The 144,179-nt window shown below is 30.9% G+C and overlaps 9 protein-coding genes across 19 annotated transcripts; 4 read left to right on the plus strand and 5 right to left on the minus strand.

Annotated features, from left to right (window-relative positions):
* The first annotated feature begins 24,737 nt into the window (after window positions 1-24,737).
* BIM2 (BES1-interacting Myc-like protein 2) lies at window positions 24,738-29,608 on the plus strand. Of its 3 annotated transcripts, none has more exons than XM_020358081.3 (8): window positions 24,738-24,957; window positions 25,053-25,176; window positions 25,528-25,615; window positions 26,248-26,317; window positions 26,400-26,495; window positions 26,974-27,395; window positions 28,307-28,436; window positions 29,243-29,608. In XM_020358081.3, the coding sequence occupies exons 2-8, from the start codon at window positions 25,074-25,076 to the stop codon at window positions 29,348-29,350; spliced, it is 1,017 nt and encodes a 338-aa protein (XP_020213670.1). In that variant the 5' UTR covers window positions 24,738-24,957; window positions 25,053-25,073; the 3' UTR covers window positions 29,351-29,608. The 3 variants fall into 3 exon arrangements, with proteins under 3 accessions (XP_020213670.1, XP_020213669.1, XP_029126685.1); XM_029270852.2 differs by having other exon boundaries at window positions 24,740-24,957; window positions 25,531-25,615; XM_020358080.3 differs by having other exon boundaries at window positions 24,739-25,176.
* A 2,827-nt stretch (window positions 29,609-32,435) lies between these two features.
* LOC109797751 (rhamnogalacturonan I rhamnosyltransferase 1) lies at window positions 32,436-39,069 on the minus strand. The gene is made up of 8 exons (XM_020357877.2): window positions 37,506-39,069; window positions 35,335-35,405; window positions 35,121-35,209; window positions 34,603-34,768; window positions 34,214-34,503; window positions 33,555-33,759; window positions 33,308-33,465; window positions 32,436-32,820 (listed from the first exon to the last, which is right to left on the minus strand). Exons 1-8 carry the CDS (start codon window positions 37,849-37,851, stop codon window positions 32,586-32,588), a joined length of 1,560 nt encoding a protein of 519 aa, XP_020213466.1. The 5' UTR covers window positions 37,852-39,069; the 3' UTR covers window positions 32,436-32,585.
* A 1,534-nt stretch (window positions 39,070-40,603) lies between these two features.
* On the minus strand, window positions 40,604-48,578 carry LOC109796611 (Prolyl oligopeptidase family protein). Its single transcript, XM_083066428.1, is given in 11 exon segments — window positions 40,604-41,193; window positions 41,305-41,637; window positions 41,921-42,114; window positions 42,760-42,976; window positions 43,150-43,568; window positions 44,797-44,925; window positions 45,656-45,790; window positions 45,904-46,336; window positions 46,444-46,666; window positions 47,092-47,258; window positions 48,144-48,578. Coding segments are annotated over 10 exon segments (2,478 nt in total). The 5' UTR covers window positions 48,509-48,578; the 3' UTR covers window positions 40,604-41,193; window positions 41,305-41,441.
* A 7,316-nt stretch (window positions 48,579-55,894) lies between these two features.
* Window positions 55,895-63,568, plus strand: LOC109797860 (uncharacterized). The gene is made up of 9 exons (XM_020358011.3): window positions 55,895-56,405; window positions 56,531-56,717; window positions 56,902-57,035; window positions 57,129-57,241; window positions 57,950-58,193; window positions 61,195-61,347; window positions 62,298-62,377; window positions 62,502-62,551; window positions 63,195-63,568. The coding sequence occupies exons 1-9, from the start codon at window positions 56,004-56,006 to the stop codon at window positions 63,350-63,352; spliced, it is 1,521 nt and encodes a 506-aa protein (XP_020213600.2). The 5' UTR covers window positions 55,895-56,003; the 3' UTR covers window positions 63,353-63,568.
* A 576-nt stretch (window positions 63,569-64,144) lies between these two features.
* Window positions 64,145-71,100, minus strand: LOC109798080 (BSD domain-containing protein). The gene is made up of 6 exons (XM_020358287.3): window positions 70,561-71,100; window positions 70,382-70,485; window positions 69,103-69,200; window positions 65,441-65,655; window positions 65,095-65,144; window positions 64,145-64,688 (listed from the first exon to the last, which is right to left on the minus strand). Exons 1-6 carry the CDS (start codon window positions 70,907-70,909, stop codon window positions 64,638-64,640), a joined length of 867 nt encoding a protein of 288 aa, XP_020213876.1. The 5' UTR covers window positions 70,910-71,100; the 3' UTR covers window positions 64,145-64,637.
* A 12,390-nt stretch (window positions 71,101-83,490) lies between these two features.
* On the plus strand, window positions 83,491-92,550 carry LOC109795945 (uncharacterized). 6 transcript variants are annotated; one of them, XM_083066615.1, is made up of 8 exons: window positions 83,491-83,731; window positions 84,146-86,004; window positions 89,928-90,252; window positions 90,347-90,588; window positions 90,667-90,879; window positions 90,956-91,048; window positions 91,643-91,999; window positions 92,114-92,507. In XM_083066615.1, the coding sequence occupies exons 5-8, from the start codon at window positions 90,715-90,717 to the stop codon at window positions 92,213-92,215; spliced, it is 717 nt and encodes a 238-aa protein (XP_082922741.1). In that variant the 5' UTR covers window positions 83,491-83,731; window positions 84,146-86,004; window positions 89,928-90,252; window positions 90,347-90,588; window positions 90,667-90,714; the 3' UTR covers window positions 92,216-92,507. The 6 variants fall into 6 exon arrangements, with proteins under 6 accessions (XP_082922741.1, XP_029126688.1, XP_082922743.1 ...); XM_029270855.2 differs by having other exon boundaries at window positions 83,495-83,731; window positions 84,146-84,235; XM_083066617.1 differs by lacking the exon at window positions 84,146-86,004 and having other exon boundaries at window positions 83,496-83,731; window positions 91,643-92,029; window positions 92,114-92,550.
* Window positions 87,186-88,147, plus strand: LOC145953469 (uncharacterized). Its single transcript, XM_083067428.1, has 2 exons — window positions 87,186-87,895; window positions 87,994-88,147. Exons 1-2 carry the CDS (start codon window positions 87,186-87,188, stop codon window positions 88,145-88,147), a joined length of 864 nt encoding a protein of 287 aa, XP_082923554.1.
* Window positions 92,551-98,395: 5,845 nt separating the features above from the next.
* Window positions 98,396-102,239, minus strand: RGF8 (root meristem growth factor). The gene is made up of 4 exons (XM_020358419.3): window positions 101,897-102,239; window positions 101,462-101,541; window positions 101,298-101,361; window positions 98,396-98,811 (listed from the first exon to the last, which is right to left on the minus strand). The coding sequence occupies exons 1-4, from the start codon at window positions 102,000-102,002 to the stop codon at window positions 98,651-98,653; spliced, it is 411 nt and encodes a 136-aa protein (XP_020214008.1). The 5' UTR covers window positions 102,003-102,239; the 3' UTR covers window positions 98,396-98,650.
* Window positions 102,240-130,950: 28,711 nt separating this feature from the next.
* LOC109796968 (18S pre-ribosomal assembly protein gar2-like protein) lies at window positions 130,951-135,478 on the minus strand. Of its 4 annotated transcripts, XM_020356842.3 has the most exons (6): window positions 135,336-135,478; window positions 134,629-134,692; window positions 133,221-133,351; window positions 131,976-132,805; window positions 131,475-131,905; window positions 130,951-131,377 (listed from the first exon to the last, which is right to left on the minus strand). In XM_020356842.3, exons 3-6 carry the CDS (start codon window positions 133,228-133,230, stop codon window positions 131,269-131,271), a joined length of 1,380 nt encoding a protein of 459 aa, XP_020212431.1. In that variant the 5' UTR covers window positions 133,231-133,351; window positions 134,629-134,692; window positions 135,336-135,478; the 3' UTR covers window positions 130,951-131,268. The 4 variants fall into 4 exon arrangements, with proteins under 4 accessions (XP_020212431.1, XP_020212432.1, XP_020212434.1 ...); XM_020356843.2 differs by lacking the exon at window positions 134,629-134,692; XM_020356845.3 differs by lacking the exons at window positions 134,629-134,692; window positions 135,336-135,478 and adding an exon at window positions 134,522-134,544.
* Window positions 135,479-144,179: the final 8,701 nt, after the last annotated feature.

Genomic DNA, 144,179 nt, shown 5'->3' on the forward strand with positions numbered 1-144,179 from the left:
CATAAATAATTAAACACCCAAAACAACTATCAACTTAACCAAATTACCCTTTGTGAAATGACAATCTTCATATAAAATAGCATATCAAGAGTTATACTACTCTTATCATGCTCATCTTTATCTCATATGAAAGATAAGAAGATTTTCTACAACTCTTATGAAGACATAAAGTCCTAATTCCATCATCTACTTTGTTAAACATTCTAAAAACCGCAACAGCTATAACCAATGCTGGCAGCTTGACCCCTGTTCACTAAAACAGTCATATCTGGAGTTCTAGACCTCCTTTTTGGGTGATTCCAACGCCATTGGAAATCTAACATCCAAGGCTACAACTTTCATGAAGACTTAAAGACCAACATACTCACGCCCGGCGAACTAATATCACGCCCGGCGCACAACTCAAACAGAGACTTACAGAGGTCATTGCGCCCGGCTCAATATCCAGTGACCAAATTCCGACCAGCGTGAATAACCTTGCGCCCGGCTTGATTTAGCAGTGATGGTCTCTGATGAATCCATGCCTGGCGCCAAGAACTGCGCCCGACGCATTTACAACCAGAAACCCTCGAAAAACCTTGAAAATTCCTTTCAATCATGAATCCAATCCAAATTACATGAGTTTGAACCATTATAAAGCATAAACAATATCCAAAAACAACATTTTAAGCAATAAAATCAAGTATTAACCATTAATCCATGGAAATCATAGGGAAACCCTACCAAAACCCTTTTCACTCAATCCAGCTTCAATCATGCCTAAAACATGGAATCAATGTGATATTTCAAACCCATACATACCAGATTAAGTCTTATAAGTACTACCCTTACCTTAGAAACCTCAAAAATGCAAGATTTGGACAAAACCCTTAAATACCAACTCAAACTTTAATCCCCCTTTTCAAGGCTTTAGATGCCAAATCTCTTGAAACTCCATTTGTGAAGATTGATCCTGGCTTGATAAGCTTCCCAAATGTGTCCTCAGCTTCCCTCCGGACCAAAGCTCCTCTCTCTACTTCCTCTCTCTAGAAATTGTCTCTATCTAATAAATGAGACCCTCCGGTCCTAAGTCCCTATATATAGTCAATTTCCAAAATTTCCAAATTTTACCCTTAGCACCTATTCACCTCAAATATCCTATTCCTTGAAGTATTTCAACTTCCTAAGCTCTAAAACAACCTCAAATTCACTCAGAAAGACCGGATTTATCTTATGTTCCTATCCTTCAATCTCTTATCCATTGTAACATCCCAAATTTTTTTACTAATACTACAAATAATTATTATTTATTTTTGTATTTATGAAGATTATTTCCTTATAATTATTTTGATTAATTAAATGAGTTTGATTGAATTTTTAAAGGTTTTTATTAATAATCATTTATGAAAATTATTTTGTATAATATTATTAATTATGATATTTTGTTATAATTATTATTTAAAGAAAATCATGTTTTAAATTGTATTGATATGTTATTTTAATTTGATATATATATATATATATATATATATAAGTATTTATTTATTTATTATTTAAAAAATTTGGATTTTCATAGTCCCGGAACGGGCCGTTCCACTTTGGGAACAGGCCATTCCGGATGTGTTTTTAAAGGACAAAGTCTTGACTCAGAACGGGCCGTTCTAGGTTTGGAACGGGCCGTTCTGGGAGAGATTTTTGTACATGTTCTATGTGCTCAGAACGGCCGTTCCACCTTGAAACGGACCGTTCCGAAAACCCCAGAACGGGCCGTTCTGATTTTGGAACGGGCCGTTCTTGGAGAGGTTTTTAGACATGTTTTATTTGTCCAGAACGGGCCGTTCCAAATTCAGAACAGGCCGTTCTGGCCGCGACCTGATGCTTATAAATAGAACGTTTTTCACTCTCTAAAACTCATTTTTTCATTTTCTAATCTTCTTCCTCCTTTCTCTCTGAAGACGAAGGGGAACCTAGAGGGGGCGACCAACAAGATTCGGCTCCTGCTTATTGAGATAAGGGGGGAGTGAGAAATTTTGCTCTGGGTGTGGGAATATATGTTGGGTAGTGGGATTGGCCCCCAATCTTGTGTTTGCTGTATTTTTTGTATGCTCATGTATGAGGGGTTTCTCCCAATATCTGTTTTGCTTATTATTTTTCTTATATGCAATTAATTGTATGAATTGAGATTTCTTTGGGTTCTTATGGGAAACCCTAAGGGAATGTATTGATAATTGTAAGAGGCAAATTTTAAATGTTTTCTGTTTTACCTTCTGAGTTTTCTGTTGTGTTTCTTGATATTTGCTTTCCGATTGTTCTGATGTACTCCTAAACTACTCTTCGTGTATTGCTAGTGGCAATATGCCATGTGATGTTTTACTGGCGCCACATGCATGATAATATGTAGTCTGTGTCCATACTTATGCATTTTTAATGTTATATGATAAAGTGATGGTTTATGTCTTGGATGAGTGTGATGTTATTATTAACTTATCTATGTTATACTTGTTTTGTTTGTGTTTGGCTATTCGACATACATTTCTACACTGTGAGCTAGAGTGAGATGTTTCTCACTCCCTTTTTTCGTGTTGTTTTGCTTTGACTATTATACAGGTGATCATCAGCGTGAGGCTGAGGATGTTGGTGATGAAGCTTAGGCTTCTATGTTAGGTTTTGCTCTAATAGGCCATGTGACATCGGGACATAGATAGGATTAGTTTAAGATGTTCTTATTAAATTATTTTGGAAAATTCAGTTTTATTTCTTTGTAATTTTACTGGCATGTTATTTGGATTAAGTTTATGAATGTGAACTCTTTACCCTTACGTGGTTGGAAATTTTATTTTTATTGATGAAATTTTTTTTTTATAACTACTGTATATGTATGTTGGGGTAGAGGGTGTCACATTAAGTGGTATCAGAGCCAGGTTGATCCAATCGGTCGTGAGTTATGTACTTATCACGACTCTGTTGTGTACTCTGACTGTGTCTTGTTTGTTGTGTACTATGGTGATGTTTTGCTTTGATGATGATGATGTTCTTCTTGTGTTGATATTGTTGAGTTTGATATTGTTATTTTGTAATTAGAGGAATGATAGTCATGATAGTTTTAGCTAATACCATTATGACCGCTTTTCTTCATTCTTATGATTGCTTATTTGTTTGATACTTCTTGCTTATATAAGAAGTAGTGGTTGAGTGATATCGCTTGTGTTGCAAGCATATGTGCGAGCTGTGGTAGACGAGATATTGTGCTAATATTGTAGGAACTATTGAGGCCTTAGATTTGGGTAAGAGATTGATTTTTTTTTTAGTGTATTAAGAGTTTACGATTGGTGGAATTTTTGAAAGCTATAGTTGTAGCGATTGAATCCAAGGATGATGTATGTTGAGAATTGGAGTTTTGGTATTCTTAAGGAGATTGAAGTGTTGATGATTTCTAGAGTTTGATGGTTGCATGTTGACCTTTTATGGTTTAGGTAGCATGTGAATTTTATTTTCTAAGCCTTTTGTACTGAATATGTGAGTTGTTTGGTTTAGATTTGTAGTGGAAAGCTTGAATATGAAGTTGAGGTGTGAGTTTGGAAGGGTTGAGGTATTTTCGTGGCCTTAGATATATTGATATATTATTGTTGTTTGGTGTAGAGAATATTTTTGTTGCAGTTTTTTTGTGCCAGTATGAGTACTATATTGGCAGATTTAGATTTTATAGTCTTCACAAAAGTTGTAGCCTTGGACGTAATCTTTCCAATGGAACTGGAATCAGGTAAAACGGAGGTCTAGAACTCTAGTTATAGCTACTTTGGTGATCAAAGGTCTAGCTGTAAGCGCTGAGTATATCTGCTGCGGTTTTTGAAATTTTTAGCTAAGAAGATGGTCTTTTTAGAATCTTATGTCTTCATAGGAGTTGTAGCTTATTCTCTTAGCTTTCTTTTGAGATAGGTTTGAGATCATTTGGATGAGTAGAACTCTCTGTGTGTTATTTTCTTTGATAGTTGTTGAAAGGAGAAGTAGGCTGTAATAATGTTTTCGGGTTAGTAGGCAATGCAAGGATAAGAATTGATTTTGTTAAGATGTTTTGGGGTGTTTTCATGTGGATTGAGAGGTTGTTTAAGGTTGTATGATGCTATGTGGTAAAGGTTGTTCATGTACATACTTATGGATGGTATATATGAAGGTTTAAAGTAGGTATTTTAATATGATTTAATATGCATGTATGTTGATATGTGGATAGATGACCTTAGGGATCAATTGGTGAATGTCGTGTGGTTAGTGAGCTTGATCTTAGGGTGTGATATGATAATATTGTAGTTGAGGGTGGAGATATATCCAAGACGGTTGTATGTTAAGTTATCTAAGTATTACTATTTTATTTTATTTTATCTTATTTTATTTTATCTTATTTTATTTTATGTATTGATTTATTTATTTATTTATTTATTTATTTTGATTGTATGAGATAAGTTTTCTAGTTCCTGTAAATTCCAGTTGAGGTAAACATGGATCTGTCTCAGGTAGAAGTTGTGTTTAAGTGGGGAGATATCTAAACCAGTTAGTGAGGGTAAGAGTTTTATGAAGTTAGCTTATTATTATTGGAGATTTATTGAAGGAATTTCTAAGATAGCATTGCCCTTAACTACGTTCATTAGGAGGAGTATTGTCTTTATGTGGGATAGTAAGTATGAGAGTAGTTCCAACTCTTAAGGCAAGATTGACTAGTGTTAATATTATTGGATTTTAGTAAGCCTTTTGTGGTATATACTTATAAGATGAATTTGGATGCATTGTTGATGCAAGAAGGAAAGGTAGTAGCTTATGTTTCTAGGCAATTGAAAATTCATGAGAGGAACTACCTTATCTATGAGTTAGTGGTTATGATATTACATTAAGATTTGGAGACACTACTTATATGATTCTAAGCTTGAGGTATTTAGCGATTGTTAGAGTCTTAAATATCTTTTGACCAAAGGAGATAGTTGGAATTTCTTAAGGACTAGGATTTTAATCTTAGTTGCTATCTGGGTAAAGGCAATGTAGTGACAGATGCCTTGAGTAGGATGATCTTTCATCTATCATTTTGATAATTTAAAGGTTAAATTTGATTGAGGAGTTTAGAGATTTAAGCTTGATTTGTGAGCTTACCCTTAGAAGCATTGAATTGAGTATGTCGAAGGTGACTAGTGAATTAATGGATGAGATTAGAGGAGCCTAAAAGTTAGATCCTTTCTTAGTGAACCAAGTGGAGAGGATTGGTAAAGGTATAGATAACCCTTTTCGAGTGGAAGTTGATGGTGTTTTGTGGTTTCAGGATAGAATCTACGTGCCTAATAATCTAAAATTAAGGAAGATGATCTTAGAAGAAGGCAATAAGAGTACTTTTAGTATTCACTTAGGAGCTATTAGATGGATTACGACCTTAAGAGGATGTATGAGAGTGGCGTAGCAGAAGCGTGGTAGTCTAAGGTGAAGAGAGGAGTAGAGGAAGTTGTGGACTTGTGTGTAGTATTCCAAAAGTCTAAAGTGGAACATTAGAAAGTCTAAGGCAGGAGACATATCCATTTTTATTTGCTTTAGGTAATTTCGGGGACGAAATTTTTAAAAGGAGGGGAGAATTGTAACATCCCAAATTTTTCTATTAATACAACAAATAATTATTATTTATTTTTGTATTTATGAAGATTATTTCCTTATAATTATTTTGATCAATTAAATGAGTTTGATTGAATTTTTAAAGGTTTTTATTAATAATCATTTATGAAAATTGTTTTGTATAATATTATTAATTATGATATTTTGTTATAATTATTATTTAAAGAAAATCATGTTTTAAATTGTATTGATATGTTATTTTAATTTGATATATATATATATATATATATATATATATATAAGTATTTATTTATTTATTATTTAAAAATTCTGGATTTTCATGGTCCCGGAACGGGCCGTTCCACTTTGGGAACGGGCCGTTCTGGATGTGTTTTTAAAGGACAAAGTCTTGACTCAGAACGGGCCGTTCTAGGTTTGGAACGGACCGTTCTGGGAGAGATTTTTGTACATGTTCTATGTGCTCAGAACGGTCGTTTCACCTTGAAACGGGCCGTTCCGAAAACCCCAGAACGGGCCGTTCTGGTTTTGGAACGGGCCGTTCTTGGAGAGGTTTTTAGACATGTTTTATTTGTCCAGAACGGGCCGTTCCAGATTCAGAACAGGTCGTTCTGGCCGCGACCTGATGCTTATAAATAGAACGTTTTTCACTCTCTAAAACTCATTTTTTCATTTTCTAATCTTCTTCCTCCTTTCTCTCTGAAGACGAAGGGGAACCTAGAGGGGGCGACCAACAAGATTCGGCTCCTGCTTATCGAGGTAAGGGGGGAGTGAGAAATCTTGCTCTGGGTGTGGGAATATATGTTGGGTAGTGGGATTGGCCCCCAATCCTGTGTTTGCTGTATTTTTTGTATGCTCATGTATGAGGGGTTTCTCCCAATATTTGTTTTGCTTATTATTTTTCTTATATGCAATTAATTGTATGAATTGAGATTTCTTTGGGTTCTTATGGGAAACCCTAAGGGAATGTATTGATAATTGTAAGAGGCAAATTTTAAATGTTTTCTATTTTACCTTCTGAGTTTTCTGTTGTGTTTCTTGATATTTGCTGAGTATAAATATGTGTCTAATCTTGAAAATAAAAAAGTTTTGATATGAATTAGAGTGCTCTGTGGGTTCCTGTGGGAACCCTATGAGAAACAGGCAAAATATTAATATTTTCTGTTTTGCTTTCCGATTGTTCTGATGTATTCCTTGTTGAATGAGATGTATAAATATGTGTTTATTTTTTAAAAATAGACCAGTTTTGATATGATTTTGAATGCTCTTTAGAGACTATGTGAATATGATGAGATGATGTGAAAAGTAATGACTATGTGAATATGATGAGATGATGTGAAAAGTGATGACTATATAAATATGATGAGATGATGTGAAAAGTGATAATGAGACATGAAAATGTGATATGCGAAAAGCATGGAGTCTTGATTGACATGCATCATATGCATAGATGTTTTTAAGGGTACGATATGGAATACACCGCCAGAGAAGGCCCCCTAGTGTAAAAGCTTTGGGGATTAGTCCTTGGGGATAGCTCGGTTTGGAAGTCCCAATCTCGCCCATTGTGTGCATGTGATGTATCTTGCGCGGCTTAGCTATCCCGAAGAGACTCTGGTAGTATATCCTTCTAGTGAGAGTGCGCAGAGGGTGTGACCCGACATGTACTCCTAGACTACTCTTCGTGTATTGCTAGCGGCAATATGTCATGTGATGTTTTACTGGCGCCACATGCATGATAATATGTAGTCCATGTCCATACTTATGCATTTTTAATGTTATATGATAAAGTGATGGTTTATGTCTTGGATGAGTGTGATGTTATTATTAACTTATCTATGTTATACTTGTTTTGTTTGTGTTTGGCTATTCGACATACATTTCTACACTGTGAGCTAGAGTGAGATGTTTCTCACTCCCTTTTTTCGTGTTGTTTTGCTTTGACTATTATACAGGTGATCATCAGCGTGAGGCTGAGGATGTTGGTGATGAAGCTTAGGCTTCTATGTTAGGTTTTGCTCTAATAGGCCATGTGACATCGGGACATAGATAGGATTAGTTTAAGATGTTCTTATTAAATTATTTTGGAAAATTCAGTTTTATTTCTTTGTAATTTTACTGACATGTTATTTGGATTAAGTTTATGAATGTGAACTCTTTACCCTTACGTGGTTGGAAATTTGATTTTTATTGATGAAAAATTTTATTTTATTTTTATAACTACTGTATATGTATGTTGGGGTAGAGAGTGTCACATCCATCCTATTCTTTTCCATTCAATACTCACAACTCACCACCATATGAAATGCAAATGTATCAACACACAAACAAACATCACTTTCATATACATATTTTTGGAATAATGAGTTGCATGCCATAATACTTAACCAAGATGAGAAGGAAGGTGATCAATCTTCTTCCCTCTTAGTACCAATTCAGTATAATGGTGTACAATGCATCATTCACCAAATTCATGCACACACATGCCTATATAAACCTCTCAAAACATCAACCTCTCATCTCATACTATAAAATCACTACCATGCTTAAACAACTAATCAAAACCACATCAACATACAACATGCACAGAGGTAAGTACATTTCAAATCCACATCTCCATAATCCAATCCAAATCCATATAAACAACATACACATACATGCATACATACATACACACACACACACACACACACACACACACACACCACACACACATATATATATAGAGTATATCTACCAAATAGCTCGGTATTTTCATGGCGTTACATGAAAGCCTTCTTCAGGTAACAAGATGCCCATTTTTCCCTCACAAAATACACTCTTTGCAACCAAGTGTTTTCCTTATCATCAAACTTTTTGAGGAGGTTTCTCCAACCTTCCTCAAATTGTTCTTCACCATCATAGCCATACATGCATTTCTTAAAGTCACTAAGAAAATTTGATTCCCCCTTCATTAAATCGCCTAAGTGCTTGATGCCATTTTGCATCAAGTGCCATGTACATAAGCCATGGTAAGTTTTAGGAATAACCTCAACTAGTCCTTTTGCCATTGCCTAGTCTTGATCAGTAAAAATTGTTTGGGGTCTTTTTTGTTTGTGTGCCTCCAGAAATGTTTCAAAAAGCCACTTATATGACTCTGTTGTTTCATCATATAATAATGCAACCCCAAAAATCACTACTCTTCGATGGTGGGTAAATCCTGAGAATATTGCCAGTGGTCTATGCGAACTATTTGTGCAATATGTTGAATCAAGAGAAAGCATGTCACCAAAATATCCATAATCAATTAGCATCCCCGCATCTGCCTAGAAGACATTAGTAATTTGATCTTCGACATCTAGTTGATAGGCATGATAGAAAGGTGGACTTTCAACCAACTTTCTTTGAAAGTATTGCAAAAGATAACCAGCTTCCCCGTGTACCAAGCTCTTTTGCCTTCTTTTTCGGAGATAGTTCTTTTGATCTAGGCAAGTATATCCCAAGTTAATTCTTCCTCCCACTTCTTTACTCATCAAATCAAATGATTTTCTTTGTTGTAAGCCAGCATCATCTGCTAGATCAATTTGCTGTCATTGAGCTTCTGAAAGTTTTCGTTGAGATGACAACATATGAGGGGTTTCTTGTATATGTAAAATATGGTTGTGTTCCTCCTCAAAATCATGCACTATCAATTTTCCACACATGTTTTTAAGTCCCAACCTTGCTTTACAATCTGTTCTGGTCTCCGGTCTTGGATTAATTGTTTTATAATCTCGTTTGTCTGGTTTTTGCAAACCTTCTTTGCAACAAACAAACCTACAACATGAAATTGAGCCATCTTTTTTTTTTGTATGTGTGTATATTGTTTCCTTACTCCAAATCCAACTCTCCCACCATAATCAACCCAAAATTTCCAAGCATCCTCAAGGCTATCAAAAATCGTATCCAATTTCGGCTTCCAATCTTCTTGCATCTTAAATCAATAATTCTGCATTTGCCATAATATAAACAAACATAAAATTATTAATCAAGATGCTAACGTTTGAAAGTGAATTTGCGAACATTTCAAGCATGTATTGTTATAAATGAAAAATAGTGTTAGACATATTATGAGACAGAAAGGCACATATATGACAATCATTCTAAATAATTAAAGATTTATTAGTTTGCATAAATATCCTATTTATTTTTCTTTCATCAACAATGTAACATTAATAGAAAAATTATTAATTAACGGACTTTATTGTTCTTTTATCAACAATGTAAGATTAAAAATTATCAATGTAAAAAAAATTACGTTTCTATCATCAACCATCTTCTCACTCTCAAATAATTATTGAAACTTGAAAGAATTTTTAAAATAATCACATACATAAATTTTTACCTTTCAAGATAATTCTCAGCAATTTTTGTTATTTGCCAAGCAATTTGAGTGCTTTATGATCATCAAAAACTGTACTTTGAGTTGGTCCCAGACATGTGCTCTGTTTTTTTGTTTTGGTACTTTGAGTTGGTCCCAGACATGTACTCTATTTTTCTGTTTTATTTACAAAGCTATAGCATTTATGTAACAGTGGTGCGAAAGAGGGAGACGTGTGGACTTTCATCTGTTTTTCTATTTTGTTTACAAAGCTATAGCATTTATGTAACAGTGGCGCGAAAGAGAAAGACGTGCGGACTTTCATTTGTAGAATGAGAGGATCCAAATTCGCGTATTTGTGGAATGACCCTCGCATGAAAATATTAAAGAGAAAAAATGGACTTTTATTTATAGCTGTTAGATGTATAAAAAAATGGATGGTTGTGATGAGTGATGGAGAGACGTTGTACGTATATGGCAGGAGAGGATCCTGATTCATCGAAATTCGGATGAATCAAAGTTTAAAGAATAATAAAAGTAAATAGTTAAAAGTGAGGTTTATAAATGTTAGGAGTTTTATATTAAATAAAATTAGAAGTATATGATACTTAAGTTATGTGGTTCTCATCTTAACAAATTATTTTTCGTAATATTTGGTTGGAGGGAAATGGAGGAAAGTGAAGGACAGATGAGACATTTTTATAAATTTTCATTGTTTAGTTTAATTTTTATGAGAGGATAGGATTTTTTTTTTTTTTTTGCAAGGGAGGAAGAGCAAAATCCCTCATCTAATTTTAGATGTCCTCTAATATTAAGAGAATTTGGAGGGGAGGAAAGTGATTTTAAAACATTATTTTTTTTAATAAGGTAAAAAATACCCATTCTTATGTAATTAAGTTTAAAACTACAAGGATATAAAAGTAAATTTAATTTTAAAATCAGTCCTTTCAATTATGAACTAAATAAGAAAAAAACTATCTTTTTACCTCTTTCTTCCTCTCAACCAAACAAAATTTTTAACTCATTTCCCTCAATAAAATCTCTCTCAACCCTTCTCCTCTTTGGAACCAAACAAACCCTTAATTTGAACTCAAATTTAAAGAAAAAATATCTTATAAATTGTGGGTTTGAATATAAATGAATTTCAACTAATTTTACCCATCATATCATTTAAAAAATAATTTTGTTTAATTGAGGTTTTATTTTCAATGAGTTTTTTAAATTTTTATATCAACTTCCAACAAAGAACATTGTAGATAAAAAATAATAATTTTAATTGAAACTAATAAAATTAAACAATTTTAACTAATTTTCTTGATTAGTATATACATTAGTTAATTTGCTTATATTTTAGTTTAGAGGAAGTGACGTTATTATTGAGTGTTGGACTATGAAAAGTATTAGTTATAGGTTAAAATAAGTAGCAATACCAAAACTAATAGGGAAGTAAAGTCCCCAATAGGGGAAAAAATGAGATCAATTCTTAAAAAGCGAGGGGTTGCAATGTTAATTAGTATTTATTGAGTAAAATAAAAAGTCAGATGTAGTAATTAAGCCATTAGAAGAGTGAAAATAAGTTAGTTTGAGTTTTTCTAGGCTTGGACATGACTTTTGTCGAAACACATGTTCTAAATCTAATATGTTTGTTGATTATCAATATTTTTTTAAAATTTTTAGCCCAATTACAGGGTGATATCCTTTTACAACAAAACGTTTAATATGATATTATTGTGAAAATACATTTTTTTTTTGTAAAGATAAAATAAAGAAAATCTCTTTACTCTTCTTAGAAAGGGTTCACACATCTTAACTTATTGAATAAAAACTCCAATATTGAATAAGGGAAATAAACAAGGTATAATAAGTTCATAAGTGAGAGTATAAATCGACTTGCACAAAATATATCCTATGAACACGAGGGCATGATTGGGACTTCCCAAATTGAGCTATCCTAAAGGTTAATCCTCAAACTTTTTGATGGAATCATGCTTTGGAGTGCAAGAGGTGACATACTCAAAGAACCAAGAGGAGTTGGCTAGACATGAAGGTTTGGGCCAGTCAGGGCCCAATGGGCCTTATGGGCCTGGGAAGGCCCAAGTTGAACTTTTTCATGGGCCATAGTTTGTTATAGCTATTTTCATATGTTTTGTATACATCATGTTAGTATAGGTATCATATATTTTGGTCTTGTATTTTGGACCACATAGAGTAGCATTTTAGGTTTTAGGCTAGTTGGGCCTAGTTTTGGGCTTCATGGGCCTTTGGGCTTTTGGTACCCAATATTGGGCTCATTTTCATTCTTGTAATTTTTCCTTTACATTGTATTTGTTTGACCATTGTATTTAGGTCATTAGATTAGGAAAATACAAGGAATACTAAAGTAGGCTAATTAGGTTAAAATAGGTTTAATTTGGAAGCCATTTAAGTTACATTTGAGTCACATGTTTTGCACCTTTGGTGGCTGAACATGTGACCTCAAATTAACCCTAAATGACAATCCAAATTACACTTAGATGCACCTTAGGTACCTGAATTTTCAGAGTAGCACATGGGAGCCAAAATTTGAATTCAAATTTCAAATTTGAATTCAAATTTTGGGCGCCACATGTCACCTTTTGATTTAGGCGCCCAAAGTGTGCAAAACCATGCTTACTTAAGTGTTTCCTTCACCATTTTGTATTAACTTTGAATATTGAATGAAATTTGAGAGCCTTTGGCCGAGTTTCACCCTTTCAAAGTCACCTTGAGAGTTCTCCTTCAAACCTTAGGATTTCACCTTTCTTCCTTCTCTTTGAAGTGAGCACTCCATTGATGCTTGAGCTTGGATACTTCCATCCAAGGCTTAGGCCTATTCCAATCCGTGATTCATCCTTCTCAAATGCTTGAAGTGCAGTTCCAAGTCTCCTTTGAAGAAGATCCGAGTTAGAGAGAATTTTAGGAGAAGTTCATCTTTCACTTTTCCTAGTGTTCTCCATCATTTTTGGTATCAAGAGCAAGGTCTTCAAGGAGATAAGTGTTCTTGAGTTTTGGTCCGAATATTTTTGTGTTCTTTGTGTTCTTATGTTTGTCTTAATTGAGTTTCAATTTTTTGGATCTATATTTTTAATGTTCTTGTGTTCATAGATCCATTGTTGATTGTTCTTGATTTTCTTCCACAATCAACTTGTTAGGAACTATTTGCTTGTGCTATTTTTGATTTGATTTTGAGTCTCTCCATTCCTTGTATGTGTCCGTGATTGGACCTCATGCATTGCATTTAGATTTTGTTTTTAAATCTTTGTTTTGTCTTAGAAGTTTGTGTTTAGTCCTTACTTGTTGCAAATTCCTTGAATAGCATGTTTAACCTAGTTTTATTTTGAGTTTTGTGTCCATATATTGCTTTCGGTTTACCTATTGTTCTTGCCTCCTATATGTGCTTTTTCTTTTGCCTTATTGTGTTCATAACTTGCTATTAGTTCTAGCAAGTTTCTTTAGAGTTAGGTTTCCATTGTGTTCTAAGTTTTCAAATCACCTTCCATTAAAAATCTTCTAAAAAAAATTTTTTCAAGTGTAATCCTATTTCTAGTGCACTTTCTTGTGGATTCAAATTTTAAAAAAAAAAGTGAGTTAAGAGGCTGGAAAACAGAGTTTAAAACAGAGCCTAATGTCCTAAAAGTTCAAGAGAAAAGAGTTCAAAAAGAATCCAAACCAAAACCTAAAGACTGGTGTACTAGTTTCTCATTTTCACTTGAAATTTGACCTAATTTTTGGCTGATTTGTATTCTCGGTTTCTATAGCTTGGAATCATTGAAAATTTTGAAACAAAAGGCAAATATACTCTCTGGACTCTTAATTTGATACTGGAAAAAGAAAGAATTAAAAAAAAAATAGAGAAAGAAAATTAAAAGGAAAAAGCCGAGAGGTATACAAGTTGAAAAAACCTACTTGATTCCTTGTTATTGTTTTGGCTACTACTTTTGCTATACTTGTCCAATTGTCTTCAAATTTTTTTTGTTTTGTTCATCTATTCTAGTACCTATCTAGGAACTCTTCTCTCTGTGTGCTAGCTTTTATTTGGAGTCTTAATTTTCAGTTTTACATTGTTGAACCTCTTTGAGTCTTGTCTTACACATAATACTCTTGATTTTGGTATAAGCTTCTTAAATTGTGCTTTTGTTGCTTGTCTTGTTTTCTTTCTTTAAATTCCTGTGCTAGAAGTGGCATAAAATCCTTGTTCAAGGATCAAGCATTGCTCAACAAAGAGAAGAAAAAGTTTGGACACTAATTCTCCAAAAATTTGACCTAATTTAGTGACCTAGCTTTTCCTAAATTTCCTTCACTTGAGTGACCATACCATTCACTTGTGAGGCAGCCACCATTAATCTCTTTGTTGTGTTTCTTTTGCAGGTCCAGTAGCATCATTTTGAAGGGCTAGTGGCGGACTAAGACATTTAAACAAGTGTTTGAAAAATTGGTTACAAAAACCGTCACTAGTTGGTCACAAAACCGCCAATTTTTGTTTTTCTAGGCTAGTTTACATTTTTGCCAAATCTTTGTATTTTAAACCAATTTGTAAAGCTTGGAGGGAGTATTAAGAAGCTGGTCAGGTATATCTAAATCCTTATTAGCATCCTCACGTGTAGTGCTAGTGGAAGTGGCTTGGAAATTTCATATGTTTCAAGCTTCCACTTAGGGAACCCGACTAGTTACTTATCTTGCTTCTTTTAAAATTCTTTGTCTTTTAATTGCTTTATTTTGCTGCCTTGAAATGACTAGACTTGTGTAGTTTTATTTGCTCACGCTTAGTTTAGTCTCAAAAACAAACAAATTGTGAAAAAGCATTCAAAATTTTTGTGAAAAGTTTTTGGGAATCAAAGATACCACAAAGGAGTTTAGTGATTTCCACTTGAAAAGGCTTGGTTATTAAGTGGCTCTTTGTAGCTCACCTCCCTTGATAGTGCAATTTGTACACTTAGACTTCCAAGTGCTATTTTTGTTCCTAGAAAATACCAAAAAAAAAACATTTTATAACTTTTTGCATAGCATATAAAATCTTATTGCTTAATCATGAGTCTACATTCCCAAAATAGTAGTGACTTTGAATCTCCTAAAAGTTTTAAAAGAATTGTCAAGGAGGTTGAGGCACTAAAACTTTGGAAGCATGATGAAATACTTCAAAAACAAAAAGAAAAGCTTGAAAAGGAAGTACAAATCATGGCTTTAGAACAAGAGATTCAACAAATTAAGCAACGAGAAGAAAAACTTTTGAAAAGATTAAATAAAAAAGGTTCTTCAAGGAGCTCAACCAAGAGCTCCAATGATTCTCAAAGTCAAAACAATGATGGTAGTTTGAACATGGATGCATACTACCAACCTACACCTAGGAGAGTCATTAAAGAACATAAAGTGAGGGAATCAAGGGTTGATCTCCCTTACTTTTTTGGAAAAGAAGATGTGGATGCCTACTTGGATTGGGAAATGAAAGTGGAGCAAATCTTCACTTGTCACCAAGTAGGTGAAGAAAGAAAAGTTCCCTTGGCCACCTTAGCTTTCCAAGGACAAGCTATGTATTGGTGGACCTCCTTAGAGAGAGAGAGAAGACTTCACAATGACCCTCCAATCACTTATTGGAATGAGTTGAGGAGTGCTATGAGAAGAAGACACATACCTTCTTATTATAGTAGGGAGCTTATGGATAAGCTCCAAAGACTCCAACAAAAGAATATGAGTGTTGAGGAGTATAGACAAAAGATGGAGTTGTATCTCATGAGGGCTGGCATAAGGGAAGAGGAAAGATTGACCATTGCTAGGTTTTTAAGTGGTCTAAATTTTGATATAAGAGATAGAGTTGAGTTACTCCCTTATAGGGACCTTGATGATTTGGTCCAACTTTGTATAAGGGTGGAACAACAAAATTTAAGGAAAAATTCTTTAAAAGGAAAAACTCAAGCTAACTCTTATATCAAGAATGACTACAAGAGGGAGGGTCAATATGACTCTTCTAAAAGCTCTAGTAAGGGTCAAGAAAAAGAAAAAGAAAATGATAAAAATGTTGTCACTTCTAGTAGTAAAACTAGTGACATCAAATGCTTTAAATGTCTTGGGAGAGGCCATATAGCTTCTCAATGTCCAACTAAAAAGGTCATGATTTTGAGAGGACAAGACATTTATAGTAGTCTTGATGAATCTAGTTCTACCACTTCAAGTGATAGTGAGACTAGTAAGGAAGATCCTCAAATTGAAAAGCTATATCCTGTTGATGGTGATCTTCTTATGGTCAAAAGGCTTCTTGGAAGTCAACCTTGTCCCACTTCACTATCACAAAGAGAGAACATCTTTCACACAAGATGTTTAGTTTCCAAAAGAACTTGTTCTCTCATTGTTGATAGTGGATCATGTTCAAATTGTTGTAGTACAAGGTTGATTAACAAGTTAGCCCTTACCACCATTCCTCACCCTCACCCTTACAAACTTCATTGGCTCAATGAAGGTGAGGAATTGGAGGTGAATCAACAAGTGAAGGTCAAGTTTTCTATAGGGGATTATAAAGATAAAGTTTTATGTGATGTGATCCCTATGGAAGCTTGTCATATTTTGCTTGGTAGGCCATGGCAATTTGATAAACAAACTATACATGATGGCCTCACTAACAAAATATCCTTCATTCATAAAAATAAGGAAATTGTTTTTAATCCTTTAACACCACCCCAAGTGTTTGAGGATCAAAAGCAAATGAAAAAGAAAAGAAACAAAGAAAAGAAAGAAGGACAGAGTGTGGATAAAAGGGACTCCACTAAGACATTTGTGACAAAAGAGAGTTATTTTATGACCAAACAAGACTTGAAAAGAACTCTCTTTATTCATAAAAGTTTTGACTCTTGTCCTAATGCTGCCACTTATCTTAGAGTTGAGAATGAAAAACAAAATAAATTTCAAACCAAGAATTCTCAACTTAGAGATATAGTGAAGAAGGAGTGGACTATTCCTAGTGTTACTCCTTATACTACTTCCTTGAAGGTGCACAAGGAAGGAAGTATTTCTTTGGATTTTCTAAAGCACCCAATTTTCGATTTACATTGTTTAGTAGATCTAACTTGTAATAATCTATATTCTATGTTTGATCTTATGGGAAGTTCTTATTTTTTTGAACTTAATATGTTTCCTTCCCTACAAGACAAAAATAGATTATATGACTATGAGTATCTAATAAACAATCAAATCCAAAATTGTTTAGGACGTTTTTTAGTAGTATTTTCTTTATATTTTAGGAAAAGCCTAGGATACCATTTAGGGTACTTTAGGCAAGATATTATAGTGTTTAAAAATCAGTCTTTTCATTGTCTTAGTCATAGTGTTCTTACATTTTTAGGTTTTACTTCTAGGTTATGCTTAGAAGAGGAACCTATTTCTAGAGAGTCTAATATTTTATCTTTCTTTGTTAGGTTAGATACTAGGACTCCTCTTAGGATCTATGATCTTTTCTCTTACAATGTTACTTCTTATTCCTTGCATGTTTTATATGTAGGTGTTAATTTTTCTTCTTCCATTCATCCTCGAGATTTGAGGACAAATCCTTTTCAAGAGGGAGGGGATGATGGAATCATGCTTTGGAGTGCAAGAGGTGACATACTCAAAGAACCAAGAGGAGTTGGCTAGACATGAAGGTTTGGGCCAGTCAGGGCCCAATGGGCCTTATGGGCCTGGGAAGGCCCAAGTTGAACTTTTTCATGGGCCATAGTTTGTTATAGCTATTTTCATATGTTTTGTATACATCATGTTAGTATAGGTATCATATATTTTGGTCTTGTATTTTGGACCACATAGAGTAGCATTTTAGGTTTTAGGCTAGTTGGGCCTAGTTTTGGGCTTCATGGGCCTTTGGGCTTTTGGTACCCAATATTGGGCTCATTTTCATTCTTGTAATTTTTCCTTTCCATTGTATTTGTTTGACCATTGTATTTAGGTCATTAGATTAGGAAAATACAAGGAATACTAAAGTAGGCTAATTAGGTTAAAATAGGTTTAATTTGGAAGCCATTTAAGTTACATTTGAGTCACATGTTTTGCACCTTTGGTGGCTGAACATGTGACCTCAAATTAACCCTAAATGACAATCCAAATTACACTTAGATGCACCTTAGGTACCTGAATTTTCGGAGTAGCACATGGGAGCCAAAATTTGAATTCAAATTTCAAATTTGAATTCAAATTTTGGGCGCCACATGTCACCTTTTGATTTAGGCGCCCAAAGTGTGCAAAACCATGCTTACTTAAGTGTTTCCTTCACCATTTTGTATTAACTTTGAATATTGAATGAAATTTGAGAGCCTTTGGCCGAGTTTCTCCCTTTCAAAGTCACCTTGAGAGTTCTCCTTCAAACCTTAGGATTTCACCTTTCTTCCTTCTCTTTGAAGTGAGCACTCCATTGATGCTTGAGCTTGGATACTTCCATCCAAGGCTTAGGCCTATTCCAATCCGTGATTCATCCTTCTCAAATGCTTGAAGTGCAGTTCCAAGTCTCCTTTGAAGAAGATCCGAGTTAGAGAGAATTTTAGGAGAAGTTCATCTTTCACTTTTCCTAGTGTTCTCCATCACTTTTACATAAGAGACCTTTCCTACTAGTGTATTTTATATCGTACCCCAAAAACACATTTTATGCAAATGATCCATGTCAAAAAGATTCAATGCAATAACATACACATGATATCACTTCACATTTTTACACATTAACACACATAATGTAATGGTCACGAACTATAATGTGCATATGCACGTGACACTAGTAAAATCACATCGTGGTATATTTCCCTAAGACACAAAGAGTGGCTTAGGAGAACATGTTGGGTCAAACCATCACAACACTCTACTTTAGGAAGAGATACACTAGGATGTGTTGGGATAGTAATGTTGTGCAAGTTACACCTTATGCACATTAACGAGCAAAACTAGGGCTCCCAAACCTAAATCCTCAAGCTTTTAGACAAGGGGGACCATCCCTTGTAGCATATTCCATATCGTGCCTATAAAAAACACTTATGCATATGATGTATGTCACACAAGATCCTGATGTAATATCATGTCATCTCAATATCACAAGTACACAATATACATGCATTACTCATATCACTACTTGGTCATCATGTCCAAACTTTATCCCTACTAAGCCTTATCTTAGACTTTGTGTTGCATGACCTTCACAAGACCCACACACATTAACATACCATGTATTAATATCATCTCACAATTTAATTCATATATATAACTCAAAGTTACATAAATAACATACTCAATATATATATTTTTCCTTGAATACAGTAATTAAAACATGCATCAATTACCATTCACAACTATTTAATATAGCACAATGAATAAGCAAGGTTGTAGGGTGGCGTTCGGCGACAGTACCCTGTACCTAGCGCGATTTACATAGAGAGTTGTTCCAGTAAAGGGATGGGTTCTCTTAGGGTTCACATCACTAAGGATTATTCGGTTACTATCCCCTTACTAGAACAAGAGCATACGTCGCTCTCTAGACAGACTACGTTCAACATGACTAAGCTTGCACTCGATGAGATCATCACAAGGAACCCCTTGGAGCTACCATGCTCGACGTGGATCAACCCATGTCCGACACGTGACAAAGAGAAAATTGTGCTCTTATTGGCCACTCTCATGCTTGATGACCCATAGCAGCGCTCGACGTTGTATTAGAAAAACCTAAACTGAGAAGTTAAAATCATATAAGACATGTACATCACCCAATTCATGATTTTAATCAGTAAAATCATTCTAAAGGTCAAATAACACATTAAAAGTCATCAATTACACATTCTCACATATTTATCTCAATTATCTCATATTAACTCAATACATTCATTCCTAGTGTTCCTATAAGAAGCCATGGACAATCCAAAACCCACAAGATTAGTAATTACATAAAGCTAAACATACATACAAATTAACAACATTAATTAGAATACTAGAGAATTGCATAGAATATAGAAACACAAGTTAAGATTAAAAAAAATTGGGATTGCTCTCTCACACAACACGTACGACAAAGAAAAAAGATTAGGGGTCGATCTTATTACCCAACATATATCTCACACCTAGAGTGAGACTACTAACTTTCCCCTTACCTCAATGAACACTAAATATAGTGGATGATTTGCATAGTGATCTTCATTAGTCGCTGGTTCTCCTAGTTCTTTAGAGCATTGAATTGTAAAAAGAGAAAAATGAGAAGCATAAACATAAAATTGATGTAACCTCGCAAAATTCTCTAACCCACATTTAACCCATTAGTTAGTCAAAAAAAATTGCCATAATAACACTTTCCTTCTCTCAAATTATTTAAATAAAACATAATTAATTAAAACCATATTTTTCATGTAAATAAAATGCACTTCTTTAAAGCAACCCAATTAATTAGTTTAAAAATTATTATTAATTTATTAGCAAAATCTTGGGGAGTTACAATATCAATTCATGCAATTCAACTAATAATTAAGTGGTTCAACCAATAATTCATTAACCTAATATTTCAATCGAGTTGATCGCCAATTTAATCCTGATAACATGCCTAAAAATATCCTTATTAACTAATTATGAATTTTCTAATTTATATAAAAAAAAACAAAAATATTTTTAAAAATTATTTCTGAATAAAAATATTTAGTTATTTTAACTCTAGTTAAATCATAGGTTTTGTCCTAATGCTACATATTGAACACTTAAATTTGTTTAAATATTATTCTTTTTAAACATATTTTTATTTAATTTAATTTCATAATTAAATTAATAAATTTCATTTTCAATCATCTAAAATTATTATTTTTTATTCTTAATCTTATTTGATTCTATTTTTGGTTTATTTTTAATATATCATTTTAAAATTTATTTTTAAATTAAATTATTATATTTGTTTAAAAGAAATTGTCAATAATAAAAAAATAACCTTATGTTATCATATAAATTATTGTAAATTCAAAATATAATTTATATGTTCAAAAAATTTATTAGTTATGAAATTTAATAATAATATAGTATATATTATAAATTATTTTTATAAATTTGAAGTATATAAAAGTCAATATTTATCTTGATTCTAATATACACTAATGAGCTAATTACTTTTTAAAATAAAAGCTAGGCATGCACAACATCACTATAGGATAGAGACATCTCAACAACATTGACATCTTACCATTCATTATATAGCACACTATAATATATAAAATAAAAAGAGAAAAGTAAAACAAAAAGTATATGAGGACTATGCCAAAACCCATGAAAAATTAACAAAACCTAGGAAGACCACAACAATTACGAAAAAAAACTCCAATATAATAAACGACGGCATAAAATATATCCCACTAAACAAATCCATTCATATGTGCTAAACAGTGTGCTACTAGTCTATTCACACATTGACTACCATCTCTAAAAATATGAGAAGCCTGAAACCATTTAAGAAAGGCATGTAAACCACCTTGGAATCACATTCCAACCATAACCTATGCCACCCTGCTAAAAACACATGCTCAACCACCAATATAACAGTAATTAGCTTCGCCTTCAAAGCATCAACAATTCCAATGCATAAAGTGAAGCCTCCTAAAAAAGCCCTGCTACTATCTTTGAATAAACTACCACTAGTAGCATTCCCCAAAGAACCTCTCACACCACCATCTGTGTTACATTTGATGAATCCACAAGTAAGAAGATGCCCATATGCTTATTTCACACAAAAAAGCCTAAGAAGATGAATATAAACTAAAAAGTAATTTAGAATACAAAAATCCTCCATAGAATGAGAAACATGTCCTTAAAAAGCATACCAAATAATGAGATTGTCAATATCACCATAAAAACTACATAAGAGTTAGGGATTCTTAACATTTTTAAAACATAAGTTTTTTCTAGACAACTAGATCACCCATATAACATGTGTCAAGGCAGGAACCAAAACATCTTTCTCCTAAGAGCTCCATCTCATGTCAAGCAAAGTACTAAGGACTCAGTAGATGTGAGGTCCAACGATATACTCAACACATGTTATAACCAAGTCCACAAGGAGCGAGCAAAGTTGCACCTGAGAAATAAATGCTTTGAGGACTCATCAAATAAGCTATAAAGACTATAAAACAAGACCATGGTCAAACATCTAGCTTGTAATTGATCATTTATAGGAGTTTATTCTGGAAAAACCTTCAAAATAGACATGACCGTGAAAATGGGATAAAGCTTGACCACATGTGTTTAGCCCATGCAATTGGAAGGGTAGGAAGTTGAACATATATATACTATTCTTTGAGTGAAAAGATGCCAAAATTGGTAGGGAACCACACAAATTGGTCAAGACCTTGGCCATAAGGAACGAGTACATTCGTCAACAAGAGAGGGAGTTTCTAAAGAATTATTTGAGGGATAGCCCGAGTTAAGTTGTGAATGAAGCAATTCACAAATGTATGCAGGCTTGGCTAAAGGCTTGCAGGAATTGCAGGAATTTGTAAAGCATCAATAATTGAAGTATTTATGCATCAAACATCAATCCAGAAATTGACCATAGAACCACTTTCCAAAACCCAACCCGTGTTAACAAGTACATTATTCCAATGACAGAAAATGGCTGGCCAAATAGAAGAAGCCTTATAGTTGACCATTAGGAGACCATGATGTAAAAATTGCCCTCATCAAAGAAGTTCAATGAGCATGGGAATGGACAAAGTTCCAAGTTAAATGCAATGAAGCAACTTCATTCAAAACCAAAGTTCGCAAACCAAGACCACCTTTTTGTTAAGGATAACAAATATTCTTCCAAGCCATAGTGTCTAACTTCCTCTTATCAATATCATTTGACCAAATGAAATTCTGAACCATCTATTTAAACTATTTAAAAGAGCTTTAAGCCATACGTAAACCTGAAAGCTATATAATAACATGTCAGACACAACATGATTAACCAATTACATTCTACCCATAATAGATAAAAGTAACCCTTTCCAAGATGACAACTTAGATTTAATCTTATCCACCACACCCTATAAAAATTGAGATCTAGGTTTACCTTTAAAAAGAGGGACGCCTAAGTAGACAAATGGTAAATGATTAGTTGCAACACTAGTAGATTAAGGACTTGTGCGACCCAAGTGGGGAACAAGGCTCCATGAAAAAATCTACATTTCTCCAAGCTAATATGTTGCCCATAAGCTTCATCAATTCAAGATCCAACTTCTACCAAAAACCATTAGGAAATCTATAAAAAGAGATTAAGGGTTTTAATAATAGCACCAAATTAGGCTTATGAAAAACATAATAATTCATAAAAACCCTCCTACTTTCATCGTTAGCCAAGCCCTTGGCATTCTAAAAAAAAAACCCATTACGCAAAGTTTTGAGGACTACCATTGGATAAAAGGGGTTAAGACATAACTAATTTCTTCTTTATACGCAACTTGTGTTTTTGAAATTTAAAAAACACCCTTTCAAAATAAGATTCATCACCCTCCTCCAAAGCCTCCATTCTAAATATTAAAATATGAATTATATTTATATAAATTAAATTTTAATTATTTGATAATAAATTATGAATTATAAAAATATTCATATCTTGCAATATAATTTATTTATTATAAATATTAAAATATGATTTGTATGTTTAAAAATATTTATTTATTTATTAAAAAATACTTATTTATACAAAGTTTAAATATAATTTATATATTCAAATATAATATTTATTATATATTTTCGAGTTTGGAGATCGTTATAAGGTTAAGATTTACTGACTAAGTTGAAACATACTTTTAACGAATATTCAAGGTACACGACCAAAATTCCTCTACTAGATCCTCTTGACAAAAGGCCAGGAGAGTACACTATATAATTTATCATAAATTGTAGTTATATAAAATACATTATATAATTTATAATTTATAATCTATACCATTATATAAATTTATATCATTATATGAAAGGACACTCCTTATGATAATTACTTTTCGTTTCATTTTTACATAGAACATTTTCTCTTTTATTTTTTTTTCTCTATAACTTCTTAAAATTACCTTTTCCTATAAGTAACTTCTCATTTATTTTATTTATTTTGAAAATACAATAATTACTCATCTATATTCATATATAAAGTCGATTCCTTATTTTGGTATATATATTATTTATGGAAAATTTAACTCTTTTATAGATATTACATAAATTGTATGATAGAAAACAGAAAAATCTTTTTACAAAAGTTTTATTTTTGAAAGTGTTAATAACCACATACTATTCCACTAATATATGTGTATTCAAAAGAAGTTATTATGATTAAAAAATAGTTATGACAAAGGCACTAAGTGCCTTGTTTTCAACTAATAAAAACAATTATTTTTCTTTTTTTAAAATATAATATAGGCACAAAATATCTTTTTCTTCTAATAATATATAAAGGAATATCTATATCCTTTTATTATAATTTCTTTCACACCAATTTATCTTTTGAGGATAAAATAGAAAAAAAAATTATATTAAAAAATAACTACCTACTTAATTAATAATAATTACTCACTTATTTTATAATAACTTTTGGTCTTTATTTTTGTTTAAGACTACTTTAATCTCAACTAACTATTCTATGCATATCTCACTTGAAAGTATAACTTCTATTATTTCTATATTTTAGCTTATTTTTAAATAAAATTAACAAAGATACAATTATTTTACTAATAATTAATAAATATTTAACCTATAGAAAAAAGTTAAAATACTTAATGGGGAAAATAAATAGTTGTGACACCTACTTAATGCCTAACATGAACCGAATTATATTTTCCTTTTGGTATATTGTTATTATTGAAGGAAGGAGGAGAAAATGAGTAAGAATGACGAGAGAGTGCGAAAGGGGGTTTATTGCCAAATGAAGAAGGCTCACGAGACACGCATGGGGTCACCCACATGCTATCCCTCCTTCTTCTCTCTCCGCTGGTGACTCATGTCCTTCGCCGGAAACTCTATCTGTCACTTCTACGCCGCCGGCGAACACCCTTCTCGAAATCTCACCCAACGTTTGCAACCCAATTTCCCTTTCTCCTTTCTCTTCTCAATTCCCCATCTGGGTATCCCTGTTTCCCTCAAAGTTCTCTTCTTTTTCGTGATTCAGTGATACCCTTTGCTTAGAACAATGAGAACAGGGAAAGGGAACCAGGAAGAGGATGAGTACGAGGAAGAAGACTTCGGTTCTTCCAAAAAACAAGGCACTTCCTCTGCCTCTAACACCAACAAAGGTACTCCCTTACTTTTTTTATTTTTTTTTCATGGGAAACATGTTTGTGTAATTGTGTCTCATTCCTACGTTATTGTTAGATCCAATTACGGGGTGTTTTTTTGTATTGTTCGTGGTTGTGTGAGTCCTTCCTGGTTTTCTTTTCCTTTTAATGTTATGGATTGTGTTAAATCTGCTGATGTTTGCGTCCTTTAGAAAAACGATATTTTGGGTGCTATCTTGAATTTGGTGAATTTAGTTGATAGGGGGAACTTTTGTTTTGCGTATGAAATACGGGGTTGGATTCATTTGCGATCTAAAGTTCATGTTTTGATGAATTTGGAGTTATTATATTTGGTGCTGGTTGTTATAGCAGATGGAAAAGCTATTGACAAAGCTAGTGCGATAAGATCGAAACATTCTGTGACTGAGCAGCGGAGAAGGAGCAAGATAAATGAAAGGTATGTCATATGTGCAACTCTCATTGATAAGACTAGTGCTGTAGTGCATTGAGTGTTTTAGTGTAAGTTGCTTGAAATTAAACTGAATAATCAAGTTGTAGCTTATTATTGGTACTGGATGGTTTGAAATTGAAATAAATTGTTGATTCTCTTAAGGGAAATATTTTTTAATTTTTTATGTGATGGATGGTGAGCGTAAAGGTGGATATATTTGTCAGCAGTTTTACGTTGCTGTGGATCTTGTCACTTCATTGCTTCAGTTTACTTTATCTTTTTTTACTCGTCAAGCTGCAGAATAGGTTGTAAGCATTTAAGGAGTGTGCTTAGGTGTTTCTTAACATTTGGAAGTATTATATGTTGTAGAGGCTACTTAAATGTGTTGTAAAGAGTGATAAAATCTTGAAAGTCAATTGCTTGGAAGGCTCTTCTATTATTTTTAATCATCAAAACCTTTTGATATTGAAGTCTGAAGTATTATATGTTGTACTACATGATATGTTTATAATGGATTTATGAGGTATATATATATATTTTAATTAATATAGAGAACTTGAAGTTTTAGTGCATTCAGCCTGAGTTTTTATAATGTGTCATTAAGCTGGATATTGATGATTGGTAACCCTTTCCTCCAGATTCCAGATATTGAGGGATCTCATACCTCACAGTGATCAAAAGAGGGACACAGCATCATTTTTATTAGAGGTACATTTGTAATGTTAAAAATAATCACAATCTTGTTGAGAATATATCTAATAACTTATCAATCTATCATGTTTCTTTGCAGGTGATCGAGTATGTTCAGTACTTACAGGAGAAGGTCCAAAAGTATGAAGGTTCTTATCAAGGTTGGGGTCAAGAGCCCTCAAAGTTGATGCCATGGGTAAGAAAACCATAATGTTTTAGGATCTTGTGCTTTAACTATATGCAAATCCCTCGTTGTTTATTGTTAGTTAGACAAAAACAAAATGCAAATTTGATGTGAGCAGTGAGCACCTAGATTAAATGAAAAACAACAGAATAGGGAGTATATTTAGTAAAATAGAAAAGGAAAAATAAAAAGCATTGTCTTTATTTTTAATTACTTGTTAATTATATCTGTCTAAACTGCAGTTTGGATTCCTCTTTTTCATATACTATTAGCCAAATTGATCACAACTTTTTGATTTATTACTTTTGTTGTAGTATTTTATCATTAAAGATTTCACTTTTGTCATCGAGTTTGTTTAAATATGTTGCTTTTGGTTAAACTCATCAACTTAAGTACTTAACTGATAATATAGAGTATTATGTATGATGATGGATCCTGTTCACTGGTTAAAATTTTGTTCTCTTAGCTTTTACTCACTGTAATAATACAGAGAAACAGTCATTGGCGTGTTCAAAGCTTTGCCGGTCAACCTACAGGTATAAAGAATGGTTTGGGTCCGGTATCACCTTTTCCTGGAAAGTTTGATGAAAGCAGTGTTAATCTCTCTCCAACTATGCTTAGTGGCACCCAAACTACTATAGATGCTGATCAGAGCAGGGATATTGTCAGCAAGACAGCAGAGAGGCAACCTGATTTAGCGAGCAAGGGAATACCTCTGCCCGTTGCTATGCCTATGCATGCAAACATGTCTGTTCCTGTCAGAAGTGATGGTGTACTTGCACATCCTCTTCAGGGAACTGTTTCTGATGCACAATCAACTGAATGCCCAACAACTAGTGAACCACAGAACCAGCAGGATGAACTCACGGTTGAAGGAGGGACAATTAGCATCTCTAGTGCATACTCCCAAGGGTGGGTAATTGCTTAAAATTTACTATTGTTATTGTTGTTTTTATGATTATTATTATTTTTATAAGATTGTATGGTTTTGTTTTGTTGATATAGATGTTCCATGCACTCTTTATTTTATATTTGTTATTATGGTTTTAAAATGTCTAATCATGCCCATTGTTTTCTTTTGAATTTGTCTGTTTTTAATTTGCTAATCATTGTTTGAGTTATAATTTAATGCATGTACATATTACATTTTCACAAAGATCTCAATTATGTTATGATGTTTGACAATTGCAAGGCTACGCGTATGTTGATTTTATATGCCCTGTTTGTAACATTTCATTCTCTTGTATATGATCAAGGAGAAGAGAAAACGATTTGGAGTTTTTCTCATGATGGTTTTGGGGAGTAAGAGATTACCAAATAGACGGGTCTTTGCTTTTATTAAAAAAATAGAAAAGGTAAAAAGGGAACATTCCAGAACCACTAGTAACTCCTGAGGAACTAGCTAAATTGCATCTGTTCCCCTTTTTTGTTACCTAATGGGTATTGAATTTAGTTGCTTGGTCACTGCTTTGTGTAGGTTTCACATCACTAATTTATAGCGTGCAACTATGCATCAATAAAATGTTGGACAGCTAGGGATCACATATACTCTTTTTCCCCCTTGTCTTAAAATCATGAAATGTTGAGATTCTGAAACCATCAATTATTCTGGTTATAAAAACAAAAATAAATTGGCAATTGCATAAATTGATGGCCATTGTCGTGATGTTGTTTCTAGTGTTGTGAAGATTTCTAATGGTCTTGAGTACATGAGTATAAGCTTTAGTTATTGATTCTAAAGTTATATTACTCCTGTTGAGTTACAGTAGTACCATTATGGATATCTGTCATCTTTAATAACAAGTATGAAATCATTTGAACAGGTTGTTGAATAATTTAACTCAGGCGCTACAAAGTGCTGGTTTAGATTTGTCACAGGCTAGCATCTCAGTTCAGATTAATCTTGGGAAACGAGCAAACAAAGGATTGAACTGTGGGACCTCTTCTCCCAAGGTATATAATGACATGTTGTCTTCATTAATGCTTGTGACTTTTTATTGCAAGATGTCTTAAGAGTTTGATACACTCTGTTACGAATAAATGTTGTAGAAAGGAATTTCTAAATTTGTCCCAGACATTTTCACAAAAAATATGGAAAAAAAATTGTCATACAAAATATTTTAGATGAACTTATGGGACTGATTTGACAAGCGTTTTAATGAAGTCTGGTTTATATATTCTAGAATTTCAACCATTAGCATAACTGGTTATGATTTTAGTGTCATTAATTGATAATCAAAGTTAGTTCTAAGACTTATAAAATTATAGTTTGAAGATCCGGTATTGGAAAAATAATTATGTCAGATATGTGTCAAGGTTGGTTCTAGTGTTGAGTGTTCTACTATAGACAGAAATAATGTGAGTCTTGCGCCTCAAGGGTATTGGTCAAAATTGCTTCTGAATTTTAATCTTTTCCACGATAACGGTCATATAGCATAATCTTTAGAAGCCATTGTAATCCTATAAACTAAAGTTATAACTCATATAAAGTCAGCCATGGAGAGAAGCATTCTTTTATCCAGATTGTGGTCCCATTTTGCTGTGCTAAGAATGTAAAAGAGAAGCATAATTCTAAGAGTGATAACTATTTGATTTAAATAACTACTCAATATTAATATTTGAAATTAAAATAAGTGGGTTCTTTTATGATATGCTTCTCAATGATTTATTCGGTGAAAGTTCGATTAAGTGACATCCTCCAAAATCCAAAATTTCAAGTACCTGGTGTATTCTGATCCTCTTCTATTTGTGTTATGCAGAATCATGACAACCCTTCTTCAAACAATCAAACACTTGCACATTTTAGAGATACAGGTAGTGGAGAAGACTCGGATCAAGCACAAAAACGAATGAAAACATATAAATGATATATGTGGTCTTTTCATGAGCATCCACTTGCATCCAGATTTCTCACGTGTTAGTGGCTCAGAACATCCCTTGTGGTTACTGTACATCCTTCCCCATTTGTTTGACTTTTAATGGTTATTTTAAAACTACAAAAAACTTGAACATGATCATTTGTGGAGATATTGAGGCTTCTCTGTAGTGGGCATTCCATCTATTTCGCTTGTATGATACATATTATAATCATAATTATTCAGTATCATTGAGCTTTTGTTTGGCAATTTATGATACATATATTTGATTAATTTTAATGCATTTGGAGTGTTTTAAAATAAAATATGATTTATTTTCTAAATGCTTTTTGTAAGAAGTTACACTTCCTAGCTTATACAAAACTAGGATAGACATCTTAGCGTACCCTGCCTAACTCGCTAGTCTATTGAGTCGAATGGTAGGCTAGGATGGGTTAGCTAGTTGACTTGCCTAATTTTTTTTTATTATTTATTTTTAATATTTAGTTTAAATAAGTCATATCAACAACATTACTATTTTTCTTTCATTTTTTTTATATTAATTTTCATTCCCTTGAAAAAATTTCTTGAGGGCATGGGATCTTGTGCTGACATGGTTATCTTTCCCATGATCCCCTGAAGTGGGCCATGCTTTCTCAACCATATTTGAGCTAGTGAATGCGACATCATTGTAATCTTACATGTGATGAAAAAAAAAAGGATGAACTATGAAGTGAGGCTATTCCATGAAATAATCTTCTTACACCATCATGATCTTGTTCACATGATTAGGACGTTTCTTGGGGGAAGCTTTTGCAACTTGGATAGTGGTTGCAATCAAGATTATCAGTCTCGAGAGTTTACATAATCTCGTGGAGGTTTTGTAAATTTGTATCGTAAACTTGAATTGTAAATTCGTAAGAGTTTACTTAATATAAAAAATATGTTAAAATATTTATAAATAACATAATAATTAACATTTTAACTTTATATTAAAGTAAAATAGTAAATTGTAATAATAAAGTAACAAATTTTAGTGATATATACATAATTTTACACAAGACACAACTTACAAGTTCTTAAAAATAAAGTGATAGTAAATAAAAAACTAAAAAAAAGAGACTAATATCTTCAAATCAAATTTAAAAAATATTAACTATTACATGTATAATATATTTCTGGACTAGATTAAAAAAATGGGATACGAGAGAAAATAAACAGAATAAGGAAGGGAAAAGGAAAAAAAAGAACTTTCACTATAAATAATGAACAACCCTAGTGCAAAGAGAACGTAGAGGAGAGAACCTAAACGAACAACTTGGAGGAGAAAACCCGAATGCATAGCACGAAGGAGAAAATTAGCATGCATGGCATAAAGGAGAGAATCAAAACGCATGGTGATGCAGAGGAGAGAACCAAAACACATGATAGAGAGGGAGAACGAGAGTTGCACGACACAGAGAGTAGGAAAAATACATTGTTTTGGGAAAATTCTAAGTGAAACGTGCATTTTGGAAGGGTATTGTGAGTGAAGTTTGTAATCTCGCAATATCGAAGTAAACTCGTGAGATTACTTGAGATTGCTCAAGATTACTCAAAAACAAGATTACTAAAGAGTTATACAGGTATAACCAACCAATCTCGTAATCTCGTATGAGTTTGTGAGTTATCACTCGAAATTGATAATCATGGTCGCAATAGAGGAGCTTCATCGGTAGAAGTCACACCATCCTGAAGATGAAAGGGTCTTTATGGCTAAACGTTAGTGCTTGAACAAATAAATAGTCAATAATGTGGCCATCATGAGTAGTAACAGAAACAGTGGCAGGTAATTGATGACATGTTGTGACTATGATGGTGATGTTGAAGTAACTTTCTTGTTTTTTTTTTATAGAGAACTCCAAAATGATGTGGTTAAGCCTTTATGCGACGAGATCAAACTTTTTTTTTCTACATGTACAACAACGACAATGAACATCAAACCTAATTTTTCACAGATCGATTTTAGTAGTTTGATCAAGCTCCTTTTGTTGAAGGAAATAAGAATCATCAATGACAATTTACACAATAATAGTTTTTCTAATTCTCTATGTACACAAGGGAAGAAAAATAAATATTTGAATATAAGGAATTTGGTGATTTGTGTTTCTATTTATTTTTTGCATACATACCATATCTATTTATAGACAATCCTATCATTAGGTGAAGAGGTATAATTTTAAAGGGACATTTCATGACTTTTGGTGAAGTGTCATGTCTTGTCTTTTGCTAAGGAGTAAACCACTAAAATTAATTTAGTATTAAAGGATTGAGATAGTATCTACAATGTTTATAGAATTTATAGAATTGAACTTTTTTATCGCCTTTGCAATCTCTCAACAGTATAAAAAAAAAAAAAAAAAAAAAAAAAAAAAAAAAAAAAAAACTCTCGGAGGAAAATTACATCTCATGAATAGACACAATTTTACAAAATTATATAACCATCCATTAATTTTAAAAATTTTCTCACAAAAATATGCAGAGTCTATCTGGTGCAAGGAGATAGATATCCTTTTATAAGTTTAGGTGTGGGTGAGTCATCTATGTTATAACAAAGTAATTTATAGGTATATAAATGAATGAGAGTAATATAGATACATATAAAGAATATATCAGGTGTGCTAAATTTTATGATTTCTCAAATGAATCAATAATTTTGTTATCTTACTGAATACTTGTCATTTTATTTTAGAAGAACTATACTCCTTATAAAAAGGAAATGAAGGTGTTATAGTTGGTGCGGCTCGCTTACCAACAGATTGAACTCTTGTTCATATACAGTTTTGTACTAGTATAGGCATAAAGTGCGAAATGCATGATCCCAGAAGTCATTTTGGCTTTTGAACGAGGGTTCCAACTAATCAACGTAATTAAAATATTATTTCTTAAAAAAAAAATACAACAAACAGTTATATCATAATGTTAAATAGTCTTCATACCAAAGTGATTATATTTAATTACACATCTATGATTACATATTTTGCAATCAATTTAACCTTACTCACATCTTAGCACGGTTATAGCAACTCACTCACCCCAGGTGGAGAAAAAAAAGAAAAAAAGAAAAAAGAAAACGATTCAATAATGAAAATCCAAATGCAAACATATTAACACAGTCTGTATTTTCGTTATGTTAATGAATCTTCTTCCACTCTGGTTCAATTCCATCACGAAATGGAGCATAATATGTTCAGCTTGTGATGTAACATTATGGTCCATCAAGTGGTGACAAGCACTCTTGTGGGTTTGTGTAGAAATAGTCCTCTTCTTTGGGGTTTCCAGGTACCACTGATCTTGTAGTTGGGTTCCCTACTCGATCTGCATGAGCCACCTTCACTGAAATGGTGAACTGGTTCCAACTTATGGTCCCATTTTTGTACTGATCTATGAGTTCAACCAGAAGTTCTCTGTTTAAAATAATTGTCTTCTTGAATCCCAAGTACCTAAAAGCATAATAAAATTAGGATATGGTAGGACAATTTTTTTCGTAAACACTTTTAGTTATAATATAATAGAGAAAAATAAAATATATTTTTTGATAAATTAAAAATTAGTTTTTAAAGAAGTTAGCGTATGTTTGGATTTGTATCTAAGTGACCAATATATTCGTATTTGACATGAAGTATTGAATCTATTCGATGAAATTTCTACGTCAAAATCAACTTAGATGTGATTTGAAATTTTTTTTTGACACAAATCCAAACATACACTTAATATAAAAGAATTTCTACAAATAATTTAATACATTGGTAAAATTTAACTTTTTAGATAAACTTATTTTATTCTTTTTGTTTATTTAATTTTTCTCTTTTAGAAATGCTTACAAAGAAATTTACTTAAATACACTCTTAATCTTTACGTGATCAAAGAACATGCCAACCATTTTCATGACATTATAAGGTTAATGCAACAAAAAAAATAATTATGCACCTTCTATGGCCCTCAATCAGTTTTGCCATGTTCCCTTTGTATGAGGGAACGAATATGTCACTTTCTATTGACACATAATAATCCAATGCTGCCATTTGGTTTGAATGGTTCCGTAAAGGATCAAGCTCTGAGGGTTCCAATAATGTCTCCTTCTTAACCTATTGAAGTAGTTAACATATATAAGCCAATGTTCATTTGTTTAAATTGCCAAAAATTGTTAATTGGAGTGTTGTCTTTAGTTACCAACCAGATTTGGGAAGGCTTCTTTGAGACTTGCCATTCTTTTCTCTGATTTGTATATTTCCCCAGCTGCAATATAAACTTGAATATTATGATCAATGTCCAATGCACGCAGTGTTAGAGCAGTTTCCTCAGGAGTCAGAGGGCATAGACCATCTTTTCTTTTCTTCTCAGAATCTATCTCTTTCTCTTTCCACCATGGATAAGCATATCTAAACACATTTCAAGGGCATACAATGATTTTGGTGTACTATACTTGCTTTACACCACTGCCTTTTCTTTTTTGTTTGATAAATAAATGGCATTTATTATAAAACATACAAGTTGAACCACCAATTTTTTCCACATGTGACAAGGGGTGGTAGGGAGAAAGTGAAATTAATTTCTCGATATGTTGAAACTAATTTGGGCATAAGTTAATTTATAAAAATTCTGTCATTAATTTCTCCAAAAATTTATTTTTAATTTATGCATAAGAAGTTTATTTTATTTTTTCTTCTTTTATATATAAGTTTTTACAGACATGTCTCAAGTTCAATAAGATTGTGGTGGATTTAGTATACCATAAATGGTTGATTGTGTGCAAGGGTACAAGTGGTGTGCAAATATCAAACACAGGAACTAGAATTGATTTTCCCACGTTGAAGAGTGGATGATGTTGTTTACCTCATTTTTGTTAACTCATCAATCTCTTCATTGTTGCATCCTTCATTGCAACCAGTGAAAGCTATCATGTCCATTTCATATCTAAGATGAAGTGACAAGAAAGGCCCTCTCTCATTGAGAATCTTCACAATCTTCTTAGCCAATTGCTCAATTGGAGAAACAAATCTCAAAGCATGGTAGTTCACTCGGCACCTAAGTTTCTGAACTTCCTCAGGAATCCCATTATTTGCAAGTCTTGCATCAGATTTAGTGAAGTGTACTAGCCCATATGTTTTCATCCGGGGAAGAATCTGTTTTCATAAGTATGAAAATTGAAGTCAATTTTTATATCATTTGACACGGTATGAACATTAATTAATATTGTACCTATATGCTAGAAAGTTACGTACCACATCATAATAATATGTCATATTAGACCAACTAATGGGTGGCATGGAATAGAGGGACTCTGTTTCCACCTTATGCTTTTGTTGGGGAGGAAGCTCTTTCAATATCCGAACCTCATCTCTCAAAGAATTGATGAAATAATCCACATCAAATATATCTTGGAATTGGCTGCCATATACAGTTTTTAATGGGTCATTTAATTTTGTTTTCTTCTTCTATGATACCAAATCATCCACTAGAGTCAGTCTAGTAGTAAAAGTTAAAGTTATCTGTACAAGACCCTATGTTTAAACTTGTTTGTTAACATTGTAATTCTTATTCTTATGAATTAAAAATACATTATCAAATTATGACTTTTTGAAGAACTTAGCCTAACTGACCATCTCATTAGACCAAGTCATGTTGAACACCTCTATAACTAGCTGACTAGCTTGTTCAACAAGTCGTTCCTAATGTGCCCATACTTAAAAATTTTGGTAAAGAAAAATAGTTAAAGGGAGAACAAACTTGTTCAACTCACCTTCGATCATTCCAAAAAGAGGTATTATCCAGCTCAGGAACTATTAGTGTAACATTTAAATATCTTGCAATGCTAACCATATCACATATCTGCCACGCACCAACCAAATTGAGAAGTTAATAACTATAATTTGGAGTGCAACTAATCATGGAAAGTGAGAAATTGCACGCATCACTAATGCAAGGAAAGTATTGGATCAATGTCAAAAGCTTACTCCAGCTCGCATTTGATTCAATCCTCCATTGGAAGAAACCATTAGATACCCATTATTATTCTCGTAAATCCCTGCATGGAAACATAAAATTTCATGTTGCTATTCCATTTTGGTTGCTTTTTAAGGACAATTAGGAATTGGAATCCGTGGATCTTAGCCAGACATGTGAACCTTGATGTGTGCAAATTCATGTGATGTTGATGCGTATGATAGGGAAAGTGCACAATGATTGAGTGCTAGTTTTGTGCTTGCGTGCAATTACAAGACAATCTTTTAATGTGATTGATTTTCAGTTATGAGACATATTTGTTTAAGGAAATTTATGATTTTATTCCTGGACCATGATAGACAGATGAGGACAAATTCCTTTTTTGGTGGTTTATGCGTTATGGGTACAAGGATAACATAACAGAAAGTAAAATTAATATCTCTAATTTATAGTCTTTTACTATATATATATGAGATTCTTTTCGATTAAGAATAAAAAGATGAGTTACTTTGTTATGTGATATTATCTGTTCTGAGTTTTTAGCAAAGTTCAGAATCACGGAATGCATCATCTAATGTGTCCGCAACCAAATTAGGGAGCGATTGTGGATACTATGGGGACTACAAGGCAAAATTAACAGTCTTTCACTGCAACTTAAAACCTTATATCTTAATTAATAATATATATATATATATATATATATATATATATATATATATATATATGTAATCTAGTTACTTTAATAATAAATCTATCAAAACTTCTTATTTTATTCAATAACTCATCCTTTACATCAAACTTGAATGAATTGATTGTTTAATTAAAAGTTCTTAATATATTGATTAATTTTGTAAAGTTTAAAAAAAATTAAAAATTATTAATACCTCATTTCATTAATTTAAATTGACAAATAATCATACAAAAAATTTATATGTGGATTTTTATTAATGTAATCGAGTATCAAATAATTTTAAAAGTTTGTAAACTTAATCTATACATTTAGAACTTTTAATTCAATATTACACACACACACACATATATATATAGAGGAGGGTTATAATTACACCTTCAAGAGTAAGTCTACATAAATTTACTCTACTTAATAATTTATATTTTACATCAAATTTTAATGATTCAATAATTGAATTAAAAGTTCTTAATATATAGTTTACATTTTTTTTTTAATTTAAAAATTATTTGATACTCTATTTCATTAATTCAAATCAACATATAAAATACTTTTACGATTATTCATCAATTTGAATAATGAAATAAAGAATCACACATTTTTTTGACATTAAGTGTAAGTCTAAAAACTTACATCAAATCTTATATTTTCAATAATTTTTTGTATAATGCAAATTTAACTTATCAAACTATTAAATATATGATATTATATAGAAGTTCATGTATATCAAATTTCATATGATTTAAACTATTCTAGATGTTATCTAGAAATACATATCTACACATATTTTAAATATCATATTATATGTTAAAATAAAATAATTCAATAAATTATTAAATAATTTTGTAATCATGTAAAACTTGATATACATAATTTAACAGTAAGATTAACTAAATTTGTATTATACGATAAATTATTAAAAATGTAAGATTTAATATAAATTTTTAAACTTATCCATGACGTGAACACACACTTTCTATTTAATCTCACTTCTTCCACCCAATCCTACCCAAAATAAAGTTGGTCTTTATATAGTTAGACTTAAATAAGATTTTAATCCTTATAATATATTATTTTTTGGTCCAGTTCTCTAATGTGATATCCAGTCCCTTCACTTTATTGTTTTAAGTTTTATAAAATTGTAAATATTTACTTAATTTTTTCTTAAATCAAAAGATCTTTTTTAGTCTCGATTACTTGAGCAATATTAGACCTGTTTTCTAATCTCTGATATTCACTCTATCACCTAACAAGAAATCTTGATGTCATGAACTAAAACAAAATAAGATAACAGGAACAAAAACAATAAATAAATAAATAAATAATCATGTATCACATAGACCAAGAGAATTATTTAGACTTTTATAACTTCTGTTTTTTTTTTCTTCTTAAAAAGCCATCCTTAATTTGTAGCAACCTTATTATAAGTCTTCTTAATTTCTCCAACCAATGCTCCTAAATATGTAACATTTCCAGAAAGATTAAGATACGTACTTTGAGGTGGTAGAGATGTCTTGATGAACATGGCATGTGTTACCTTGTCACCAAGGCCTTTGAATTGCACCACTATGGTCCAAAGCATCATCAAAAGCACTGCTCGAAGTGTCCAAAGCCTTAACTGGGATGATCTCTTACGATCAAACATGACAAATCTGAGTTTGTCACCCTTGATCTCATCATTCAACAATCCTTTGAATTTCTCATTCTTGACCCCTCCAATGAACAAACCCTTCAGAGTCTCAGCTTCCATTAGTTCTACATTTCTCATCTTACCATATGGCCTCCCCTTTCTACTCTCCTCTAGCTTTGAATCCTCAAAAACAACCTTGTTGTAGACCATTTTGATTATACAGATGTCACTAGTTTTTTTTTAGATTACAAGTATGCTCCACTAGAAACAATACAAACTTAACTAGCTAGTTACTACAACCTTGTTGTAGAGCATTTTGATTATACATATATAACTAGTTTTTATTTTTTATTATTTTTTTTATGAATCACATGTATCTTTTATCAGAAGACAATACAGATGTAACAAATGAGATACTCTTTTATGCATAATATGCAATGTGATCATAACCAAAAGTAAATAGAAAAGAAAGAAACTTCTCTTTTTGTATACTACAAGGTTAGGAATTGGATATGAAGCAGAAATAAAATGAAGAGAAACTTCTTGAGAGGGGGAAAGAAAAAAAGATAAAAAGAGATATAAAAGCAGAAGAGTTATGTTGGTGTTGAACAATAGGAATCCCCAAGATGAAAAGGGTCAGAGGTATTGATTTCTTAGGATGAAAAGTTGGAGAAGGCAAGGCATAGGATTAAGGCTATTTAAAGCAGAGATTTGGAAAGCAATATTGGGTACACATGGTAAATTATGTTGGTAACTTCAATTTTTCTTTCATTGTCTATGTTGTTGTGAAATGTATATAGTGGAAAAAATATTCGACCCCTCTCTAGTAAGTAAAAAAATAATAGTGTAATCTTTCTTGATTTGAATCATATTAATTACCTTACAAATTTAACCAATATCAAATTAAGGAAGTATTCCCACTTTCCTGTAATTTACACTTCTTTTTCTTTTTACAACAGAGGATCGAAATTTAAATAAAAAAAAAAGAACAAAAAGACTGTATAACATTATTACCTTTTTTTCTATATATAGAATACAACATTCTTACCTAGTTTAATTGTCTTTGGTCATGTCATTATTATCATAATTACAAAAAAGTTATTATAAATCATCATATAAGATGAGTGAACTTTTTATACAATAATATGAGAGAAACTGAAGTAGGATGCTTCTGATTGCAGAATAATATTTTTGCGTTCATGTACAAGGGGATATAAGCTACAATAACTACCCTAGGCTTTAGTTATTTATGGAGGATTTTAAGGAGAGTGTATGCTTAAATATATGTTTTATTATAAGACAAAATCAAATTGAATCGTATTGAATAAAAACTAAAAACTAAACAAAAAAAAAGTCAAATCGAAAAAAGATTAAATGAAGATAATGTTGGGGAAAAAAATGAAGTTAAAATATTTGTACTGAGTCAAGTCTTCAATTTTTGTTAAACTAAATTAATTCTGACTAAGATCGACTCAAATGGGTAATTTGAGAAAGCTTAAAAATTCTTTTAAGATTAAAGGAAAATGGTTTTTGATGAAAAACTTACCGTAAGGATTGAGAATCGATTACTTTGTCCTATAATTAATTCAATTTAAAATAATCTTATATATATATATATATATATTTATAATTATGTTAGTCAAAATTCTCTATATAATTGTTAGATTTTTATCCATTTTTTTAATATAGAATCAAAACATATCATAATCTATTAACTATCTATTTTAGTGAATATTTTTAGATTTATCTGACAACTTACTATTAAATTATTATTGAATTAAACGTAAATATTTAATCTAACAAATTTTATGTTTGAGATGTTTGGTCTTCAGATTTTAAAAGAAAAATATTATATATATATATATATATTATATTTTTTTGGTTAAGTAAGGCAAAAGATACAGCTAACTTATCAAATAAGTAAACGAATCTGTATAGAAAGAGGAAAATTTTGGTAAATATGGAGCTCTTTATTTGGTAAATATGAACCTCTTCTCGCTAAAGACTACCTCGTTTGGCTAAATCTGAATCCAAGACCGAATAATTTGGTAAATATGCCTAAAAACAGAATATTCCAATGCCCCACAGTTTGAGAGACAAAACTTAATAATTTTTTTATAATAATATAATTGACTAATAAATTTGAATCATAATATTAACTTCCCTAAAAGTTATATATGCTTAAAAAAAACTATATATATTAAATTCATTACATTATAATAGAATTAGAATCAAAATATGTATATATCAAACTATATATTTGTGATAATTTCAAGCGTGTGATTTAGTAGTAGGGTTTAATCCACGCTTAAGCAAGGTCAAGGGTTTGAATCCTGCCTTGTATATGTAGTCGTGTTAAATTTTGAGACCAGCTATTACATCCTTTAAAGTGCCTCCAACGTAAAACAAAAAAAAATTATATATTCATAATAATTAATTCTTATATATTAAACGCAAATTTAAAATACTTTTTAGATATTTTTCTTTAGTGAGAGAGTTTGTAAAAAACATTTAATTTCTTATCTAATTCAATTTTTATTTATTAAAATTATTATTAAATTAAATATTAATATTTTAAAATAAATTATCAATAAATAAAAACCATAAATTTAAAATATAATTTATATATTTAAAAATATTTATGGATATTAATTTTAAATAAAATTTATATATTTAAATATAATATTTATTTATATATATATATAATTTATTATAAATTTTAATTATATATAATAAATATGTTTATACATTGCATAAGCTAAAATACTAGTTATTTTAAAAGCTTAAATATATGTTTTTAATTTTCTAAACTTATGATAAATTTAGTTTTAGTACTTCAAATTTAAAACTATTGATTTTAATTCCTATAATTTTAAAAATCTTGTTTTAGTCTCTCATATTACCAATCACATATCTAAAAGTGACAGATTGAGAGTTATGCAATATCAACTGAAATTGAATGTTGAAAACACAAAAAAAAAAAAAAAAAAAAAAAAAAAAAAAAAAAAAAGCAATAACAACAACACAGTTACTTATTACAAATTTGAAAGAGAAAAAAAAGGCTATAAATTCATTACATCAAATTTAAAAATAATAATACAATTATTAAGAGTTAAAATAAGAAATACTAACCATAAATATTAATATTCTCTTTGTTACCAAATACATAATAGAAGATCAAAAAGTGCTAATTTCTGGGTAACTCTAGCAGTACATGCACTTTCAGCTTTCACTCGAGAGCTTCAATTTCTGGCTTCAAAATGAACCAGCTTCGATACAGAAGTAATGAACTACATAGTCAGTTAGTTCCATTCCACAAGACCAAAAGCGGGCACAGGGAGGAAGATTCTGCAGAATGCATAATAAAGGAATCTGCTTTTGGAGAGCAAATTTAAAATTTCAAATCATATTTTCATTTCCCCGTTGTTAAATTTCCCAAAGTCATCAGATGATAAGCTGCTCACATCTTGCAAGTCTTATTATTACTATCTCCAAACCAAAATTTTCCAACTTGGCATTGCCTTTCTTCCGTATAATGTGCAGCAAATCCAACTATATAACAAGGAGAAGCCACGGACATTATAACAAGAATCAATAAACAATGATGAAATTTAAAACGTGGAAATATTTACTTTGAAAGAACGATAGAGCTCAGTGATATACCTACATAGATAATAGATGCTCAAATTTATCTGCATCTCTGGAGCCCAGGTAGGAAAATAGAAAATTTTCCTTGACCCAAATGAAAGTCTTGCACTGGTATAATGAAAACATTCCAACTGCTGACCTAATAAATTTATTCATTCATTTAAAATTCCAAAAGCTTTCATGAGGAAAGCATACTCATAAGCTGTTTCGTCACATTGAGCATAGCGACCGCCTTCGCCAAAATGCCCTCCTATCATACTTGTTTTCATGATGATAGCATGACAACAATGAGGGCAGGTACTATCTCGTACTTTAGCAACCCACTTAGCACCTTCCCAAACTCCAACCCTAAGAACCAAAGTCAAATGTTTACATAAATATTATTTAAGTGATTAGATGTTGCTAAATGCATAATTAGGATGTCAAATATATATATATATATATATATATATATATATATATACATATAATAACTTTTAATTTATTGGTTAAATTGTTGAAATTTAATATAAACTATCAGTTATTGAGAAAAGTAATTCTATTGAGAGTTATTGTTGAAATAAGCGGATCACTACCTTTATATATGCATGTGCACGCACATCTAATAGATGATAAGCAAGAGTAAGATTACCTTGAATCATTAACTGCTGCCGTAACCAAAACGGAAGGAAAGCAACTGCCTCGAGGAATGTTGTCATACGGAGAATAACTAAAAATAGAATCAAAATTTGACTGTATTTGAGGATTTCCAAATTCTTCATAATCCAAAATTGTGAGAGGCAGACTGGGATCCAACAATGTGTTGCATACATCAAGAAATGGTACCTCCAGAGGGGGGAAATTTAAAAATTAAAAATAAGATATTGTGAAAAAAGTGAGAAAGATAGATAATATTCCCTCTCATCTCAACTGTGAATAAAAAATTAGGGAAATTATTTAATTAAAAGTAAACATCACACTTTTTAGTTTTAGATTGATGCATTAAAAGCAAAGCAGAGATTATAAGCACAAATATACATGATAGATTTACATGACAGCCAAAGGCAAATAACATTTTACTTTATCAACATCTAAATACAAGTTTCACACAGAAAGGGAGAGAGAGACAGATATGGTAAGTAGTTTCAAGGAGCTATATAACATATTTCAGAGAAACATTTGAAGGTAATTTTTCTCCAAGTCTCAAAGTTCTGCCTTTCTAGTTTCTACTAACCTTGTACAGAATAAGAATCTAATATACTATCTCTTTCGTTAAAGCCTTAAAGGTTTGAAAGTGACAATTGTACAGTCTCAAGAATTCTGACAAAAACATTGCAATAAACAAATTTAAGCCAAACAGTACAAACATGGTGCTAATTGAAGACCTTAAATTTTAAATATCAAAAGTATTTTCTCACTGCACACCATCTCCTAAAAGAAGAAAAGCTATTCTTCATATCAATGTCATAATCACAATTATATAAAACCTACTTTTAATATGGCAGCACGAAACTGTTGTGGGTACATATTCATAGCTGCACCAACAATAAGGCAGCCTGCGCTCCATCCAATAGCACCAAGCATATCACTCTGAACATAACCCTCATTAACCAGGTAATTGCCACAGTATACAAAGTCCAATATTGAATTGTGTTTGTTTAATCCACTCCCAGATTTATGCCATGAAGGACCACCACCACCACCACCCCTGGAGTAATACAGGTTTCCATGTACTTAAATTTAAAAACATATAGAAAATAATAAAACCATCCCATTCATCATGGTCAACAGGGGCCAGGGCCATAACATGCAAAACTTGAATGCGTATCATAAAACTTGTATGCAAGACAGAACTGAAGATATAAATGTCAAGTAACCAACCTTACATCAGCAAATGCCACTACCCAACCACGGTCCAGTAAACTCAGGCGATCTGAACACCAGCTTTTATCCAGATCTTCTCCATACGCTCCATAACCTACTAAGAGTCCTGGAGATTGACCCTTCTTCCACGATTCTCTAGAGTACACAATGGTTAGTGGAACCATTATACCGTCATAGGAAATAACTTCCTCCCTCTGACAACAGTATACTTGAGAAAAGTCCTTCCATCTTTGTGAATTAAAATTCGCAGCACACTCTTTCTTATCACTACATGCCTCTAGAATATTACTCTTATCATAATTTAGCTCAAAAGTTGGGATGCATGACCGACCAACAGATTCACAGTTCACTTCCTCTTGATGCACAATTGAATATGTATGTCTTGACATGTTATAGTCAACAATTAAATCCGGCATCTGTTCACTCCCCAAAACCCACAAAAGGGAAGTAGTTTAATAAAGAAGTTTCAAAGGTAAAGCAGATATTATACTTCAACAATATCATAAACATTAAATAATAACATTCAAGGTACCAATGCACTTTTAATGAATTTTAATTGCTATTAGTAATTATGTATGCTCATTGAGTAGATTTGAGATGTTGCAATATACAACAATTGATTCAATTAATGAGGCCATAAACTACAATATCAGAAGCCGAACTATAGTCACAAAACAGGATGTATAGATGTGGAATTGACATGTGAAAATTACAACCAAATCTTTCTTTCCAATTCTGTACATAATTTAATGAAGCAACATATGACAAACTAATGAAATTACTATTACATTATACAGATTACAGTGAAAAAGTATGGAAGGGCAGGTATTCAACAATGCAATTGCAATAAGTTCCTCCACTTTCTTGCTGTCCTTGCAAATAAGTTTCAGCATCCGAGAGAAGTCTTGTTCTTTAATATATTAACATTAACATATCACTAAAGGAGAAACTAATTTGCATATAGAATACTGCAAGGAAACTTAGTTATATGATCTTCATTTTTATGTTTAAATTCACGTGATGGAAACTGAATCATGTTATCACATCCCATACTACATGTTTATTGAAAAAGACCAAGGGTAAAGGTAAAAAACTTTAACACCAACAGAGAAAAAAAAAAAAAAAATATATATATATATATATATAAAATAAATTCTTCATAAAAATAAATAAAAAGAAATTTAAAAAGTCAAAGAAAACTTTCCTCTTTTTCTGCAAATGTTGAGGGACAACAATTTTAAAAGTGATTTGGCATAATATTAGCAATTGGAAGAACAGTCACATAATACATTTACACATTACAAAGCAGGCTAAACTAAGTATTACATTGAAAAAGGAACTTTGTATATAATTCAAAATCAAAATCTCACATCATATCTCTAAAATGGAGCATAGTGAATTATGCAAAGTAAAGTAATAAACAGACATCCAAATATATATATTGATAAAGTTTAGAAGAATCACAAATGTGAATACTGATATGTATTCAACGCCATCCTCAGAACACCCACAAAGTTCAATATTAATAGACTATTAATTATAAAATATCTACAAGAACTTTCATATTAATGATAAGATGAATTTCAAAAAATCATCACTGACTCTACAAATGTGCATTGCTTTCCTAGTTATTAGTATTCATACCACAGGCAATGAAAGCACCACACGGTAAACCATATTGAAGAAGTCGTGATTTGAACCAGGACTGACACTGCATGTATTTGATGGCAGAGGAAAGTACCATGGTTTCAGGTCTTGAATGTATACTTGATGCTACAAAGCAATTCAAGGTCAAATATATGTTAATGCACGTAGTCTATTAATGAAGCTTTATACTGAAAATAACCACCAATACATTCTAGAGGTCATTGCAAACTACCAGCTGCAGGAAATATCTAAATAGTTCATAACCTCTGCAAAAAGATCACAACCAACAAAGTTCATCAACTACTGTGGAGTTGAACATTCATATTCATATAATGTTATGGTCTCTTCTGGAAATGGGAAAATAAGAGGCACTGAAACCCACTATTGACATGTTCATGGTGCAGTAGTGTATCTGTCATTGCAACAAAATACAATTTAAGATCTAATGACTCGACTTGTAAGACAAGTATAGGCACACCAAAACAGCAATGTAGATTTTGTTTATATGGCCATTTCAATTATACTCTTCTAAACATATATATATATATATATATATATATATATATATATATATTCATCAAATTACAACATCCCATTAGTATTGGTTGAACATCCACTGGAAGAAGTGTCTGTGGACAAAGGAATTAGGAAAGGAAATGCAGTGACAAACTTTTGTTATCATATTGGAGTGTCATTTGTATTTTCAGTAGTTCACAAATCACGGGTCATATTCATCAGGATCCAATGGTTTAGAGGCCGCTGATGCAAACTAGAAGAAAATATGATGACATAACTCATAAGCCTTTTTCAATTCAGTGGTAAACAACAAATTTTAATAAAATAGCAATACGTATACCTTGAAATCAATTTGCATTGGAAAGTTCAATGAGCATAGCAGAGGAAGACCTTTCTTAGTGAAGAAAAGAACCAGATATCCATTAAAAATGTCCATATCACATAGGCTCATATCTATATCAGGAAGGATGATATTCTGAGTGCAATATAAGCATAACAAAGAAGAGTTAGCGAAGAAATAGCATTCACACATGCAAACTCAGATAATCAATAACTCAAAATCAAGATGTATGAAACTAATCACAAAACCTGCAATTTAGCTGACTCTATATCTTCAACTCGACATCTGACCAGATAATAACCTTGACCAGACCATTGGGCATCAGGAATAGGAGCATTTGTAAGAATATAAAATAAACCAGAGTGATGTTCCACAAAGTACTGTACACCAGAAGTACGATTACATATTTTTTGTAAACCATTTGATGGATTGACTGAATCTATAACATAAACCTGTGACCAGCATCAAGTTCAACATATCACTAGAAAAGAATAAACTCATTATGTATTCATAAAATAAGAAAAATAATTTCCTTCCTCAGATGAAGTTCTTGAGTTTGAATTCACAGTTATGAATTTTCCGTCTTTTGTGCTAGTTATGTCCACACAAAAACTGGAATCATTTTCAGTAAATACTGGGAGATCATCCACATGATTATATCCAAGTTTTCTGCAGAGAACCCTGCCATAATATCGTATGACAGTTAGGATAGCATCTTAAACTAAAACCCATTGCTTTTTCCAACCCCAAAAAACTGACAAAAAGGATATCCAGTTATAAGATTTTGCCTGTAAGGTCTCTGATTTTCATCTGATAGAGTATAAAACAGAGAACTTGCATCTTGAGCCCAAGCCAAGCTAACAGCACCATCAACTTCCGATTTAGGGTCTATTAATCCACTTCTTAGGTCTTTTACCTGGAGCATGAATCGTTCTCCACCAGAAATATCAAGTGTGTACGCAAGGTAGTTGTGGTCAGGGGAAACTCTGCATGTTCCAACATTGACATACCCTGTAATATTGACTATATTGTCAGTAATCACTAATAGGAGAGAAAAAGTGAATTTCAAGCAGAATTTAAACAATCAGAGTAGAAACTATCCCACAAAGGCTGGCTGGAGATCCAAATTGCAGACCTTTAAAATCTAAGAGAAACAAGACTAATAACTAATGTCAATTCCATTATGTTTGGGTTAATTATGATACATTTCCACAACAATGCAGTAAACTGGTACTTAACAAATTCCATTAAAATATGACAGAGTAAAGATGCCATGTTTCTGTCAGATATGCATCTTTTAATATCAGCTCCCATTAACATTTGAAAAATCAGAAGTTTAGACTCCAGAGCCTTCTCTCCCCCACTATTATCATCAATTTTGAAAAAGGAATGGAAACACAAAATGAAAATGGTGAAGCTAGAAGAAAGAAACATACCATATTTCTCTGCAAGTTCATTCCAGTCAAGTAAAATTTCCTCCCTTTTTGATCTTCTCATTCCACAGTGGAGAAAGAAATTATTCAGCCAACCAGTTCTCTCCGTTTCGAGCCTCCTACACAAAATAGGATATTCCATTCCCTCTGGAATATACTGATAATACAGCCTGATGAAGAAAAGGTGAAAACGCAATCAACTAAACACAAAAAAGCCTAACGTGAAGAGAAATAAATACTACATTTCTACAATCAGTTTCTCATTTTCCACCAACCACAGTTCTATATTTGCATTTATAGTAGTTCTTACTCCGCTTAATAACTTATGTTCTACATCAAATTTTAACGATTAAACCTTTCAATTTAAAGTTCTTAATGCATAGATCAAATCTGCAAATTTTTAGAAAATTTGAAAATCATTTGATACTTCATTTCATTAATTCAAATTGACGAATAATCATAAAATCATTTTATACATTGATTCGAATTAATGAAACGAAGTATCAAATAATTTTTAAATTTTATAAAAATTTGCTGATTTGATTTATGCATTAAGAACTTTAAATTATACGGTTGGATCGTTGAAATTTGATGTAGAACATGAGTTATTGAGCACAGTAAGTCTAGGTAAACTTACTCCTAGAGTAAAAGGATTCCTCCTCTCTCTCTCTCTCTCTCTCTCTCTCTCTCTCTCTCTCTCTCTCTCTCTCTCTCTCTCTCTCTCTCTCTCTCTCTCTATATATATATATATATATATATATATATATATATATATATTTTATATCCATCTTATCACTTTACTCGCCCAATTTTTTTGAGTTTTGGACTAATACCACAATGTCTTCCAAATCCAAGTATCAAACTAGGTGTTTACTCATCAATTTACCATACAAAACACTTTGTAATTAGTAACTTAATGGACTAAAATGACATTGCCATAATTCCATAGAATAAATTAGCCTATCTCAGAAATTTCGAAATTGATAGAATAACACGATGCATTGCTCTTCATTTTTCACATGGAGAATTTACAAAAGCAAAAATGTGGAACCAACCAGGGTCCCCAACGCTCAGGGGGAGTGGAAACGGTGGGAGGCAATCGTGGTTTCATCTCGGAAGACAACACGGAACGGAGTTTGAGTGTGTCAGCCATGAAAGCATCGGCGTAGTCGTTTTCGCGGTTGAGATGCTCCAACAGGTGCGGGTCGTCGGTGTTGGACATCCACCGATACGGGTCCTGCCACGTCTTCCCGTGAACCGACACCGTGAATGGCACCTTCTTCGGAGACGGCGGCGGCGGCGGAGGGCGGGTCCGCCTCCGGCAGGCGGAGGAAAAGGAGGAAGAGAGTGTGAATACGATAGAGCGGCGGCATGAGGCGGTGGCGGTGGCGGTGGAGTGAGCAAGTGCGCGGAATGCCATGGGGAAAGTTCTCAAGTTCAAATTGGGTTATTCATTTATTTGTATCTGTCATCGTCGCATTAGGGAACAGGGTTCATTTCTTGTCAAGACAAAATAGAGTAATGTAAAGTATTTTTTCATATAAAAATTATATTAAAGTTTAAAAAGTTAATAAATAAATATTTTTTTTCATAAAAATTATATTTTAATTTTATGATAAATATTTTATATTATGATATAAAATTATATTTAATTATTGATTCTTAAAAAAATAAGAATTTATTTTAAAAATAAAACATAGAGTGATAAATTAAAAGAAAAATAAAGTTAATAAAAATTTCTAGAAATATTATCTTAAAAAATAGTTAAAAATAATATTGTTTAATTACACACGTGAATGGTGTAAACAAAAACAAGAAAATGACAATTTAAGATGATACATTATTATAGTGCATACATTTTCTAAATTTTTTTAACCTTTCAACTAATATACACAATTACTCTATTATTGTAAAGTTAATTACACACTTTTATTTCATCATTTTTTTTATTTTTTATTTTTTACTTTTTAAAAATAATAGATGTGTGAAGTGTCTATTTTTTCTATTTTATATAGAGATAAATACTATCTATAATTTATTTAAAAATAATATTAAATTCAATTTAAAAATTAAAAAGATATTTTTTATTAGTAAATTGAAATAATATATTATTAAGATAAAAAGTTATTAAAAAAATTGTAAAATACTCCAATTAAAAAAAATAACTAAAAGCAAGAAAGCCCATAATAATCAATATGCAAGGCTTTCCAAAGGTCCAAAAAACAATCCAACACTTATCAACAATCGATCAACACCAATTCTTCTCTTAAACTTTACATGTATCCACATTTCATAATAATTACATTTTTTCTTCGAGCATAACCCAAAATCCAAAAACCTTAACAAGACAATAACATCAAAATAAAACTCGATATCAAGTCATTAAATTGGCTCTAAATGGATTCAAAATATACAACAACAAAAAAAAATAAGGATCAAACCTTTTTTACCTTAAATTTGCTTCCTAGAAGCTAAAATTAAAAGGAGAAAGAAAGTTACCCCAAATCTCCTACTTTATGTTTCTTCAACTTCAATCTCTATAGATCTTTGCTCTAATGATATTTCCTTAGTTATAAGAAGCTTCAATCCCAAGTTAGATAAATTTCGGACTTATAGCACGATTATGAGTCAAGATGAAGTTTTAGATTCTTAAAGTCTTTCTCTCTAATTTATCTCTTAACTTTTATTAAACTAAAACTTAGGTTTCAATTTTCATTTTCCTATTTATACCTTAGCTTACTCAAGACTAACTTTATTCTATAATTGACTCATCATTATCCCCTCCCCTCAACAAGCAATGTAAACATACCAAACATACATATAGGAAAAACAAGGTTTTACAATTCTTCCCGATAACAAAAAATTTTGTCTCCAAAAATTTATTTACTTGTGAAGAGGTTTGTGTATTAATCTATGATCTTATCCTCTAGCTCCCACATGGTCTCACCCATGATATCATCCCATATCACATTTACCAAACTAATGGATTTTGTCTACTAGTCGCTTCACCCTTTAATTCACCACCTTGCAATCTTTATATCATAAGTCAAATTCTATTTAACTTGAACCATATTTGACTCTGCCAAATGAGGATCAAAGACACACATTCTCAATTGAGAAACATGAAACGCATCATGTGGGCTAGGCAAAAATAGCAATAATGCTATTTGATATGAAACTAAACTTACACGACAAAGGATCTAATAAGGTCAAATAAACTTAAAGACTAATTTATTTAACTTTATTTCCCTTCTCACTTTACTAGTGGGTGCCATCTTTAGGAAAACATAGTCACTTTCATCAAAATCTAAGGATTTCCTTCTTTTATCAGCATAAGACTTATGCATACTCTGAGTAGTTTTTATCCTCTCATGAAAGCTTCACTTTCTCACTCGCTTGGAAATCCAACTAAGGTCTCACCAACTAGCTCTCAACATCTTATGCCAATACAATGGCATCTAACATCTTTTACCATACAAAACATCAAAAGGAGTTATGAAAATACTAACATGAAAACTTTTATTATACGTGAATTCTACCAAAGATAGAAAAACTTCGTCAACCTTTCAATAATCACTCGAATAACATCACAACCTCTAGCTGATATAGTCAAACCCACCATTAAGTCCATAATGATGTTATCTCACTTCAACTATAGGATCTCCATAACTTGTAGCAAACCATTAGGCTTTTGATGTTCCACCTTTGCTTTCTAAAAATTTAGACAGATTATCACATAATTTGCACTTCTATTTTCATAATAGATCACCAAAACATATTCTTTAGATCTATATGCCAAGATGTGGATTAAGCTTGCTCTTATGGACCTTATCTAGAACCATCTTCTTCAACTTTGAATCATGAAGGATACAAAATCTACTTTTGTATCTCAAGATACAATCAGTCTTGGTACTAAAGTCAACAAACTTTCTAGTATCTAACAATTATCTTATTCTACATTGAACAATGTCTTATAATTACTTTTCTTCTACCATCTCTAAGAACTCATTAGTCACAGTAGTCATAACTCAACTAATGTGATCTGAAGAAATCTCAACACATAAGTTCAAATGTTTCAGCTTCTTCAGTAACTCCAATTCCTTGATCATTAAAAAAGACATGAATAAACTTTCTACTCAAAGCATTAGTCATTGCATTGGCCTTTTCAAGATGATATATCAATTGAAAATCATACTCTTTCAAGAATTCTATTCGCCTCATATACTGCAAAATCTTGTAGTCACAAAAACTAATCAAATGTAGCTCCATAAAGATAATGTCTCCATATTTTTACAGCAAACACCATAGTCGTCAACTCTAAGTCGTGAGTCAGATAATTTCTCTCATGAGTATTCAACTTCCTTAAAACATATGCCACCACTTTCTTGTTTTGTATCAATGCACAACTCAATCCCTAATACGAGACATCATATTAAACCTCAAATGGCTCATTAGGATTAGACAACACCAATATAAGCAAAATAGTTAGCCTTTGTTTCAACTCTTGAAAGCTTAGTTGGTCCTCAATTTTCTCACTCCCCCTTAGTTCAATAGTGTAGTCTCATTTGCAAGGGGTGTGGTCTACTACTCCATGATCCTATCTTTAGACCCTATTGATTAATGCCTCTTTTGTAGCAAGCTCTCAAGCACTAGGAAGGGAAAAAGAAACACATGCTTATTATTTTAACAACTCACCTTGACCATAACAGATTAAGTGACTAGGTTGGGCTTCTAAAGTCTAAAACCCATCACCTAAACCAAATTCACTTAGCCTATTTATTTATTTTAATTTCTAAAATCACCTTTCTATTTATTTATTTAAATAAAACTCAGATTAAATAAATTAATGTAAGCCAATTAAAATCAAATACTCATATCATTTTTACTATTTTAATTTGGAAAGGAGAATGTTACATGGTAGCGATTACTAATCTTTAGGCAATTGAATACTTATGGATGAAAAAAGACTTCCGCTCGAGAAAGAACATACCATGTGAAAGAGATTCACATTGAGGGAAAGATCATTTGTATGCAAGTGTAAATGTAAGTCTCATATTGAATAAAATTAGGTATTTTGGTTAACATATAAATAAGAAAGACCCATAAACCTGATATCTTTTTTTACTTTAAGTTAAGATGTTGTGTCGAGTTTTACTTATATGATTTGCTCATATGACCAACTATGAGGATTTTCTTGATATTTTCTTTTTGATGAAAACTAGAGGTTAGAAGCCTCAATAAAATGCAATACCAGCAAGGTCTCCTCTTAGAACATTTAGAATGAAATTTGGTTACAATAAGAATAGATGAATGCATTACAGAATTATATTTGGCAAATAAAGCAGCAACTTGATTTTCTCGGTGTTTAACCCTGTTGTATTTTCAACATTTTGGGACGGTCCATTGTCCACATTGGGCTCCAACATGTATGGAATCTCCCCCGCATTGACTCATTTAATTTTCTTTTTCACCTGCCTGATGTTCAAAATTAGATCAGCTTCAACAATTGCAAAATTGTATAGTAGTGACGATACTTTGTTCTTGGAAGCAATATGGAGGATTTGGAAAATAAAGATGTAACATGGTATTCCAACAAGAATAATTCGTTCCTTTACGTGTTGTTACTTGGTTTGTTCACTCATCCATGACATTAATCACGTACGCAATATTGATGGAGGTGTCTTGGGAGCTTCAAGCCAAGTTGGTTATGAGGAATCATTAGAAATAGTTTTGGTTTTTGATATTTACTTTTGCAAGACATGTTGATCATTATGATTTATGAGAGAATTACTTATGCTGAGCTTATGACCATCTTTGAAAGATTACAATCTCCTCAAATTTGGGTCACAGAAAGGTTGTTATTCTGCACACGCTATTTCCCTCATTAAGGGTGACAATTAATAATAAATTTCCCTAATAAGTATAATTCATTCAATTCTATAACACTTTTTTGATTTGAGTATTTCTTAAGATTTAATATTCAATACGTTGTGATATATAATCTGATTCAACAATAACCTTAAATGTTATTTTTTTTAATGAATATTAAACACAAGAGTCAATTTTTCAATTAAATAAGATGATAAAAACCGAATAAATTAAACATGATGTAGTTTAGTACCTGTTTTATATCATAAAGAAAATAAACATTAGTAAGAAACTTGTGAAGGAAAAGTTCATAAATATAGAAAAATGGTTCTTTATGAGTAGTTCAAAGATATTAGTTAAAGAATAAAGTATATATTAAATGTTCAACCGTAGATGCGCGAAAACAAAATATAGATAAATTTACACATAATAAAATTTGGAGTTAAAATTAACTAAAAGTATGCATTTATTCCATTTTTTGGTTGGTTATCCTTATTTATCCTTCTAAAAATGTTGCGAGTGTAATATATATATATATATATATATATACAGAGAGAGAGAGAAAGAGAGGAATCTGTTTATTTCAGGAATAAGTCTACCTAAACTTACTCGGTTTAGTAATTTATGTTCAACATCAAATTTCAACGATCTAATCGTTGAATTTATATTTTTTAATATATAGATCAAATATGTAAATTTTTTAAAAATTTAAAAATTATTTGATATTTCGTTTCATTAATTCAAATCAATATATAAAATAATTTTATGATTATCCGTCAATTTGAATTAATGAAATGAAATATCAAATAATTTTTAAATTTTTTAAAAATTTACAGATTTGATCTATACATTAAGAACTTTAAATTCAACAGTTGGATCGTTGAAATTTGATATACAACATGAGTTATTGAACGAAGTAAGTTTAGGTAGACTTACTTCTAGAATAAACAAATATCTCCTCAAATATATATATATATATATATATATATATATACATATACACGTTTAATTTAGAAATAAATATATCTTAACTTACTTCGTTCAATAACTTATATTTTACATTAAATTTCAATAATCCAATCGTTAAATTTAAGGTTCTTAATGTATAGATTAAGTCTACAAGTTTTTCTAAAAAATTTAAAATTATTTGATATTTTATTTATTTAAATTGATGGATAATCATAAAAATATTTTATATCTTGATTTATTCTTAAACTAAACGAATTTCTCTCTCACTCACACACACATATTGACATATATATACATATTGTGGTCAAGTAAAGTTAAAGATTAATTTAGGTTTTCGGTAGTAGTTCAAGAGCGCTTTACAATATCAAATTTTAGTAGTGCTATCTATAAAGACTTTGATGCTTAATTCAATACACAACCTCTCTCTCTCTCTCTCTCTCTCTCTATATATATATATATATATATATGAGTTAATCACCTATACACTGTTAGTGTAAAGTTTTTTTACACTGACAATCAATCAGATCTTTTAATAGTGTCATGTCAGTTGCTCATTTAATAAAATAAAAAAAATAAAATAATTTAAAAGATCTGATTGGTTGCCAGTGTAAAAAAGTTTTACACTGACAGTGTATTGGTGATTAACTCTCTCTCTCTCTCTCTCTCTCTCTCTCTCTCTCTATATATATATATATATATATATATATATATATATATATATATATATATATATATATATATATATATATATATATATCAAAAATGAGAACAAATACGTACTTTTATATTTAACCATTGGTGATAATGTTTGTTACAGTAGTTATGTCATGGAGTTATTGTTATCATTTTATGTGTGCCAATTGTTTTGCATTTAGTGCAAATTCCCTAGTTGGATTTTATTTAAGACTTGTTTTAGGTAAAATTGAATATTATAGTTATATCTTCGAAAGGAATAGGTCAAATGTAAGTTAGATCGGCATCTAGAATACATGACTGTAAGGAGTATTTATTCTCATTCAACGAGACTAATTCTTTTGAAAAAATTTAAAAATACAATAGTAGATTGTTTCCTTTCAAATAACTTAATTTCTTCGTACACAAGTCTTGTGATTCAAATTTTAAAATATCTACAAGTTGGTATCTAAAATACTTAAATGGACATCATTTACACACATCACTCAATTCAGTTATTTTTTATTTAAGAATTTCTGAAAGTATTCAATCCCTTCACCTTAACATCTCTACCAAAGTTACTAAATAGGTTTCACCAATAACTCTACATCCTTATATTCCATCGATAATCTATTTATTAATTTAATTATAAAAAAAAATAAAAAAAAATTGGACCCACTTTGCAGCTATAAAGACCGTTGCTTGTATAAACAAATGATCTTAATTAGCAACTCACTCCGACAATAGAATGCAAACAAGGAGCAGTACGTATACAGAAGACCTGAGCTTAATGCCCTCACTGCGAGTGCTCTTAATCATTTGTTAAAAGATATGAATTTATTTATGTTAAAATACAAAAAAGTCTTACATCAATAAAATAATAAAATAAGAGAAAAAATAACAACTTATAAAACATACACATACTTTAATGTCAGGGAGACCTTTTGGGTGATGACTAAAAGTAAAATCGCGATGGGCTTAGGTTCAAAGCGAACAATATCTCATCATTATGGAGTTGTGTGCTTAATAACCTTATAAAAATAACTCTCAAATATCTCCTCAAACAAATACCATAAAATAATTCCATCAATCTACACGAACCAAATCTCTACTAAAGAAAAAAACTAAAAATTTATTTCTAGAGTATCTCTCGATCATTCGTAAATTATTATTTCTAAAGTACCTTTTGCTCATAAAGAAAACTAAAAATTCATATTTGTAAAGTATATTTTATCTTGTTTAAGACGGTACGCAACATATATGATTGAAATTGAATTTGAAACACATTAATGCTGAGAGGGTCACGTTCAGCGCTAGAGATAGATATATAAGAACATGTTGATTTACATCTTTGAACGAAAAAGAAACCTACTTCAAAGCCATTCTTTCTCCTACAATTTGCTGCAATGAAACACCCCTCATCATACAAACGTCTTCTGTTTTTGATTTTTCTCACATACTCAACTCACCACACTGCGGCACACTCGTTAACAATTCCAAGGTTGAGTCCAAATCCTGAATGGGAACCAACACTACACGATCCAAGAGTTGCAAGTGATGATGCTGGTGAGGAAGTCAAAACATTTTACTTCAAACAGATTCTTGATCACTTCAACTATAGGCCAGAAAGCTACACAACATTTCCACAAAGATATCTCATCAATTTCAAGTACTGGGGTGGTGCCAATTCTAGTGCCCCCATATTTGTCTACTTTGGTGCTGAAGCACCAATAGATAACTCCCCTAAGAGTATAGGAACTTTAATTGATAACGCTGCTTCATTTAGTGCCCTCTTGGTATACATAGAGGTATATATATATTTCAATTAAATTAACATCTATAACTTGTTTATCTTTCTCTTCATTTTATTGGCTCTAATGAGTGATCATAATCTACAATTGGATTCTCTAGTGACTCTCTATTTTATGATTAGCACCGTTATTATGGGAAATCAGTACCATTTGGATCAAGGGATGAAGCATTGAAGAATGCAAGCACTATAGGGTATTTCAACTCAGCTCAAGCCTTAGCAGATTATGCAGCAATACTCAAACATGTGAAGAAGACATTGCACGCCAAAAATTCCCCGGTGATCGTAATTGGAGGATCATATGGTGGAAGTTAGTTCCTCAAATTAGTTACCCTTCATTGAATTCTTTCATATATAGAGTTTGTTTGAATAAATTTTTCTAGAGATAAAAAATAAAATAAAATAATTGGCTCGTAGTGTTCTACTTTTCACCTTGGTTATGGCTATATTAATTTATTGTTGTGGAAATATATATGTTTGTTTGTTTTATGCAGTGCTTGCTTCATGGTTTAGGCTCAAATATCCCCACTTGGCAATTGGTGCCTTGGCCTCGTCAGCACCAATACTCTACTTTGATAAAATCACGCCACCATATGGTTATTACTCAGTTGTTAGCAGGGATTATAGAGTAATTTACCATAGTTTGTTTTTTTCTTCTTCTTTTATTTATTTACTTTTCATGAAATGTATAAAGTAGCTAATTTGATGAAGTGGTGTGCAGGAAGCCAGTGAAACATGTTATGAAACTATACGAAAGTCATGGTCTGAAATCCGCAGAGTAGCTTCTCAACCAAATGGCCTTGTAACTCTCAGCCAGAGATTCAACACTTGCCAGTACATACACTATATATTTTTAACCTCAACCTTTAATTTGTTTGTAAAGAAATGTTCTATATAATCCCTATTCACATGTTATTTTCTAACACATTTTACACAGAAAAGACTATACATTTATAGTATATAATGATTTTACATCACCGTCTAATAAAAACTACTATAATGATAGATTTGTTGATTTTTAAATAAATAAATTAGAAATTGTAGTAAAGATGAACTGTAATTGGTTAACTAATACATAATGTGGGTTACAATGCACCGCTCATCACTAAATGACACATGCCATAGTAGCACTCTTGATATGAGAGTTTTACTCACTAAATTTTAGTGATTTTTAGGGAAATTTTACCTTATAACTAATAAGAGTAATTGTATTCTTACTCAATCTATATAGTATAATTGACAAGAGTTGCTTCAGGAGGTAAGGAGTGGATTCACTTAAGGATGTGACTTCGATTCCATAATTAATATGAAGAATTTATTAGTGGATAATTTGTTGGTACATTTTTAGGGTGCTGTTTGTCAAGTGACTCATTTTATATATTCTACCCTTTTCTTTTTTTCTCTATTTCTCATTTTTTTTATAAAAAAAATGTTGTAAGAAGGTATAGCTAAAACATCATTACTTTTATAATAAATATTACATTAATAAAAGTGCATATTTTGCTTTTAAATTTCATTTACTGAGAGTGTGATATTTTGCAGTACATTAAAGCAGCCTTCTGAATTGATGAACTACCTGAGGTCGATGTATAGTTATGCTGCTCAATATAATCAGCCTCCAAAATATCCAGTTAGTGTGATTTGTGGTGGCATTGATGGAGCATCTGATGGAAGTGATATCTTAAGTAAGATATTTGCAGGAGTGGTGGCTTACAGGGGAAACACCACATGCAAAGTTAATGGCCCAACCAATGTATCCGAGACAACTGTGGGATGGAGATGGCAGGTAATTGCATTTACAAGTGCAAGTGTTTTACCATCTTTCTTTTGCTTCATTATGCTTCGCTCATGTGATTTGGTTATACCATTAATTCTTTCAAATAAGTTCGATATGTCATTGTGATAGACATGATTTTCCAACCAAATTACATTAAATGGCACGAATGTGCTTCTTAAGAAAAGACAAAAAAATAATAAATTAATTGCACATTTTTTTTTGCTTAATTTTTTAAATTTTGACACGTTTTGTCACTCCAATCACTACAAAAAAATTGTCATATAGCGACACATATCTTATAGTGACAGAATACGTGTTACTAAAAGTTATTTTTACCTACACAATAAATATAATATATATGTTGGTATATTGTTAAAAAGTGTGAGTATAGGTTATAGTAACACACAAAATATGTTGTTAAATCTCATTTAAAATCAACATTAAAATTGTATGTAATTATATGTTAATTAATAAATATATATCTACATATATTATACCTATAGTAATATTTTTTTGTATGTCATTATATGTAACATTTCTTGTATTAAATATCATTTGTTTTTATAAGTTAGCTATTGAATACCATAAAAGTTAAGATAACATGTTAATGACTAATATCATATATATAAATCATTCACATCACACATTATACTATGTAAATATTCATATGTTACATCAACAATCAATGTTATATTGGTGATCAATGTGTTATATTAACAGTCAATTAATTATGTCATACAGTCAACTAATCAAATAACAAAATGTGCAAAAATTTAAAGGTTAAATTGCATAGTGTACTATTTCAAAAATTAGATAATAAAACTCGCAAAATTATAAAAATATGAGAGAGAAGAAGTACAATTAATTTGATCATTGTTAATTATGTTTTATGAGATATTCGTAGTAATTTTCTTATAAAAATATTTGTACAAAAAAATCTAAATTGCCATCAAGGGCTGCGATTGGCTAACTAGTATTGTTTTAAGGGTCTTAGAATAGTGGATTAAGCCTAACTCAACCCTACAAAACCGGCTTGTAAGGTGAGGGTTGCTCTCCACTTATATACTATTTAATTGCCTAATCTCTAGTTGATGTGGGACTTGGGTTTTTCCCAATACACCCCCCTCACGTCCAGCACTATTGGGCTTGGTACGTGGATAAATGGTAGGTGGCCCTTTTTAATGATCTAGGATTGGCGGGACTTGAATACACCCCCTCATGTCCATGGTGCATGTAGCAATGAATGGTAGGTAGCCCTTTTTTAATTGACGGGACTTGAAATACACCCCCTCATGCCCATGGTGCATGTATCAATGAATGGTGGGTGACCCATTTTTAAAGTGGATCTAAATGGCTCTGATACCATGTTAGAATAGTGGAATAAGCCTAACTCAACCCTACAAAACTGGCTTGTATGGTGAGGGTTGCTTTCCACTTATATAGTATTTAATTGCCTAATCTCTAGTTGATGTGGGACTTGGGTTTTTCCCTATAGTAATTTGGGCATGCCATCATAGAAGTGTAGGGTACATAATTAATGAATTAGGTTCGAATTGATAATTCATGCAAGACTGACTAGTCGCGAGTCAATCATAAATGGTACCCCATGCTCTATAATTGTTTTAGAATGTGAAAACTTGGGAAAATTAAGTTATTAAAATACATTGGTACAGAAGAATTAAGTTATATTAAATTGTGTTTAAAACAGTTTGAGAGAGATTAATCAATCAATTTTACAGTAAAGTTGAAACAACAAATAATTACTTCTACTTTTGCACATAAATTTGTGTGGCTAAAATCAATTCTCATTAATATCCAAACACAAGCAAAGGATTAAAAATCAGTTTCACTTTTCATAGAGTTGACATTTACTAACACCAATAAGTACGTGTGTGCTAATTTGGTTTCTAAATATATTCCAACTATAACACATAATTAATAGGAAAGATATTTCATATAAATATATAACTGAAGTGCAATCTTGCTAAAAAGAACTTCAAACCACACGTTTCACTAAAGAATTATGAGTGATTTTTTCCCCCTCTTTTGTGGATGTCATTAACTTGAAGAGCACTAAACTCATTAACTCTATAACTACCACGCACCAACTAGTTTTATGATTAATTATGAGTTCTGATATTTTTTTGATCATTACGAGTTTTGATATTTAGAAAAGGTTCTTAACTACTGCTATATATGAAATTTTTATATTGTAATGGAATAATTAGAGTTTAAGTTGGTATACTATTAATGTAAAAAAAAATTACACTTTTTCAATACGTATTGTCCCATTGTTTAATTTAACATTAAACATGTTATATAATGAGACAAGATACCATTAATGTAAATCTTTTAATACTGACCAATGAATGCAAATCAAATTCAAATAATTAATACAATCATAATTAAAGTCAACAAAATACTTTTATGTGCATTAAAAATAAAACATATATATATATATATATATATATATATATATATATATATATATATATGATGAGGGTTCAAACGACACGGTGTAACTTTTATTAAGTGTTACACTGCTCAATAACTTTATATTAACTGTGAATTTTGAAAATCCAACCGTTAGATTGAAAGTTCATATCTCTTAGATCATATATATCAAATTTTATATTAATCTAAGATGATTTGATATTTCATTCTCATAAACAAAATTGACGTAATATATACATTTTAAAATATACTAAAATATGAACACTTTAATTACCTTCAAGTTATTGTTCAATTTTAACAAAATTTGACATATATGATCTAAGAGATATAAACTTTCAATCTAACGGTTGAATTTTCAAAATTTACATTTAATATAAAGTTATTAAGCGGTATAACACTTAGTAAAAGTTACACCGGTATCGATTGAACCCTCCTCTATATATATATATATATATATAAGTCTTCTTTAAACTTAAAATTATTAAATTTACTTAATTTAATACATTTTTCATTTTTTTTTACTTTTGATATTATTGACGTGCTTTTACATTGACAGACATGTAGCGAAATGTTGATACCCATTGGCATAGGAAACGATACAATGTTTGAAGCTGCTCCTTTCAGCATGAAGATCTTTGCCCAATACTGCAAGAAACTATTTGGTGTCTCACCTCGTCCTCATTGGATCACTACTTACTATGGTGGCCATGTAAGTGTCTTTATATTGATCTCTTTTTTGTAACATTCATGTGCATTCATTCATTTTTCAAACCCAATTAAGTCTCATGTCATTCTCAGATAAGATCAAACTAAAATATATAAACAAAAAAATATGTTATCTTTTAGAATTAAGTTAAGTTCAAAACATATTTTTATGACGATAATGATATCATAGTCTGTTAAGAGTGAGAAGTATATTAAAAAATTCAAGTCTAAAATTAACTAGAGATAATATCAAATAGAATATAGAATATAGAAATATAAGTAAGCCTCATCTTATAAATTTAAATTAGAAAAAATTTGAATCTTATATATTCTAGATCATTAAAAGTAGTCATCTATTATTTACCTATGCAATAAATTTAATAATATTGGATATTACATGAGAGGGTATATTAAGAGAGAAAAAAAAACTTAAATCTTATTAGAAAAAATTAAGTCTTACATTGACTAGAGATTAGACAATTAAATAGTATATAAGTGGAAAACAACTCTCACTTTACAAATCGATTTTGTAGGTTGAATTAGGCTTAAATTTACTATTCTAAAATGGTATCAGAGTTATCATAGATCCTTAAAAATGATCACCTATCCTAGATCATTAAAATGGGTCACTCACCATCCATCCACATACTAAGCTTAATAGTGTTGGACGTGAAAGGGTGTATCAGAAAAAACTCAAGTCCTATATTAACTAAAAATTAGGTAATTAAATAATATATAAGTGGAAAGTAACATTCACCTTACAAGTCGATTTTGTAAAGTTGAATTAGACTCAAATTTACTATCGTAAAAAATTCTAAATCAACCATAGATAATGTATACATGATTGAATTTGTTCAAAATTCACTTGGTAAGAATTTATGTTGTAACCATACTAGAATTTTGTCTTTGATTGTATTGCGACATGGAAACTTCAATTTATTGTGGGTAATGCAGAATATTAAATTGGTCCTTCGAAGATTTGGTAGCAACATTATTTTCTCCAATGGGCTAAGAGACCCATATAGTGTTGGCGGGTAAGCAACGTAAATTGCACGAGCTACAACTCTTAATGTTTTAGAATTTCGATATTGTTTATGCGTAAATATTATTTTAGGTAAATATTTTAAAATAGCTTTGTATGATTCGTCTATATTTCAGGGTTTTGGAAAACATATCAGACAACATTGTTGCCATCCATACAGTTAATGGTATGTTGCCTTGGTTTAATTGTTTACGTATGTTAGAATCCCAAGACACTATATATGAAAGGAGTGAGCACAATTTCAAGCATAATTTAATTAAAACATTAAAAAAATTTAAAAGTTGACAAATATTAGATGCATGACATAGTTTATTTTTTAATCAACAATAGCGTTTGGACATTCACTGATGAACAAGAACAAGTCAGATTGATTTGGCATTTAAGAATCAAAATCATACCTCACATAGATGCGATCGATGTGAAGATTTTTTTAACAACTAATTTATATTTTTACATAACTGTTCTTTAGAAAAACTCCTGTTAAACATTATAAAGTAAAAATATGTACTAATTCTCACGAGTCAGTGGATTAAGTTCATAAATGGGAAATTCTTTTACACCATTAAGTTTATTTATTTTTAAATTGAAGGCTGGAATTTTATTTGTTTTGCTCTTTGAAGATTTACCTCTATATTTTTCAGATTTATTTATTTCCAAACTGTTTAGTATTTTTTTTTTTATCACTCTTTGGAATTCTTGATCACCATTTAGTATTTCTTACATCATATTTATGGTGAAACTATTTTTTTTTACCATTTTTATATTTAAAACAATCATGATAGCATGGCTGACAAACATTGATTTTTCAGGATCTCACTGTCTGGATATTCTGAGGGCAAATGAAAGCGATCCAGGATGGTTGGTGGAACAACGAAAGAAAGAGATAAAGATAATGAGAAGGTGGATCACCCACTACTATGTTGACCTCTATGCACTCAATAACAATACCAAATTTCACAGCAAATGATAAGGGGAAACACAAGTTAAGAAATACTAGGGCTGTCCTCAAACTTTGGTACACAATTTTCAATAATAACGTCCATTAGTAAATTAATGAGTCGTTTATTTTAAATTCGGATAGAATTGATTTGAATAAAGTTAAAAATCAATTGCAATTTTAGTTCTTGATTGAGGGGTTTTGATGGCTCAATTGTTAATGTTTAATTTTGACACATTTTTAGAATATGTAATTTTAATTTATCTACTAAATTTTATATTTAATGTTGAATGAAAAAGACTTAAATATGTTTTTCTTCTATATAACTTAAATTTTCATTTTTATTGTTTTTTAAATAATTATTATGAGTTTAAAACTTTCATTTTTAATTTTCCACAATCATCATGTGGTATATCAACATACTAAATATACGAAGAAAAAAAGTTACGCTCATAGACATAAACAAATATTAAAGTCTTCAATATAATGCTTAAATTTAATTTTAAATTAATATAAATTAAATAACAAACACATTTAATAATCACTTACTCCTTTATCTTTTCTTCTTCTTTTTTTTCTTGTTCAATATTATAAGATCACTTACACATTATATATTGTCGCATATATTTTTCTTTCCCTTTTTATATACACATACTTGAGGAAAGAAAAGAAAGAAAAGAAAGAAGAAAAAAAACACAAACACACAATCTAAGTTCTAATTGTGGTCACCCCCAACTTGGCTCTGAAAGTGGCATTGTTTTCTTTAGCAACACGCACCAATACCGTTAATAGTGTCAGGAAGCTGGCCAGAGAAAAATAAAATAAAATAAAATAGGACTGCACGTAAACATTAATATAAGAGAACTTTAACAAATTACAGAAATGTAATTTTATACTTTCAGTGAAAGAAAAAGAAGCAACATGTTTGAAGAGTCCCAAAACAATTCACTAACTGAATACCCCTTTTACCCTAACCACAACGCCAAGCACGTAACAAACCCGAGAATCAATATGCTCTTGTTATTCACTAAAAGTAACATCAAATAAGAACTTCAATAACAACAACGAATAGGGTCAACTGTACAAGATAACAGGACTCACCACCACCACTTTACCATGAATTTATATGCCACTATATAGGGTATTAAGGTAAACAAATAAACAATGACGAACTACTTCAGGTTTTCCGACCAGTTCACCAAATCTACACACTGCTACAACCGTTTGTCTTTAACGGTTCACTGATATCTCAGGGCTAGTTGCAAGCAGCAAAGTTCATTCTTACTTCAGTATCAACCAAAAGTAATTGGGCATCCTAAACTGTTGCAGCAGTTGCTTTCTTCACATGTTTCTCATCTTCAACATCCTGAAAGTTTCCATATCATGATAAATCAAAATCATCTTATCAACAAAAGCTGCATGAATCTTTAATTTTCCATCAATGCCGAGGGAGTTCAGTTATGCAAATAGACTCTCGTAAATATCTGAAAAACACCTCAATCACCAATAAATGCTTTCCTCCCGATCTTTCTATTTCCCCTGCTATTCTCCGTGTGTGTGTGTGCACTTGCTCTATAGTTTCTCTCATTTTTCTTAATCCCAATTTCTCTTCTATTTACTAACAAACAATATCGGTTTTACAGAAAATACATATTTATATTATATTATTTGTATTTATTTTAACAATCACATGAGAATGTGCAGTTTTCTTGTGTCCAAACTATATATTAAATGGAAGAAAACCAAAGTGGATCCAAGTAAAAAGCACTTACAGAATTGCCAATCTTGTCAAAATCATCATCAAAACTGCCCTCACCATCATCTGAAAGAGGAAAACCATAATTAATCAGTATGAAGGTAGACAGGGACAAGTTAATAGAAGATGATGACAGATAAATCTAGTTAACCATCAAATGCAATGTCATCCCAAACACTTCAAAATCAAGTAAATTCTCAAGAATCATAATGGTAATTGACAGTGGAATGCCTCATACTTTTGCACATAGAAATTCCTACATAATGTGTAAACTTTAAGTAACTGATCCTAGATGAAAAACTCAAAGTCGTGTTAGGACTGAATATTTCTGCAACAAAATCTAAACAAACCGAGTAATATACCTGGAGCATCATCACTGTCTTCAAGATCTCCAAGAAGAAATGTATCCAAGTCTTGCTCGGTAGAGGATGAATTAGAAGATTTACTCTTCACATTCTTCCCTGTTGCTACTGCCTTTCCAGTTCCTCCAGTAACAGCAGTTTGCTCTACCTTAGTATCCACATTCTGTTCTGCTGCTTCTCTAAGCTGAACCTCCTCCATATATTGCTTCTCATACCTGATTGTAACATTATAATCATTGAATGAGACTTAAAAAATGTTATAACACTACACTTGAAACAAAAAAAACAAAGAAAGTTAGCATTTTCACAAATATTAGAATATCATCACTTTTCTGGTTTTTAAAGTTTTTTCAATTCATCTTATCCTCTACTATATTAAATACCTGCCACATCAAAAGCACAATGGAAGTATACTGACTCAAGCTTCCTCAAACATGAATAAAGATGGAAGTCTATATTATTACAGCTCCAACATAAGAAGAATCAAGGGCTAAAACGCAGCTTAAACCCACTTCATGAAGCCAGGAGGAAAAATACACAAAATTATGAATTAAATCCCATATAAACAAGCCATACACTGGAATCTAAACTCTTATGTTATATTTGAAAAATCTAGACATGGTCATGGTCAGAAGTCATCACAAATGAAAACTTCAACAGCAACTGCTTGGAAAAAAAAATGAATGCAGAAGCAGGTATATATAATTAAAGTGCATACACATCTTATTTATAGTTAGCAAGAAATCCACAATGACATTCTTCAAGACACTGAAATAGATGTCCCATGCTGACTATACATTCCATAAATCATCTTAGGGAGCATTTGTTTTGAGCTTTATTAATTTATTCTTTGGAATTTGAAGATGTGAATGACATAGTCCAATGTTTCGTTCAAGTTCATTTTTAAGAAGAAAAAACTAGAAATCAATTAATGCAAGTGGCATATGTTTTGGCCCTTTTTCATTCCCATGTAAGGGGTTAGGCATTCTCTATTCCAAGAAGGGCATCAAACCTTTGCGAAAAAAATAAAAAATTGCCATCTCTTTTGTTCGGCATTGGCTTCACATTGTTCACCAACCACCATCAACATCAGGGACTGCTGTAACATTCACCTTCAGCATCAGGAACTGGTGAATGTGGTTTGGTTACCCTTTCTTGCTATACTTTCTATTTTTCCTTATATATTACTTGACTCTTGTTATTAAATTCTGTGTTTTGACTTAAAATTATGAATTTTAATTATCAATTATGAATGTCTTTAATTTTTTTTTTTTAATTTTTGAGCATTTATATATATATGTATAAAAATAAATTATTTAATTTATATCTATAAACTTCATAATAGTGGTCATTTCATTATACACTTTCCTGTTATAGCAGTTTTGGGGTCAGGCACTCCATGCCACTATCCAGGATTGATAACAATGCACAAGACTCTCATTTGACCAGATTAGCACAGAAAGGGTGGCCTAGACTAGCCTCACCAGTGAGTCTAAAGGGTGAAGATGCAATCAACATTCAGTTGCTCATGGGTTTTGATGGAATCATGCTTTGGAGTGCAAGAGGTGACATACTCAAAGATCCAAGAGGAGTTGGCTAGACATGAAAGTTTGGGCCAGTCAGGGCCCATCGGGCCCATTGGGCCTGGGAAGGCCCAAGTTGAACTTTTCATGGGCCATATTTTGTATAGCTAATTTCATATGTTTTGTATACATCATGTTAGTATAGGTATCATATATTTTGGTCTTGTATTTTGGACCACATAGAGTAGCATTTTAGGTTTTAGGCTTGTTGGGCCTAGTTTTGGGCTTCATGGGCCTTTGGGCTTTTGGTACCCAATATTGGGCTCATTTTCATTCTTGTAATTTTTCCTTTCCATTGTATTTGTTGGACCATTGTATTTGGGTCATTAGAGTAGGATTTAAGGAGGAATATTAGTTTAAGAGGATTAGGCAAAATTAGGTTTAATTTAGCATGCATTTAAGTTGCATTTTGAGTCACATGGATTATGCCACCTTGGCTGAACATGTGTGACTTAAATTCAACCCTAAATGCACACTAAATCAAAGCCAAATGCACCAAGCACCCATGGGACCGGTCATACACATGTGTGACAAGTTTTGAATTCAAATTCAAATTTGAATTCAAAACTTGGCGCCAACATGGTGGCCACTCATGTGGCGCCAAGTGTCCACCTAATTTTCGGAAGCTATATGTTCCCTCCTTCACCTTATTGTACTCACTTTGACATTTATGAAATTTGAGAGCCATAGTTGCCGAATTTCTTCATCAAAGTCACCTTGAGAATTCTCCTTCAAACCTTAGGAACTTACCTTCTTCCTTCTCTTTGAAGTGAGCATTCCATTGTTCTTTAAGCTTGGATGCTTCCATCCAAGGCTTAGGCCTATCTTCATCCGTGAATCCTTCATCCATCAAGTGTTCATTTCGTTGGTTTCCATTTCCTTGAAGGAGATCCGTGCATAAGGAGAGCTAAGGAGAAGAACACCTACCACTTCTCCTAACCTTCTCCATCAGGTTTATACCGGGGGGTACATTGATGGAAAATTTTATGGGAGCATAAACCATGATCAGTTCTGATATCAACTTGGGGGAGGTGTTGGTTTGATTGATTTTGGGATCTCATTGAGAATCAACCTATTGTAGATACAGAATTAGGTAGATACAGAATTAGGGGTTTGTCTGCTTTGTTGATAGGGCTGAAGCTTTTATCAGGCTGGAGGGCTCAAATAGTTAGTGTGTGCCATAGGATGGTTTGAGTATCTCTTGGATTTTGTTTAAGGTATATCCAGACAATATACACCCCCTGAGCTGTGAGCTCAAGAGAAGCAATGAAGCCTGATAAGGGAATACACATCAGGTTTGACTGAGTTGTACCCAGGTGGTACAAAGTTCTTTAAGCTCTAAGCTCAAGAGAAGCAGTGGACCTTGATAAGGGAACATGTCAGGCTTATCAAGTCAGATCCAGACAGTACACCAACCAGACTCTATTAAATAAAATTTAATTGCTTCATAGTAAGAAGCCTTAGCTAACTAGATATATAGTCTATACATTAGGGTCTTTGGCAAATACATGTGCAACTAGATTTGAAAATTTAAACCAGACATAAACCATTTCTTCCTAGAAAAATTAATTAGTATCATCAATTTCAACATACAAAGCAGGTGAATCTTGACACGAGACAGAATGATCAGTTTGGCCCATTGAAACCATCTAATATTATAATAGTATATATCTAGAATCGTGATTTCATAGAAGAATACATATCCTAACACGCATTTGCATATAAAATAAGATAAATTAAAGACTAATCAGTTTGTACGACATCTGAATAATTATAACAAGAAGTTGTTCCACCACATTAACTTTCTTTTTATTTATATAATTTTAACATTGTTCTAGATCAATTTGATTTAAAATATAAATACATAACACAAGCCAGCAAAAAAGATTTCCCTTTGATCACTAGTGTATTTTCTAATTTTCTTTCTTGTACCTCCTTTATTTATGTATATTATTCTTTGAAGAATAAAAAAATCAGAGTGGAGTTCAACAATAATAATTCACAAAATGGAAATATATTTCCACCATCATTGATAAATCTGACATAGAATATGAATTATTAGCATGATACAGCACTTACGGAGCCACATGAGTGTTGACAAGTGTGAAATATATCTTCCAAAAGTGTCTTTCTTTCATAGCACGTGGACATAGTTCATATCTCAATCTTGAAATTTCCTGCAACAGAGTAATTATAATACATAAAGCATTATATATTAGCAAGCTTGTGATAACTGCATTTTCAAATACACAAGTCTCCATGCTATATTACTGGTGCGGTGGTAAATGATAACACATTATTGTAATATTAGAGAGGTAGGCGTTACTTTTAATGAATTAGTTTGATCACAAACAAATGTCACAAAGAAATAAAACTTAACTAATCATCACACGGTAACAGGCCAATGGATACAATAGACAGAGTTTCAAGCTTAACCACACTCAACTCATTTCCGACCCTAACCATTACCAACCAATAAAGAAAGAAAGAAGAAACATGTAATGAAAATAATCACCAAAATGAATAGGGAAATACATTCATGTTTGGATAGGAGCACTAATAAGAGAAAAAAGTAAGAAGAAAATTTGAAATATGTTTCTCCATAAGCTAAAACTAACTTGTGCATAAGTTAAAGATAAGATTTTAGAGAAACTAATACAAGAAAGCTTCTAGAGATTAACTTATGCATGAGCTAATTTTAACTTATAGAAAAACTTATTTCATTTTTCTTTGCTATTTTTCTCTCTTAGAAGTATTTCTGTAAAAGTTTACCCAAAGAAACTCTCAGTCATTCACCTATCAGTCAAGCATCATTTTTTTCCCTGGAAAAGAAAGTTTAGTCTGCAAGACTCGTGGTGTGTTGGATTCTACGCTGGTTCCACAGTGGGAACCAAAACTCACATAAGAGTGATATCAAATCACCACCACAATCCAGTGTAGCTTCTTCTTCACCATGTATGTGAACACGATTAATTAATAATTTTCAAAGAACCACTATATCAAACATACTATCACAGTTACACACGCTTTCATCACCTTTCTATAAAGTAAAGGTGTGAAGAGCAACGGATTATCAGAAGGACACACTATTATTAAAAAAAAATGAGCATTTTCTCTTCACTTCCGTTTGCCACATTACAAAAACAAGCATATGAAGTGAAATGCATGAGCATCACAAAGCAATCACACTCCCTCGTTGTCAATGTCCATCTTCTTTGTTCAAAAGGAATAACAATCACACTAACCAAAGGGCCTAATAATAATAAACAAACAAACAAACATAAACTAAAAGACAAAGCAATTTCCCCACACAAGGGATCCAATGCAAAAAAAAAAAAAAAAATGTGAATTTATTTACCTTAACAGTAGTTAAAACGAGAGTGGCGTGCTTCTCCTGAAACTCATTGAGATCCTTCCTCACATTGGATCCCACAGTGGAGACATCAGAGCCCTCAGGTTCATCTGCATTTCCCAACCGCACTCACTCAAACCATTCAAAAACAAAAACAAAAACGCAAACATGTTTCCGAAAATTACCGGAAGTGAGGGGAAAGTTCTGGAACGTGGTGGAAGTGAGGCCCTTGACGAAGGATCTGAGGTCGTCGGTGACGCCGAACTTCTCGAAATCCAGCGGCGCGGCGGCGGGAGGCGGAGCGGTGGCGGCGGAGGCGATGGTGTCGGAGAAGGACTTGATCTGGTCGGCCTGGCGGAGGGCGGCGGTCTTGAGGATGTCGGCCTTCTTGGAGGCCTCGGCGGCGAGCTCTTTGGATTTCTTGGCCGTTTCGGAGACGAGATCGGCGATGCGAGAGGAGGACGGAGTGAGGGATTGGGATTTCTTCGCCGCCTCTTCGGCGAAGGTCTTGGCGCGCTTCCAGAGATCCTCCATTGGTGGCACCGGAGGAGAGAGAAAGAAGAGAGAGAAAGAGAGAGAGAAGAGGAAGGATACGACAGCGTATGGGAGAAGGAGTGGACTGCATGAAATTTTTCTTCGCTTTCCTTTTCAACACAATACTTGATTATTCATTAAAAAAATAACTTTAATTGCTTTCTATTTTTTTAAATCTAATATATTTTATCTCCAACACATTCTATTAAATATCATAAATTTATCTTGAAAACATTCTACTTTAATTATAAATATATCAATAATTTCATAAATTTACTTTTTAATCTATATAAAAAAATTATTTTTTTATAAATAATTTTTAATAAAATTATTATTAGTTATTTTAAATAAATATTATATATGTTATATAATATCTATAACATAATATATATATATATATATAATTAAACTTTCCCTAAATAATTTTTTTTTCTTGCCAAATGTACTTCTCAGTTTCTTAAATTTGAAACTAATATTGTTGGCAATAGTATGACTATTACTGCCTGATACGTTTTTGTACATGGTAAGAATAATCATATGTTTTTCTTTAAATAAATTGTCTCCAAAAACATGTGGGTGAATTCTATGAAAGATCAGTAATGCAAGTTCGTGTATTTATACACTATGAAAATTGATCGTGGATATAATAGTAAAATAATAAACGGTTGAGATATTTAATTAGTAAACTTTTTATGATTAAGATTTTGAAATTGCAGACCAGTCCTTTTATTTTTTTAATTGTCAATCTTTTTGAGGGTTTCGTTTTATGACCCAATCACCGTTCGAAGCAATCCATTTGAGTGATTTTTGACACCTAAACAAGTGGCACCACACTTATTGTTTTGGTGGTGGCACCTATGGTTGTCTTTCTTCTTCCGACACCATCAATTTCTTTCTAGAGGACCTGTTTGGACGCAAAAGTAGCGTCACTGACCGGCCAACCAAATAATGCAAAATTCGTAGACAGAGCTCTAGAAACCATAGAATCAACGCACCTCTGTGTGATTCCAAGCGTTTCTGCTATAGGCATCAAGCTATCACACGATTTAAGCGTTTTGATGGAGTCCTTGAGGCTCTTGAGTACGTGCTATGAGAGAAATCTCTCCATCTTGGAAACGAGGTTGTCTTCGAAGTACTCTTCAGTCATTTTGAGAATCTCGTTGGCTCAACGTAGCGCAACCACATCGGACGGGGAAAGGTTGATCTTTACACTGTAACAAATTTTGGCGACCATCTCAAACACCTCGGAGCCATCGAGGAAGGTCGTGAAATTGATGTGTTTTCTTCCTCTTGCTGCATTGTGAGGTGATGGAAAAGAAGGTGAAGGAAGACTCAATTTTCTTGATGTTGGAAGACTAAAATATAATTTTTATAAAATTTTAATTGACTGGATACTTCCACATTTACCTACTATTTTTCCTTGTGTACCCATGCACCACTTGTTCAACATACCCACGGTAAAATCCACCAAACATGTGATATAAAATATCTAACTAATTTATCAGGTTATTTAAGTAATATAATTATTTCTTAAGAGTGATAGATTAGGAAACATAAAATACATCTTCTTAAATATCTCAATTATTTAAAAACATATATACATTATTTGAAAAAAAATATTTGTGTCCCACTTAATCTACAATATATTATTGGCAAAGACCGAAATAAATAATACGTCTAAGGTTTTAAATTTAAATTTTGATATGGTTATTGTAATTTTGATGTATTAAAAAAATTGTATTTTTGACCTTTGAAGATACTAAACAAACATCAATACAAAATTTGTTGCAATCTAGAAAGGTTTTTTAGTTAGTTTAAGGAAGTAGGTTTCAAAAATGTTGTTTGCGATAGGAATTCCATGACAGATCTCCATTTTATAACAAAAGGTTTTTCTACTTGTCATCTTATGCTTTGTTTAAACTAAATTTGATCCTTACCGATGAGGCTTAGTAACTATCTTTTAATCATATTTATAAGGAAGGTAACTAATGTATAGATTGGCTAGCTAAGAAAGTTCATCTCTCTAGAGGAGAATTTTGTTATTTGGGAGTATGTTTATTGTTTTAACTGATTCTATAGGCGTTTATTTTGTTAGGTATTGTTTTGTTATCTTTCTAGTGATGAAAAGAAAATGCACCTAATGTATATAAGATGGGGAAAAAATGTTAAGAAAGTGGTTTAATTTATAGACCCTATATTAACTCTACAAAATTGGCTTAGGTTTGTTGTGTCACTCGTTACCGGACAATCGGATTAACTGCAAATGTCTAATCTTGTAAATTTTACATTTGAGATGTTTAGTTCCACGATGTGAGGAGAGTGTGTTAAAGATTTCAAATCAACTAAAAATAAGACCATAATAATATATATATATAAGTAAAAAATATTTTTCACTTTACAAATCAATTTTGTAAGGTTGTGTTAGGTCCATATCCAATTTCTTAAGAAAAAAACACTAATTAAAAAATAATTCATTTGTAAAATGAGTATGATGAGTCAATATTGGGGTATATGAGTTAAGGTCTATGGACTTGTTCGTTTAACCCACAATCTACACAACTATGGGCTCACCTTTTTTAAAATTCGTATGAATATATGAATTTTTTAGCTTGGTTCATGAAGTCTGCAAACTTCGTGGGCTTAATTCGTGGAGTCAAATGGCTAACCCTTTTAACATGAAAATTTAATAATGTTTATTTTTAAGATATTAAGAATTTAATATTTGATTGGTGTATTTTAAATTTTAAAATTTAAAGATATTTAAATTAACGAATTTTCCAACTAGGTCCATGAAGTTCCTAGACTTGATGGGCTTAATTCGCGGAATCCATGGACAATCCCGTTTAACATGAAAATTTAATAATATTTATTTTTAAGATATTAAAATTTTGATATATGATTTGTAAATTTTGACTTTTAAAATTCAAAAACATTAAGATTTAAGACTTTGATGTTTAGTTAATATTTTGGACTTTTAAATTTGTAAAACATTAAAATTTTGATGTTTTTGTTTGAATATGCAAACATTGATTTGCTAAGACTTTAAATTTTAATTTAAAATGTTTAATATTGTTTACAAATATAATTATATTCCTTTTTTAAGTATTAATTTTCTTTCTAATTTTTTTTTGTAATTATATTATTAATATGAGATACCTACCAAATTTTTTAATGATGAATTTCTATTAGCTGGTTATTTTTAGTGGAACTTCCCTTTTTAACTATGTTTTTTTCATACACAAAATTAGAATATGAGATATTATTTAAAGAGACATCATCTAATATTACTTCGACCAAGTTTGTAAACAAGATGTTGGTCCAAGTAAAGACGTTCAAATTATGGCATTGAAAAGGTGGAATGAGTAAGGGTGAAGAATTGAAACCACGATATATTGAATTATATTAGAAGTTAGTATACGTAAGGACTAAAGAAAGAATGCTTCCATAGTCTCATATACACTTTAATGGATAAAAATTCTCTCATCCATACTCATAAACTCGTCCTTCGTATCACTCACATCATTGATGGGGGAGTATAACTGCCTATCTCATCAAGTAATACTTCAAAATATATATATCTTTAACATCAAATCTATATGTTATTTTCTTATTGAGTAAGTATCAGTATTATTAGCATATGTGGTTTAATAGAAATCTTTATATGGTTCAGAACTACCATGTTTTCACTAACTTTTGTATAAGGTGTAATCGAGTTTTATCAAACAAAAATAGATACTTATTTTTTTTTTCTGCAAACTTTTATCGATTTCTTTTAACCGTTTGAATAAATTTATAAATTTAATATGTTTTTATTTTTCAAATATTGTAATTTTACAATTTTAATCTACAAATGTTAATCAAGCAATTTTAATTTCTCAAGTATTTTAATTATACAATTTTGACCCTTCAATTTTTAATTAAAAAATTTTAGTTCTTTAAGTATCGTAATTGTATAATTTTAGTCTTTTTTGTTAAAAATTTAATAACTTTTGTCATTCCAGTAGTAATAAGGGAAATTATATATCGATATTTCTAATTAACTTTCTTATGATATATTTATTTTTTCTAATATAATTATTTTTGTAAAAATTATTAAAATATAATAATTTATGTTTATGAAATTATTAATTTATCTATTAATATATTAAGGTGCGTGGTTCCTTGTAGATAGTCAATGGGAAAACTCCACAAGTGACTTGATAATGCATGCCAAGGTCGTGGTAAGCCTATACCCAGTTGTACTATTCTAGACGGTGGAATCAGACTTTCAAGTGTGTAAGTGGCATCATCCGAGTAAATCCAAGTGGGGATTAATATCCCAATTTGCTGTGATCATATGGGCACATTGGGTGTGAAACTGATTGGGGTGGTTTCGGTAAAATGAGATTTCATTTATATTGCTCTGTTGTTAGAGAGATCTCTTAGATGAATGCATGATGACGCATTAGATGATTAATATGCATTGATATCTATCATGAGTTGCATTTATTGCATGATTGTTGTATGATAGAGTGCATTGTTTGACTCTATGAAAATGATTGGTGATTTGATGATGGTATAACATAGATGTTTATTCTTATGCTTACATGATTGATTATTGAACTCTGGCTTACCCTTCTATTTCCATGTGGATGGACTGTAATGATCATACTGTGTATTGGAGTAGATCAAGGTTATGTTGGAGCTAGTTGCTATAACTGCTGCGGGATATGGAGTTTTGTCTTGGTGTTAGAGTTACAATCTTGGGTAACTGTTTAATTGTGCTTGACCGACACTAGGAGAGTATTATTATTCTAGACAACTATATATATAGTATTATATTTTGTGTATGGAAACATAATTTATTATTACTTTTATATACATGTATGTATTTGGTTATTTAGTTTAATATCTTCTCTTACTCCCTAAAGGTAAGTAATGAATATTTAAAATTTTGGCTTAATTGTATTTTTTATCTTTTAAGTATTGTAATTGTGCAATTTTGATCCCCAAGATTTTAATTGAGTAATTTTAGTCCCTAGAAGATTGTAATTGTGCGATTTTAGTCCCTTAAATATCATAATTGTATGATTTGAATCTCTCCCATTAAAAATTTAATAATTTAAATTTTTTAATATATATATATATATATAGTATTTTAAAATTATACAATTGTTTGCCTCTTTAAATTAACGTATATTATAATTTTCGTTAATGTATCAAATGATATATATTTATTATTACTAAATAAATAAAATTTATATATTATTAGTATTATAATATTACTGGTAAATTAATATTAATAATATTATTAGTATTCTTATAGATAAATCAATAATTTGATAAATATAACAATATATTAAAATACTTTTACAAAAATATAAATATATTAGATAAGATATGTATAATAGAACATTTTAATTAGAAATATCACAACTGTCATGTACTGATGCAGCAGTTTCTTCGTATCACTATATGTGACATTTTACCTAAAAATGTGAGATAAGTCATAATTAGGCTTTGCTTATTTTTCAATGACATATGCAATAAAGTAATTGATCCTCAAAAGTTGGATGAACTAGAAGATGAAGATGTTCTAAAATTGTGTCAATTAGAGATGTATTTTCCTCCTTCATTTTTTGACATTATGGTTCACTTAATCATCCACTTGGTTAGGGAGGTTAGGTTGTGTGGTCCTATCTTTTTGAGGTGGATATACCCAATTAAGCGATACATGAAGATACTAAAAGGGTATGTGAAGAACCAACATCGTCTTGAAGCATCCATCATAAAAAGGTACATTACAGAGGAAACAATTAAGTTTTGTACTGAATACATGTCTGAAGTTGAATTAATAGGCATTCCTAAGACTCGTCATGAGGGAAGAAATGCTGGGAAAGGTACAATAGGCATAAAACTGAAAAACATGATGCGAGAAGAAGTGCTTCAAGCGCATTTGTATATATTGAATAACAATGATGAGGTTCTTCCTTATTTAAATGCCCACAAAGACCTAGTGAAGAGAAACAACCCTCGAATGCCTAAGAAATAGGTGTTGAACGAGCATAACAAGACTTTCACAGAGTGGTTTAAAAAGAATTTTGGGACAGATTTAAATGTTTCTGAAACTTGACAACGGTTAGCTTAAGGACCTAACTTTGATATGTTTACTTTTTATGGATATGAAATTAACAATTACTCATTTTATACAAAGGCACAAGATGAAAAAAGTACCATGTAAAATAGTGGTGTTATGATAGTTATGCATTTTTCAATAAAAAATGATAAGAACCCCATCATAACATCCACGTGTTATTTCGGAGTTATTGAAGACATATGGGAGGTTGATTATGGTCCATTTCGAGTACCTTTATTTAAATGCAAGTGGGTTGATAGTAACAATGGTGTCAAAATTGATGAACTTGGATTTACCTTGGTTGACCTTAATAAATTTGGTCATAAGGAAGAGCCTTTCATCATGGTTATCCAAGTAAAACAAGTATTTTATGTCACTGATCCATCTAACAATAGGTGGTCAATTGTTCTACAAGGTAAGTGTAACAATGTAGGTGATGAATTTGGAGATTCGATTAATATTATGGATACTCCTTCTTTGTCAACACGTGTGCCAACTATTAATGAAGAAGATGATGTACATGCCACTCATGATGATTATCAGGAAGGAATATGGGAGAACATTCAAACATAATCATATTTCCAAAATAGGTTATTATAGTTTTTTTTATTTACTTCTATTTATACTTTTATTTTTATTGTCATTTAAGTATTATTTGTTGTGAATTCAATTTATACTAATGACTTGTAATTTATTTTGTTTTGTGTCAATAGACAAATATGGATGAACATCAAGACTCTCCTTTAGACTCCACACAAACTACAACCAAGAAAAAAGTCAAAGGTCCCACTAGAATGAGGAATGTCACATCCAAACGCCTTCATAAGGAGAGGTTGCATGTTGATATTGATGAGATCACTAGGAAACCTACGGGGGACTCATCTACCCAATTTATGAGTACCATGAGGGTTCTTGCTAGAACCAAGGTTTCTATTTTATTGCCTAATTTGGATCATGTAAAAGAGGCTGCCAAGAACCATATTTGGGCAAATGTTACGGTAAAATTCATTTATACTCAACATTTTTCATTATTAAACTTCATTAGGATATTAACATGTACTAACTCATTGTTATCATTTCATGTAGGAAACTTGGGACATTCCTAGGACAAAGGACATGAGAAGGAAGACCCTCTCTATTATGGTTGAGAGGTGGAGGGCATATAAGACCAGCCTCATGAACAATTACCTTTTCAGAAAAAAAGAAAGGTGAATTTCCTGGTCATAAAAACCCAACTATAGACCAAGATACATGGAACGCATTTGTAGTGTCTAGAATGACTAAAGAGTTTTTGGTAAGTTAGGATTACAAGCATTGTTATTTGTGTTATTGAGAATATTATATTTTTTTACCCTTAATCTCATTATATGATACTTTTGTAGGAGAAAAGAAATAAGGCACAAGAAATTTAGGCAAAGAATGACGCCGCAGTTGTGATGACTCGTGGGGGTTATCCATGGCTTAAGAAAAAGTTGATGAAAGAGAAGGCTATGAAGCGTCAAGCTAGCCAAGATAAGACTACAGTATTGATCTTTCTTCTCCACCCATGTGCCATGAATTATATGAAGTTAGCGGAAATACACATAGAAGGGGGGTTGAATATGTGTGTTTGTGAACAAAGGAATTTTAAAGTCTCTTTTTCATTAAGGTTCTCTTTCGTCCAGTAAAAATAATATTAGTGAATGCTAAACAGAAACTACCCAAGATTGGTTTAACAGGATCATTTTCAGTCTGGGGGGTTTCACCGTCTGATTAAAAAAAAGGTTTCTTATAATAATAATTTAAATACTTGCATTTTCCTTCTAAATATAGTTGTGTTGGAGAACAGGCAGTGGATGAAACTTTTAGTGTAATAAATTTGCTAAACCAAATTTGCATCTTCGTCTAAGAAATGGTTTTAATGAAGAATAATCATTGGACGAGGTTTTTGATAAGATTTAACAATTAAGATTAGTTTGCGTATGAGATATAAGTAAAACATTACAATCATTTTTATACTGGTTCTCTCAATTGAGCTACATCCAGTCTTTTTCAACTGAAGGGTTCCACTAGATATCAAACATGAAGAACATTGAGTATTATCGTCCACTCCTGGACCTGAGTATTCTCGACCACTCATGGCCCGTCGACTTCACTCATCAACGCTAGTATTCTTAAACTACTTCTGGTTCCCCAAGTATTCTCGACCACTCCTGACCCGTCGACTTCACTTATCAACGCTAGTATTCTTAAACCACTTATGGTTCCTCAAGTATTCTCGACTACTCCTGGCCCGTCGACTTCACTCATCAACGCTAGTATTCTTAAACCACTTCTGGTTTCCCAAGTATTCTCGACCACTCCTGGCCCGTCGACTTCACTTATCAATGCTAGTATTCTTAAACCACTTCTAGTTCCCCAATGAGTAATTTTTGACAAGCCTCTCCAGGCTTTACAAGTAATCTTTCCCTAGCCTCTTTAGGCTTAATAGATGGGTAATATTTCTGACATGAGTGCGTACATAACTCTCATAGAGAGGATTGAGAATTTCTACACTCAGTAAGGTTTACGACCTTAGTTAGGCATGGCAATCTAACCCGTCCCCGTGGGTACCCGCCCGAACCCACCCCGATTTGGACGGGGAAAACCCGTGTTTAGCGGGTTCGGGTTCGGGTTCGGGTTTTCCACGATTGATAAAATCGGGGGCGGGGGCGGGGACGGGGATGTTAATACCCACCCCGCCCCCGCACCCATACCCGCCCCCCGCCTCCGCCCCGCTTAATAATATAATTAAAAAATTATTTTTATATATATATAAACCAAAATTAAAAATATTTATATGTAAAAATTTATATTATTTTTCTTTTCTTTTATTTTTTTAAAATTATTCATATTTATTTAAAAGAAAAATAGAAGAAAAAAAAAAGAAAAAAAATAGGAGGGGGGGCGGGGACGGGGCGGGGGCGGGGGGCGGTTTAAATTTGCGGGGGCTGGGGCGGGGAACGTAAAACCCGCCCCCGCCCCGCCCCGTTGCCATGCCTAACCTTAGTCTTACAGAGATTTGTGTTTGAGTGTTTGGGTTACTCTCATGAAGAGAGTACATAGATTTACAACACTCACTAAGGTTTTCGTTCATAATTCGAACACCTTAGTTTACAGAGATAAAATACAATATTGCATTGTACATTTGACTATAAACGCTCATCTCTGATCTCTCTGTCTCATGGGCTTGATATCACTCTTTTTTCTATTTTCTAAAAAAGCTAAGCCATTCAAGGTTTGAGGTAGTGATATATATATGATCTTGTAAAATTTGCCCGTTGCAAATTTCCGTTGAAGCAGATATGTTCGTTCATGACCAGTCTAATCTTCTCATTTAATGTTGCTTCTCGTTCATGAACATTGCGTGCATTTTTCTTTGCCTGGTTAGCAGCTGTATTCGAATTTAGCAAAGATCTAGGAACCTTTTTGTCTCTTTCTGGTCATGCAGCTAAAAGGCGTTGTCCTTTTATGAAAAAGTAATGCACTTTTTCTGACATATGCATGCTTTTGCTTTAACTTACATTTCTTTCTTCTTCTTATAATCATGCTATTATGTTGAGAGTGCTTATGTGATTGTAGACAGTGCCTGAGTAGTCCTTTGAGACTTGATTCTTTAAGAATTGGTATGATAGTCTTCGTCTGCATCTAGTAGTTCTATGCGTCTCAACCTCATTCTTCATTTGAGTGTTTATTGTTAATGTTTTGACTTCTTCTATGATCTGGTCAACATTGTGGATGGCTAGCTTTGTTCTTTGTCTGAAGTATCTTTTTGTTTGTGTTTTCCTTCATCTGTTGTGTTGTTGACTTCATTCTTGACCTCCTTTCATCTGTCTTCTTATTATAGCTCTTAAGTTTGTCTTTTGATACACCCTCGTTTGATATTAGATCCATAGTCGTCTAGTGCACACACTATTCTTTGTCTATTATGTTAGCTCGAGTTGTCTGATTCTCATGATGTGCCTTGCCTTGATTGTTTATTCATTAGTGTTGACCATCTGTTTTCATCTGACGTTCGACTATGTTTGCCTTGTTCAAGCTTTTGGCCCTGTTTTGGCTTCTCATATGATACTTCATGGTTTCGTCTTATAGTGGGCTTTATCTAGTGTTTGTTGACCTTTCTTTTGTTTTTGATCCGTCCTAGTCTTGATGCTTGATCAGCCATTTTTTGATTTGTTCAGTTTGTTTGGGCTTCGTAGATTTTGTATTTAATGCAGTTTATCTTGCATTAAATGTTTGCTTCGTAGATTTTGTATTTATGTTTTATAAATGGTTCTCACATTTTGAAACAGAGAGAAGAGAATAGAAGAGAGTATTCTACTGATTTTGTGAAGTTTTTGTGACCTTCTTGGAGTGCTTTCTTTGTGAAACCAAGAAGAAAAACATTTTGTGAAATGCTTTGAGAGAGATCATCATCATAACTACATTCTTGGAAGAGAAGGATTGAGATTTGTTAAGAATTCATAGTCTGATTTGTTCAGCTTTCAGGTGAATTCGTTCCTTTAATTCTTTGTGTAATGTGTTAAAGAAATCTTGATTAGGTGTCTCAACTCTCAAGTGGCAAGGAATTCTTGTAGTGGGTTTCTACAAGAAGTATTTTCTTGGGTGCAAGAAAGGGTTTATCTTGAGTATTGGAGTGTATGCATGTGTGTTATACTTGTAAAACTTCTTCATTGAGATAGTGGAACAAATCTTGATCAGGTTATGATGAGGACTAGATGTAGGTCACATGTGGAGTGACTTAACCAAACACCTTGCATTCTTTTCTCATCCTTATCTCTTGCATTGATTAATCTTTAATTGAATTTTACAATGATTGGTTTTGAGTAATTTGCTTGCATGGTTAAAACTGTTTAAAAGTGAATATTGTCATTGCATACATGTTATTGTGAGAGATGATTCAATAAAGATTAAGCAAGAACTCATATAGAAGTCATTCCTATATACAAGTGGTTCAATATACTTCTTTGAATATTGTCTTAGGAAAGTTTTGAATGAAATAAAGACCCTTAAACTCTAATAAATTTTTAAGTCTCATTGAATCTAATTCACCCCCTTCTTAGATTGAGTCATTCTTTTCTATAACTTTGAGTGCAAAATGCCCAGACACATAAAGGTAGATTGTCCCTCCCTCAAAAAGAGATGGTCTAGCAAGAAAAAGACCAAGAGGAGTCTAATGGCTACATGCATGGGAGGACCTGGACAACAGTAGTAGTAGCTTAGATGATGAGCAGGCAAACATTTGTCTGATGGTAGATTCTAAGATAAATGTTGAGGTAAATTTTCAATCTAGCTCTTGTTCATATAACTTTGATGAAGAGGATATGTCTTATGACACCTTACTTGCCAACTCTTATATGATTTCTTTTGAGTACAAGAAACTTAAAGAAAAAAAACTTCTTGAAAAAGAAAATCTTGAACTAAAAAAAAATCTACTAGAGTCTAAGGTAAAAGTTATAGGTCTCAAAGACAAGATCATCGGTTGTGTACCTCCTAAGAGCTTAGCATTAGAGGCTGAATATATTCAACTTAGGAAGGACTTAACCAAGTTTGTGGAAGGATTTTCAAAGATGAATATGTTGCTAAGGCATAGAAAACTTCCATCAGACAAAAGTAGTCTTAGTTTTGATCCTGATCCAAGGCATCTCCAAAGAAACCTAAGTCTACCTTCTATGCTAATTGAAAAGGAGTAAAACCTATAGGCAAACAGAAGGGATAGACTAAGGTAAATATAACTAACATAAAAGTACCCAACACTACAAAAAAACTAATTAAATATGGCGGTTTTAATATGGCAGTTTCAAGAAACTGCCACTATTTACTTTATAATATGACAGTTATAAAACTGCCATTATTTTCATTCAAAATATGGCATTTATAAGTTCTAGTATTTTAACGACAAAAATGTATGTAAAATATGACATTGTTCTATTTTTAAAGATGTCATTATTATTTGCTTTTAATTTAAACTTTATTTTCTCTCATATTTAACTTAATGAATTTTTAAATTTGAATTCCCATTTTTTCTCTATTATTATTTATTAAGTAGATATTCATTTTATTAATTATTTAAAAAATTCATTAAGAAATTTTAAAAACCTAAAACTATAAATTAAATTGAATCTTAATTAATTAGAAGTATTAATACTTTGTTGGAAGGATAGTAATACTTTTCCTTGCAAATAATAGCTGATTGATCAAAATATTGATTTCAATGGCATTTCTAATAGAGATTTTTCAATATTTTTTTAAATACTTGTACCTTTTCTTCAATCATGTTATTTTAATCTTTTTTTGGATTCACTAGCTATCTGAACGCAATACCTTACTTGGGAGACTTTTCATTCCCTCAAATTTAATTCCCATTTTTCCTCTATTGTTATTTATTTTTCAATTTTATTATATTTTGATTTTAATTATTTTATATTTATTTTTTTCCCTTTCTTGAGTTACATTTTCCCTCGCGTGATCTTAGAGATAAGTGTGCGATTCTTCTCTAAAAACCAGGAAAGGGAACACCACGTTTTGGAGGGTAAGGGAACGACCACTGAAGTGGGTGCCACCAGGGAAGAGAGCGACATCTATCTTCGGGTTTTAAAACCCTAAAAACTTCGCAGCATCCCTAAAGCTCCTTACTCGCAACAACAATTGTGCATCCCTCTCCCCTTTCGCAGCAACAATCAACCAAGGTATATCTTCCACTAAAACTCTACCTTTCTTTGTTAGAAAATATAGCATGTTTTTTCCATTAAAATTTTCCAAGTCCACACACTCACAACTTCCTCGCAAAAGGGGTTCTCAAAACCCTTCACTTCACTGTAATTGTAGCATCTGACCCGGTGGCCTTGCCTTTGGTACACTATTCTTTTTCTTCTTTCCTCTCTTGTGCTTCTTCTAATGTCTTCTTCAATGATTGCAATAGGTTTTTTTTAGCAAAAATAATTAAGTTTGGGGTTCATGGGTAGTTTGAAAATTTTTCATCCTTACCGCTATTTCATCCCTTTTAATTCCAAATTGCTGAAAGGCTTTTTAGGTTGTTCATTATGTTGGGTGTGTTTTTGATTTTTAGTTTTATAAAATAATTTCCAACAACTATTTTTTAGATAGTTATAATGGGAGAAGAGGATCTTCTGTTGTGATCTCTGTAATTTCTATGGATAAAAAGGAAGAGCTTGGAAAGAGGATGCTATAATGTAAGCTCAACAATATTTTGCCTATTACATGAAAAGCTATAATATGCTTATATTTTATTTAGTATTATATTTCAGTGCTACATTTTGGATACTCTGACAATTAGTGTTGGATTGTAACTTTGGCTTTTAGAATATAGTTCATCCATTTTATTGGTATATGTTTTGTATTATATTTAACTTAAATATGATATCACAATTAACGGTGGTTGTCAATTATCGAATTAAACATGTTTCAAATTCAATTGTTAGAAATAATGTTTATTTTTTGCTCTTTAGTTTACAAGCATTTTTGTACTCCAAAATGGTATGATTGGCTGTCCAGATTAAATATCTAGGATAATTTCTTCCAAAACTGATTATGTATGTGCGTTTTTTCTTAACGCTACATACATGACGTGCATGTACAATTATTGAAAATTATATCAGCAATTAATGTATGTAATATTTACACAAAGTACACAATTATCAATTTTAGAAAATTTGATGAAAATTTTGTACTTATATCATGTTATTGTTGTCTTGTTTGTAAACAATAAAATTTTAAAAAAATAAAATATTCTAATTTTTGTAAAAAAAAAGTTGGAACATGTAATAAATAGTAGAAATGTTGTGACCATAACTTCCCAATGCATTAAGCATAATTATGAACACAAATCCTCTTAAGTAACTTGAGTGTTCAAAGAATATATTGCATTGATCTTTCATGAAAACTTTGTGTTCATATATACGCCTTTGGACGTATTGATTCCTTGATTAACAATGCTAGTGACAAAGGTAATTCCACTCCCCATTTTTCTACTTTTATACAATTCCTATAATATATGAATTTTTGTTTTCATAAATAATACTATACATATACCTTTAACCTTGTATTTCAATAGAATATGAACCAACTAGTTAATTAAGAGGAGTCAGAAAAAATAGGTTTAATTCTATTTAAGAGGAATGAGAAAAAATATATTATATTATTTTACTACCATGTGAAAAGAATGAGAAATTTATCCTCTAGTTTTTCATTTTGATTTTTCTTTTATTTGCTTAATTTGATACCTCATTTTATGGACCTTTCGATCTTACATATTCTTCTTCTTTTTTCCATGTGTTGTATGTAACATCCCAAATTTTATACTTTATGAAAATTATTTTTTTATATAGTTATTAATTAATAAATAAAATGGGTTGTATTATTATTTTTAGAAATAGTTATAATTCAAATTTTTTTAGAATAATATTTTAATCATTACATATATATAAATTTTAATGTAAGTAATTATATTTAAATATATATATATATATAATGTCCAATGATATTATAGATATTTATAATATTATAATTACATGTCTATTTTAATAAGTAATTAAATAAAAATTTTATAAAACTCCTTATACTACTACACGTACACCATAGATAATAAAGGGATAAGACCATAAGTGCAGGCTTTTATGATTACGTGATTTCAGATTAAAAATTATGTGATAAGAATAGGATATCATAGTGATAATAGCATGTCAGTAGATAAAGAATCTAATGGATTACGTGTATGGAGTAAAATAAACCTACGCGTATGTTGCGGTAAAAAAATCTGTGTAGATTACGTACACATATCACGTAATATGTAGCGTCATTTGATACCATTTGCCTATAAATAGCACTTTCACCTTCACATTTGCACACACAGAAAAATAACACAAATTGAACGAAGTGAAAGAGTGCAAACGGAACGTAAAGAGAGAGATAGTGAAAACGTAGCAAATTTACTTACTTTAAGGTAAGGGAAGTAAGGGGGAGGAGAACCTTATCTCTTTAAATTTTTATTTACTATTATGTTTATTTATTTATGTTATTTTTTTTGTACATTTATCTAGTGAGGTGTCCCTAACCTCATTTATTTGCTTAACCTTTGATTATTTTTGTCTATAATAATTATTAAGGTGTTCATATTTTATATTGTTTCATTATTTTATAATGATTGTCATTTTTATTTATATTATTGGTACTATTAATATATTCTTTTTACGTAAATATATTTATTGTAAATATATTTATAATTAACTATGATATAGTTTTGTTAAAGTCTCTTTGACTCATATTGTTGTTATTTCTTCACATATTTATGAAGATAAATATTGTTCTATGGCCATAGAAGATAAAGTTTGAATTATTTGTAGCTGGAGGTTTGACCTTGGGGATTTAAATGAGTAAGAAATGAAGGTGAAATATCCTATTGTTGGTTAAGGTGAAATATCCTTTTATTGGTTGATATTATGATGATGCTCATTTATCCTGACTAGTCACTACAAATATAATTCAAATTTTATTGTATCATGAAAATCTAATATATGATTTGTATATATATATTTATATATATATATATATATATGTTTAATATTGATTATAAATAATTCAGTTTATTCTTTTGAATTATTGTATTTATTGGATATTGTTCTTACTCCTCTCTTTTCTTTGTTTTTAAAATTAAATATATTATAAAATAGATGGATCTACTTGGGATTCCAGAGCATTTTGCAGTGATTATAGTTGTTGTCTTTCTTGGAAGAAATTGGAATGTGGAGGCTATTTGATGAATCTATTATAATTGTTATTGTAAATTTATTTCTATTATCAATATAAAGTTTGTAAAAGAAGTGAAAGAAAGAAATATTGTGTTTAATAATACATTATTATAAATACTTTAGAACGATATGTTATGTATTAAATTCACAAAATATTCTGTTTCTTTATTTTTATCCATAAAAAAAAATATTGTTAACGATATATTTGCGAAAATATTATATAAGAAATATATAATTATTATTATATAAATTGGGCGTTAAAATCGGGCGTTACATTGTAAATTTGCAAACTTTATTCTTTTGTCCCTTTAGTCATAAATAAAATTATAGCCATTATGCATTTTAACAATGCTACATTTTGTATTGTTTTTTAGTCATGCCAATAGATAAAACGTGGATTACTAAACCACGAAACATAATTGAATATGCAAATGGGTTGAACATGTTTTTGGACTTTGCTTATGAACATGCTAATGGTCATGTTATTAAGTGTCCATGTTCAAAGTGTGGCTTTAAAAAGTGGCAAACTAGGGATATAGTTCAAGAACACCTAACATGTAGACCTTTCCCTGAAAATTACAAAATGTGGTATTTGCATGGTGAAGGACCAAGTGTAAGTGAATCTAGGGCCTCTCAAAGTGCACATGTCATACAAGATTCTTTAGGACCTCAAAATCCAATGGAAGACATGTTGACTGATGCATTTGGGTTTGTGGGGCATGGTGTAAATGATTTTGAAGGGCCTTTAGAGGATGATGAAATGCAAAATAATATGGTGCATGATGAAGATAATGTAGAGTTTGATGCGTTGTTGATAGACAATAACCAACAATTATATGAAGGTTGTTCAAAGTATTCCAAGTTATCCTTCATGTTGAAATTGTATCATATAAAGTGCATGTGTAGAATGAGTGACAAAGCAATGACAATGATTTTAGAATTGTTAAAGGATGCATTTGAACATGCTAAGTTTCCTAACTCATTTTACGAGGCCAAGAAAATTATTAACAAACTTGGTCTTAGTTATATCAAAATACCAGCATGGCCAAAAGATTGCATGCTATATTGGGGTGAAGAGAATGAAGGGTTAGAAGAATGTAAAAGGTGTAAGATGTCTAAGTGGAAGGATAAGAAAAAAAAAAGCAATATGCAAAGATCTTGCGTTACTTTCCACTAAAACCAAGATTGCAAAGATTGTTTATGAGTTCTAAGACTGCTGATTCTATGACATGGCATGTATCAAAGGATAACCAAAATGGATTGATGAGGCATCCTAGAGATTCTGAGGCATGGAAAACATTTGACATACTTCATCCTGAATTTGCTAATGATCCTTGAAATGTACATCTTGGTTTAACTAGCGATGGTATCAACCCCTTTGGAAGCATGAGTACAAGCCATAGTATATGGCCGGTTGTCCTCATCCCAAACAATCGCCCTCCTTGGGAGTGTATGAAGCAAACCTCATTCATCCTCTCTATGATAATTCCTGGAAAATAAATGGCAGGAAATGACATTGATGTATACTTACAACCACTCATCAAAGAGTTGAAGGAATTATGGTTTGATGGAGTGCAAACATTTGATTCTTCAAGAAAAGAAATGTTTAAGATGCGAACAACTTTGATGTGGACAATTAGTGACTTCCCTGGGCTCAGTAATTTATCTGGTTGGAACACACACACTAGTCTTGCTTGCCCCACTTGTAACTTTGACACGGACTCTTGTTGGCTATATAGGGGAAAATTTAGTTTTATGGCTCACCATCGATTTTTAGATAAAAAGCACAGATTCAGGCATCGTCGATCTCTTTTTAATGGAAGAATTGAGCTAAGGGATCCGCCAGTAACTTTGTCAGGGTCAGACATATTTAAACAAGTTAAGGATATCAATGTTACCTTTGGAAAACCATTAGTGTTTGATGATACTAGTAAAAGGACTCGAGGAAGAGAAATTGTTGGAGTAGAATAATGGAGGAAGAAAAACATATTTTTTGACCTTCCTTATTGGGAGAACAACTTGTTACACCATTGTCTAGATGTTATGCATATTGAAAAAAATGTTTGTGACAATGTGCTTTACACTTTTCTCAATGACCCTAAGAAATCAAAAGATAATCTTAAAGCACGAAGGGTTCTTAAAGAAATGGGTATAAGGAAGGAACTTTGGCCAAATGATAAAGGAAGATTTCGGCCAACATTATTTTCATTGTCCAAAGCAAAGAAAAAAATATTTTTGCAAACTTTGAAAAATGTTAAAGTTCTAGATGGATACTCAAGTAATATTTCAAGGTGTATTGACATGAAAAATGGAAAGTTCTATGGCCTAAAAATTCATGATTGTCATATTCTTATGGAGCAATTACTACCTATTGCGATACGTAATGTTTTACAATGTGACTGCGGTGCTAGTAGAGTTGTGTTCCTTTTTTCGACAATCATGGTGCATCTAACTTGTCATAGATCTTGATAAACTCGAGTCTCGCATTATTGAAACTCTTTGTCATTTGGGAATGTTATTCCCTCCTACCTTCTTTACAATCATGGTGCATCTAACTTGTCACCTAGCTACTAAAGCAAAACTTGGAGGCCCGATACATTATCGTTGGATGTATCCCGTTGAAAGGTAAATGTTATATTATGTGAGTTTTCTATTTTATGGAAAAGTGTAAATATCGTATGTAATAATTGTCAAAACATGTTACAAGTATCTAGGTCAATTGATGAGATAAATAAAGACTGGTCAATTGTTGTCCATTTGAAACCACGAGACTTGTATGATATGGGAGTAGAAGGAGATAGTGAAGTTTATGAAGTTGAACCATTTCCGCAACAAGACTTCAATCAATTTTTCAGGGACTTTGATCAATTTCCACTGTTTAGGGAGGATGAAGATGATGAATTAATAAATGAGGAGAATCCTAATTATGAATTTGAAGAAAATAACTCAATGTCAGAGTAATAACTTTTTCATGGTATGACTCTAGGTTATATTTTGGTAATACACATGTATTTTAGCTATAAATGAAATGTTATTGTTAACTTTGTTAAATACTTAACATATATTGGTTTTCTGTTATAAATGTTACTATATTTAATTGTTTCATTTTTATGTGCAGATATGCCAAAGCCAAAAAGGATTAGGAACTTGCTGAAATCAGTTGCTCGAACCCCCCCAAATTCAACATGTTACATCTTGTTCAAGTCCATCTGTTGGTAACCATTTGCAAACTAATGATTCACCTCAACCTACACAAGAGGAAATTGCACAACAACAAAGCACACAACATGAAACTACTCAAGAGGAAACTACACAACAACCAAGTAAAGAGCAAGAAACTACACAAGAGGAATCTGCACAACAAAGCACACAAGTAGAAGTTGAAACAGTGCAACGTAAAGGTGGAAGACATTCCACCCATTATTGGTTTGTTGATGTTATAGGTAAATTGTGTTATTTTTGTATAATTTGTTTTCCTTTTAATTTCATCATAATATTGATTCTAGATTTAAGAACATTATATTTATTATTTTGTAGATGAGCATAAAGTTTCTAAGAAATTAAAGGTGAAGGTTAAGGATGTTCATAACTTTCCTAATGGATTGCATGCTATTGTCAACTATGATGAGAGATTTCAACCTATTGGAGAGGCATCCGGTTTACTTGGAGGGGTTTGTGGACAATTAGCAACAAATCACCTTTTGTGTCCTATAAGTTTTGAAAGTTGGTCATATGTTCCAGATACTTATAAGGATAATGTGTGGGATACTGCCTTGAAGGTAATTTTACCTAAATTGCATGTTTTATATTTTTTGTATTTATACTATGGTTGAGAACTAACTTTGTTTTATTTGAAGTCTCAATTTTTTTTCAAGGTAAATAAAGATTTGGCAAAAAGAGATGTTATGTTTAAAGTTGGAAAGCTATGGAGGGAGTACAGATGTAAGCTCTGGAATGAATTTTATGACCCACTTTTGAGTAGAAATGATCTTATCAAGAATGTTCCAAAGGGACTTAGCATGGATCAATGGGCACTATTTGTTGATTACCGCTTGAAAACTTCTACAATGGTAGAAACTTTTAGTGATTATAGTTACATTTGCCTTATGATAAACTTGTAGAAATTGATTTTATTTTTATTTGCAGAACCTTTGTAATAGAAATAGAGAGATAAGGAAAAGACAAACTATTCCTCACACTGGTGGTGCCATGCCTTTGTCAAGGAGAAGGGATAATTTGGTAGTTTACATACAATATGATTTTATTCTCTAATTTTTTACTTATATTATTTTTTTATACTTATAGAGAATTGAGACTGGTAGGACTATTGGCCAAGGCAAAATATGGAAGATCACTCACAAGAGAAAAAATGGCACCTATGTTGATGATGAGGCTATGGAAATAGGGGTCAATAAATTTAGATTTTTCTTTAAATTTTAGATTATTGCATTTTATTTGCATGTATGGATGATTGTTGCATGTTCTGTATTGAGATTTGTCTATGCTTATATGCAATGAATTATTTCTGCAACCATCATGCCTATGCCAGAGTTCAAAATTTTGCTTGTATATTTGTTCCAAAGGTTGTTTACATGTTACGGGTTTCTTGGAAAATATGTAGGAATTAGTGTTAAATGATTTCTGTTTATTTGGTTCATATTGTTAAATGTTGAATTTCTTGGTAGTGATGGTAAAGGGTTTAGTTTTTTTATTGTGCTCATACTTGGACGATGTAATGGTTAGTTAATTCCACCAGCTAGGCTTACAGTATTTATTAATTGAGTTATATTGATGGTCATTATTGTTCTATTTGTGCTATGTATGTTTATGTAGGAGAAAATTGATGAATTATTGTTGCAAAACCCAGAAATTGCATATGATATTTCTCCAAATGATCCAATTGGTGTCATATTTGGTAAAGAGCATCCAAGTCGTGTTAGAGGATTATCATTCAGAGCTTGTCCTACCCTTGCTTTTAAGCATACCACCACAAGGCTAAGTGGTGTCACCTTTGGTTCAACTAGTGCAAGTGCACTAAATATGGAAGAAAAGTTTGCAGATATGCAAAATGAACTTGCAACTGTTAAATCTCAAATGCAAACACTTCTTTCTTATATTGCTGGAGGATGCAACATACCTGAAGATTTGGCTGTAATGGCTGCTGGCTTAGTTCATACTTCTGTTAATCAAGTATATAATTAAATAATTGAAAATGATTAAGTTAAGAAATGTGCATATGTTGTCTTAGTTTTATTGTATTAGGTGATTGAAATTAATTGATATAAAAAAATTTATTTATTTCAGGCATCAGATGTTGGAAGTGGTGCTCTATCACCAAACAACATAAGAGGATCATCAAGAGGAAGCAATGGTGATAATGAGGGTGGCCAAAGGAAGGCTAGTTAGGCACATTAGTATATTAGAAAATGCTACTTTAGTTTATGTAATGAATCTAAAACTTATGAAGTACTTTGAGTCTCTTTGATAGAACTATTTATGTTTTCCCTAATACAAGTATTGAATGAATCAACTTTATGTTTTGTATTTTGTTATTACAAGTTGAAGTATATTGAATGAACTTGGTTGGTTGAATTTTTTAAGAGTTGTTGATTACTTCTATTTCACACAATTATGACATTTTGAATATACAAGTGTTTTTACAATTTAAAATATTTAATTAAAAATTCATTTTTTATAAATAATTATGATGAAAATAAAAAATATTTATTTATTTGAAAATTACGACAGTTAAAAGTGTCATACTTTTATGTACAAATTGTTATAATAATGGCAGTTTGATCACGCCATATTATTATGGAAATAATGACGCTCAAAATTGTCATTATTAACCTATATAATCATTTTTTATTGTGTAATTTACGACATTTTAAAGTGTTATTATTTACAAGTCTAAACCGTCGCTTTATACAATGTATTAAATGGCGGGTGTTGTGACGGTGCACTTATAACCATCATTTTTTACTTTGTGGTGGCATAAATTATGACACTACAGGGAACCGTCGCACATGTATATATTGACGGTCATAAATGCCATTATTTACAATTACAACTGCCATTATTAACGCGTTTTTTTGTAGTGCAAGAAAATCTAGGTACCAACATCTCAAAGCATTCCATTGTATATCTCCTTGGTGGGAAGAAGAAAGGATTCAGGTTGGTACCTAGATAGTGGCTACTCACGACATATGATGGGAGAAAGGTCTATGTTCATAGATCTCCAACCACATGAATGGTCTGTGTCCTTCTAAAATGGCAAAGGGAAAATAAAGGGCATAGGTAAGATAAGTAATGCATCTATACCCATTTAACATAATGTTTTATATGTTGAAGGTCTAAAGTATAATCTACTTAACATAAGTCAATTATGTGATAGTGATTATACTATAGTCTTCGAAAAAGACTCATACATAGTCATGCAAGATGATGAATTTGTGCTTTTTGCAACTCAGAGGAAGAATAATCTTTATAAGATTGATTTGACTAGTTTAAGCAAACATAATGTAACATGTCTAGTGTCTAGAGAAGATGAAAGATAGATTTGGCATAAAAACTTAGGCATGTCCATATCAAACATATTTCTAAAATAAGCAAGAAATGCTAAGTAAGGGGACTATCTAAGATATCTTGGAAAATTCATCTTCTCTATGATGCATATTAGAAAAGGATACAAAGTAAATCTTCTTTTAAATCTAAAAAGGTTATTTCAACTTCTAGACCACTAGTACTGTTACATATGGATCTTTTGGTCCAACTAGGACATTGAGTTTGGGAGGCAAAAAGTATGTATTTGTCATTATAGATGACTATTTTAGATATACATGGGCATTCTTCTTAAGCCACAAACACGAGTCGTTTAGGGTTTTTGAAATATTTTGCAAAATCAAGATATCTTGCTGAACTTCTCTTCACCGAGAACTCCTCAACAAAATAGGTTAGGTGAAAGGAAGAACATAACCTTGTAGGAGATAGCTAGAACTCTCCTTTACAAAAATAATTTGCCAAAATATTTTTGGGCAGAGGTTGTTTTACATTCTAAACAAAATATTAATAATACCTATGCTAAACCCCACTCCTTATGAATTGTGGAGAGGAAGAAAATCCAACATCTCATACTTTCATCCCTTTAAATGTGAGTGTTTCATTTTGAACACTAAGGATCAACTTGGAAAGTTTCACTTTAAAGTGGACAAGGGGATCTTATTTGGATACTCTGAAACTTCAAAGGAATGTAGGATGTTCAACTCTAGAACCTCTATTATGGAAGATTTGATCCATGTGAAGTTTAATGATAATCAAAAGTTTGACAAGAAAATATCAGATCTAGAGGATGATTTTACAGATTTACAGAATGAAGATCATCAAACAATGGAGACAAATGTTGTAACTTAGATGTTGGAACCTCCAAAAAGCCAGATGAATCAACCAGACAAAGTTTCAAGACCTTAGAGAAATTTGAAATTCGTGCACCATCATCTAGAAGATCAAATCCTTGCTGATAAAGCTGAAGGAGTAAAAACTCACTCTACTATTCGGGACCTTGCCTCATATGCACTAGTATTTGAGATCAAGCCTAAGTACATAGGCGAAGAACTGATAGACAATGATTGGATCATTGCATGGAGGAAGAACTCCATCAGTTCAAAAGGAACAATGTCTAGACCCTCTTGCTAAATCCAGATCATTAGACTGTCATAGGAACTCGATGGGTTTTTAGAAATGAGCTTGATGAAGAAGGTAAAGTGGCAAGAAATAAAGTTAAATTAGTAGCCCAAGGTTATAATCAACAAGAAGGTAGCAACTTTGCTTTAACCTTTGCTCCTGTTGTGAGACTCGAAGCTATACAAATTATGTTAGCTTTTGCAGCTCACAAAAACATAAAACTTTTTCAAATGGACTTAAAGAACACATTTTTAAATGGTTTTAATGATGATTTTTTAAGCTTTTAGTGACAAATATTATTATCACTAAATATAATTTTTCTTGTAGTGCTCTAAAAAAGCTCTTTACAGACTAAAACAAACTCCTAGAGCTTGGTACAAACTAAGTAATTTTCTACTTATTTATTGTTTTGTGAGAGGCAATTGGTTGACACTACCTTGTTCAAAAAAGATTCTAGAACAAATTTCATAGTAATACAAATTTATGTAGATGGTATTATTTTTGGTACTACTAATGAATTTATGTGTGAGAATTTTTCCAATTTGATGCAAACGGGGTTTAAAATGAGCATGATGAGGGAACTTAAATATGTAAAGTTACCTTGAAAACTCTTGTTTGAATATGTTTAGTAACAAACTTGGTAATCTATTAACACAGAGGACATTTGAATATCCTTTTTCCAGTAACAGGTTTTGGTAATCTATTACCACCTAGGATAATTGATTACCCTGGACAGTTTTCATTTTCTGGTTCAAATAAAGAGCATGTAACAATCTTCCTTCACAAGTAGTAGATTACTTTTGTTATTACTCTTTATAACTGAATCACGTCTTGCACTTTATAAAATCAATCTTTTTGAAATTAAAAAAAATAGATTAGAAACCCTTTAAAAATCTTTTGGAAAGAAAAACATTTTAGAAAATGAATACTTTCAGAAAACAGAGATTAAAGTGTTACCAAAGAAATTTTCTAAAATTTCAAGAAGTGCAAAGATAAAACATGAATTCTTGAAAGAAGAAATTTAAGAACTGTATTCAATAGTGAAAGATCAACATCTTCACAGAATTAGGTGATATTACTCTAATCTTTAAACCAGTATTTTCATTTTTGATTGATGTATCTCTTGAGATAGTGTCTCAATAAGAGAAATGAAATCTTGAGTAGGGTTTCTCAAGTAATTTTTGTGGGGTACAGAAATTTTGATTGTTCTCAATCTTGTGGTGTCAAGATTGATGTGTGTTTGAAATTCTTGTAATATTGTGTGTGCAAGGTGTTTGTAAATAATATTATAGTGAATGATCTTTGATTTGGTGGGGTGCTAAATCAAGGAAAATTGGATGTAGGCCAAGTGGATGGCTGAACCAGTATAAATTTCTGTGTTCTTCATCTTCTTACCCTTATATTTAAGAATCTTGTTGATTTCTTATTTTAAAGATTTTAAAGATTCGAGAAAAATGAAATTTCAATTACAGTATCAACTTTGATCTTTATTCTTGTAATTGAACTTGGTTAAAAAGAAGGTAATATAAACTCAACCTTGATTACAAGTGATTGATCCGCTGCATATACTTTGATATTCTGTTACGTCAGTAATAGACCTTGTAATCTACTACTATTTGTTATTCAAATTGTATAAAGGTTGTATCTTAGATTTATTGATAGGTTGTTTTTCAAGAATTGTGCGAAAAAAGTGTTATCTTAGGTTAGAATCTATTCAACCCCCCCTTCTAGATTCTAGTACACTGGGACCAACAAATGCCATTTCTCAGGAGACTGTCTCATCTTCTGAGCAAGCAAGAAGCAAAACTCCATTGAATTATCTACAATTAAAGTTGAATATATCTCTACAGTCGGATGTTCCTCACAACTTCTATGGGTCAAATATCAACTTGAAGACTACTCAAGTTTTGAATCATCTATCCCAGTTTTTTGTGACAACACTAATGCCATCAACTTGTCTAAGATTCCCATACAACATTCCAAAAACTAAGCATATTGAAATAAGATATCATTTCATTTGTGATTAAGTCCAAAAAGGAGTTTTTGACATAATGTTTATTGATAATGATCATCAATGAGATGATGTATTTACAAAGGCTTTAACTGAGGAACGCTTTGTCTTCATTAGAGACCATTTATTTTTAAAACAACTGTTAGATTAAAATTCATATTTGCTACATATGTCATACATCATTTATAAATTTCATCTTTCATTTGACCATGCATCATTTATGTTTTCTGACGTGGAAATCATAATGAAGCAAATGTGCCCTAACGTTTCGTCTAAGTGTTTCAAGTGCAATTAATGCTCATAAATGCAAAATATTATTAATGCACAATCATCAAGAAAAAGAATGTGAGAAGAGGAGTTGAGAAGACATGTCTGACACTACCTACCTAAAAGAATCCACCTAACTTTCCTTTTTTCCCTAGCCTATAAATAGCCTCCTCAAAAAAATTTTGCCTACGTTTTGAAAAACTGCCCTTGTTCATCTTCTTCAACCTCTAGCCTTTCTTTACAACCTTTACCCAATCACCATGCTCTCACAAAAATGGCACCCAAAATAGGACCATTAGGACAAAAGGTACCAATGGAAGAGTACCTTCTAGATGTCTTCCTTCCTAGGAAGACAATAGTCATCACTGACTTCTAGGCCGACGATTATCCGGTCCAACATTTTTTGGACCTTACTGGTTGAACAAAGTATGCGCTCTTGAAGGTGGATTGGTTTGGCACGTTGTACGCTCACTATTGGGCGTCAGCAGTATAGGAGCCAAATGCCATATATATGTATATATATAGACATATATATAAAAGATCAAGTTACTTTAAGAGTAATTGTCGATAAAGTTACTTCACTCAATAATACACGGTGTATGTTGAATTTTAATAATCCAATTACTATATTAAAAAATTTTAATGCATAAATCAAGTTTATAATTTTTTTTTAAATTAAAAACTATTTGATAATTTGTTTCATTAATTCAAATTGATAGATAATTATAAAATTATTTTATATGTTGATTTGAATATATATTAGGAAGTATTGTATGATTTTAATTTTTTTAAAAATCTTGGAGACTTAATTTACATATTAATAACTTTGAATTTATCGGTTGGATGTTGAAAGTTAACATACATCATGAATTATTAAGTGAAATAACTTCAACATAAGTTATTCTTAAAGTAATTTGATCCCTCCTCATATATATATATATATATATAATTTTTTTAGTTTTATCTCTAACTCGTATGAGATTTGAATTTTTTTCAATACACCTCTTCATACTTAATATTATTATATTTGGTATGTGAATAAATAATAAGTGATTATTTTTTATGATCTAGGATAGGTGAGAGTTGAATTTATATATATATATATATTGTTACTAGTTTTAACTTTGAGTTAATCATCCATACACTGTCAGTGTAAATTTTTTTACACTGACAACCAATCATATCTTTTAAAGTTGCTTATTTTATTATTATTTTATTAAATAAGCAACTGACATGTCATTATTAAAAGATATGATTGGTTGCTAATGTAAAAAAATTTTACACTGGTAATGTATAGGTGATTAACTCTTTAACTTTTAACTCTCTCTTTTTTTTTTCACCAAGCTGTAAACATTATTCTTAAAGGAGTGTGAAAAAAAAAAGTTTAATTAGCAAATGCATTGTGGGTTGTTTTCCAGCACTTAATAAATTGAATGACAATGCCGTGTCTAAATTACGATGACAATAGCATCCTTCAATGCCAGATTAAAAATAGTATTGTTTACGATAATCAAGCACGTTATGTTGGGTTCCACCTAATAAACAAATCAGAATTTGACTTTCCGAGACCATGTTTTACGAAATGTTGGCCATAGTAACCCCATTTGACTACTAACACCAAGGAGACGGAAAAACAAAAACATTGATACTATTTAATAATTAATTAAGAGAACTTGTTAGTTAGGCAAAGCCCTATTTTTGTTACAAGTTTTAGGGTTTTGCTCCCTAATGCTGGCCTTTAGAGGCAAAAGTGAGGGCATAAGACACTCAACATATTCCTAATAATTACACACATTTGGCAAAATTGTAACCTAAAAGGCACCCTAATAAGTTGGATGTAAGTACTAGCTAGCTTCAAGACCAACTTCTTCTCTTCGCCATTTTCATGGACCAACCGGCAATTTCTTGTTGTGTATGGGACGTCGTCTTCTCACTTGGGTATAATCCATAGTAAAGTATTGTGAAGGGTCATCCACCTCCATCCATTCTTGTCTTGTCCCCTTTTTCCCATGCACCATGTTTTGCTTTCTATCATATTGCTTCCCTGTAAAAGTGGCATAATTTCATAAACATGTTGAATTAGTGAATAATCTTGTATTTTAAGTTAAATAATGTGGTACAAGATGAGTGGATTCAAATAAAATATAATATATCATGCACGTTTAAAACAAATCCTTTTTGGGTTTAAATATATAGAATATTGTTGTATGATTGTATCACTTATTATTTAAGTTCAATTATAAAACGGAAAAGCGTTACTGTTTTTGGAGATATCACAAAAGAAGGAAAGGGGTCACTTCATTGGTGGCACACTACGTGTGATCAATTAGCATGACTCACGAAGCTCAATTCTTGTAGTTTTTGAAACTCTGATGTTTTTATTTTTTTATTGAACAAGAAAATAATTTTGTTATACTTATAATAGTAATTCTAACCCGTTATATAATGGCAACAATTACTATTATTATAGTTACAAGATTTCCTAGGTGACTGAAGTTATACTCCATTGGCAACGATCAACGCACCTCCAAAATTATCACAGTAAGGGAATTTCTTCTCCACAACAACAAAAAGAAGAAGACAGATTTAAACTTGTACTTTTCATCAGTATATTTTGATTTATTAAAAAAAATGGCAGAACAAACAATACCAGAAAATTTAACCAGGAGTATAGTCAGTTTAAGTGAAGATATAACCCATAATATGTGGCTAGAGCTTTTCTTTATGAATTAATAAGGAAAGTTTATCACTAAATCCTATGTTTTATATATATATATATATATATATGAGAAGAAATTTTTTTACCTCTAAATTAAGTTTTGGTAGATTTATTATATTCAATAACTCATATTTTATATCAAATTTCAGCGATCGAACTATTAAATTAAAAGTTCTTAATATATATATATTAAATTTGCAAATTTTAAAAAAAAAATTGAAAATCATATGATACTTCGTTACATAGATCCAAATCAACATATAAAATATTTTTATAATTATCCATCAATTTGAATTAATGAAATAAAGTGTCAAATAATTGTAAAAAAATTTAAAATATTTTAGACTTAATTTACATTTTAAAAACTTTTAATTCAATAATTAAATTATTAAAATTTAATATAAAACATGAATTATTGAATCAAATAAGTCTCCCAAAATTTACATACATTCATGTCAAACATCAACCACGTAAAATCGGCACATTAATTTGGAGAGGAATTAACTCTTTAGGTAGTCATGGATGAAAATGTGTATCATAAAATTTAAGTAAAGTAACATGTGTTATTCTTTGATTAAAATTAGAATTTCACTTCAATAATATATATTTGCATTTAATACAGATCTTGATAATATCATTTATGTATAATATCAAGATGAAACTCTAATTATAATCAAAGAAAATATCAAAATGTAATTATATATATATATATATATATATGATACTATACCTGAGTTTTATATAACAATGCACGCATGAAAAATAAAGTGTGGCCCGGAAGGTGGACATGTTAAACACTAAAGTCCACATATGCTACTCTTTTCACCTCTTTTCATTTTTTTTCACGTCATTGATTACCCCAAACATGATAAAACCTCACTTGATTTGGTGCATGAACCTTGAAAAGTAAATATAGACAGCGGATTACCCAATACTCATGAAGCGTTTTTGAGATATATACAACACAAATGGTATTTAGCAACATTTGAAAAATGTTACTTAATTATGTATAAATGTTGCTAATTTATTTTAGCAACATATTATCAAATGTTGTATATAGTCAATATTGTTAAAGACTTTTAGTAACATTTTTGTATAATTAGGTAACATTTTTTAAATGTTATCAAAGTAGTATTTTTATAATATTTTAATAATTTTTTGTAACATTTTAATGATGTTGTCAATATTTTGTTAATCTTATAAAATAATAATTAATTTTAATTATTATATTGATATGTCTCCTAAACTTCTAGGAATTCCTTAAGTTTTTAGGGAAAGAAATTTTTAGTTAGTCACTATTAATTATATATAGAATATCAAATTTTATTTATCTTAAATATAATTATATGAGTATATATACTCTTTATGAGTCATTAATCTATTCGATGTGAGATTTTAATTATGGGTTACAATTAGATATAAGAGAAAATACTTTTTTTACTCGATGTGGGACTTTGATTTTAAAAGCAATTATAGTAGCATTTTTCAAAAAAATGTTGCAAAATAACCTATTTAAATTTTTTTTACTCGATATGGAACTTTGATTTTGAAAACAATTGAAAAGAATAATATTGAAATAAAAAATGTTACTCTATCTATAATGACATTTTTCAAAAAAGTGTTACAAAATAACATTTATATAATATATAGTAACATTTTAATAAATGTAAACAAGAAAATGTTACTAAAGGATTAAAATTTAGTAGTGTTACATAGACAAGCTAGAATAAAAATAAAATTCTTTGCATTCATGCAATGATTTCTAATTTCAAGAAGTGTTAAGAAGTAAAACTTTTTTTTTTGATTATTACCTTCAGCAAAGGAATTTTCCTGCTTGTGTGATGCATGGTCTTTGGCTTCATCATCTTCTTTAACCTACGTGTTTGGAAAATCAAGGAGTAAATGACATAAATATATACTGATAAAAATAACTTGTGAAGACTGAAGAACCTTCTTTAGATTCTTGCAGCTGTACCTTCTCATTGAATCTTAGCCTTCTAGGAACCGTTGGAAGAGATAGCTTCATGTTTGTATTGACTGCTCCAATATTATCATCTATAAGGAAGAATAGAATCAATGATAATTAATTATTAAGGACCCTTTTTAGGACTTAATAAGAACTCACAAACTTATTTAGAGTCTTTTTATATAAAATTAGAAACGTTTTTAGAAGTTTTTCTATTAAAAAATTTTCTTTAATTTCAATAAAGAAACTTTCAAAAACACTCTAATTTATATCTAAACAAATTCTCCATAATTTTCATAAGTTGATGGAGAAGTAGATAATTTACATATATTCATGAAGAGCCTTTTTCGATACAAGTTTGAAGGTATTTTGAGCATCTTTGCTCTCTGTAGTAGAAAATGTTTTGAAAACATTTTTAATTTGTATTCAAATAGGCTCACTTACCTTGAAGGAGGAGTGGATGTTCCAACTGAATTTGAGAAGATGAACAAGTTGGTATTAGAGAAGAGAAGGAGAAGATAAGAAGAGTGATGATGATAATGAGCTCCATTTCTTTTCCACAAAGGATGCACAAGATACTTTCTTTTCAGCAGGTAGGTTAAGCTTATATACAAACCCAAGAATAGGGAAACCTCACAGACACTGACAAGGGCATGAGAGAGAGAGAGAGAAAGCAAACACAAAGCACAAAATGCAGAGTTCCGAAACAAGTACTGGAAAATCTTAAATATTCATTACTTACTTTTTACTTTTTTAAGGACTTAGGAGGCTTCACGCAATTCAGGTTGTTTTGTTTTACCTAATGCTATAGGGCCCTTGGTTTCTTTCTTCCAATTTTAACATGCTTCATCTCAGTGCTTCCCTCCCTAAATATCATAAAATTATAATGACATATATAGTAAGAGTAGATCTCTACATATTTGTAGTGTAAGCCAATATTTTTTATATTTTAATCCATCAACTTTTCTCATTTTTGTTTTTAGTCTACGAAGTATTACTTAATGAGATAGGCAGTTATACTCCCCCATCAATGATGTGAGTGATACGGACGATGAGTTTATGAGCATGGATAAGGAAATTTTTATCCATTAAAGTGTATATGAGACTATGGAAGCATTCTTTCTTTAGTCCTTACGTATACTAACTTCTAATATAATTCAATATATCGTGGTTTCAATTCTTCACCCTTACTCATTCCACCTTTTCAATGCCATAATTTAAATTCACGTCTTTATTTATTTGTGTCGCAGATAGGCCATGGGAATGGATATAGGGACTGATCAAATACTCTGTTTATGGTTGGACATGCGAAAGCTGCATTTTTAAATGGATATGATAAGTTTCGTATGTAAAATAAATCGTTAAAAAAAAAATTTTGACTTGCTTCTGGTCGGTGAAACATGCAGATAAATATTTGTAAGTCTAATAGTTTTTAAAAAAAAATGTCAAATTCAAGAGATTCCCCCCTCCCCTCCCCCCTTATTAAAGTATTGAAACATGAAAAAGAAATCAACAAGTCCTTGAATTAAATGGTACTAGATTATGTTCCATTAAATAGTATCTCATATTCTAATTTTGAGTATGAAAAAAACATAGTTAAAAAGAAATTTTTTATTAAAAGTGACTAATCAAGTTTTTTAATAGAGATTTGTCATCGGAGAAGTTGGTAGATACCTCAAGCTAATAATAGAGTTACAAAGAAAACTTAGAAAGAAAATTAATACTAAAAAAGGGATATAATTACATTTGTAAACAATATCAAACATTTTAAATTAAAATTCAAAGTCTTAGCATATCAATATTTTTTTTTATAAAGATAGAAAAGATTACAAAGATGATCGTAATGAAGATTAAACTTATATTTTCATGTTTTTAATTATCTCAACCTCTCCCCAACCAACCACTTAACCAAAGTAGTTTTAGCATATCAATGTTTACATATTCAAAAAAACATTAAAATTTTAATGTTTTAAAAATTTAAAAGTCCAAATACATTAACTAAATATCAAAGTCTTAAATCTTAATGTCTTTAAATTTTAAAAGTCAAAATACATTAATCATATAACAAAGTCTTAATGTCTTAAAAATAAACATTATTAAATTTTCATGCTAAATGGACTAGGCCTTGGACGCCACGAATTAAGCCCACAAAGTCTAGGGACATCATGGACCAAGTCGAATAATTCGTTAATCTAAATGTCTTCAAATTTTAAAAGTTAAAATACACTAATCAAATATTAAAGTCTTAATGTCTTAAAAATAAACATTATTAAATTTTCATGTTAAAAGGGTAAGCCCGTGGGCTCCACAAATTAAGCCCACAAAGTTTGCAAATTTCATGGACTAGGCTAAAAAAATCTGTTATATCATACGGATTTTAAAAGAGTGAGCCATATTCGTATAGGTTGTGCATTAAATGAACAAGTTCAAAGACCTTAACTCTTATACCCCGATATTGACTCATCATACTCCCTTTATAGATGGATTAATGTTTAATTAGTGTTTTTTTTCTTAAGAAAGTAGTTATGAACTAAACACAACCTTACACAATCGATTTGTAAAATGAGAATTATTTCTCACTTATATATATTATTATAATCTTATATTTAGTTGATTTGAAATCTTCAACACATACTCCTTACATTGAGAAACTAGACATCTTAATCTGATAACTTTCTCACAACGAGTAACACAATAGGCCTAAGCCAATTTTGTATAGTTAAGGTAGACTCCATAAATTAAACCACTTTCTTAACATTCTTTCTATCTTATACATTAGGTGCATTTTCTTTATTGTCACTAAAAAGATAACAAAACAATACCTAACAAAATAAACGTTCATAATGTTAATTAAAACAATACATACTCTTGAATAAGAAAATTCTCCTCTAAAGATAAACTTTCTTAGCTAGCCAATTTGTGCATTAGTTACCTTCTCTATAAATATGACTTAAAGATGGTTACCAAGCCTTATCGATAAGGATAAGATCTAGTTTAACACAAAGCATAAGATGCCAATTAGAAAAACCCCGTTATAAAATGGAGATGAAATTCCTATCACAAACAACATTTTTGAAACTTGTTTCCTTAAGCTAACTAAAAACCTTTCTAGATTGCAATGGATTATGCATTGATGTTTGTTATATATGTTGAGAACTCAAGGATACAAATTTTTTTATGTATCATAATTACAATGACGACATTAAAATTTGAATCTATAACCTTATGCATACTATTTTGATTTCCGCCAATAATATATATTAAAAGGGACACAAATATTTTTTTCAAAATGATGGAAGTATTTATCATGTTATACATACAAAATCTATTTGATGTATATATTTTTAAGTGATAATTAAATGTATTTTTTTTTTTGATAGGCAAATGTTAATTGTTAATTGTTAGTTATTAGTGGGGAGATTCGAACCCACACCCTCCTTATCACTCCAACCCTATAATTAAATGCATTTAAGAAGATGTATTTTATATATGTTCCCTAATCTATCACACTCTTAAGAAATAATTATATTAGTTGAGAAAATAATCCAATAGATTGACATTGGTTAGGCATTCTATGCCACATGTTTTGGAGACAATTTATTTAGCCAAAAACATGTGATCATTCTTATCATGTAAAAAACACATAAAAACACATCAAGTTAACAATAGTCTTAATACTGCGAACAATATTAGTCTCAAATTTGGAGAATTGAGAAGTACTTTTGACAAGGAAAAAAATTATTCAGAGAAAGTTTATCAATAGCTATATCATGGATAGATGTACACAATTGTAAACAAATACTTTTATTAACCAAGGGTGTGTTTGAAAAGAAATAAAATAAAAGACAAGGGAAAAAGTGTGAAGAAGTAAAAGAAAGTTATATCTATTTAATTATATATATATATATATATTATGTTATAGATATTATACAACATATATAATATTTATTTAAAATAACAATAATAATAGTTTTTTATTAATTATTTTTCATAAAAATTATTTATAAAAAATTAACTTCTACTTTATTTTATATTCTCTTTATTAAACAAATTTTGCTTCTTTTATATTTTATTTATTTATTTATTTACTCTTTACTAAATCATAATTCTTTACACTTTTTCCCTCTATTTTTTTTTTCTCTTTACTAAATACAGTATAAATACTTTAGCTCTAGTGATATTTTGTTCTCATAAAGAGAAAGTTCTACGTATGGGAATGGAACTTTCTAGCTAGAAGAGTACCTACCTAGGAAGAGCATAATAAACTGAAATATGAAAGCTTCACATGCCATAACAGTTATACAACTGTACGGGTTTACTATGTTGTTCAACTTGTAGCACCATTTAAGGCCCTCGAAACCCACCCAAGTGGACCGACATTCATGCAAGTCAAGAAAATGATAGTGTTGATGGTTTTATAAGAAGTGGGAACTGCCAACTAAATCAAATTTATGATAACTATGCTTTGCTCCTCTTGCTTCCATGCCTCAGTCAAACACACATATTTATCAACCGTAGAAAGACTTGCGATTATCGAAGTTAGGCACATGCAACATTGTTCATCAAACATTATGGCGCAGTGTTTCAGAAGAGGCTACCTTTTTGTCCAACTGTGTCTCCCTAACCAAAATTATGAAATACTTTTCCATCCAACAATAGTTTACTATTTTAATAAATATATAGCTTTTAATTATAATATAGTTGAATAACTAAAAGTATTTATATTTTTAAACTAAGAATCGAGTTCGAACCTTCTTAATATGGAATTATTTATCATTAATATGGTCTCATTCAATGAAAGGTAGGGGTGTTTATGGATCGATTTTTTGAAAAATTCGAACCAAATCGAACCGTTTTATAAAAGTGAATCGGTTAACTAATCTGTTTTTATAAAGTGGATCGGTTTGGTTTTTCTAAAATATGGATCGGTTTTTTTTTAAATTAGATCGATTTGGTACGGTGCAGTTATCTACTTTTTATTCATATATGGATCGGTTTTTTTTAAAAACCAAACCGAACCGAAACGATTCACTTTGTAAAATGGATCGGATAACTGAACCCAATTTTATAAAATGGTTCGATTCGGATTTTTTTCCAAAATGAATCGGATTTTTCAATACGGTTCGGATCAGTTATGGATCAGTTTGGATGAATTTGAATTTTTTGCACACTCCTAATAAGAGGGAGATATACTTTCTAATTATATAAAAAAAATTATAAACAAAAAACTTTAAAATGTAATTAATATTATTTTATAAAGTAAAAAATATCATTTATTTTATAACATATTAAAAATGCTAAAATTACGGTGTGGAACGGAAGAATTACTAATAGTATGTAATGCACACAACGACTTATGCCTTCAAAACTATGAATAGGAAGCTTATATAACTATCAAACTTGATTATTTTATCGCAAATTCAAATGTTACTCGCTCATGTCTTTTGGAAAATCAAATCAAAAGTTTAGTTTTTTTTCATAAGGAATTAATTAAAGTATTGCTTGAATAATTTTTTTACAAAAGAATATATGTAAATAAAGTTATTTTTCTTAATTGAATATAAAAATAGTAGTAGAATAAGTTTCTTATTAATATAGGAGTATTTAATATAGTTAACTAAATTAACCAATTTAATATAATTGGTGATAAAGTACAAAGTTCAAAGTGGTGGGTTGATCTGTGGACCATTGATTATGTTCTATATGCATCATTTGTTTGGTTCTCTTCTAGGTGTACCAAGGTGACAGGGATGATCGAAATACTTTTTTTTGGAAGGATGGTTGGAGTGGTCATGGACCTCTTTGTAATCGATATAGTAGATTGTGTTGGAAAATAAATAAAATAGATCACAAGAAAAAATAAATATTTAGATTTATCAATAGAACCAATATCAACAACACAATGAATATTATAAAATTAAAACAGAGCAATCAGTAACAACTAGTTAAACACAAAGAGTAAATAAAATTAAGAAGTTTAGAGTAGCCTGGGTTGAAGCACGCAGAGCGCTATCCTTAGAGAGAAAACGCCCCCACTGCACTGGTAATTTTGAGCCTTATAGTGCGCTCCTCTCCCAAGATACGTCAACCCGTTAGACCGTTCGAGTGCAGCGAAAGATCCCCGAACCAAAAAACACCGCTCCAAAATTATAATTTTGTAGTAGAGGAAATATTGAGGGAGAGAAAATATAAACTTGCAGTATAATTTTTCTACCACGTTTCCCGTACCAGGTTCACCATCTATAAGCACAATATAGGCACCTCTTTTTAACTCAACAGTACGTGCACCGTTTTCAAATTTGTTTTTCCGCAAAACTTTCGGAGCAAGTGCACGTATACTAACTAATAGGAAAAAGAATTGTGAGGCTTGGTCAAAGTTTGAAAACGGTTACATAAGAAAAAGATTAATTATATTAAATATTTAATTTAAATTTTAAATTATAAAATAATTTCTCAACAATCCCCCACTAATTTAAAATTTAAATATAGAAAACAAATTGATATATATATATATATATATAAACTTAAATATTTTAATGGAGCATGATATATTATATTTTCAGTACAAGGAACCTTCCGGGTTTGAGCCTTATACCTAGTGCATATGAACTTCCATTTGAGAAAATATGGAGACATGATTGTCTTGAGCCATATCCCTTTAACCAAACTTTAGAACATAACACGTATAATAAAGGTGTTCATTTGAGTTCTAATCAGTGGAGTGCATTACGGCCTTGCGCATGTATCTTGTTTCGTGAGTGTCATTTAGAGATTGTCCATATCTCACAGTAGCGGCCCCACCACCACACTCACTAGGTGAACCCTTCCAAGGGTGGTCTGTGACACCCACCCCTACAACAATTGTCATTGGGTCCATTAAGAGGTATTTTAATTTTAACACAATAAATATAAATATTTGAATACCTCAACCTTATTACTGTCACAGTTTACTTTAGAGTACACCTCGCCATAGGAATGGAACATGCAATAATTTTGCAATTTATAATGGTGTACTTAGTTAACAAACAATTTCGTTATTACCCATTGAACTCCATTTATGGGATCGCCATTTATGTGGAGACGGGTGTCCATTGTTGCAACTAGTTGATGGACTTTAGTCCCATTCCCCTCGACGATTCAAGTACTTATTGACGCGTCAACCCTTTTGTGAGCGGATCCGCAAGATTATTTTCAGACCTGATAAAATCAACAGAAATAACACCATGAGTTATCAAATTTCTAATAGATTTGTGTCTTATTCTCAAGTGCCTTCTTTTTTCATTAAAGTTTTTGCTAGTAACTTTAGCAATGGCAACTTCTATCACAATGCATTGAGATTGGAGGTATAGGCTTATTTAATAATGGCAAGTCATATAGTAAATTTTTAAGAAATTCAGCCTCACTACTAGCAGTATCTAAGGCAATTATTTCAGCTTCCATAGTAGAACGAGAAATAATAGTTTGTTTTGCAAATTTCCAAGCTACTGCACCTCCAGCTAAAGTAAAGACATAACCACTAGTAGATTTAGTTTCATCAGAGTCAGAAATCCAATTTGCATCACAAAAACCTTCAATAACAGCAGGATAACATGCATAGTGAATGCCATAATTAACAGTTCCTTTGAGATATCTAAATAACCTTTCTAGAGCAAGCCAATGTGAATGATCAGGATTATGAGTATATCTTCCTAACCTACCAACAACATATGCAATGTCCGGTCTTGAGAAATTAGACAAATGCAACAAGGAACCAATAATTTGAGAATATTTAAGAGGAGAGACACTTTCACCAATATTTTTCTTCAATTTAATGCTAGGATCAAATGGGGTAGAAACTGGTTTCACATCAAAATAATTAAACTTTTTTAATATTTTTTCAATATAATGTGATTGTGTCAAAACAATACCATCATGATTCTTAATCAACTTAATACCTAAAATAACATCAACAGGACCAAGATCCTTCATATCAAAATTAATAGACAAGAAGGACTTCACATCATTTATAACAAGTAGATTACTACCAAAGATTAAAATATCATCCACATAGAGACATAAAATAACACATGAATTATCATCAAATTGTTTCACATAAACACATTTATCACTATTATTAAACTGAAATCCATATGAAGAAACAACTTGATCAAATTTATCATGCCATTGTTTAGGAGCCTGTTTTAAACCATACAAGGATTTAACAAGCTTGCAAACTTTATTTTCCATTCCAGGTTCTATAAAACCTTCAGGTTGATTCATGTAAATTTCTTCTTCTAAGTCACCATTTAAGAAGGCAGTTTTTACATCCATTTGATGAATTTCCAAATTATGAACACATGCAAGTGCAATTAAAACTCTAATAGTAGTAACTTTAGAAACAGGAGAGTACGTATCAAAGAAATCTACACCTTCTACTAGTTTATAACCAATAACAACAAGTCTTGCCTTAAACTTATCTATGGAGCCATCTGTTCTCAATTTTTTTCGAAAAACCCATTTACAACCTATACTCTTGCAACCAGGAGGAAGGTCAGTCAAAAACCAAGTTTTATTGATTTTAAGAGAATCTATTTCATCATTAATAGCTTCTTTCCAAAAAGGTGCATCAACAGATCTCATAGCTTCACTATAAGTTTTAGGATCATCTTCAAGTAAAAAGGAATAAAATTCAGGACTAAAATCTTTAGCTTTTCTAATTCTTTTACTAATCCTAGGTTCAAAATCCTTGTTAACAATACTACTAGAAGATAAAACAGAGCTAGAAGTATCATAAACAGGTTTAGACAATTTATTCTTCAAAGAAAAAATATTTTCAAAAAAAAAAATAGCATCTCTAGATTCCATAATTATATTATTAGAAATTTCAGAAACTTCAGAATTAATAATTAAAAATCTATAAGTAGTACTATGTAAAGAGTATCCTAGAAAAACACAATCAACCGTCTTGGGACCAATTTTTCTTTTCTTATTAATAGGAATATTTACCTTTGCAAGACACCCCCATACTTTGAGATATTTCAAATTTGGTTTTCTATTTTTCCATTTGAAAATAAATATTTCTTTCACAAGAGTATTTTCTTAAACCCTTTTCAACAGAACCATACTTTAGTTCAAGAGCATCCCATAACTCCAAAGCAGTTTTTGTATGACAAAATATTTTATAAATATTATCAGATAGAGCACTCAAAATACGACCATGACACAAATATCTTTATCACTAGAAGAATCAGCTTCAACCAAGGCACATTCAGAAGAATTTTCAGGTTTTCCATTTAAAATAACAGAAAATAAATTCAACTCTGTAAGCCAAAATTTCATCTGTTGTTGCCAACATAAAAAATTTTCACCAGTAAATTTTTCTGGCTTACTACTCAAAGAATTTAAAATATTCATTGCAGACATGTTGATATTGAACAAAAGAAAAAAAAATTTCTCTCTAAGATTGTTGGAAAATAAATAAAATAGATCACAAGAAAAAATAAATATTTAGATTTATCAATAGAACCAATATCAACAACACAATGAATATTATAAAATTAAAACAGAGCAATCAGTAACAACTAGTTAAACACAAAGAGTAAATAAAATTAAGAAGTTTAGAGTAGCCTGGGTTGAAGCACGCAGAGCGCTATCCTTAGAGAGAAAACGCCCCCACTGCACTGGTAATTTTGAGCCTTATAGTGCGCTCCTCTCCCAAGATACGTCAACCCGTTAGACCGTTCGAGTGCAGCGAAAGATCCCCGAACCAAAAAACACCGCTCCAAAATTATAATTTTGTAGTAGAGGAAATATTGAGGGAGAGAAAATATAAACTTGCAGTATAATTTTTCTACCACGTTTCCCGTACCAGGTTCACCATCTATAAGCACAATATAGGCACCTCTTTTTAACTCAACAGTACGTGCACCGTTTTCAAATTTGTTTTTCCGCAAAACTTTCGGAGCAAGTGCACGTATACTAACTAATAGGAAAAAGAATTGTGAGGCTTGGTCAAAGTTTGAAAACGGTTACATAAGAAAAAGATTAATTATATTAAATATTTAATTTAAATTTTAAATTATAAAATAATTTCTCAACAGATTGTTCTCTATAGCTTCTGACAATGATGTATCAGTTGCAAATATGGTGCTTTGGAGGGATGGAGGTTTTGAGTGGGTTTGGTATTGGCGTATAAGTCTATTTCAATGGGAATCAAATTTATTATCACAATTGGTTATTGATTTAGGATCAATTGTCTTAAAGAATGGTCTTTGTAATAGATGGTGTTGGAAGGATTCTCGTGACAGGATATATAGTGTGAAATCAATATATAAGACAGTGATTAACGTTAGTATTTGCGCAGATTTTTTGTTTCATTAATTTCTCTAATCTAGTTGTGTGTCTTCTAAAGTATCAGGTTTTGCTTGAAAAACCTTGCTAAATAAGATAACAAGTAAATGTAACTTGATTAAGCGAAAGGTATGTTCTTAATATCTCTACTAGTGGATGCACTTGGTATGGTGAAGATTTGGAGAATACTTCTCACTTATTATTCGAATGTTATTATGCCTATTATATGATTATTTGTTTTTACATGGTTTGGTGTTTCAATTGTTTTACAAAACTCCTGTCATGAAAATTTTGCTCATTTCATTGACTTTCCAAGATGTAGTGGTAGAAATAGGATAAGGTGGATCTGTGGTTTGGCTAGCCACAATTTGGTCTCTATGGCTTGCTAGAAATAATGTCATTTTTACAGATAAGGTGGTGGCAACTACTAATTTAGTGGAATTAATCAAGCTACATAGCTAGAACTGGATAAGGGTCAAAGATAAGTTAGAACAACGTGATTTTCTTCTCTAGATATTTGTCTTAATTTGGAATTATGATACTTTTTAATTTTGTACACACCATGGTGTTAGTTTTGTATTTGGTTTTCTTTTTTGGAATTTGGGATTGCTAATCTTGCTTGATTATTAGATGGAAATTTACGATCCTGATTTTGTAATGGTGGTAGACATTACAATTTGGTAATTACTTTTTGTATGGGTTATGTTGAGTTTTGTTTAGGTGACTTTGTATTTTGTAACGGGTTGGAGTACTCCTTGTACTTCCCTGAATTTAATTTTTTTGTTTATAAAAAAAACTAAATTAACCAATTACCGAATAGAATTGGTTTAACACTTGTATTTCTTAATCAAGTTGAAGACAAATTTCTCATTTAGACATAAAGTCACAACCAAAACTATCTTTTTACTCTTAAAATAAGCCGATTTGATGAAAGGAAATTATACATCCTAGTTATATAAAGGCTTAATTATGTTTTTGAAACAATTTTAGTCCCTCAAGTACCGTAATATATTATACGATTTTGGTTTTTCAAATTTTAATTGAACAAATTTAGTCATTCAAGCATTGCAAAGTTACGATTTTAGGCCCTCAAATATTGCAGTTGTACCATTTTTGACTTATTTAAGTTACATGTACTATAATTTTCATTTATGTATTAGATGATATATATTTATTTTTACTAAAATTAATAATATATATATATGTTGTAACGACCCGGCAGGTCACTACACTCACCATCACAGTACACCGGAAACTCGAGACAGGATAGAACGAGCATATAAATATAATGTCTAGAATATAAGTATATACAATGTCCTACATCCGACTAGAGTTAGAGTGTAGAATACAAAATACATCCAAAACCACTATATCAAGTAGCCGTAACAAAACAAAACAAAACATCCATAGGAGTCAGCTCCGCCTACCAGCTGCAGACTCACCACTATCCACCACCTATCCTTGCTCTGCTCCCATACATAGTATGATCATTGCAGTCCAACCACATGGAAACAACAAAAGGGTAAGCTAGCATAAAAAGAAACAGCATGTAAAAATATTTAAGTAATATAAACAACTACAACTATCAACACTTCATCAACATACATCCCATCGGTTTCTCAACATGATCATCAATAAGCATACAATGCGTCGTCACGCATATCAACTCGGAGATCTCCTACAACAACTCAGTCTTTCGGCCTACAACAACTCAGCCTTACGGCCTACAGCAACTCAGCCTTGCGGCCTACAGCAACTCAGCCTTGCGGCCTATAACAACTCAGCCTTACGGCCTACAGTAACTCAGCCTTGCGGCCTACAGCAACTCAGCCTTGCGGCCTACAACAACTCACATCAATATTCCAACACAACATAACTTATACATCTCAACATATCAACTCACGACACAATACAAACGTACAACTCAACATATCAACTTCACAGTTCAACAAATCAGCTACAACATAACACCACTTCTCAACACATTCATCAGATACAATTTAATATCAATAATAGCTTTATCTGCTAGACATCATTTCATAACCTTCTATTTCAATTCAACTCAGCACAAAACTTCATACATAATCATCCCTTCTCCGCGCCCGGCGCACACGTGGCTGCGCCCAGCGCAGCGCAAACAGAGAGCACCAGGGGGCCAGCGCGCCCAGCGCATGAATGCACGCGCCCAGCGGGACTCAACCAGAGAAGCCAAGACTATCTCGCGCTTAGCGCAATAGTCTTTGCGCCCAGCGCTAGCCGGGCAGAGACTCAAGGAGTCTCATGCGCCCGGCGCACCAAAACCCGCGCCCAGCGCGGGGAAAGCAGAGACCTCCCTTGGTCTCGCGCCCAGCACAATTTAAATTGCGCTTAGCACCCACAAGGCAGAGACTCCTGAGGGGTCTCACGCCCAGCGCAACAAGGGGCGCGCTCAGTGCCCAAAAAAAGAACCAAAACCTGCCACAACTGGTATCGCGCCCAACGCGGTCCAAGTCACGCCCAGCGCGGGCCAGCCAGAGACCCACATTCTCAAGCGTGCTCAGCGCACTCATCATTGCGCTCAGCGAGCTTGGCCAAATGGGGTCTCCTGGTGGCCACGCGCCCAGGCGCGAAGAACCGCGCTCAGCGCGAAGCTCAGCAGCAGCCAACCATTTTCGAAAAACTCTTCAAACAATCTGCAAAACAACTAGAAACTTCACATGCAATCGGTTCGAATCACTACAATTTCATCCAAGAGTCCAAAAATACCACCTTTTTCAACATGCAACAACAAATCAAGGATTTTCCCCAAAATTTCTCCACAACCCCGAAACCCCCAAAGAAAACAAGCTTTCTTTCAAATCCAGTCATGAATCAGACACCAACAAGCATCTAACGAGTTTATAGAACTCGTCCACAGTCAAGAACAGCGAAAAGAAACAAAATTATTGTCTTCCCTTACCTTGGTCTCAAAATTTTTGAGCTCCGGAAGGCACAAGGAAGGAGAAACTTGGAAGAGATGGTGAATGAAGACGGAAGAAGAGTTTCGTGCGTCCGCAAGCTCCTGATTACTTACTCAGCACCTTGAATCCAAGCAACAAGAATGAGATTAGCCAAAAGGGAATGGATGGGAAAAGAGAGTGAAAGGGAGGGTTTTTGAGTGAGAGTTTGGAGGGGGAAAAATGTTATCAGATATGGGTCTCACATATGTAACTTAAATAGATCAAAAATTGTATAATTGTGATACTTGAGTGACTAAAAAATCATATAATTGTGATATTTGGAGGACTAAAATTACTCAATTAAAATTTTAGAAACTAAAATCACATAATTACAATACTTAAGAGACTAAATACGATTTAAGTCTTATATAAAAAAAAGAAGCTAAATTAGTCGATTTTATTATGTCTATTCTATCGTTTATTTATCAAACTAAATGCATGAAACATTCTTTCAATGTAGGGTAATATAATAATTTTTATTATTATTTTAAATAAATAATTAACAAATAAATTATTTCAGATAAATTGTTATGCAAGTTTGTAACCAATTACAATTTCATCAGTTTAATCTCTGTGTTGATGGGGAAAATCCAACATAATAACAAAAACTCAATAAAATAGCAATAACGTAGCAAAAATTAAACCCTCCTACTTACAAGAATCAAGGAGGAGCATCAACAAAAATAGATATCTCAAATGCATAAGAGACATAGATATTTTTAATGTGAAAAACCCTTCAATGTAATGATAAAAATCACAAGTTATACGGACGAAAGAAAAATTTCACTATGATCTAAAAGAGACAAAAGAGTTTCCAATGAACACACCAAATAGTTCTTACAATTAGTTAAAGCAAACTGACACAATTGCTTACAAATAAAAAATAAAAAGATGGAAAGTCCCAAAAATAGAATTGTTACTGAGAAACAATTTTCTCCCACTCCAAACCTCCTTTTGACAATCCAATTGTTGAAAACGAAGAACCACGTCCTACAAACCTACTTTCAAAAATCAGTCTGATCTAATAATGAACAAATCTCTAGTTGCATATCGAAAATTGTAGTCTAGTGGATGCAACACTTTTCTCCCACTCCAGACCTTTTTTTGACGATCCAACTGTTGAAAATGAAGAACCACGTAAGAATTTGCTTCCAAAAATCAACATGATTAACACTGTATGGATCAAATAATGAATTTTGTGTTTTTTGACCCATGACCTAACCCAACTAGGTCATATTATAATAATGATAATAATAATAATAAGTTAGTATGATCACTTGTTCAGGATAATATTCTTTGTCACTCTTGCTCAATAATAAATATTGTGTTTTTAACTTGATAATATCATAACAATACAACATATTTATTTTAAATTTATTTTGTATTAATGTTTGTTGTTTAAGTTGATAACAATGTAGCAAATCACAAATTTCTTTTAAAATTTAGCTTGTATCATTATTTGTTTTACCGATGAGTAACATTACATTTGCAACAAGATATCAAATATTTTACATCTATTATGAAGTATTTAAATTTTGATGAAAAAAATAAGTAAATTTAATTATATATTGACCTGATTGATTCAACCTAATCCAACTCGTTCATGATCGGGTTGGGTTGGATTGGATTTCATAAAAAAATATACAAATTTAATTAAACTCAACCAGTTAAATTTTGATTAGATTAGGTAATAGATTCATCTAAACCCGATCCAACCCAACCCAACTCGCTTATATCCCTGAAAAAGCATTCTTTTGGTGTAGGATAATATAGTAACTTTTATTTATTATATCAAATAAATAAATTATTAAATTAATTAAGATAAATTAGTTCACAGTTATGCAATCGCTTACAACTCTGTCAGGTTGATCTTTGTGTCTCTATATATTTATTTTTTTAAAAAATATTTTCATAGAAATGAAGAGGAAAAGCAAAACTGAATGCGGTTAAAGAATAATAATGGTTGATTAGGTAAGTTGGGTGGTTTTTATTTAATATATTTATATTATATATTTATTTTTGGTTTCCATTTTTCTTAAGACTCATTTTCTTTTTAACTTATCTATTCATATTTGCTTAAACTTAGTATTTTAGTTTGTGTAATGCACACCTAACACTACAAGAAAAATGTTAATTTTCAACGAAAATTTCCGACAAAAACAACTAAATTTTTTACAGAATTTGGTATTTCTGACAGATTTTCGATGGATTTAAATCTGTCGAAAAAGTGTCGTCAGAAAAAAAAAGGCTAAAAACCTATTTTGGTCCTTTATAATCGTTTTTTGTTTCAATTTAGTCCCTCATTAATTTTTGGTCTCAATTTAGTCCAAACTAATTAATTGGTTTCAATTTAGTCCCAAATTAATTAATTGGTTTCAATGTGGGACTTTCCGTCCAAATTGCTTTAACGGTGTTAATTTTTGGCCACGTGGATGCCACGTAAATGCATACTAGATGCCACGTGGACGAGAATTTTTTTGAAAACACCTGGACCCAGAACGCCCCGTTCTGAAACCAGAACGGGCCGTTCTGGGTGCACTTTTGGTGTGTTAATTTTGCATCCGGAACGGCCCGTTCCAGTTGCAAAATTAACACACCGAAAATGCAACCAGAACGGCCCGTTCCGGTTTCAGAACGGGCCGTTCCAGTTTTATTTTATTTTTTTATATATAAAATATTAATAATTTTATAAAATATATATTATTAATTATATTTTAATTATGTTATTATATCTAATAAAATAAATATATTAATATTTTTTATATTTTATTTTATTATGTTTATCTTATTAATTTTTTATCATTTTATTCTTTTAATCTTAAATAAGTTGCAAAAAATTATAAAGTGATATTTAAATATTTTTTCAAACAGAAAGAGAAAAAGAAAAAAATTATTACTCTATTTATAAGACAATTATATTTTATAAAAATAAGTAATTTTAAAATTTTTACCATAAAAAGATATTTTCAAAATTATTATATTTTTTAATAAAATTAATCAAGAATATTGGTTTAATTGCATTTTTTATCTCTCAAGTATTACAATTGTGCAATTTTGTGATCTCCAAGATTTTAATTGCATAATTTTAGTCCTTAAAGAATTATAATTGCACAATTTTAGTCCCTCAAATATCATAATAGTATGATTTTTGTTTCTCCCATTAAAAATTAATAATTTTAATATATATATATATATATATAATGTTTTAAAATTAAATAATTATTTATCTATTTAAATTAACGTATATTATAATTTTCGATATTATATCAATAATATTATTAATATATTTATAGATAAACTAATAATTTGATAAATATAACTTGTTATATATTAATATATTTTTACAAAAATATAAGTATATTAATTAAAAATATATATCTGATCTTATATATTTATATTTATGTAAAAGTATATTAATCTATATTAAGTTATATTTATCAAATTATTAGTTTATTTATAAATATAATAAAAATATTATTGATATTAATTTATCAGTAATATTAAAATACTAATAATATATAAATTTTATTTATTTAGTAATAATAAATATATATTATTTGATACATTAAAAAAATAATAATATACGTTAATTTAAATAAACAAACAATTATATAATTTTAAAACATTATATATATATATATTAAAATTTTAAAATTATTAAATTTTTAATGAAAGACTAAAATTGCACAATTATAATATTTGAGAGATTAAAATTGTTCAATTAAAAATTGTAAGACTAAAATTACACAACTATAATCTTTTAAGGACTGAAATTACTCAATTAAAACTTTAGAGATCAAAATTGCATAATTATAATATCAAAAACACAATTAAGTAAAGAATATTTTATTCACAGTTTTGGAACGGGCCGTTCTAAATCTAGAACGGGCCATTCTGAAAGCAGAACGGGACGTTCTGGTTTCAGAACGACCCGTTCTGCTTTCAGAACGGGCCGTTCTGGTTCACTGGTGGTGTTTTAATTTTGCAACCAGAACGGCCCGTTCCGGTTTCAGAACAGGTCGTTCCGATTCCAGGTGTTTTCAAAAAAATTCTTATCTACGTGGATGTCACGTATGCATCCACGTGGCCAAAAGTTAACTCCGTTTAAATAATTTGGACGGAAGTCCCACATTGAAATTAATTAATTAATTTGGGACTAAATTGAAACTAATTAATTAGTTTGGGATCAAATTGAGACCAAAAATTAATGAGGGACTAAATTGAAACAAAAAACATTATAAGGGATCAAAATAGGTTTTTAGCCGAAAATTTTTTTGTCAAAAATACCAATTTTTGTTAGAAATTTCTGTCGGAAAATTTCGTCTGAAATTTTCGATGGAAATATCTGTCGGAAATTTTTGACAAAAATTCTGTCAAAAATTTCTAGGGGACATTTTCGACGGAAGTTTCTGTCAGAAATTTATGACGAACATTTCTGAAAGAATTTTCCGTCAGAAATTTTTGAAAACCGTTTCCGATAGAAATTTTCGTCGAAAATTTTTAATTTTTAATTTTAAATAAATTTTTTAATATAACTAATTGACATTATTTTTACCTGTTTAACAAATATATACATAGATTGTAGAAGTTTCATCAAAATAAATTTAAAAGATAATAGTAATGTTTGTATCATAATAATAAAACAATTCATAATTCAAACATCATATATAGTTAATTCAAATAGAGTAATTAATATTTTTCTAATGCTAACTAACAATCTTCATAATTAGGAGAGCCTTGTTGATTTTTGTCTTGGTCATCTTCTTGTTGTTGGTTTTGATGTTGTTCCCCATTTTGTTGATCTAGGTTGGTATTTTGTTGTTGACAAATATTTTGAATAGCAGTTTGTGCTTCTATGGGTAAGAATTGCAAGACAATTGATTGAAACTGTTGCAACTGACGAATAACCACATCATTTTCTACAAGTCGTTGTTCATTTTCTGCAAGTCGTTGTTCATTTTCTGCAAGTCGTTGTTTCAATTGAACAATGTCTTCTGTGTCATGTGAACTGCTACGAGATGCTTTCCTTTTAAGATTGATGTCGACGCGACTGCTCTATGTATCTTTTAAATGACGAGCAAGGTCTCCAGCTCCATACAGTCACCCCTTAGTGGTCATGCCACCAACTGCATCAGACCAACACTTAGACCTAATTGTATCCTCCAAACCAGGGTTCATAGGATGTGATTCATCAACAGATGATGCAGCCTCAAACATAGCTTGAGAAAATTTATTGAGAAAATCTTCCTGTTATTCAACAAAGGCATTGTTTTACTAATCTTGTAAATATGACTAAAAATAACATCAATAATTATTTAAATAACTTACATATGTTTTGTTAGATCTTTCATCAACAAACTGTCTAGTATCTTTTCGTATATGGGTCTGTTGAAAGACCTCATCAATATACACTGAGCGACCAAATTCTTTTGCCTGGAAATAATACATTGATGCGAAATAAATTAATTTGTTGTAAAGTTGTAAAAATAGAAAAGAAAATTTTAATCCATACATACCATGCGCTTGGCATGATCATGAACTGTAATTGAGCCACCTGTATGAAGAGTCCCACCCTTTTCAGACGCTCTATTTAGTGAGGCTTGTGTAGACTTTACTCGAAAAGCAGTTGAATTCTAATGTGCTACCAATTGGTTCCACACATCTTCTCCAACCCAAAGTGGCCTTTTACCTACTTTCCGAGCTTCATTAAACATATCAGACAATCTATGAAAGGCTTTTGAGTGAAAAATTTTCTTTATTTTTTCCTCATCCTCGGGTCTCCATGCCACCTTACGCTACATGAAGAAAAAACCAATGAATTATAATTATTGTAACACATCAAAATGTCAAAGGAAATCAAATTCAAAACTTTTTCAACAATTAATAGAATTGATATCATGTAGGTGAAGCAACAAACAAATATAACATGAGGATACAAATAAATAAATTAAACCAAACCAAAAGCAATAACACAAGCATTTCAACTCAGTTTTTTTACAACTTATGTTAAAAGCAAATGTTTGTATCGAAACTACAATAACAAGTAAGTTCAAGTGTTTGTGAACATGTAAATTAAGCATCAAAGTTCCAAGTAAAGAAATGAGATGAACAATATATCACTCAAAAATTGGTACAATTTAGATGAACATATCATTGTTCACAAACAAGCAATTTATTTGAATGTTCACAAACAAGAATTAAACAAGCAATTCATACCTTAAAACGTTGGAAGAAGGCATCCTTATCACTATCTTCCATCGCTCCCCATGTAGGCCATGGATGAAGAAAATGTTGCTTAATGGTCTGTGTGATAGCATCTGTAACAATAAGGGATGGTTCAAACCTAAATACAAAAAAAAGGTTAGCAAAATTAAAAAGACAGTGAATAATGAAAAATAAATTCTAATTTATTCTTACCCTGTCCCAATAGGTTCAATTACTGGGCGATCATTGGGTGGGGGTCTTTTGCTCCCAAGTCTAAATCATCTCCATTTATAGATGTAGAAGATGATGGAACCCTTGTAGCAGTTGGGGATGGTGTGACTGCAATAAATGGAGATGGTGATCGTGTGAGTTCAACAACTAGCGAAGGTGCTTGTGTGGGTGCAACAAATGAAGTTGGTGATCGAGTGGTTGTAGCAACTAGGAATGGTGTGGTTGTAGCAATAGACGATGGTGCATGTGTGGGTGCAACAAGTGGAGATTACAAATTATAAAAAAAATATAAATATTTTTCATTCAAAATACTTTTATATTATCATCTATCATCAATAAAATATTTTAATTTGTTCTTAAATATGTCACTTATTCCTTATAAAACAAAATATATATACAAATTATCACAAAGTGAAATTTCTTTATAGCGTTCTAGAAGCAAAGCGATTAATAATAATATTACTAACATCAATATTTTTCAACATTTTTTTATCCATATATACATAAAATTGTTAAAGCCAACTAGCATCAACGTTGATGATTTCAAATATAATTCAGCAAATACATTTTATTAATTTTCTTGTAACGTTGATGATTTCAAATAAATTTTATTAATTTTAGCTTTAAAAAATTAGTCGATCCTTTTAAACACTTTTTTAAGCCTTTCACAATCTTTAGTTTTCTCTTAACTATATGAATCTAAGTTTAATTTAATCATATATATATAAGTGATTTGTAATGTACGAATTTTTATTATTTATATACTTTATTTTAGTTATATCATTATTCAATATAAAATTTTTAACACACTTCGTCACATTTTGACTGTAAAATTTATAAAACTCTAAATAAATGCACGTAATACGAGAAAAATTTGATAAAGGGTAATACAATAAATCCAACAATAAAAATATTAATACAAACTTTAATATAAATCTTAATTAAGAATACTTAAGAGTCACTCTCCCTCTTTGTATGATACTCTATATATAGTTAACTTGGCCGGTTCCCTCTACCATTTAATATTACATTTAAGTTTTATCTAAAAATAAATATATTATCGATTATCTTGTCAACACATTTCTAAAGAGATGTTATATAACTAATATTATTGTAATTAATAATGTATGAAGAGTTGCTATGGTACAAGACTCTCTAAATTTGATGCATACTTTTGTGGCTACAAATGACTAGTTAGGGAATAATGTTCCGTTATCTGTGGTTCTAATTAATCAACATGAGCATCCACTATTAATTAATATGGTTTAATATTAATTAATATAAATAGGGCATGATTTCCGACAGAATTTCTGCTAGAAATTTTCAACGGATATAAATTCATCAGAAATTTCTGACGGATTTTGATCCATTAGAAAAGAAAAAAAAAATTCTAACGGATCTATATCCGTCGGAAATTGGCATTTTTCTTGTAGTGTAAATATTTATTGTGTGTAACTAAAATTTATAATAGATTATGTATACAAATAAATACTATGTTTGAAAATATAAATTATATTTAAAATTTGTAAAAATAAATATTTTTAAACTTATAAATTATATTTTATATTTATGATAAATAATTTATATTATAGCATAATATTATTTTTATTTATTAATAATTTATTTTAAAAAATAAAATTTAATTAATAAATAATTAAGATAAATAAAAATTGAATTAGATAAAAGATTAAAAGAAATCATAAAAATCTTCTCGCTGAAGTCGTTAAAAACGCCATTGCACATATTTAATATATAAGGATTGATATTAAAATTTAATTCATAAATCTTTTGATAAATAAAAATTCTTGAATTAAATAAAAAATTAAAATAAATCCTCGAAAACTCTCGTCAAAAAAGAGTTTCTAAAAATATTTTTTAACAAAATAAACATTCAGGTTTAATATAGGAGTTGATTATATATATAAAAAATATTATATTTAAATATATAAATTATAATTAAAATTTATATAAATAAATATTTTAATCATATAATTAGAATTTGGATTTAAAAAATATCTTATATTACGGTACAAAATTAGATATTTTATTTTAAAATATTAAAGTTTAATATATAATCAAATATGATAAATAAATAAATAATTTTTAATTAGTTAAAAAGTTATAAAAAATTTTAAAAACATTTAATAACTTCTAAAAACTCTATTGTGTATATAGGAATTGATATTGTTATTTTTAGTAAGTGCATACTATCTTTTATAATCATTCTTTTATAATCATTGAATAAATGCTTTCTCTCACAAAACAAAGCAACAACCGCCATCTTTTTAGAAACTTCAATTACTTTGTTTTAATTTTAAATAAATAAATTATATATATATATATATATATATATATATATATATATATAAGTGATACCACTTTTTGATTTTCATTTTAAAATATTTTTATTTTTATTCCTATTTGTCATTCTAATCATTGACTCTTTTTTTTTATTTATAAGTATACACTATCTTTTTTAATCATTGAATAATTAACTTCTCTCATTAAATAAAACTACCACAAAATTAAATAAATTAAAAACACACATGTAGGGGCGCAAAGTGTTTATTTTCGTCTTCTATATATAACAATCAATAAAGGAAATACAATTTTTTGTTTTCACTTTTCTTAAGACATAATTATTCTTTAACTTATTAATTTATATTTATCTCAAACATTTTTAGTTTTACCCTTATGTATTGTTTTTACACTTTGTCCATTAAATAAAACCAGTATTAACATATAAACTCAAACATTTAGATTGAGCACTTATCGCTTCTCTTATTTTAATTTTTTCTTCTTCTCTTTTTTACTTTTTATTAAAGTAAAATGTGTAGAGATATCAAGTGCTTTAACTCTATTAGTAATAATTAATAGGTTAAAGTACTTTGAACCTTTATATTTTATTTAATAAAAATATTTAAGAATTATCAATATTTATAAGATTAATTATTATTGTATTTGTCCTTAAATTTTAAGATCTTGAGTTCAAGTCTTATATATGTAAGCATGATTAATTTTTAATATTATTTTTTATTATTTAAAAATTTAAGAGTAAAATTATCTAAAAAATATTTACACCAAATTAGACTATTGCCTTTATATATATATATAATAGATAATAAAAGTGTTTAAAAATTATAAATGGTTGGTAGTCAATTGGTATTACATTTGATTCACATGGTTCACAAACTTTAAGGTCCTAATTTTGAATCTTATATTTGTAAGAATAAATGATTAAATTTTAATATTTTTTATTATTTAAAATTTTAAGGATAAAATAATCTAATATATATATATACTAAATTATATCATATTTATATATATTTTAGATTATAGATAAATTAGGTTATTGAGATTTATAAAAAAAAAAAAAATTTACTACTAATCATAAAACAAGTAATTGAGTTTTATAAAAAAAAATCATAAAAGGTAATATCTTCGTTGTTATGCATTTATAACCATAGTTTTTAATACAAATTTTTATTATTAAATTTTTCAAGTGAAACTTGAGATAGAAAAACATCATTAAACATAAATATTATTGATAAACATATAAAATAATAAAAATCTCCTTGCTTATTTTTTTATATTCTTTTACTGCATTTAGCGGCAGAGCTGGAACACATTATTTTGAGAGGAGCTAATTTTTTTTAACAGTTATATGTAAGTATTTTAACATCATAAATAATTTATTATTATTTATATTTCTTTTATCTCTCTTTCTATCATATTATATATAAATTATCCATATATTTCTTTTCATTTCTTTTTATATATAATTGCATCAATCTATAATATTTCTTTTAATAAACTTTAGGAAGTCAAAAAAACATTCTTTAAAGTGATTTTGATACATTAAAAAAAGAGAGAGAAAGAGGAAAGGAACCATGACTACTCCAATCCCGATCATAATTAATTATATTTCTTCTTTAAATATACATCTTTAATATATATATATATATATATGGCAATGAAAAATATCTAGAACAAAGATAAATTTTAATGAGTTGGTCAAAACTTGTTAAGAGCAATGTGGCTACGTTGTGGTCCAAATTTTCCCCCTAAACCTATACAAACCATTTGTACAGAAAAAAGCATATTTTTTCCTTTATTGATTCTAGGCTGTCCTCGCCACCCTAATAAGAGGGCTAATTAAGCTTTAAGCACAAGAATTGCCAAAGATTAGCACAGTATAGATAGTACATCTAAAAGAACCCAAATAAACAGAAAAATCTGACCAAAAACTCTAATAAAAGTAGCCCCTTTAATCCTCCTTGATAGACCAAGCAAACCTCTGTCCGGCGTGAAAGCGTAACTTTATGGATCTTCAAATAATTGAAATACTAAAGACAAAGGTTATGAAAGGTAAGTTGTATGATCCAATTATTGCACCAGAAATCGTAAGAATGATCGCAATATGACCTTTACCAAGATGGTTTTAATTAACTCAATCTATATATTTACACTACAAGAAATCAAACCCATTCACGCTTAATTTTAAGAAAGCGAGGGTCTAACATTTTATTTTATTTTTAAATAAAAATAAAATAAATTGTTTTCACAATGTTTATATATATCATGGGCTTAATAAAGTTTATAAGTGAAGAATGTTTTATTAAAATAAAATAGAGATAAAAATGTAAGTTTGTGGGAAAAACTTCTGGGTTGGATTCTTGAACCCGAATTGAAGTCTTATTAAAAGAAGGAGGAAAATAGATTAGGTCACAATGTGTCTTTGAAACCTTGAGAGTATGTAGAGGAAGCCTTAGAAGAGAACCCCAAGGAACGAGTGAAGTAGCCTCGGTAAAGTAAAGATCATGCATGTTGCCTTAGATATTGTTAGCTGAGGTCTTGTTAGCAGTAAACATATCTCAGAAAATCCAATTAGCAAGAGGAATGGGAATGAAAATGAGAAGAACATGCATTCACCAGAGGAAATTACAAAACTAGGTGTTGATCAAGTTAGGAAAATCTATTCATGCTTCTTGCCTTATAGATTATCATTTGAGGTAAGAGAGGAAGTGAGATTGTATACCTTATGGGTGCATATGAGGGGTATGAGTAGTAAGATGACATCTAAGCTTCCTTAGAGTTTATAATTGTGTGTTTAATAGAGTGAAATTGATTGAAATGGTTGCATGAGTGTGTATAACAATGAATTTTTGGGATTTACAATTATTTCATGTTGCGTGTTAGAAGATGAGAGTTAGGGTTGAATGCATGGTTGAGGGTTTTGTGTTACTGGATTTATTTTAAATTTGTTGGTGCATAGTGTTTGAATGGAGGCAATTAATTCAAGTGTGGAGTAATTGAGAATAACCCTTTGAGTAATTTATCTTGTGATGCGCAAAAATAGAGAAAGAGAAGGTAAGAACAACGTACGAATCAACCAAGCCTGATGCGATTTCGTGGCTATGGATTGACAAGCACGATCGTGCTTAAGGAAGCATGCTCATGCAAGCCTATGCAAGAGGCACTACATTTGTACTTTGGGGAAGCATGCACGTGCTAGGCTGAGTAAAGGGACTACAATTGTACTTAGAATGAAGCACACTCAGTGCTTCTAGGGAGCATACTCTTGTTGCTCTCATGCTCACTTATAATCAAGATAGTTTAATTTAATTAAATAAGAAGTTGGTAATGGGGGAAGTTATATGATGGTGTAACTAGTAAGAGATGATAAGGAAACTAATTACTAATTCATAAAAGACTTAATTGACTCTTGTGTCTGTAAGAAAGAAATAGACAATGAAGAAATGAGAAACCATGAGATGACGTTGAGTTGAGGTGTGTGAGATATAATACTTAATAATGAAGGAAAACAATAGAGGGAAAAGGGCAAGTATAGTAACCATAATTAAGTAACTAAAGAAGAGGAGGAGTAAGAATAATGACTTAATGAGTAATAAGAGTAAAAAGATGTAAATGAGAATAATGATATGTGATGTTTATGTGTAGCATGAGAACTTTATGTGTGATATGAGATGCTTGTGCATAATGTGCATGATGAGAAAACATTATGAGATATATGAGATAAGATGTGTTGTTGTTTGACATGAGAATCTTGTGTGCAACATCTAAAATGTTTGACGTTTTATAAGACGATGATGATGATAATATGAGGAAGTTTAGGTAGAGGCTTGGTCTTTTGGAGAAATCTAGACAAAGGTTTGGCAACACAATGACATCGGTGTTGAACAAATGCATTATTTTTGTTTGTGATTTGTAAAGTTGTTTAGAGTCCATGCATTCATGCATACTTTCTTTTGGAGGTAGTAGTGAATCTATGCAAAAGGTCTCTTTAGTCTTTTACCTTGGCCTTGGAGGTGTTTTGGTGCGGATCTTCTAACGAGTATTGTAGGTGACCATGCACCACTATGATACCTCGATTGGATCCTGATAAATTTTCTTCTAGTTGAGAGTGGATTAAGAGTGTCACTTAGAGAATGGTGATCTGATCTGTGTTCTTTTAGGCTACCCCGTATTTGGAACGCCTTTAACAATTTTAGAGATTGGTATCACATGCATATAAAATCAGGAACATGAGTCTGCACAAGTCCTTGAAAATGTTATTGGATGTTTAATGTTGGTGTATTGAATGAGAATAATTTATTGATGTTTGAGTTGGCATGAATGATGTTGCATATTGCGTTGAGATACTATCCTTATTCTTCATGTGATTATACATATGTGAAATATAGCCTCACTTCTCTTATGTTTTTGTTGTTAGTTTTTTGGGTTGAACACCAATGCAGGAGTTGATTTGGTAGATGAAGTTAAGTCTAAGATAGATGAAGCTTGAGACTTCCATTTTACTTTTATGAGTTTTGCTTTGATTAGTGTGAAATTGAGGCTAGAAAATAGTGCTACTTTGTTTATGTCTTTTTTAAATCATGTGTTATAAAGATTTGGATATACGTATATCAATTTAGAAGATGTTTGTTTAGAAATAATATTTGTCTTTAGCTCAAAACAAATCTTAGAGGTTTATTTAGAATAGTTGTTAATTTTCTCAAAACAAACTTTCAAATCTTTTGATTAGTGTGAAATTGAGGCTAGAAAATAGTTGTTACTTTGTTTATGTCTTTTTGAAAATCATGTGTTATACAGATTTAGATATACTTATATCAATTTAGAAGGTGTTTGTTTATAAATAATATTTGTCCTCGGCTCAAAACAAATCTTAAGGTTTATTTAAAATAGTTGTTAATTTTCTCAAAACAAACCTTCAAATCCTTTGAGTAAGTTAAAGGATTGATCGAAGACTTTGCTTTTGTTCAAAACATTGTTCTATTAATGGTTGTTTTGAAGAAAATTAGTTATAAATAGCTTAAATATACATCTGGTCCTCGCTCTCTTTGTAAGATTTTCACTAATCAACACAACAATTAACCACCATTGACTTACACCAATAACCTCAAGAAGTTCATTACACAAAGCTTCCCCCAACTTGTAGTAACAACAACACCACACTTGTCTTGGCTTGGAGATAATCTGTCTCAACCACGACCACTATACTTGGTTATGGGAGAGACAAACCAAGTATTCTTCATCTCTTTAAGTGTGTTTAACCCACAAAATGATTCAGCTCCCAGAAGGGAAAACTTTTTAACCACAAAACTTCCATGGTTCTTGGAAGGCAACCTTCACCTCTCACTAGAAATTCCATACCACAAAAGTCTTTTTACTCTTGGGAAGCAATTTGCCTCAACCATGACATTAACAAGTATTATTCCATCTGACCTCTTTAGGTTACACAAGTATTATTTTCCTCTAGCCTATTTAAATTGCACTCTTAGAGTCTCACTAAAGTACTCATCTTTCATGGGCTCTCCCTATCACTTCTCTTACAATCAAACTTAGCCCACTAGGTGAAGTTATCATAAATACATATATTACATAAAACAGAATAGTGTTTGTAAGGATTATACACTATGTCTGCCACCTTTATTCTAATCTTGGATCCTTAAGGTAGGGAGGAGTACATGACAGATGACCACACTGCACCATGAGTGTTCAAAAATGATCACTCTTTACTAGGATAAAATCTACTAAAGTCTATAACTTATTAATCCTAAACAATTATGTCTGATTTTAGGTTATCGAATTCATCCTTAATTTCTCCTATAATAGTTATATATGTTAACAATCTATTAATCATTATAAGGGTTCAATTCTTAGAGAGTCACATGAATTCCAAACACATCAAAATTCCAAATACAAATTATAAGCCTATTTTAAGAGTTCCAATTTGAATCCTATCTAATTATGAATTGGTTTAATTACCCAGTGGATAACCATCAACTCTGCCTAAAACCATTTGGGTTGAATGATTTTATAGGTTGTGCTGTTTTTCATATGTCAGTGGGTTCAGACGCAGACACAAAAAATTCAGACCGACTAAAAATAATCGTTGTTCGGGCTTAATAACAATGCTTATTATAAACATTATATTTATTCCTAGAGTTTCAATTAAATTTATCGTGCGATACTTTTGTTTAACTACCTTTTGATTGGGCATAGCTGAATTTTCATGCAATTATATATTTTTTCTCTTGTTTAGACAACCCCTTTTTTATCGGGATGCAATTCTGTGTTTTCCTCTTCCATCACACTTATTTGACTCAGATAAGCCTCACTTCAGATGGTATTAATGATAATCATTCACCAAAATTTTAGTACTATAATTGTTTCAACAGGACGTGCTTGTAAGAGACGATTATTTCTAAACCATAAAAACTCATGCCAATGAACTAAGTACTTATAACTATGACTTTTGGTACAATAGTGTCAGATTTTGGCAAAAACAAAACATCATCATCACCATATCATCATCATCATTTAGTGCTTGGTCCACTATATAAACATCTAACTACATTCACTCCAACGTGTAATACTTCCTCATGTATTTATCAATTTATACGGTAATTAATTGCATACTCCAAATTCTAAAGATGGAAACTAAGTAGATTATGTTGTTCAACTACAAAGCAAGCCTCAATTAATAAGTAGAAATGTAATGTACAATCTATAATATATAGGAATACATGGAATCTCAAAAAATAATGATAGAATCCAAAGGCCAATCTAAGCCTCTAAAAGCAAATAAAAGGACGTCAAGCGAATATAATAATGAGATGAAAATACGTGCAACACATATAAAGAAATCTGACCTCATCATCATTAAGATTTAAAGGGAAATAAATGGAGATTTTGTAAAGACTTAAAAGCAAACAAGCATAAGATAGGAAGCATTTACAAAATTACAACACGAAATTTTTTAATGAGTATATAAGAAGCATCTCGATCTAGAAATCTTAATCATTTATTTAAGATTTTATGATCTAGAATACTTGCTCTTATGAGAGCATTCTCTCAAACGAAAAATCTAACAAGTCCCACGTCAAGAGAAAATCCATTGCTCGTATCTAGCTTAAATAAGGTTTCATTCAATAATCTTTTATTATTTGAAACATTTTGCAGCAAAATCAAATAAAGAGAAAATTTCAATATAATAATGACACTAGAGTTAAGTTCCGCCTATTTAAAACGTGGTCTATGAAATCTCCTGTCACAACTTCTATGTTCTTTGCTTTATTAATAACAAATTACTTAATCTGTGTTCCAAATTCTCTCCATCTAAAAAATATACCTAACTGGAGGCAAATTAGAAGTTTCAATCCTCTCTTCCCTATTAAAATTGGCAACATTTTAAATAAGATTCATCAGAACCAAATCAAGAGGCTTCAATGATTAAACTAACTACTTGCTAACTTAGAAGCTCTCAGATAATAGTGATACATAAGATGAAGCAAATTGAATATGTACTAGCAATTGTTGTAATTGAAATAAAATAAAAAAATCAATGAAACCATGTATAGGCAAAGAGAAAAAAGGTGGCAAGCAGAAGCTAAAACGACTACTTTTGCCTGCAAACATACAGCAACATTGGCTAGCCATTCTAAACCTACTGCACACTAGTCAAAGGCTAAGGAGATGTATAAGCATGGTTCTCATGTAGAATTTAAATGATATATGAAATTTTAACCTATTGAAAAGGAAACTAATCTCTCAGAATTTACAGCAAAGAAAGCTATCCTTCCAACACCACTGCTTCCGGAAACGCCTCCTGTCAGCTTTCGCCATTCTGACGGGGCTGCTATTCCATTCATTTTGCAGTCTGCAAGCAACAACAAGTATATCAGAAAATTAGTTATGCATTGCAGAGAAAAAGGCCAATGAAAAGTGTTAACTAAAAATGCTTTCTGGCACTTTACATTGGAAATGCAAAGGAGCGAGTGCTGGTAGTGCTGCTGTCGGATCGAAGAGAAATGCTGCCAGAATAAGGAACCGGCCCTGAGTAACTTATTCGACCTGACACGGGACCAATGGCAGAGAAACTTGACTCGCCAAAGTTGTGATGAATGTGGCTGGTGACAGCCTGATCATCGGACTTCCCTTCTACTGGCTTGTTTAATGTTTGTAGAATTTCATCACATTTGCAGCTACCAACTTGGCATTCCTCCTTACCACATTCAGCAGGAGCTGAAGGATTCAACTGATGATGGAAGCTTTCAATCTCTAGAGGCACGCTATCAGTATTTGATTCATCATCTGTCAATGCCAACGAGGGACTTGCCAATGTTGGTTCCTCAACCGAATTTTTGGACTCTTCTGGTTGGGAGTGTGGTTCAGGCTCATCAGAAATCTGCAAATATAACGCATCATTTTCAGAAATCTGCAAATACCTAGATAATATTTGATAATATGTTGAATACCTGTTCATCCTTGTGGTCAGAAGATACAGTATCCTCGGCGAATAAATCTTGCAACAAAACCTTATCTTCAGGTAAAACCATCTCTTCATTGACATTAGCAGAAATTTTTCCAGTTGCTTCGTCATCTTTATGTATCAAATCCATGGCCTGATCACAATTGGTAGAAACTTTATCGGACTCCTCTGTTGGTGGCAGGTTTAGTACATTGATACTGGTGTTGTCTTCATGCTTTTCTTTACTTTCATAACTCTCAGAAGGGAAGTTGTAGGCCTTGTCGTCGACGGTATTCACAAACATGACCTTATCCTTGGTAAGGGCTCCTTCATCAACACAGATATCCTTGACAACATGATAATTACTCTCTTTGTAACACACTTCTAGTTGTGGTTCACATTCTGTGACAGTTTTGTCCATGTATACATCCACTGCTTTTCTTTCCTCTGCGGTATTAGAGATTGGTGAAGAAAGGGACCTTTTAACTGATTCTATATCATTTGGAAACTTCATAAATGACTCTATATCCTTGGAAGAACGAGATACTGGCTCAACTAAGTCCCTTACTGGTGCTTCATATTCATTATTCATACCGATCATGCTGTTAGAAAAACCAAGATTTGCAGTCATACAAGCAGCTGAATCCTTGTCATATTGTGATGAATCTAAACCTTGTTCTTTGTTGTCTAAAAACGCAGGGACTCCGTTCTCATATTCCTTCACTTTCTGGTTTTGTAATTTGTATCCAGCAGAAATTTGATCATCATCATTGAACACAAACGATTGTGATTCAGGCTCAAGACCAATATTTGAATGTCGAAAAGCCAGTTTACCTTCTGCACATTCATTTTCATACCAGAAAAAAATTAGTTTGGTTAGAATTTAAAATCATAAGGCACAATAACACACCCCATGTAAAAAATCAAAAGGAGAACCAGTGCTTAGAATAGTTATAGTATATTAGTATGGCTTTTAAAGAACTGCAAAGAACATATCCTTAACCCATGCTAAACAAACGGATCAAGAAACAATGTACCCTCAACTAGGACTGAAAATCATGGCCTAACAAATTAAAAAGTAAATGTGCATGAAGCCATGAACCCATTTCAGGGGTAACAATCTTGTTACAGCCCAAATGGTCAACCAAAGCTATACTAGTCCAACCCATATTCAAGCAAAAAACAAATACAAAAGTTAACTGGATATAGTAAAAGAATCAATTGCAGGCACTATAGATAAACAATTTGTTACCTAATTTCATGGTGAACTGGGGTATAAATTCATGGGCAAATTTTCTGTGCAGCAATCATGGGTACTTTGACCATTACTGTCAACCAAAGAGACTAGTCTGATTAAACAATATTCTGCACGGATCTGAAAATCTGAAAACATAACAATGACAGGTTAGCAAGTAACTAAAATTAACTGCACATAACGAAAATAAGTGCAATAATGGACTCAATGTTCTATACAAATACTCAAAGCCAAGCAGTCAAGCACCAACAAGAAGATTCTATTCTACTGCTCCGAAAGATAACCTAATTTAAAATAATATGAATAAAAGAAGAAAAAAAAAAGTAAAAAAAAGAGAAAGAAAGAAAAGAGCCAATTTTCTAATCATAAGAAATCATAAAATATTTATTTGGATTGTGGTAGAAAGAAAACACAGATTCTGTCACTATTACCTTATATTCCTGATTCCCATACAAGGAAGGAAATTAACAGAACCCAGTTCTAGAGAAGACACTAATTATAAAATTAATCATAGAGCATAAGAAAGGAAATTGAAGAGTTTACCACAATTTCTAAGAAAAAAGCTTTAGATTAAACTAGCAAAACTGGGGACCATATTCTATATTAAGCTTTTAATATCCACACAACATATACATATATCAATCAATTTTGTTTATCTAAGAATATCAGTGCCCTCCATGAGCCTATCATAATATTTAAGTACTAATAAGCAAGTACCAGTTAGTCACCTTTTCTTTTTATAAGTAAAAGATTTCGCCTAAGTAGAATCCAAGGACGGTACAGAAGGTATAATAGGACAAGAAAAAAGTTTAAAAATTTCGAGCTTTTTCGAAAGTTTTCAACTACAAAATTACAAAACGAAATTTTAAATCACAAGGCCTACATAACAAGATGACTCCCTACAAAATCCCTACCAATACTTTGTCCTTTTGCTCTGATTGAGATCTGACTCACCAGAATAAACAAGTTTAGAAAACCAGGGAAAAGTACAGTGAAAAAATCCCAGCTGAGTTAAAACTTGCACCGGAATCGCATGAAGGAAATCAGGGAACACGGTCAAAACGATAGAGATCTATCTCAGATCCCAAAACCTTCTTATCCCCATAAAATAGTATAGGCCTAAAAAGTTATTCTCATACTGAAAGAGAAAATTGGATTCCCTCAACATTCAGCAAAAAAAAAAATCTAAACAAAAAAGCTTCATTTTTTTTATTCTGAACAGACAATTTCAGAAAAAAAATTCTGAACTTCACACACAGATGAAACTATTAAAATAAAATAAAACAATTTTTTATTACCCCAAAAGAAAACAAAATTGGTTGAACATAAAACCATGCAATTAGTCAGAGAATGGAAGAGAAACAATGATACGGCTGAGATCAAATCAAGGCAGAAAGGGAATTACCGAAGTCCAAAACTGGCGAAGAGAAAGAGAGTTTCTTCTTTATGTCGGTAAACGTACTTGAATGCTTAAGGGTGATAAAAAGGAAGAGATATAAATAAAAAATAATTAATTAATACTAATAATAAAAGCCACCACAGAGTACTAAGAGATAATGGATGAGTTGTAATTATAGCATTCATAATGGTCAACTGTTACTCTCTCTCTCTCTCTCAACCCCTCTTCACACATCACACCCTCCACTCCACCTTCTCCTTCTGCAATTAATGAATTAAAAACAGTGAAACAAAGCAACACTGACCCGACCCTACCCTCCAATACCCAAATTCAATATAGGGTATATTGTAGCATTAAATTTTCACCTCTAACTTTCCATCAAAATTTAATTTCACACCAAAAATATGCAACTTTAGCCCCTCCCACTGATTCTTCCTCTTCAAAGTCTCCATCTTTATCAGATTCCGCTAACTTCCCCCCTCCCCACCCACCATTTTCCCACCACCCACAATTTTCCCGAGAAAATTCACCCTCATAAAAATAAGAACACGACCACATTGGTACCTCGGATCCATCGACCAAATAAAAAAACGAACACAAAACGACGAAACCTTTGACTTGCACCTTAACATACCCAAAAAAACTAAAAACACAAAAACAAAGCATAAAGAAACAAAAAAAGCCACTTCGAGTCCGGAGAGGAGAGAACTCACCGGTGAGACATGTTGGAAATTGTTAGCGTGCGGTGCGACCCAGCGTAGGATGGTGCAGGTTCACGTAATTGAAGAGTCAACAGTTATACGAGAAAGAACTTAGCTGTATCCCAAATCTGAAACTGGGTGTGTGTGATGTACCAACTGAGCTGTTTCTGTGTACGTGTTTCTGTTTTTTCCCTCTCTTTATATATACGCTGCTACATTCTTTTTTCTTTTTCCTAATTTCTTTTTCTTTTTCTTCCTAATTACTTTGACTATTTTTTGTTTCTTTCATCTTTAGATGGGGTCCCACCTTACCAATAAGCGTTTCAAATTTTCTATAGTTCATCCTTCCCACTCACCAATGCCCAACAAACTTTGGCTTCAGAAAATTATAGCGTGAAGGAGATTCCGTGGGGTGAGGATTTTGCGGATGCTATGGACATGCAAGGATCACGTTCACAAATCACTATTTTAATTAAGATACTTGGTGAAACTCTCTTTCATATCTTATAATAATCTATTTAATATTGATTCTATATTACAAATTTCAGTGAATATATTAGGTTTTAATATATTGGTTGGCATGTTTTATAAAATTTAAATTTAATTTTTATTTAGTATATATTAGTGGAGCAAGACAGTTCGTATTTTTATTAAAAATAAAATTCAAATTAAACAATAAAAATATGTTAATTTAATTAATTTTTCAGGTTGTTTTTGAACTTCCCAATTTTAGATTTCATAAAATATTTATTTTTATTTTTTAATAATAAAAAAGTATATTAGTCTATAAGATCAAGATAATTACAATAAAATATATCTATTTTGGTTTGTTTTATAAAATTAAAGTTTAAATTTAGCCTATCTTTTATTATAGATTTTTTATTACCTTAAATTTTTAAAAGTTTGATTTGTTCTATTAATTTATTTAAAAATATATTTTATATTAATAACGTTAAATAAATTAATAAACTTAATTTTAAATAAATCAATAATTATATTTTTAAATATACATACAATTTTTTTATTTATATGATAAAAAATAATTTACACTATTATTATTATTATTAAAATTAATTCATCAACCTGTTATATTAAACAAGAATTTTAACGAATTTTTAGGTTTTTTTATTTTTTATCTAATTTATTTTTTATTTATCAAATATTTTTATGAGTTTTTCTTCAATGAAATGTTTTATAGGAGCTTTTTTAATTTTTAATCTAATTTAATTTTTATTTATTATAATTATTTATAAATTAAATATTAACTAATATTTTAGTCTGCGTAATACACGAGCTAAATATTTATTATATGTGATAAAAATTTATAATAAATTAAATATATAAATAAATATTATATTTCAATATATAAATCATATTTAAAATTTGTATAAATAAATATTTTTAAAGGTATAAATTATATTTTAGATTTATGATAAATAATTTATATTATAGCATAATATTATTTTTATTTATTTATGATTTATTTTAAAATATTAAAATATAATTCATAAATAATTATGATAAATAAAATTTAAATTAGAAAATAAATTAAAAAAAATTCTAAAAATCCTCTAGTTCCCTACAAATAACTTTGTACAAACCTTCTCATTTGAAAAAAGATAAAAATATTCTTATAAAAGATAGAAATTTATGTTTAATATATAGGAGTTAAGGGCTGATATTTAAAAACAAATTATCAATAAACAAAAATAATTTTTTATAATATAATTTTTTTATCATAAATTTAAAATATAATTTATATGTTTAAAAATACCTATTTATATAAATTTTAAATATAATGAATATATTAAATTATAGTATTAATTTATATATAATTTATTCCAAAATTTTGACTATATATAATAAACATATATTACATTAGACAGGTTAAAATATTTGTTATCACTAACTAAATATAAATTATTTAACATAAATCTAAAATATAATATATATATATATATATATGTTTAAATTTAAATTTTTTATTTATAAATTTTAAATATGATTTATATATTCAAGTATAATATTTATTTGTGTATATAATTTATTATAAATTTTAGTTATATATGATAAATATTTAATTTATATATTACACATGATAAAATATTAGTTTAAAATTTATAATAGAAATAAAAAATTAAAATAAGAGGGACAACATGCATACTCAGACATATTAAGGTAAACTCATGCACAAGTTATAACCAAAGAAGATAATTTTATCCAACTTTTTAAAAATATTTCTTGTATCCTATATGAAATATTCCAAATAACTAATATAAAGATAAATGAAAAGAGCATGCAAAGATGCTACTAGAATTTTAATTTTTTATTTTTTGATTTGTTCTAACAAAAAATAAAAGTAATTAAAATATAAAAATATTGATAATTTAATTTTTTATTACAAATAACTTCTAATTTTATTATTTAAAAATTAAGAGGTACAATTGGTTAAAAAATATAGACAGAAAACGGTTACAACAAATTGATAAAAGGTATAGATTTAAGAAGTGAGTTACGTTTCTATCCTCATCCTTTTTTATTTTTAATTAAAAAAATATTTTGTAATTTTACATTTAAAAATAAAAATAAAATAAAAAAAGATTAAAAATTAAAACAGTTACTAAGTTTGTCCCGAAAAAACCGCAAAGCACGAAAGTGTATTGTTACGAGTGAAGTGAAGTACAGTTACAAACTTCACTATAATATTTTGTTTTCTAATTTTATTAGTTAACACTTAACAGACAAATATAATTAAAAGAGTAAAAATGTTATAAAACAAATTGTGCACATGAAAAGTAGATATAATATAATAGTTATAGATACAATTTTATTGTATTTTTAGACCATCAATTAATTAAAAAATAATAATGTATATAAGTTTAAAAAATAATTATTTCAAAAATTAAAAATTTTATCATACATAATAAATAATATATTGTTAAATTATATGTACAATGTAAAAACAACACATTTTAATAGAATTTTTTATAATATTAAATTTCATCAATATAATTAATGTCTTATATTATATTATATATATATATATATATATATATATATATATATATATATTGTAATGACTGTTACCTTGCAGAACAACACCACACAAAAGTAGACTACACATACAAAAAGAATATATACGTATATCCAGCCTGAGGCTCAACAAGTCAGAATATATCTAATACTAACAAAATGCTACACTGAGATAGCATACACAAAATCAGCTCCAGCCACCACCTGCGGCCCTGTTACTACTCTCCAGCCTATCCCTGCTCTACTCTCATACATAATATGATCATTACAGTCCAAATCACATGGAAACATGCAAGGGTAAGCTAGTAAAAATAACCAACATATAGGTATATATATAAGTAGCCTTCAACTTAATAGCACCATCATCATTCTCAACAGGTTCAACATACAACACATAACAACACACAACTCAATCACAGCTTCACAACACAACAGCACATATACAACTCATATCAACATCAATTAAACACATCAACAGCTTATGCATCATCACGCATTTCAACTCGAAGATCTGCTACAACATGGGTGAGCAGTTTAAGTGGTTAGGTCTTACTGAACCGACAACAAAGAACTTTTTTGGGCTTGCTAGGTAAACAACAAATTTGGATACCAATCCACAGCACGATAACGATTTCTCAAACTTTGCCACTTAAACAAGGAAGTATAGTACTATGTCAGTATAGAACAGCTGGGTTTAGGCCTACCACGACATTAGCTAGCTCAACTAACCCACCTATGGGATTAGCCTACCGACTATCCTCCAAATACTACAACCCTCCGATACTCGGTTAGGAACTAAGTTTCCGACTTCGTACTTTACTCAAATTGGCCGCTTGTAATCGGTATAGCTCGACCTGGCCCATATACTGTGGTCGCTTTGTACACGTGTGCCTCGACCTTTCCCACACACGGGACCAACTAAGTCCTAGAGGAGAACAGCACAACGTCCACTCCAAGGGACAACTTCCCAAGGAGGGTTTTCAACAAATTGGGCTCTCTGAGCACCACAGCTATCTCAATCCACACAATGGGATAAACAACTTCGAAAATATCTCCCCTAGTCCTAGTGATCAACAACTCATCATCACAGCTTAATCATCTTACAACTCAACAGCACAGTTCAACTCAACAACTTAAACAGCATGATCAACTCAACAGCTTAACGGCTTAACTCATAATCTACAACTCAATCATCATAAAATAATATCTTTCAACACATAGTACCACATATAACTTTCATCACACAACTACATCTTCTCATCATATCACAATATTCAACATTTTCTGAGTCATAGAATCAAACACCTTCACGCCCGGCACAAGTAAACTCGCGCCCGCCCTGAACCCAACCTTAGAGCTCTAAAGCTCTTCCACGCCCGGCATATCATCATCACGCCCAGCGTGTTGGGAGGCAGAGACTTCCAGGAGTCTCCCAAGCCCGGCATGCCAAAATCGCGCTTGGCGCAACTTAGGCAGAGACCTCACCAGGGTCTCACGCCTGACGCGCTTATTTTGCGCCAGGCACCACCCCAAGTAGAGACCCCCAAGGAGTCTCTACGCCCGGCGTGTTCAAATCACGCCCGATGCCATATCAATAACTCAAAATTTTGAGCCACTATCTTATATCACACCTGGCGCGATTCTCCCCATGCCCGGCGTGATTCATCCAGAGACTTTCATTCCCAACCTCGCCCACGCAACCAACCTCGCGTCCGGTGTGCTTGGACAATGGAGTTCCCTGATGAACACACACCCGACGCCAAGAACTACGCCCGGCGTGAACTCAAACAGCAACCCTCACAACTTCGAAAATTTCAACCAAAAACCTGAAAATCAGCCAACTCAACACATGCAATCCATGAAATGAAATGCATAGACTTCATACAACTCAGAAACAACCTCAGATTCAACATGCAACTTCTCAAGGCATCAAAATTATCAAAAACCTCATTTTTCCCAAAACCCCGAAAAATTAGAAACTCTTCAATCCAACCATGAATCCTCCGAATTCAAGCATCATTTGAGTTCCTAAACTCATTTACAATCAAACAACAGACAATCTAGCTTCCCTTACCTTATAAAAGAAGAATATGAGCTTCGACGAAGAGAGAGAAGAAGAGGAAGAAGATTCGGGCTTTCAACTGGCTCCTCACGCCTCTACTCAGCACCTTCAACCATAACAACACCACAAGGACACTCAGGAGTTATAGGGTAAGAGAATAGAAAATGAGAGTGTTAAAAGGAAAAAGGAAGAAGAAGAACGGGACTTACATATATATAAGTCAAACTATATAATAAATTTATTATTCATAAAAATTATTAAAACTTAAAAGTGTTCATTTATTAAACTTGATAATCTATTTAGTTAATGCTGTTTATTTTTATTTTAATAATAAAAAATATAGTACCCAAAACAGGTATAAGATATATTTTCTAATTATAAGTAAACATTAATAATGCTATCAAATAGTTTTTTTAATATATAAAGTTTTTTTTTGGTACATACTATAAAAGGCTTAACCCTATGAAAAGAAACATTCTTAAAAATAATCCTATTATTTTTCAACCAGAATTCAGAAAGATTCTGATAATAAAATAATTTATTAAATAAATAAATATAAAATAAAATAAAATTCAGCTCTCTAGTTTTCTTCCGTGGAAACAAAGCCAAAGAGACCGTACCTAAGAAAGAGTAAGAAAGAGAAAAATATATTATTAGTTTTTTTTTTTATCATACCAACATTGAACTTATTTTCTCGTGATATTGATTTTCAACAATTACCATACAGACCAAGAATGGCGGTATATTATTGCTGTGTTATGATAAGAAATTTTGTAATTTTTTTGAATTTAAAATATACTGGAGTAAAATATTTTGTAAGATAGAAAATTTAAAAATAAATTGAAATTTTAGTAATTTATGAAAATATTTTGATTATTTTAAATTTATAAAATTTAAAATCTTTTAAAAAAAATAGAATTTAAAATTTTTCTTGCTTATTTTTTTCTTTTTTATCTAACGTATATAACACTTATTTTAAATTACTAAATATTATCTCTAACAATTCGACAGATTATTATACTTACTATAACTCATCTACTATATAGTGGAAGATTTAAACAATAATATCAACTAATTTAGGATTATCATGCAACAATTACCTAATCATTCATGCATACATAGGATAGTAATTTAAACAATTTAAAATCATAAATTCCCTTATGGGATTATATACATATCTTGTACACATATATAATTTATATCACCTACATAATTGTACACAAATGGCCCTAATCACTTGAAAAAACATATAACAAAATACTACATCAGAGTAGCACTATCAAAATTGGGCCATCAACAACATGACCCTCTCCTAGCTAGTCAAGTCATCCTGCTAATTTTGTCTAACTCACATACAAAATATGATCATTGCAGCTCCAACTATAAAGAAAAGAAAGGATAAGTTTATGAAAATAATCAACATAGAACAACAATATCAAGTGATAACATAACAACATAAATGGGTAGTAATTATCTCATAACACAACTTCAATTCATCATCAATACAACACATGCAACTAGCTACACAACACAACTTATCAACTTCAATTCAATCAACATGCTCAACATAAATAACAATAAACAACTCATTTGCCATCATGCATATCAACTACGAAGATCTCCTTACAACAAAGGTAAACGGTTTAAGTGACTAGACCTTATCAGGGTCAGACATTCAATAAGTTAATTAAGGCTAATGCTTAGAGCCCCAAATTTATAAGACCTCCAAATTCTTTTTATAGTAGTATTATTAATATAAATTACTTTTTAAAAAAATAATAATATTTGAGATAAGGCCCTTTATAAGACACATATCTTACATTTTTTATATCTCTTATTTTCTTATCATTAAAATTACTTAAAAGACCACAACCTATTTATTAGTTTTTGTAAATGAAAAGTCACTCAACACTCAACAGTTACTACTACTTACTTTTGTCTTTTACAGATAAGAGATTTTCAATCTCTTTGTTTTCTCTCTAGTCTATATCTTTCTTATTCTCTCTTCATTCTCATTCTCAATTCCTTCTTCTCGTCTAATTTGAGAGCTTGATTAGGAGCAATACGGTCATACTCTGCCTTTTTTCTTGGTTGATTCCTACTCTATAAGATCCTTTAAACTACTAAGTTAGTATAATTCTGGGTGCTGGTTCAATTACATCAATGCATTTTCTTAGTTATCACCAATGACAATCCATTGTAGTGTACTTCTTGCATGATATTGCATTGTGAATTTGTCATGGGTCATCCCGAGGATTAGTACCACATATTCTCCTTTATAGAAATTGAAGTTTGTCATCATGACAAGATTTCTTCTTTCCATGATTTCCTGCGTGTCTTTGAAAAGCCAAGATCAAACCCTTCTAAAACATTGTAAATTAATTATTAATGCATGAGAAAAAATAATTTACAGTACTTTTATTTACAAATTACAATTTTTAGATCTCATTTTTTTTTATTGTTTATCATTGTAGGTGCACGCAAAGTGATTGTCTCTACGGTTTTGATTTTGGATACTCATAGCTACGACAGTGCATACCCATAGCTTAAAGAAAATTTTCATTTACAGATATAATTTTTCATTTTCCAGGTTTTATTGTTTCATTTTTATCTTCTTTTAATTTTAAAAATTAAGTTTCTTATTATTTTATTTTAGCCAATCAGTAAAATATGTCAAATAGAAAGTATGTATCTGGATTTGAAAAGTTGAAAGAAAGAGAAGAATTGAAAAATTAATTCAATCTCAACAAGGTGTTCTTCATAAATTTGTTACTATTCATAAGAAAGATGTTACAACTAGTTCAACAAATACAAATATGACAGAAAATTCTCCACTAGAAATCTCAAATAATATTAATATAGTATAGCAAAATACTGATAATGAAAACATTTAAGAGGTAGTTCATTTTGCTGAAGATTCTTTTTGCATTGATTATTTTTTTGTATATATTAGATCAATTTATTTCTTCTATCGAGAATCGATTTGAACAATTTTTAGAATATGAAAACATGTTTGGTTTTTTATTTGATTCAAATAAATTTTAAAGTTTAGGGGAAGATGAATTGAAAAAATATTGTATCAATCATGAAAAGATTTTGAGTTTTAAGGACCATTCTAGTATTGATGGTCTTGATTTGTTTCCAGAATTAAAGTTATTGAAAGAAATTCTAACAAATGAAATTAACACACCATTAAAAATATTGAACTATATAAAAAGATCATGTTCTTTTCCAAATACATACATTGCTTATAGAATATTATTAACATTACCTATAACTATTACGACTGCTGAAAGAAGTTTTTCAAAATTAAATTTGATTAAATCATATTTAAGATCAACTATGCTACAAGATAGATTGAATGAGTTAGCTATATTATCTATTGAGAGTGAAATGTTAGAATTACTTGATTATAAAACTTTAATAAATAAATTTGTAGCTCAAAAAGCCATAAAAATAACATAAAAATTATTAGGTTATATTAACCTAGGCCCCTATCTTAATTTTTTCCTAAGACCCTGAAATTCCTAGATACAACCCTAGACCTTATCTAACCATAATGTTTAACTTATCACAATCAGGTCAAGTATAAACAATGCTAGCCCTCATAAAATGCTAGGTATACAACTTAAATTTGGGTATGAACCTGCCACGACATTAGTTTGCAACACTAAGTCTCTTATAGGATTAGTTCACTAACCACCCTTCAAATATTATGTCCTTCTAGTATTGAGTTAGAGATTAAGTCTCTGACCTTGTAC

The sequence above is a fragment of the Cajanus cajan genome, chromosome 11, assembly GCF_000230855.2.
Source record: "Cajanus cajan strain Asha chromosome 11, NIPB_CcT2T_4, whole genome shotgun sequence".
NCBI lineage: Eukaryota > Viridiplantae > Streptophyta > Magnoliopsida > Fabales > Fabaceae > Cajanus > Cajanus cajan.

Coding starts and splice junctions, on each gene's coding strand:
- BIM2 (XM_020358081.3), top strand. CDS start 25,074: ATGAGAACAGGGAAAGGGAACCAGGAAGAGGATGAGTACGAGGAAGAA. Junction 26,318..26,399: donor CAGCATCATTTTTATTAGAG/GTACATTTGTAA, acceptor GTTTCTTTGCAG/GTGATCGAGTATGTTCAGTA. Junction 27,396..28,306: donor TCTAGTGCATACTCCCAAGG/GTGGGTAATTGC, acceptor TCATTTGAACAG/GTTGTTGAATAATTTAACTC.
- LOC109797751 (XM_020357877.2), bottom strand. CDS start 37,851: ATGGTCTACAACAAGGTTGTTTTTGAGGATTCAAAGCTAGAGGAGAGT. Junction 33,760..34,213: donor GATGAGTTAACAAAAATGAG/GTAAACAACATC, acceptor AAATGTGTTTAG/ATATGCTTATCCATGGTGGA. Junction 33,466..33,554: donor AAGAAGCCTTCCCAAATCTG/GTTGGTAACTAA, acceptor CTACTTCAATAG/GTTAAGAAGGAGACATTATT.
- LOC109797860 (XM_020358011.3), top strand. CDS start 56,004: ATGAAACACCCCTCATCATACAAACGTCTTCTGTTTTTGATTTTTCTC. Junction 56,406..56,530: donor CCCTCTTGGTATACATAGAG/GTATATATATAT, acceptor TTTTATGATTAG/CACCGTTATTATGGGAAATC. Junction 57,036..57,128: donor TTGTTAGCAGGGATTATAGA/GTAATTTACCAT, acceptor AGTGGTGTGCAG/GAAGCCAGTGAAACATGTTA.
- LOC109798080 (XM_020358287.3), bottom strand. CDS start 70,909: ATGGAGGATCTCTGGAAGCGCGCCAAGACCTTCGCCGAAGAGGCGGCG. Junction 69,201..70,381: donor TCGTTTTAACTACTGTTAAG/GTAAATAAATTC, acceptor ACTCTGTTGCAG/GAAATTTCAAGATTGAGATA. Junction 64,689..65,094: donor TTGACAAGATTGGCAATTCT/GTAAGTGCTTTT, acceptor GGAAACTTTCAG/GATGTTGAAGATGAGAAACA.
- LOC145953469 (XM_083067428.1), top strand. CDS start 87,186: ATGCCAATAGATAAAACGTGGATTACTAAACCACGAAACATAATTGAA. Junction 87,896..87,993: donor TGGGGTGAAGAGAATGAAGG/GTTAGAAGAATG, acceptor ACTAAAACCAAG/ATTGCAAAGATTGTTTATGA.
- LOC109795945 (XM_083066615.1), top strand. CDS start 90,715: ATGTTTAAAGTTGGAAAGCTATGGAGGGAGTACAGATGTAAGCTCTGG. Junction 90,880..90,955: donor GCTTGAAAACTTCTACAATG/GTAGAAACTTTT, acceptor TTTTATTTGCAG/AACCTTTGTAATAGAAATAG. Junction 91,049..91,642: donor CAAGGAGAAGGGATAATTTG/GTAGTTTACATA, acceptor ATGTTTATGTAG/GAGAAAATTGATGAATTATT.
- RGF8 (XM_020358419.3), bottom strand. CDS start 102,002: ATGGAGCTCATTATCATCATCACTCTTCTTATCTTCTCCTTCTCTTCT. Junction 101,362..101,461: donor GGCTAAGATTCAATGAGAAG/GTACAGCTGCAA, acceptor CCAAACACGTAG/GTTAAAGAAGATGATGAAGC. Junction 98,812..101,297: donor GGAAAATTCCTTTGCTGAAG/GTAATAATCAAA, acceptor CCACTTTTACAG/GGAAGCAATATGATAGAAAG.
- LOC109796968 (XM_020356843.2), bottom strand. Junction 131,906..131,975: donor CTGACCACAAGGATGAACAG/GTATTCAACATA, acceptor TTATATTTGCAG/ATTTCTGATGAGCCTGAACC. Junction 131,378..131,474: donor CGCTCCTTTGCATTTCCAAT/GTAAAGTGCCAG, acceptor TGTTGCTTGCAG/ACTGCAAAATGAATGGAATA.